General features: G+C 55.1%; 2 protein-coding genes across 2 annotated transcripts in view; both read left to right on the plus strand.

The window, feature by feature from the left end:
- The first annotated feature begins 7,221 nt into the window (after positions 1 to 7,221).
- MINDY4 (MINDY lysine 48 deubiquitinase 4) lies at positions 7,222 to 101,104 on the plus strand. The gene is made up of 18 exons (XM_056118355.1): positions 7,222 to 7,316; positions 17,280 to 17,399; positions 22,296 to 22,531; positions 26,972 to 27,218; positions 29,831 to 30,237; positions 56,245 to 56,303; positions 61,820 to 61,926; positions 64,125 to 64,241; positions 65,133 to 65,221; positions 69,632 to 69,733; positions 71,034 to 71,097; positions 72,057 to 72,122; positions 79,328 to 79,395; positions 86,589 to 86,652; positions 89,300 to 89,461; positions 92,182 to 92,362; positions 92,612 to 92,684; positions 101,030 to 101,104. The coding sequence occupies exons 1-18, from the start codon at positions 7,254 to 7,256 to the stop codon at positions 101,076 to 101,078; spliced, it is 2,274 nt and encodes a 757-aa protein (XP_055974330.1). The 5' UTR covers positions 7,222 to 7,253; the 3' UTR covers positions 101,079 to 101,104.
- A 32,917-nt stretch (positions 101,105 to 134,021) lies between these two features.
- Positions 134,022 to 140,488, plus strand: part of AQP1 (aquaporin 1 (Colton blood group)) — an 11,452-nt gene continuing 4,985 nt past the window's right edge. Inside the window, exon 1 of the mRNA XM_056118398.1 lies at positions 134,022 to 134,460. Within this exon, the coding sequence (XP_055974373.1) occupies positions 134,071 to 134,460 (390 nt within the window). The 5' untranslated portion in view covers positions 134,022 to 134,070. The remainder of the gene's footprint in view (positions 134,461 to 140,488) is intronic.

Consider the following 140,488-nt stretch of genomic DNA (forward strand, 5'->3'; position numbering starts at 1 on the left):
CAAGGCCCAGAACAATCGACTGAGGAATAAATAGAAATAACATAGCAAATGCATATAAATAAAACAAAGACCTAAAGGACAGACACTTGTTTCCTGACCCTGTGCCTGAGCCTTCTCTTCCTGTGGTTACTGATGTCCTGAATTCTGTGGCCTTCACCCCCTTGCTTCTCTTTTCATAAAGCTTGGATGAAGCTATCCTTTCCCAGAAATGATGATGGTTTTGAAATCTACACAAAGACAGGGGGTTTGCTTTTTCTATCACAACCCTTTGTTGAAGCCCCTGGTGCCGTCATTTATGAGAAGGGGAGTGAAACGAGAGGTGGGCCCAAGCAAGACCCACACTCAGCTTGGCTGGTGCTGGTTTTCGCCAGGGTGTGGGGTGGAGAAACTGTTCACGGGTACTGAACAGACACATGCTGTAGCTTTGGTTTCTCCAGGCATTTACCCCAATTCCTGGAACTCAGAGAAGCATTTTCCTCCCCCATTTTTGATGCTGATAGATCTTTACAAGGTTCAAGTGCTTATTTTGATGCCCGTGTGTTCCCTCGCTATGATGCTCATTGTAAGGGGCCATTGATGATGGTCCCCATCAAGTTCTGCACATGGGAGCACAGGGAGCACGAGGAGCATGGGGAGCACATGGAGCACGAGGAGCACACGGAGCACGGGGAGCACACGGAGCACGGGGAGCACACGGAGCACAGGGAGCACGGGGAGAGCAGTCATGGGGTCTGGTGGGGATCTGCAGCAAAGAGAGAGCCAAGCAATGCAGTCTCGTCCCCTCCCCTGGTGCTGGCAGGACCCCTTCCTTCTCCCCATTCTGAGCAGCTTGACCCCTTTCCCTTTTCGCTGTCAGGTTATCTTAAGGTGACTAACCCCACTAGGAGCCAGCTCTGTGTCTGGAAAAAGAATGCATTCTTGTGCTTGCTCTGCCAAGTGCTCCATTCCAATGCGATTGAAAATGCCCCACAGCAAAGTCTTTCCCACCTAGGTAACTCATGCTTGTCTCCTAACTGGTTTCTGTTTCCAGACTTGCTATGGGTCTGTTCTCAGCATGAGTCAGAAGGATGGGATCAGAGAAATAGCACAGCAGGTAGGGGGCTTTTTTTGTATGCATCCAACCCAGATTTGATCCTTGACACCCCATATAGTTCCCTAAGCCCACCAGGAATTGTCCCTGAGTGCAGAGCCAGGAGTAATCCTTAAGCATTGCCAGGTGTAGCCCAAAATTAAGCAAAAAAAAAGTAGAAGGGATCCTGTCAAAACCTAAGTCAGATTTTGTTTCTCCTTTGCTCAAAACCCAAGTCAGAGAAAAAGGGTCAGGATCCTCAGACTCAGGCAAGTGGCCTAGTTCCCTGCTCTCACTGCAGGCTCTTTCTCTCACAGCTCTCAGTATGCTTTCTGCCCCAGGCCCTTTGCACCTGCTATCTCCTTTGTCAGGTTTGCTTTTCTCCCAAGTCTCTGCTTAGCTCTCACTTTCTCTTCCTTCAGGGTTTTGCTAAAATCACTTAATCACTTAACTTCCAGTTAGTCATCGATTTACTCGAGCGGGCACCAGTAACGTCTCCATTTGTCCCTGTCGCGTGCTAGTGTTGCCCAATGGCATCTGTTCACTCCGGGAACATGAAGAGCCTCAAATCGATCGTTCATGATCTTGACAAAGAAGTCTGACCATCTGGTAGGTGGGCGGCCACGCGGTCTTTTGACATCCCGTGGAATCCAGTCGGTAACAGCTCTAGTCCAGCGGTCGTCTTTAAATCTCATTACGTGACCAGCCCATCTGATTTTTGACACCTTGGCAAATGAGACAGCGTCCCTGATTCTTGATCATTGAAGGATGTCAGAACTCCGGATTCTTTCTCTCATTTGAGTGAAACGTGATATTCCAAGCATAAGGTAAAAAAAGGTAAAGGCCCTCCCGTTGATCGTCGATTTGCTCGAGCGGGCCCAGTAACGTCTCCATTGGAGACTTTGTTGTTACTGTGTCTGGCATATACAATACTCTCGGTAGCTTGCCGGGCTCTCCGAGAGGGGCGGAGGAATCGAACTCGGGTCGGCCATGTTGGCCGCTTGTAAGGCAAACGCCCTACCGCTGTGCTATCAAGCATAGCTCTTTCTATTCTTCTTTGGGAGACCTGAATAGCATTCTCATCTTGTTTGCGTAGGGCCCAGGTCTCTGAGGCATATGTTAATGCAGGAAGAACAGTGGAATCAAAGAGATGTGCCCGGAGCCGGAGGTTCTACGTCCTCTTAGCTATTTCTTCGACGTTCTTGAAGGCGTTCCAAGCCGCTCTCTTCTTCCTGCGCAGCTCGGGTGCTAGGTCATTTGTCATGTTGACCTCTCGACCTAGGTACACATAGCTGTTGCATTCAGAGATGGTCGTTCCGTTGAGAGCGAATGGGGCGTCAGGAACGAGACTGTTTCTCATAAACATTGTCTTCGTAAGATTCAGCTGTAGTCCTACCTTTCCACACTCACAGTCAAAGTCGGCCAGCAATTGTGCCGCTTGGCTGATGTTTGGTGTTATTAAAACAATGTCATCAGCAAAGCGGAGGTGGTGTAGTTGCCGACCCTCTATCTTCACTCCCATTCCTTCCCATTCCAGTCGTTGCATGACGTTCTCGAGGGTGGCACTGAAGAGTTTCGGTGAAATGGTATCACCCTGCCGAACCCCTCTCCTGACATCAACGATCACTTCTTTGTAGAATGGTGAGATCCTGGTAGTGAATCCGCAATTCAGCTCACGGAGGATCCTGATGTATTGGGCTTGAATGCCCTGATTGGCTAGGGCTTCAATGACCGCTTCCGTCTCAACAGAATCAAAGGCCTTCTTTAAATCAATGAACGTTAAACAGAGCGGCATCTTGAACTCCCGAGAAACCTCAATGAGCTTGGTTATCGTGTAGATATGGTCGATGGTGCTGAATCCTTTGCGGAACCCGGCTTGCTCGCATGGTTGTCCTTCATCTAGTGTTCTGCCAATCCTATTTAGGATGACTCGAGTGAACAACTTGTAGATGACAGAAAGTAGGCAGATTGGGCGATAGTTGCCAATGTCATGGATGTCTCCCTTCTTGAACAGTAGTACGGTCCTGCTGGTTTTTGACTGGGACGGAACCTTGCATTCAGACAGGTAGCGAGTGAAGAGCTGAGCCAGTGTATTGATGAGTACTGACGGCAGGTTCTTCAGGTGTTCAGGTCTGACCTTGCCTGGGCCGGGTGCTGTTTGTTTCTTTACCGACGAAATGGCGTGTCGGATTTTGGAAGGGAGAATGTTGGGAACGACATATCCAACTATTTGCTAAAATAGTCCTAATTAATTATTTCAGGCTAAATGGTTCTAGTTGAAATAAATGGTTATGTTTTCTTAAAAATTCATATGTTAAAACCCTAACTCCTAGGACCAGGAATAGTACAAAAGTTAGGGCATATACTTTGCCTGGCACCATACTCCTCCCAAGCATCACCAATATAATTCCGGTACCATGGGCCCAAGTAGCGCTGGTGCTGGCATTGAATCGCCAGCTCAATTTTACAGAGTATTGCTGGGCATGACTTTTGGGCCCCTGAGCACAGTCAGAGAGCCCCAGGACATACTCCTGCAAGTCCAGCCTTTCGGGGGTAATTTGGCCTTGATGATGGAACTCTCAGGTTAGTGCTCTTCCAAAAGAGACTCCAGGAGCACCCTCAGACATCTTCAGCAGCATGAAAAGCAGACCCTGCTAGACAGTGAATAGGCTGGAACCTGGGTCTTGGATTTCCAGCCTCAGAATGACAGACAAAATTTCTGCTGTTCCCAAGTCACTCAGTCTACGGCAATCAGACCTAGCAGCCTCGATGCCCCACAGCAGCCACCTTGGATCACGCTTTTAAAAATTCTGCAGGACAATAAAATATTATGCAGCTGTTAGGAAAAATGAAGTCATGAAATTTGCCTGTAAATGGATGGACATGGAGAGCACCATGCTGAGTGAAATGAGTCAGAAGGAGAGGAACAGATACAGAATGATTGCATTCATTTGTGGCATATAAAAATCTATATCATATATATATATATAAATATATAATATCCATAGCCAGGGAAAACGGGGCCTAGGAGGACTGGTCAATGGTTGGAACTAACTACAAGTGTGTGTGTGGGGTTGAGGGTAGGTAAGGTAGAGAAGGGAACAGTATGAAAATAATAGCTGGGAATGATCACGCAGGACAAGATTTGAGGGCTTAAAAGTAGGTAAAGGAGTATTCTTGATAACCATTCAGTATCAATATTGCAAACCAGAATGCCCTGAGAGATAGAGGAGAGAGAGATAGAGGGGAAAAAGGAGAGAGAAAGAGAAAGAGAGAGAGAGAGGAGAGAGAGAAGCTCCTGCCGTAGAGGCAGGCAGGGGATGAGGGTGGCGGTTGATGGGAGGGAGGGAACCTGGGGACACTGGTGCTGGGAAATGTACACTGGTGGAGGGATGGGTGTTGGAAGACTGAGTGTTCTTCCAACAATGGGTGTTGGTATGACTGAAACCTAATCATGGACTGCTTTGTAAGGGTCTATCTCACAGTGATTCAATAAAAAAAGTTGAAGAAAATTGTGTGGGGGCTGCAGAGATTAATCAAAGGGCTAGAATGCAGGTTTTGCATAGGGGAGCCCCATTTTTATTCGGTTTTGGTTTTGGGGCTACACCCAGAAGTGTCCCCCTGCTTCTGCACTCAGGGATCACTCCTGGCAGTGCTCAGAGGTCCTTATAGGATGCCAGGGATCAAACTCGAGTTGGCTGCTTGCAAGGCAAGCACCCTACCCACTATTCTATCACTCCAGCTTCCAGGTTTGATCCTGGATCTGCAAAAACTCCCCCAGTGCCTGACTGAGAGTATATCCCCAAGTACCTCCTGGTGTGAAGCTCCCCATCCTGTTCTGCCTGCTCCCATCAAAGCTCTTTAACTCTTTAAATTTATTCTCTGTTTTCTTTAACTACCTGCTATGTTTCATGTGTTTCTACATTTTTGTTTTGCTTGCTGTATTTTTCCCCTTTGCCCCTCCCTTGGAGAGGACACAGATTCTGTGGGGCCAAGTCCACTGTGTCTGTCCACCGGTTTTGTGGCACGCACTCATCAAACTAGTCATGAAGAACGGAATGAATACATGAAGTCTAAGCTCTTTGCTCTCACTATACCCTCGTCTGCCTCTATGAAGAAGAAGCCCTCTTCATTCTGCCAGATCTGACACTATGACTCTAAAAAACATCTCTTTACTTTTCCTTTCTTTTTGGGGGGAGGGATGAGAGCCTTAGGACACCTTTGCCTGTGCTGAGTGCTTAGTCATGGCTCTCAGGTCAGGGGTCATTCTTGGTGGAGCTCAGGGCACCCTATGTGGTGCTGGGCGTCGAACCGGGGGCTGCTGCATAGAAGGCAAACTCCGTACCCCTGTACTATGTCATGTGTGCTTCAGTGTCACACACCCACTAATGTGTTCTCGTAGCTGCAAGGTGAGGCTCCCAGGCCTGAGGGTCACGTGGTTTCCTGGCTCTGTTATGTCATCACATGCCCCAGTGAGGCATCTCAGAGAACAGTTGCATGCTAGGAGGAGGTGCCTGAGACGACATGGTCTGCTGTATTTTGGGGTTTCCTAGGAAGCCTGAGGAAAGGGGCATGGTTGCTTCCTAAGTGTGTGGGCATGCCGCTGGGGGCTGGAAGATGACTTTAGATGAGCAGGGAACTTTCTGGTGCTGGATTGGCATTAAGGTGTTTTCCATTTCGAAGAAGCAAGTGTAACTCATGGTGTGATGGATATTACTGCTTGGAAATGCTTTCAAAATCATCGTGAGGACCAGATTGATAGCGCAGCATTTGCCTTGCATGCAGCTGACCCAGGTTCTGTCCCTGGCATCCCAGATGGTTTACCCCATACACCGCAAGGAGAGCAGAGCCAGGAGTAACCCCTCAACAATGCAGATTGTGGCCCAAAAAGGGAAGGAAAAAAAATCATCGTGAAAATGTATGTTGGTGTAAAGAAAATAAAATAGGGACTGGAGTGATAGTACAGTTGGTAGAGCACTCGCCTCGAACCTGGTAGTACCTTTGATCCCCAACTTCCCATATGGTTTCCTGAGCCTTTTAGGAGTGATCCCTGAATGCAGAGCCAGGAGTAAGCCCTGAGCACGGCTGGGTGTGGTCCCCAAACAAAAATAAAACAAAACCAAAACAACCCTACCTCCCAACAGAACAACAGAAACACTGTAGGCGTTACAGGCTGAATTAGCCCCCCTCCTCTCTTAAATCCATATATTGAAGCCTTAACTTCTGATATCCCAGGATATATATAGTATTTGTGGAGAGGGTCATGTCTAGGGGTGGTGCCTAATGAGAAGCGATTCCTTAGCAGAGGAGATTAGGACACAGACTTGCAATAAGGAAAGCCACAGAAGGGGTTTTCTTCCTGTCCTGAAGGGCCGTGTCACTTCCAAGCTAAGGGACTTTGGAGGGGACTCACTCTGCTCAACCCTCGGACTCCTACGTGGAAGCTTCAGAGCTGTGAGAAAACACACCTCCACTGTGGAATATTGGGTGGTAGCAACAGTGCAACAGATGCCGGCGATGAGGTGCAGATGTTGTGCATGGGCAGGACGGGAAGCTGAGACAGCAGGCAGAGTTCGGACAGTCGCAGCAGCAAAATCTTCACCTCTCCGAGTCTCCACCTTGCTTTCAGGGATGCTCCTCAACGAGCGCCCTGCCAGGGGGATTTGCAGGAATAAGGATTTGTGGCGCGCTCTGGGGCTCCTTCATCGGGCCTCCGGCTGTGGGAAAGCAGACACCGAGGAGGGGTGGGCTTGTCCTTCCATGTCAGGGTCAAAGTAGCAGAATCCCCCCCGCCTTCCCCCCCCCCCCCCCCCCCCCGCCTCAATCCCTGGTTAGGGAGACCAGGAGCGGGCAGCGGTTCTGCTGGTGGACGTCCAGCGCCGAGAGGCAAACACGGTCCCCGTTTCACACCGGTGGGGAACGCAGCCCAGCGTGCAGCAGAGCCGAGTCCAGGCCACCCAGAAGGTCGCGGTCCGGGTCCGAGCGCCGGGCCCGCGTTCCCGCTTCCCGGGCTCCGCTCCTGCAGGCAGAGGCGAATGGGAAGTGGCTCCGCCCGCCGGGGAGGAGCCTGGCCGGCGCTGATGCCACCGTCTCCACGGCAACGCGGCCTTACTGGCCCAACCGACCTGGGGGTGGGGGAGGCTGTGGGGCTGCAGGGCCGCGGCCTCGTGGCCTGGCGGGCAGCATGGACAGCCTCTTCGTGGAGGAGGTGGCCGCCTCCCTGGTGCGGGAGTTCCTCAGCAGAAAGGTACGTGCCCGTGCGCAGCGGGCGGGCGCCTGCTCTAGCCGGGGGTAGCCCCTGCAGCCCGGGACCCCTGCAGCCCCGCACCCCTGCAGCCCCGCACCTCTGCAGCTCGGCACCCCTGCAGCCCCGCGTCCCGCCCGGCCCGGTCCAGCCCGAGATGCAAATCTAAGGCGTCCCCGGCCCGGGCCGGGAAAACTACATTTCCCAGGAGCTCGCGGGGCCGGCCGCAGCAACCCTCCCCACCCTCCCCACCCAGGGGAACCGGGCCGCGGGGCCCTCCAGGCGCCCCTGCACCCCAGCCTGCAGGGACACCCCCCACCCCCGGGTGCCCCCCTCCCCGCGACGCCCCTCCGCGGAGCCCGCTCAGCTCTGCAGGCAGCCCGGGCGCGGGGCAAGAACTGTGCTCGCAAGAGACTCCCACGGAAGGACTGGCCCAAAAGTTGGGGCCCACGGAACCCTTCAGTTCTGCTCCCCCACGGCGGGGAAACTCAGGCCTGGCCTTTGTTTCTGTTTTGAAGTTCCGCAGTTGACTTATCCCAGGGGAGTTTGCGCATTGCTCAGAAAGTTGTCCGCCCCCCCACCCCTCCCACCCCCCGCGATGCAGGTTAGAGGAGGAGGGGTGTCCTGCACCCGTGGCCTGCTCAAAGGGCCTGGCTGCACCTCCGCCTGCTGCCCTCTGGGCCCCGACTGAAACATGCACAGTGGGGCTGGAATGGGTGGTGGGGTGCTCTTGCCTTGCACGTGCGGGCCTCCTGCACCGCACACGGTCCCCCAAACAACAGCAACCTCTTCCCCCGACACACAGCAGGCAGAGGTCTAGAAGTGAAGGGGAGGGGCTTGAGAGCCAGAGAAGGGGCTTGGGTACCCGCTGCTCACCCACATGGTGTGCTTGGGAGGGGTCCCTCACCTGTGGCAGGGAGCATGCTAGGGAGAGAGGAGGGGTGTTTGCTCCTGATTTGTTTCCAGGTTCTCAGTGGAATCTGACGGGCGGGGGAACCTGGGGTTTGAGGAGAGAGGAGGTGTGAAATGGTCAGCCAGTATTTGAGCCGGAAACTTTTGGCCAGTCCTTCTGTGGGAGTCTCTGCGGGCATTTCGCCCGGCTGCCCCCAGTCTTGCCCCCAGTCTCGTGATGGTTGGTAGGAGAGGCTCCACGTACGCCTCTCTTCCAGGACTTTTTTTTGGCTTTTTGGGTCACACCTGGCGATGCACAGGGATTACTCCTGGCTTTGCACTTAGGAATTACTGCTGGTGGTGTTCAGGGGACCATATGGGATGCTGGGATGCTGGGAATCGAACCCAGGTTGATCGCGTGCAAGGCAAACGCCCTACCCTCTGTGCTATCACTCCAGCCCCTCTTCCAGGATTCCTGTGAGGGAACAGGCCCCTCTCCTTGATGGAAGCGCCCTTGGTTATCTCAGTGGGGTACGTGCTTGGCACCCAGCCCTGGGAGAGTGTGTGCTTCCCGCCCTGGAGCAGAAGGCAGGAAAGGCAGCTGGCTGGGTGGCTCAGTGGCAGTCCCAGCTCTCTAAAGTCATCACGTAGAAAGCGGGAGGTCTGTGGCTCCCTCTGCAGTGACTGCCCACTGACAACCATTCCTGTGTTCTTGCCATCACCAGGAGGAGCCCTTACTGTCCTCCGGTCCAAGCATCCCACTTCCAGTTGGTCCCCATCCTTATGAGCCCGGCATACACTATTCACCTACCTCGGTCTCATCTGCACCCTCTGTTCCTGACTCCTCCTCACAGTTCTCGGCCCTACTGAGGCCTCCCCTCACTGCTACCCCCACCCCCGCCATTATAACCACCCCTGGCCCTCTTGCTCTTCTTGCCCTCCACAATACGCCCCTCATTTTTATTATTTAAAAAGCTTCCCCATTTTCATTTGGGCTGGAGTGATAGCACAGCGGTAGGGCATTTGCCTTGCACGCAGCCGGCCTGGCCGAGCTGGGTTCGATTCCTCTGCCTCTCTCGGAGAGCCCGGCAAGCTACTGAGAGTATCCCGCCTGCCCGGCAGAGCCTGGCAAGTTACCCGTGACGTATTCAATATGCCAAACACAGTAACAACAACTCTCAAAATGGAGATGTTACTGGACCCGTTCCAGCAAATCGATGAACGGGAGGACTGTGACCGTGACCCCTTTTTCATTGAGGTACCATGATTTACATTCTTGTAATGATCCTTTCACTCACATATTGTCCTGATGCCAGAGTATCCTCTTCTTCCGCCAGTGTCCCAAGGACTCTCCCCACATTATGGGAAGCTCAGTTCTGTAGATCAGGTCTCTAGTTCTGTTGCCTTTGGCCCTTTCTTCCTCCCTCCCTTCCTTCCTTCCTTCCTTCCTTCCTTCCTTCCTTCCTTCCTTCCTTTTCTTTCTTTCCTGGGTATAACCATAATATTTTTGTTTTTGCTTTAAAAATTATTTATTTTCATTTAATTTCCAAGTGATACCTCCCTCCCATTTCTGATTGTGATTAATTTCCAATTTCAAAACATCATAGTCTTAGAGGATAGTTGATATGATTTTTGTCTTCTTGATTTTATGGCGCTATGTTTTGGGGTCTAGTATATGGCCTATTTTTTTTTGTAGAGGGTATTTTGCTTGTTTGTTTAGGGGGCCAGAGATTACGGGGAGTAAGTTTCATGCCATGCATGTGGCCAACCTGGGTTCCATTACCAGCACTGTATGTAGTCCCCTGAGCTCAAGCAGGAGCGATTCCCAAGCACAGAGCCAGGAGTAAGCCATGAGCACCTCTAGGGCTCTCTCTTGAGTTATCTCTCCAGCACTCTGATACATAAAAATGAAGCATCCTTAGGGGCCAGAGCAATAGTACAGCGGGTAAGGCACTTGCTGTGTATGCAGCCCACTAGGGTTCAATCCCCAGCATCCCATATGGTCCCTCAAGCACCTCCAGGAGTAATTTATAAATGCAAAGACAGGAGTAAGCACTGATCGTCGCTGGGTGTGACCCAAAAAGCCAACAAACAAACCAAAACGAAGCATTGGGGCTGAAAAGATAGTACAGTGTGTAATTCGTTTTTCTTGAACGTAGCTGATCTGGGGTGTCCTATTTTTTTTAATAATGTCCCGGAGGCTGAAGGGCCTTATGTATGTCTGTTTCATCTTTTTTTTTTCCTTTTTGGGTCACACATGGCGATGCTCAGGGGTTAATCCTGGCTCTGCACTTAGGAATTGCTCCTGGCGGTGCTCGGGGGACCATATGGGATACTGGGAATCAAACCTAGGTCGGCGGCTGTGTGCAAGGCAAACGTCCTTTCCGCTGTGCCGTTGCTCCAGACCCCTGTTTCATCTCTCTCATTCTTCCCTGAGGCCAGTGTTTTTTTGTGAGGTTCTGCCTAGCTGATCCCTCTAGCAGTGACAGTGAGTGTTGAAGCCTGCTGCTCCTTTGCCAATATCTTCCTTCGTGCATATTAGCAGTTTTTCAAAACTGCTTCAAAACATTTTGGTGGACCATCATTAGGTGCATATGTGTTTAGGAGTGTGAGTTCTTATGTATGGATTCCTTGATCACTAAGAAATGATCGTTCATGTTTCTGAAAACTTTTTAAAATTTGAAGTCTGTTATCTGACAAAGTATGTCCACCCTGACCTTTTTTTAACAGAACTGATTGCCTGTAAAATTGTCTTTCAGCTTTTTGACTTTGAGCCTGTGTTTGCCCTGAGTATTCAGATGTGTCTCTTGTAGACAGCAGAGAGTTGGGTTCAATTTTTCAATTTTTTGATCCATTCTGCTACTCTGTATCTGTTGATTAGTGATTTCAGATTTTTTTAAATTGAATCAGTGTGAGATTGTGACCCTTATGAGGCTGTCTGTGATTAGGTTCTAGTCATACAGTGTTCCAACACCCATCTCTCCACCAGTGTACATTCCCCAGCACCAGTATGCCCAGTTTCCCTCCCATCACCCCCATCTCACCCCAACCTGCCTCTATGGCAGGCACTTTTCCTCTCTGTTTCTCTCTCTCTCTCTCTCTCTCTCTCTCTGTCTATCATGTATATCCCTTTACTTTTAAAACTCAGTTCTTGTCCAACATGATCAGTTCCAATTATCATTGTCCCTTCTTTATCTTACCTACCCTCTGCCACAAACACAAACATACACACACACACACACACACACACACACACACACACACACACACTTATGGTAGATTCCAACCATTGACCAGTCCTCCTAGCCCCTGTTTTCCCTGGTCTTGGATATTAGTCTTCTACTATATATATTTTTTATATATCACAAATGAATGCAGTCATTCTGTATCTGTCCCTCTCCTTCTGACTCATTTCACTCAACATGATACTTTCCATGTTCATCCATTTATAGGCAAATTTCATGACTTCATATTTTCTAATAGCTGCGTAGTATTCCATTATGTAGAGGTGCCATAGTTTCTTTATCCATTCATCTGTTCTGGACACCATTGAGATTCTTTAGATGAAGAAAATAATTCCCATCATTTTGTAGAATTTGTGTATTTGTGAAGTTATTATTTTGTCCCTTCAAGGAGTTCCTTTAATGCTTCTTGCAAAACTGGTTTTGAGGTTATGAAGTTCCAAAGATGATGTTGTTTTTCCTGGAAGCTTTGTATCATTCCTTCAAATTTGAATGACAGTTTAGCTCAATAAAGTATTCTTGGTGAATTGTTCATTTCATTAAGTTCATTTTAAAACTATATCCCACCCATCTCTTCTGCCCTTATAGTCATTTAATAGGTCGGCTGTGAATCTTAGGGAGTTTCTTTGTATGTAATTTCCTTCTTTGGTCTTGCTGCTTTCAGGATTCTGTCTCTGTCTTTTGCGATTCTGATCACAATGTGTCTTGGAATCTGGGTGCCTGCACTCCTCACCTCTGGGAAATTCTATCTGCAATTTCTTAGGTTGGTACTTCCCCACCAGATTTTTCTTTCTGTTTCTAGGGTGTTGGTGATTCTCATATTGTTCCTATGGAACTCATCCCATAGTTTTCTGATGTGAAATTCATTTATTTTCAGACTCTTACATTTTCTGTTGTTTCAGCATCTCAACTTGAACTCACCATTTTTTCCCCTCTTCTATTAAGACCTCTCCTAAGGTCTCCATGGAATTTTTTATTTCACCTACCATACTTTTCAGTTCTGTCACTTCTGTGTTTTTTTTTTTAAATTTTTTTTAAGGGAGCATACCTGGTAATGCTCAGGCCTTATATATTTCTCGTTCTGCACTCAGGGATCACTTTCAGTGTGGCTTGAAGAACCATATGGGATGCTGGGTCCCAACTCAGGTTGGCCAAATACAAGAAAAGCACCCTACCTGCTGCACCATCAATCCAGCCCAGTTCTGTTACTTCTGATTATAGTTTTCTCATTTTGCTTTCCTAATTGCTGGTGCTTCAATGATTACCTGTACCATTGTTTTATACATATATTATATAGATACATATATTACATATTAAAGCACATTAAACATGCTCATCATGGTCACTCATGTCATGAACTGAGAGTTTGTAGAGTTGGTTGGAATTAGTAGAGCTTTCTGATATATCAGCTTCACTCACTGAACTTGGTGGGCTTCTGTGTGACTTCCCCACTGTGTCTGCCATGCGCTGAGAGTGAGTCTTTGTAGCCCCACCTTGAGAGAGCTCTCTGATGGATTAGGCTGAGTGTTGCTCCTTTCCTTCCATGCCTATAATCTTTCAGCATTTTTTTGCTGTTCACGGTTTGTAACTTTGAGACCCAGTGTGGATCATGAGACTACTTCTAATGCATCTTGGCTCCATCTCACCTGACGATGTAGGGCTCTGTGATTTCTTTCCACCACCACTGCCCTTGTGGAGGCTTTCCTGAGACAGATGGACAGAGCTAGGAATATGTTAGCAACCCACACTACCCGAGTCTGTGGGTTCACTGAAGGAGGTTGTGTGTGTGCGGTGTAGTGTGTGATAAGTAGAGTTGTGTGGCACTGGAGCAGCTGCGGAGAGGGGAGGGGCTGCTAGGATGACGACGGTGGAGGGGAATGAAAGGGAATCTACGTCCACTTCTGAAAAAGCCCTGGGGGCAGCACTGGGAGGTTCACCTCACCCGAAGAATGTAGCAAGCAAAGGGTATGAAGCTGGATTTGCACCTGCAGTGATGGTTGAGTTGGGCAGGAAGACTCCTGGGACTCAGGGGGCAGGGAACTCCCCTCATTTTGCAGGACTCTCCTCAGTGTATGCCAGGCCTTGCAAACAAAGATAAATGAGACAATGGGTGGCTTCACACTAAATCCACTGCCATATACTCTTGGGCTGCCTCAGAGATGCCTCCCCACCTGGCCATTCGCCCGCTCAAATCCTGGTTGACCATTTCTCACCTTCTCTCAAACACCAACTCCCTCCCTGATTTCATGGATAAACTAGTAACATCCATGAGGAAATACCCGTTGTCTCCCATGAGTACACTCACTACTCTTCCTGGAACTGAACATTCACCCTCCCTCTCTTTGTTCCTTTGATTGAACACATTCCTGGGTCAGGCCAACGCTCCTGTGGGTGCCTTTCCATGCTTTGGGCCACTGTGGCCATGACTCTCATTTTCCTTTTTTTTTAATTTTTATTTTATATAATGTAGGAGCACTGCTATTTATTCAGCCTTTGATTAAACTGATTGAATTGGGCATGAACTCCACATTACTTTTTTTTTTCAATTTTTAAATTTTATAAGTTAGTTCACAATGTTTGAGTACATTCAATATTCAGACACCAATCCCACCACCATTGCACCTTCCTACCACCAAATTTGGGGTGTTTCCATCCCAACCCCAATCCCTGTCCCAAAACACAACCAAAAGAATATATTTTGTATTGTCTGTTTTGAAGAACTGCTGAACATGCTTACAAAAAAGTGTTCATATAGGAAACAGTGTGAAGATTCTTCTGTTTTGGCAGGAGCCATTAAGACATTCTATGGGATATCACTAACATGTTGTTAAAGTTTGGGTGATGTGAGCTTTGGTATATATATCTGAAAGTGTGTATATATACTACATATATTTCCCTTATGATTTGTTGCCTACTATCTGAACCCCATCAAATATGGTGTGGTAATCATGGAGAATGGGTAGGGAGTGTTTTATGATGTGTCACATGGCCTACGCGCTCCAGGAATCTCATTTCCCTTTATTGCACATACATCCTGCCTCCTCTCCTTCTCATCAACACGTGTGCATGTGCCTTCAAACTTTCCCTCGACCCTCTTTCCCTAAGCCCCTCTGGCTATCCGTCTGTTTTCTTCTTTCTATAGCAGAACCCCATGAAAAATTCGTGTATGCTCTGATTCTAATGCACATTCCTGTTTTCTCAAATCCACTATACGTTGGCTTCTGACCTCCCTAATCCATGGAAGTGATTCTAGTCAAGGCCTCTGATTTTCAGCCCTTATACTTCTTGATCTAATAAAGAATTGGCTTTATCCCTGTTTATTGTCCTTCCTCCTGAAAACTTCCTCTGCTTGGCTTCTGGAAAATAGCTTCTTCTGGTTTTCCTCCTCTACCTTTCTATCATTCTTTCGCAATTCTTTGCTGCTTCCTCTCCTTTCTGTGAGCTGTGCGTGCGGGGGAGCTTAACCCCCCTTTGGCCCTTTTCATTGCTCCTTGCCCCTTTCATCTTCCTGGTGCTTTCAACCAGTCTTGTGGATTTCAGTACCACCAATTGTCTGTCTTGAGCTAAGACTTACCGACCCATTCTTTATTTCCATGAGTAAACGCCTCAACGTAATACAGCCCCAACTCAATTCCCGACTTCCTCTTCCTTTATAATTTCCCTCACCCCATCAAGTAGCAGCACGGTTCTTCTTAATGGGCAAAAAAACCCTGGAATCCCTGAACCCCTCCAGGATTGCCCAAGTGGCCCCTAGCAGTGCTGAGCCTTCGCAGTGCCATTTTGTTTGGGTTGACCTAGTTGACAGAGCTTCACTGGTATAGTCTCAGGGCCCCCTGGACAGTGCTTGCAGCACTCTACATCTCCCCCAAATCCTTGGAAGTCATTCCTGGCTTTATTTCCTGTACTACCCATATCACCACTTTCCTCTGTAGCTCCTGCATCTAGAACAGTTTGGCACATTGTTGGTACACAATAAATGTCGATTGAATGAGACTAAATGGGCCAGATAGGGCCAAGGATTGGCTTGGACATTCCCAACTGTCTTCTGCTACCCCGGTGATGTTCAAGTGCCAGAGTGGAGCACAGTCCTGGGGATCTGGTTAGATGTACAAGGTGCGGGACTAGACATGGCTGACACTGGTTCAATCCCTGGCACCACAAATGGTTCCTGGGCACCAGCAGGAGTGATTTCTGAGCACAGACCTGGAGTTTGCCTTGAGTCCCACCAGGTGTTGGCCCAACACCCCCTAAAAGAAACAAACATAACCCCACAAGACTTGCTGATCTGGTTTCTTTCTTCCTTTTTTTTTTTTTTTTTTTTTTGCTTTTTGGGTCACACTTATCGATACACAGGAGTTACTCCTGGCTTTGCACTCAGGAATTACTCCTGGCAGTGCTCGGGGGACCATATGGGATGCTGGGGCTCAAACCCGGGTTGGCCGTGTGCAAGGCAAACGCCCTACCTGCAGTGCTATCACTCCAGCCCCAAGACTTGCTGATTTGAACTGCGACAAACTTAAGCTATTATCTGGCACAGTGTCCTTCCTTACAGCAGTTTCTGCATCACTGTGGCTGATTTTGAAAGACCTGTTTAAGCTCAGATCAAATGCAGGTGCTTGCCCTTAGCAACCCGTGCCTCCAGTGGACCCTCTCATGCCTTTCTTTCCCCACCATTCACATCCGTTTCTTTTCTTCTTCTTCTTCTTTTTTTTTTTTTGCCTTTTGGGTCACACCCGGTGATGCACAGGGGTTACTCCTGGGTCTGCACTCAGGAATTACCCCTGGCAGTGCTCAGGGAACCATATGGGATGCTGGGGATCGAACCTGGGTTGGCCGCATGCAAGGCAAATGCCCTACCCGTGGTGCTATTGCTTCAGCCCCCTACATTCATTTCTTTCTGTTGTTCTTCCCTCAGACCTTCCTCTTATGTTCTTTGGTTCAAGGTTGTGCCCACACCTCTTGCTTTCATAAATTCTTCTTTTCTAAACTCATGGCTGGCTGTAGGTTTTGTCTTATTTCCCGAGCCATTTTGAAGCGTTTGAGGGTCTGGGATTCATTAGGCGCCAGGCAGAGCTGTCTGTGAGGCCTATTCTCATCCTCTGGCCATACAGTGGTCGGCATGGTCCAGTGAGGTGGGCCAGCCACAGCTGCTGCAGTTGTTCTTCAGAGGGAGAAGCCAGGCCCTCTGGGGGACAGGCCGCCTCATTCCCTGGGACTGTGTGACCTGGGCCCTCAGGGAGTTCGGGGCTGGATGAGAGAAAGCAGCTTTGCTGGGACTCGGTGGACATTTGCCTGGTGCGTCCCGGGGGGCCTGGGCCCCGGCCTCCTGACCCCCCCAAGTCTGGGGCAGTTAGATCTACTTCCATATGACTCTGCTGTGACCTTGGGCAAATCTAGTCTGGCTCCACATCTGAGGAAAGAGGGAAGCGAGTTTTGGCCTCGAGTTAATGCTTTTCCTTTTGTTTATTTTTAAAGTTTCATATTCCATGGCTTCAAATCTAGGGCCATACGCAGGGCTCTTCTGAAATAGCTGGGGGTCAATCAGTTACCTGAATTCCACATTCTGTATCTATTACACATACCGGCAGTTGCGGCCTCGCTCAGCTCTTGGGTCACTGCATGATTCAGAATAATAATGGTGAAGATGATGTCAAGTGTAAAGGTCATACAAAAATAAGTGCTCAATTCAGTCGCCCCCCTCACCACCACCCCCCTTCCCCTTTTTTGGTTTGCAATATCCTCGTGAGGGAGGCAGGATAAATCTTGTGTTTGTCCGGAGGACAGAAGGTTTTGATCTTCACTAGTAAATAACGATTCCGATTTCTCCCTCCAGGGTTTAAAGAAGACGTGCTGGACCATGGACCAGGAGCGCCCACGCTCCGACCTCAGCATCAACAGCAGAAACGACCTCCGCAAGGTTTTGCATCTTGAGTTCCTCTACAAAGAGAACAAGGTGGGGGCCTGGCAGGGCTGGGCGTGGCCTTCTAGAACAGAACCTGGCGACGTCAGAGCCCTCGGAGGCCTGGGCCAGGCGGGCAGAGACGGCGGCGGGCCGGGCGGCTGGCCAGGCCTGCGGTCAGCGGGGAGCGGACCCCGCGAGTGCCCGCAAGTCCCGGGAGTGAGTCGGCTTCCTGACCTCGAGGGGGGCCTGGCACCCCACGGGCGCAGCGCGCCTGCGCCACCAATGCTCCCGGGCCCGCGTCTGTTAACAGTTAATCCCTGGGCTCCCCCTCCCCTGCCCCAGGAGGGGCTATTTTTAGGCAGCCTGTACTTAAGAATATAGTATTGGGTTATACTTGAATTTTCCATTCCCCCCCGCCCGCGTCAGACTTTCCTCCTTCAGTTCTGAGTAATGCGGTCTGCAGTGCCCGCGCCTGCAGCTTCCAGCCGCCTTTTGGGGTGCCGGCCAGGCGCATCACAGAGCCTCTGTGTATCTAGTTTGTTCCCATCTACCGTAGGCCGCACCCCCCCACCCACCCCATCAATCTTGCACCTCCAAGGAGGGCGAGGCTCGGCCAGCCCTAGAGCCTGCATGGGGCAGTGTGGGTTTGGGGGTGCACCAGGGGCTCCGGGAGTGAAGATGCGGCTCTGGTAGGGAGACCAAGTCTCCTCCTTTCCTCCCCGAGGGGAGTCCCCACAGAGGCCGCCACCAGGGAGGGTACTGCATCGGCCCAAAGGGGGCCCGCCATCGCAGCATACCTGTTTGTCACTGTCACAAACCTCCGTGAAAAAAAGCGTCTGTCTCCTGCCCAAGACTCATATGCCAAAGTGAGGGTACACCGTGTGAAGTAGAGATGAGGGGCCCTGACTTTTTGGACTTCTGGGATGAAGCCCTTAGGATGCCCAGCAACTTTTAAACCACTGCGGGGGTGCAGCCCATAGCTCCAGATGCCCGCACATCCCTCTGCTCCTCTGTCTCCATCAGCTCCAGAGGGGTGGACCAGGGCTCCTGATTGTGGGCCAGTGGCAGGATCAAGTGGTCAGGCTGATGTTTTGTTTTTGTTTTTGTTTTTTTCCTTTGGATTTTGGGCCACACCTGGTGGTGCTCAGGTCTTTCATCTGGCTCTAGGCTCAGGGATCTCTCCTGACATGTTGGGGGGAGAATATGTGGTGCCAGGCATGGGGACTGAGTGAGCTGTGTGCAAGGCACCTGCCGGACCCCCGTGCTCTCTCTGACCCCCTGGCCAGTCTTGTGTGAAGTGTGATTCTTTTCTCAGATGATTGGTTTATGGAGGTAGGATGCTCCCAGCCTTCTAAGGACTTATTAGAGTCAGGCTACCTCAGGAACAGTGTGACAACTCCCCTCAAGCCCGTCATAGCCCAGCAGTAGGCCCAGTGATTTCAGTAACAGATGAGAGAGTAAGCTTGTACCTCGGGCAGCTAAGAGTGGTCTTCAGGACACAGAGCTGCCAGAATGCCTGTGCTTTCCCTGTGAAGAGAAAAGGCTCCCGACAGCGGGGAAGTCCTCGTGGAGGCTGCGGGAAGACCTCAGAGAGATTCACTCTGTCCTCTGGCCCTGTCTCAGACCCCGGAGGCTTCTGCAGCTTGCTCGGCTGCCATCCTGCAGAGACAGACCCGTGGCCCTGCGGCCTGTACGCAAGGGTCTTCCACGTGCTGCATGCTAAGGCAGGAGAGAGGATGACACTGAAGAAGGATTTTCTGTAGAGAGTGAGACAACTAATGAGAAAACTCAGCAAAAATCTCAGCCCGAAAGAGTCCAGTGGGCTGAGGGCATGCAGGAGCCCCAGGTCTGTTCCTGGATCCCAGCCACGTGGCCCCCAGCATGGTAACCACACCCCTGGAGTTTAGGTTACCATTCTGGTGTGGTGAGATTTTTATGTAAATGCATCTTGACTTAATTTTCCAGAAGCAAATGCCAATAATTCCTAATGGCTTTATTATTCTTTTCTTTTTTTTTTTTAATTTTTATTTTGGTGTGTGTGTGTGTGTGGAGGTACACATGGCTGTACTCAGGGCTTAGTCCTGGCTCTGTGCTCAGGGATCACTTCTGGCAGGCTCAGGGGACTATATGGGGTGCCAGGATCAAACGTGAGTTGGCCACACTCACGGCAAACACTCTACCCACTGTACTGTCACTCAGGCTCCTTATTTATTTATTTATTTATTTACCATAGTGATTGTTCTTTCCTAACTATCTGTTATCTTTAAATACTTAAAGTATTTTTCTTCGATCTTAAAAAGTTCCTTGATTACTTGATTTATATAATAGTTGTCAGCCATTCTGAAATGAATTGGAGCATATGTTTTACAGAGAAATATACTTGATAATCTAATGGCTGCATGGTGATTTAGCATTCACTCAGCATGAGGCTCACATGATTCCAGGAAAGCCTTGCAATTGAATGCTAATTCCAGTAACTTGCTTTCCCTATTAAGTATATGAGGGATAAAATGCCTGTATAAGTTGACGTTTTTAAAAAAGAATACACTATAGTGACATCATAGTGACAACAATCTAGTCTGTTAATGAGCAAAGTGACCTCAAAAGACACAGGTGGACATAGGTAGGCAGGTAACTCCGGGCTCCACCCCTCTCAAAGGAAAAATCAAGAAGCCAGAAGGAAATTTATCTTTCTTGATATTCTCTTTCTCTTTTGTTTCATTTAAGACTTAGACAAAAATGGTTGTATTTTTTTCTTTTTGGGGGGGAATAGTTCATACTAAAAAATCAGAGCCATAAAGCCATCCCGTGAATTTACTGGCTGCTAAATCTGTGGAATTTGTTCCTAACTCCTTTGGTTGTGGGTCTTGGTCCCAGAGTTCTGCTTCATAGATCAGGGAAATTGCAGGTGAGGGATTGGAGGTACCAGGAGTCCCCACTGTGTCTCTCTCTTTGTGTCATTCTTTGTCACTAATTGCAAAACTTCTGGTGCCCCGTGTCTGCAGGATTCTGGCAGGGGGATGCTGGGGACAGAGGGTGCATCTGGGTAGTTTTGTGGTCTTGTCCCTTAGGCCAGTCTGCAGGTTATGTCAGATAAATCTATCTGCCCCGTACAATTATTGAGGGGAGTATTTAGAAAGAAATTAAGGCTCTAATTTTGCAATTATGGTTAAATAAGACTCAATGGGCCTGGGAATATGCAGTAAAAAAAAAAACTTCCAAGGTAATTTTTGATATAGCAGAAAAGGGAAATGTTATTTATTTTCATTGCCTTTTTAGGCTTTTTGTTGTTTTTATTTTAAGATTGGGGTAGACTGAGTGAATTTTTACTCCCTTTCTGTACCTCATGCAATAACGCACTGCAGTGTTGTTCATTTGATCCCTGGTGTCTGAAGATAAATGTGGAGCATACAATCTAAGACAATATTCGGGTTCTAAATGTCTGTCAGCTTGTAGAATTAACAATCCCTGAAGGCTTAGCTTTTTAAGAAATGAAATAGACATATAGTGTTATTCCTCATAGAACAAAAACAGGAAGAAACTTTCATGGGTTTTCTAGTCATCTCACAGCATATTATAGCTGTCACATCCTATGGAGTTTCCTGGCACGTGAATCAGATGCGTGTGCTTTCTTCTTCTTTTTTTTTAATAATTTATTTCTTTATTGAATCACTGTGGGAAAAGTTACAGAGCTTTCGGGTTTAGGTCTCAGTCATGTAAATATCAAACACATTTCCCTTTACCAATACTTATTTTTAACCACAAACCCCAATAGAACCCCAGCTCCCACCCCTCCCAATTCCTGTGAGGCAGATGAGTTCTAGTTAATACTCTATCTACTTTGACTAGATACATTGTTTCAATAGAAGATGCACAATTATTGTTTAGAGTTTACGACCCCCCCCATCAGACATGCTGAAACAGCGTTGTGAAATGATTTGCTTTCTACAGCTGGGTTTAAGAATAAAATGATTGCGACCACGCGGTTTTGGATTTCTGCTATTTTACTTATTAACCCTGGAAGTATTTCTATTAAAAGTTAGATAGTTAAGAGATTGGTTTCTGTGCTCTGGAGTTGTGGCCGTGCTGGAGAGCCGCTCGTGGGGGGCAGCTGGTGACCTCGGTCGGGCATGAAGGACGGCCCATTACGCCCCCCTTCCCATGAGGTCCCTGCCGCCCCCACCCCCGGCTCAAACCTGCTGTCCACAAGGCTCCCGTGCGGCCACCATCTTTCCAGAGAGGATTGGGCGAATGGGGCAACACCCTTTCCCCTCCGGGCAGGCATGCTGGCGTGGTTTAACACATAGTCCATTTGCTTTTCTGCTCCAAGCGGGTGGCCCTCTGTGCTAAGTCCTTGTGCCTCCGGGGCCGTGGTCGTGCCGGAGAGCCGCTCGTGGGGGGCAGCTGGTGACCTCGGTCGGACGTGAAGGACGGCCCATTACGCCCCCCTTCCCATGAGGTCCCTGCCGCCCCCACCCCCGGCTCAAACCTGCTGTCCACAAGGCTCCCGTGCGGCTGCCATCTTTCTTTCCAGAGAGCTGCATGTGCTTTCAAGGTAGAGGTTTTGTCTTCCTCTTCTCTGGGCTGCTTCCTAGCTCAGGTACCCGATCCATCAAAGACAGTGAGCATTTCCTGGAAAGGAACAGGGATGAGGGGCTGGTAAGACAGTACATGGTGTTGGATGCTTGCCTTGTATGCACCTGACTCAGGTTTGACCCCAGCAGCTCATATGGTTCCCCAAGCACCACGAAGAGTGATTCCTGAGTGCAGAGTGAAGAGCTAGTCCTGAGCACCGCCAAGTGTGGCCCAGAAACCAAAGGAGAGGGTGCATGAATGAGTGAGATGTTGATAAACTTACATCAACAAACTAGAATGGTCATTTTCCCCATCCTGCCCTTGAAGTTGTGTATGTAGTTAATAATTTTTCCCCCTCTCTCCTATTGACAGGCAAAGGAAAACCCTCTAAAAACAAACCTTGAACTCATTACCAGATACTTTTTGGATCACTGTGGAAATACTACCAACAACTTCACTCAAGAAACACCAATCCCTGCGCTCTCGATGCCAAAGAAAAGTACCAAATTGCCACTGAGATGCTCAGAGACCACACTTGTAAATATCTATGACTTAGCAGATGAAGATGCCAGCTGGAGAAGCTCGTTGTCAGAAACCAGCAAAGTCAGGTATCTCTGCCCTTTCTTCTGCTGTTGTGGCAAGGGGCTCTGGACATAGTGACTGTACTAGTCCAGTGACACAGAGACAATAGTATGTGTGTTATGTGTGTGTTTGCATAAATGTATATTATCTGAATACACGTGTAAGATTTTGGAGGTAGCAGTTTTGAAATCTGTAAGGCACACTACACGCGAGGAGGGTTTCTGTGTTTCTGTACAACAATCAGCAGAATTAGTTCTGTTCTGGGAAATCTGAGATTGATATTTTTTTGATGGTGGTGGTTGGGGGGGGACCTGCACATCTGGTGGTGCTCAGGGCTTACTCCTGGATCTGTGCTTGGGGGTCACTCCTGCCAGCACAGGGGTCGGGGCATCATATGAGGTGCCAGAGATGGAACCCAGGTTGGCTGAGTGCAGGGCAAGTGCCCTGCCCACTGTACTATCGCTCTGGCCCCATGTTAGTGTGCTTTGAGGCATCAACTGGTTGAGTGAAATTCAACCATATTATCAAGGATATGGGTGTCATCAACTGGTCGTAGATGTTAAGTGCATCCTAAAATCCTCAAGGCACTAGTTGTCACTGTCACTGTCACTGTCCTCCCATTGTTCATCGATTTGCTTGAGCGGGCCCAGTAACGTCTCCATTGTGACACTTGTTACTGTGTTTGGCATATTGAATACATCATACATCACGGGTAGCTTGCCAGGCATTGCCATGTGGGCGAAATACTATTGGTAGCTTGCCAGGCTCTCCGAGAGGGGCAGAGGAAATCGAACTTGGGTTGGCTGGCTTGGCCAGGTCAACCGTGCGCAAGGAAAACGCCTTACCCGCTGTGCTATAATTTTTTATTCTTTCAGGGCTTATATCTGGCCTCTTTGCTCAGAAATCACTCCTGGTAGTGCCTGGGGGCCAAACGTGGTAACAGGGATCAAACCAAACTAGCTAGTCAGACCAAATGGCCAAAGGATGGACACCACAGTCTAGCCAAATTAGTTTATAAAAATTAGCCATCCTGGGGTTGGAACAATAGCCCAGCAGGTAGAGCGTTTGCCTTGCATGTGGCTGACCCGAGTTCGATTTCCAGCATCTCATGTGGTCCCCTGAACACCACCAGGAGTAATTCCTGAGTGCATGAGCCAGGAGTAATCTCTGTGTATCTCCAGGTCCCAAAAAGGAAAAAAAAATAGCCATCCTGGTGTCTTAAGGCAACATAAATTGTTATCTTCCTGTTCTGCAGGTTGGAAGTTCAGAACTGTCTCTCTGGATGCTGCTTTCTTTCTTCTAGTGACTTTAATGAGGGAATCTATTTTCTTTCTAGCCCTTGTATCTTAGCCACCTCTTCCAGCTTCTACACTGTGACAACCACATCTGCTGTGTCTAACGTCTCCAGCTGATGATGGTGCTCCTGTTTTTCTCTAATGAGGACCCAGTGATTCCACTGGACCCCACTCCAATTGTCCAGGATCATCTCTCAAGGTTCCTTATTTAATAATATCTGCAGAGTTCCTTTATCCATGTGAAGCACTGCACCCCTACTTTCCAGGGCTCAGGGTGAGGATGCCTTTGGAAGGATTGTGATTCAGCTGCCAACTTTGTTCAAGATCCCTGTCATGGACTGTTGCCTGCCTGCCTGCCTGCCTGCCTGCCTGCCTGCCTGCCTCCCTCCCTCCCTCCCTCCCTCCCTTCCTCCCTCCCTCCCTCCCTTTTCCCCTCCCTTCCTCCTTTCCTTTCTTCCTTCCTTCATCCCTCTTTCTCTTTCTCTCTCCCTCCCTCCTTACCCCTCCCCTACTCCTCCCTTCCTTCCTTACCCTGTCTGTATATCTCCTCTCTTCTTTCTTTCCTTCTTTCTTTCCTTCCTTCCTTCCTTCCTTCCTTCCTTCCTTCCTTCCTTCCTTCCTTCCTTCCTTTCTTCTCTCTCTCTCATCACACCCTGCAATGCTCAGGTCTTACTTCTGGCTCTGCACTCAGGGATCACTCCTGCCAGGCTCAGGGGACCATATGGGGTACCCAGGATGGAAGTCAGGTCAGCCATGTGTAAGGCAAGCACCCTCCCTCATGTACTATTGCTCCCGTACTAATTTTCTGCTATAGACCTGGAAAAGAGAACAGGTATGGCAGAAGATAGGTAGGATTTAGAATGTCTGTTTCAAACATGTGGTCACTAAGTTTCAGGCTTTCTTTGTTTGTATTTAAAAAATAAAGAAGCTGGTGAGTGCATGGGACTTAAGGCACTTGCCTTGCTTGCAGCTGATCCTAGATGCTGTATATGGACCCTGAGCACCTCCAGGAGTGATCCCTGAGCACAGAGCCTGGAATAAGCCCTGAGCACCTTCTGGTATAGCCCCAAACCAAAGCCAAAAATCAATTATATATATTTAAAAGCAGCAATCCTAGGCGAGAGTACAGTATTTAGGGAGGATGCCTAACAATTGCCCAGTCAGGGGTTGGTTTTCGGCACCACATGGTCCCCTGAACGTCTCTGGGTGCATTCCTGCAGGCACTGCAGAGTCCTAGCGGTATCTTATCCTCTCACCCTTGCATGAGTCTGATGGTCTGATTAGCCACCAATCTCTTGGCTGATGTCTCTTCCTTCCAAAAAAATCCAAAAACCAAAATGAGTATAGAACCCTAAAAAGCGGGGAAACACTATAGCAGAGAAAGCTTGTAAAATAAGACCTTTGGGAATGCAGGAAGAAAACTGTGTTTCTTGGTTGAGGTTTTTTTTATTTGGAAGACAGCTACAAGAAATGACAAGGATTGGGTATTAAGCTACCAAAAGATGGGAACCATTCAACAAAAATTAATGTGCCTCAGGTCATACCTTCTTTTTTGTTTTGTTTTGTTTTTTTGGGGAGCCACACCTGGTGATGCTCAGGACTTACTCCTGGCTCTTCAGAGACTGAATTCAAGTTCTCCAGGTGCAAGGCAAATCTCCTACTTGTTGCACTATTGCTGCAGCCCCCTGATTGTACCTTCTTTCCCTGGCACATTCCTACCATCTCTTTCCGGCTTTGAGCACCCCTAGCAAGTTTCTCCTCAAATCTTCCATCCTTGACTCAAGATGTGTGAGTTTTCTGTAGAACAAGTCTGGCTGTGTTGCTCTGTACTGTAAGACCTCCACAGACTCCCTGGGACATTCAGGATAAAGCTGGACCTTTTTTTTGGGGGGGGTCATACCTGGCGATGCACAGGGGTTACTCCTAGCTCTGCACTCAGGAGTTACTCCTGGCGGTGCTCAGGAGACTATATGGGATGCTGAGAATCGAACCTGGGTCGACCGCATGTAAGGCATATGCCCTACCTGCTGTGCTATCTCTCCAGCCCCAAAGCTGGACCTTCTTAGAACAATGTGCACGGCCCTCCCATGCTCCCTGAGCCAGTCCTGCTTTGACGATCTCTGTGCCCTGCCTAGAGTAGCCTGAACATTCTCTCAGACTCAGGTGCCCTGATTGTCACTGGAAACTTCTAGATTGCCCCAGGCTGGTTTCAGACCCATCCTCTGTTTGCCTTGTCCTAGTGATGGCCCACCAGGGCCCCTTTCTCATGAGGGACCCACTGCTTGGCACAGAGTAGTCTCCATTATGCCAGAGGCCAGTGGTAAGAAGTATCTGTCAGGGCTGGAGTGATAGCACAGCAGGTAGGGTATTTGCCTTACACGCGGCTGACCTGGGTTTGATTCCCAGCATCCCATATGGTCCCCCTAGCACCACCAGGAGTAATTCCTGAGTGCATGAGCCAGGAGTAACCCCTGAGCATTGCTGGGTGTGATCGAAAAAGCAAAAAAAAAAAAAAAAAAAAAAAAGAATCTGCCATGTCAGAGCGCTCCTGGGCTCTGAGGGTGCTGGGTAAGAGCCCCTCTTTCCCTGGTTCCCTGGGATTGTGTTCTGTCTCATTCTCATTCCTATTTTCTCTTTCCACGCTTCCATCCTCTGTGCATGTGCACACACACACACACACACACACACACACACACACTCTCATACGCGTGCGCGCACACACACACACACTCACACACACTTTCACTTTTTCCCTCATCCACTGTCAAGCAAACAAGAAAAGGAACTGTGGGCCTATGCCTAGCTTAATCCCGGCAATCCAGGAGCACCAGGCTTGTCTCAGCCAACCCTGTCACCATGCAGGAAGGCGGCTGCCATCTTTTGTGACTGTGTTGAGGGTCCAGGGGCCTTTTCTCAGCCGTGCTGTTTGGATGGAGAGATCCCATTCCGGATCATCAGCGCCGATTTGGTTTCTTCATTCCTGGTCTTATTTTGTAGGTCAGACTTCCCGTGCTCTAAAATTTTTTTCATTTTCTGTATAAGTTTTCTGTATAATGAAAAACTTCAAGCAGCCAAACCCAAGCACAAGATGGATTTGTGAACACTGTGAGCTTAGTAATTCTGTTTGGAGAATCTGTTTAACTAAAATTGTCCTTTTTTTTTTTTTTTAAGACACGACAATCATGATGGGGATGTACTTGGTAATTTTGTATCATCCAAAAGGCCCCCCCACAAAAATAAGCCCGTCCAGATTGTCCCTGGTGAGACCAGCCCCTTGGCCCCGGTGTGGGAGAAGACGGACAAGCTCCCACCATCCGAGCCTTCCTTGGACACCAAGAAGATGGCAGAGAAGATCAGGCCCAGGACTGGCCTGATTGTGCGAGGCATGATGTCCAGGCCCACCGCCAACTGCCCACAGGTGGGGATGCTGCTTTTACTGTGATTGTGAGGGAGAGAAGTAAGAACTGAGGAGGGTGGATGGGGGAGGTGGGGTTACTAGAGTTTATTTGGGGGCACCCCAGGAGACAGCCCCAGAGGGGACCTTTGTGTGGCGGGACAGGAAGCTCTTCCCCTCTGTGTCCCTCTGTTCTCATCAGCTCCCTGTGGGGCTTGGGCGGGCCTCCTCTCCTTCCAGGCCTCAGTTTACCCATCTCTCCAGTGTCCTGGAGGCTGTAGTTTCACGTTCGTTTGGCTAGTGAGACTACATCTACCTAGCCTTAATCATTGCCACTCAGGAGGGGGGACCCATCCAGATGTAGAGAATGTCGTGTTCAACAAACAAGAGTTGTTTCCCCTGGAGTGATAGGCCCCAGGTGTTTTCCCAAAACCAACTGCCACGTTTTTGCTTCTGAATCGCCCTCGTCCCTCTGTCCTGCTTCCTTTCCTGCGTGGAAAGTGTCAGTCCCAACTCCCCAGAGCCACACGGGTGCATTTCCTCAAGACGTCCAGTAGGGGGCTGATAGGACCAGCCCGTGTGGTCACACAGAGGAGGTGTCTCCTAGAGTTGAGAGTCAATGAAATGGGTCATTCTTAGGTGTTGCTTATGTGGAACGAGCACTTCAGTTAGCTTTTGTAGAGGGGCTGTGTGGCGGCTCGCAATGTCCTCAAGTCCCCGGAAGTTCTGGCAGCTCAGCCTTGCTGTGTAGAGATGCCTCCACCCCCAGTCCCCCGCCCTGTACCACGACAGGCAGATGAGGCTGTATTCCCAGTGCTGACGATACAGCCTTGAGCTCCCTGCATGAGCTCAGGGCCCTGAGCGCTTGGGTGTTCGCCCTCTGATGGCAGGTCAAGCAGGTGGATGCCAAGGCCCCTTCCGGTCACCACTTTCCAGTTGTACAGAGCACAGGGGTGACGCCCTTCACAGCTGCCATCTGGGTGGGCTGCCGGGATCTGACTGACTTCTGACTGGGGCTGTTTGAGGAGCTGCTTTCCCCCAAGACTCTCTCCCAACTCTGGACGAGGGCACGAGAGGGTGGGTTGTGTGGAATTTCCCCAGAAACACTTCCCAGTCGGGCATTTGTGGGCCTTTGAGTTGCTCTGGAGAGAAGGTTTGCCAGGCATTCCATCACATTTTACTGTTGGGTCAGCCCTGTATTTATGAGGGATGAGTAAGGGGCCAGGCCACCAGTTTGGTTTTCCTTGGGAACGGTGACTAATGTTTTCCTCATGCTGTGGCGAGGATGCTTCGAGAGGAGAATTAGAGTGTCTAGTAATTTCCATGAGCAGGAACAGTACAGACTTAGCTCTTCCTATTCCACCGCTGGCTTCACTGTTTGGCTTGAGCTTTGTTTCTGGAAATGACGAGAGGGCTGGAATTTTAAGGTTAGGAAAAGCCCCGCAGGCCTATTTCCATTCCCTCCGCCCCCATGTCCCCCCTTCTAAGTTGTAACAACAGGAGTCTCCATTCACCAGCTCATCGTTGCTGTGAAGAGGGGGCCCGTTTCCGCCAGTCACCTTGCTATGACTTCACTGGAAAATCAGCAGGCCTCTTGGCTGGACGGCTAACGGCAGCTCTGTGGACAGCCAAGATGAAGGGTCTCCGCCACTGCTGGCCTGACACCAGGGCCAGTTGGGCCCACACGGAAGTGAGGGGCTCAGGCAACTCTGGCAGGGCTGGTCCCCAGACTCACCATGTCCCTCCTTCCATCCTCCCCATGAACTTGTGGGAGGTCGGCATGACACCCCTCTAATCCCTCATCCCAAATCCTCGGACCAGATGTTTTTGGAATTTAAATTAAAAAAAAAATTTTTTCCTAGAAAGGAAGTGCCTACACATACTATATACCCTCTGTGGTGGGCTAGGTGGTAGCACCTCATCGGCAAAAGTTTGCTGATTTTCCTCAGCAAAACGCGTGAACCTTGATATTTATTAAAAAAAAAAAACTCCGAGTCACCTCATAACTAAAAAAGGACTTGACCACAGGATTCCACAAGAAACTTATTTTTCAGGAGGTTTAGAAGCAACCACTAGGGGCTGGAGTGATAGTACAGCGAGGAGGGCATTTGCCTTGCACGCAGCCAACCCGGGTTCGATCCCCAGCATCCCATATGGTTCCCCACGCACTACCAGGAGTAATTCCTGAACACAGAGAGAGCCAGGAGCAATCCCTGAGCATCACTGGGTATGACCCAAAAAGAAAAATAGATAAGATTTTTTTTAAAAAAAGAAGTGACAGCTAGAGTACAGGTTATCAATGACAGGCTGTACTCGTGGTGACAGGTGTGAGGGACAGAGGGTTCTTGACTTGCTGATGCTGGTGACTTGGAGTTAGATAGGAATAGGGATGGTGTCCCAGCCTCGCTCTCTCCTAGAACCCTCTGCCCGTCAGTGAGGGGGCAGGAGGAGGGTGGAAACGCTCTCAGGGCTAATGCAGGGGGATGCAGTGGAGGGATTCCAGAAGCGGTTGCCTTTGAGTGTCTGGCCCTAGGACAAGGGAGAATGGGAAAGAACCTGGGGTGGGGGTGGGGGGGTGAGGTGGAGGGAGAGGGTGCGCTGACCAGGGCTTCACAGCTTTGTCCCTCGGCCTCCAGGATCCCAGCCGGAAGCACTCTCTGAAGCGGTCCCCAACGACGACCGTGAAGAGCATGAGCCAGCCCGGGCCGCACGCCCAGGAGGAGGAGAGCCGGAAAGTGACTGAACTGTCCACCTGCACCCCAGCCGGCCCCAGCCCTGAGGAAGGTCTGGCACTGAACAACGGCTTCGTGGCCCAGAGCTCACTGCCCTCCGACAGGCCGAGACCCAGCAGCCCTCCTCCCCTGTCCAGCAAAGGGCTGCCCCCCAGGGGCAGGGGCCAGCAGAGAGAGGCGGCTGTGGACAGTGGCCTGGGAGCTGACAGGATGCCTCTGAAGCTCTACTTGCCAGGTGGGAACGCCAGGGCGACCCAGGAGAGGCTGGAGAGAGCCTTCAAACGGCAGGGGAGCCAGCCGACGCCCATCAGGTGAGCATGCCTGTCAGAGACCTGGGCTCCCTGAGAACCCTCTGGAAACTTCTAGTGGCTTCCATTGGGGGCTTCACCTCAGCCTTGGGCTCTCTGCAAACCCATGAGGCAGGGAAGAACCATCTAGATGCTTCTTGCAGGGAGGGAACTGCAGGGAGCTTCTCCCTGGGCTCTGGTTCTGGGTAGCAAGGGTTTAGCAGATGGTTCCGAGTCCATAGGAACCTGGCTGGGTTCTGGGGCTGTGGGGAATCAGACGTTTGGTCTGGGGTCCCGGGACAGATATAGTAGCTCACACAAGGCTCTCAGGAGCAGTTTTGGTTTTTCATTGAAGAAACCTAAACATTGAGTTTTAAATCTTTGATAGGTTTTTTAATGATGGATTAAGGTATTAGTTTTAATTTGTAATTTCTATGTCTTTGTGCAGTTTGTATTTTGAAACCGTCTGTGTTTTACACTGAGTGGGCTAAGTTCGTGTTTGCAGGTGTCCTCTATCTGGGAGTCTGCGCTCTGCGAGGTGCCTCTGCTTCCATTCCTGGCGCTGGGGATAAGTGGTCCAGTGTTTGGCTGGTCTCGTAAGAGATTTAGCTCTTCTATTCTGTCTTCTGTGTATCTAATTTTGAATTGAGCTGTTTCTTTTTTTTTTACTGTTCTTACTTTTTAAAATCTTTATTTATTTATTTATTTTTGCTTTTTGAGTTACACCCGGCAATGCACAGAGGTTACTCCTGGCTCTACACTCAGGAGTTACTCCTGGCAGTGCTCAGGGGACCATATGGGATGTTGGGTGTCGAACCCGGGTCGGCCGCATGCAAGGCAAAAGCCCTATCCACCGTGCTATTGCTCCAGTACCCTTACTTTTATTTTTCAATCCTACTTTCTTTGAGTTTAAGTCACTATGTACTATTACTTATTTAATTTACTATTTTATTGATGTGAATAACATTTGATTCTTAGTCTTCTTTTGTAGTACATTTTAAGGTTATTTCTGAGTGATGCTTTGTATACCAGACAGATGTTATATATTTCTGTAATTTATATGATTTTCATTGTAATTTCTTCTTTTGACCCATGGATTATTTAGACGTATAGCCATCTGGGGTATTTTTTTCTGGTTATCGTTTCCATTTTGGTTTCTAGCTTATTTCTTTCCTTTTTTTTTAATGTATGAGTACTACTATTTATTTTGGCCACTGATTAAGCTGACTGAAGCAGGCATTAACTCCACATTACTTTAATTTTTTAAAAAATTTTTATTGAATATTTGTGGGACATACCATTACAAAACTGTTCATGATTGGGTTTCAGTCGTACAATGGTCCAACACCCATCCCTCCACCAGTGTATACTTCCCACTACCAGTGTCCCCTGTTTCCCTCCCCCCATCATCCAACACCCCACCCTCTACCCCCATCCTACTTCTATGGGGGGTGCTTTTCTTCTTTCTCTCCCTCTCCTTTTCCTTTTGTGCATTATAGTTTGCAATACAAATACTAAGAAGTCACGTATTTGTTCAGGGCATTCAGTGTTTTTATCGGGAAAGTAGAGGCTGGCGTAGGTTTTTACCTGGGTGGCAGCTTTGGGGTGTGGACATGGCTGTTGAGGTGTCCGGAAGTACAGAGAGGTTGGGGGAGGTAGCCTTCCAACCCAGAGAAAGCCTGGAGATTTCACTCACAAAACCCGCTTGCCAGAATTTTTAGCAGAGCCAGACACAGTAACAACAAAGTCTCCAATGGAGACGTTACTGGGCCCGCTCGAGCAAATAATTCGGTAAGGCCCATCCTGAGTTGGTGGAGTCCTGCCAAGGGGCATGGCTGTGCTTTTGGATTGTGGAAGCAAGTGGCTGCCAGGGGCTTTGCTTGGGTGGGCATTAGGCTAACCCGCCCCTCTCTGATTTACTCGGGTCTGTTCAGCCTTGCGCAGGTCCCATACTATCTGTGGCTTTTGATATCTTTCAAGATATGGGTCTCTGGAGCAAGACCGGTAGAAGAGTTTACATGGTGACGCTGGAGTTGGTTTGTGGGGGTGCTTGCCAATGCTTCTAGGAGTAAAGGGAAGTGGGGGGAAGTAGGCCATCCTGACCCCAGAAAGCCTGGAGATTTCATCACAAAACCCACACACCCGAATTTTCAGATTATATCTTGATTGTTACTGTGTTTGGCATATCGAATACGTCACGGGGAGCTTGCCAGGCTTTGCCATGTGAGCGAGATACTCTCGGTAGCTTGCCGGGCTCTCCGAGAGGGGCACAGGAATCAAAGGCAGAGGAATTGAACTCAGGTAGGCCCAGTCAGCTGTGTGCAAGGCAAACGCCCGTTCGAGACGGTGGCGTCTGGCCCGGGTCATGGCAGTGATTTTGGATTGTAGGAGCAAGCAGTTCTGCTGGGGCAGGCTCAAGTCTAACCTGTTCCCCTCCAATTAACCCCAGTCTGTTCAGCCTTGCGCAGTCCAAGATTAACTGTGACTGTTGATATTTTTTTAGATTGATTTATGGGTCTTTGAAGTGAGGCCAATAAACGGGCTTGTATAGCTGAGCCAGAGGTGGGTTTTGGCTCCTACATACCTAACTTTTGGCCATTTAATTTCTTGGGAAACTTGGTCCCGAGTTGTTGGGGTCTGGCCAAAGGCACACCACCGATTTTGGGGTATCAGGAAGCCTGAAGACACCATCAGGCTGCTGATGCACTCACCCTGCTGGCAGCACTGTACCTTTCTAATTTATTTCTGCTTAGGACCTACGTTCTCTCTGGGATTTTGATCCTGTGGTACTTGTTGGTTTTCCTTTAGGTCTGATGTATATTTAAAGTTTATCCCAGGTAAGCAGATTATATTTTGATATTATATATTTTTTAATTCAGTCTGTTTTTAAACATTTTTTAAGTGAAGATAGTAATTGCTTTTATATTTTTCTTTTGAAGAACTTCTTTTAGTGTTTCTGAGAGAGTTTTTGTGAGAGGGTTTTAATTTTTTCCAGTTTTTGTTTGGAAATGTCTTGATGATTTGGGGGGGGCGGGTATTTTTCCTTGGTGTAGAGGTCCAGATAGTGGTTTTTGTTGTCATTTGGGTCACACTTATGGTGCTCAGGGCTTCCTCCTGGCTCTGTGCTCAGGGATCACTTCTGGCAGTGCTTGGTGAATCATATGCGGTGCTGGGAATCAAACCAGGGCTGGTGTAGGAAAGGTAAGTGCCTTAACCTACTGAACTCTCTGGTCCCTTCTGACTGGTTTCTTTCTCTAGCACTTCACGGTCACTGTCAATGTCCTCCCGTTGTTCATCGATTTGCTCCAGCGGACATTGTGAAACTTGTTACCATGTTTGGCATATCCAATATGTCACAGGTAGCTTGCCAGGCTTTGCCTTGAGGGCGAGATACTCTGGGTAGCTTGCCGGGCTCTCTGAGAGGGGTGGAGGAAACGAACTCGGGTTGGCCATGTCGACAGTGTACAAGGCAAGCACCCTACCCACTGTGCTATCGTTCCAGCCCCACTCATGCCTGTCTTTTCCATCTTTTTCGCTTTCTTTGCTTCACTTTATTTTCCCTTGCTTTCACTTCTAGTTCATTTTTTACTTATTTCATCATGTCTTATGTGCGATGAAATGCATCTAGCACTTGAGATGTTTAATCCCATCTCCTTAGTCTTTCATCATCCCTGGGGGTAAATCAGCTGACATTTTTGTTGTTGCTCTTCCTTTGGCTTCTGTTTTTGTTTTGTAGGGACCACAGTTGGTGCTTAGGGACCAGGCGTGCCAGAGATGGACCCAGGTGCCTGTGTGTGTAGGCATATGTGTACTCTACACTCACGCCACATCCCCTCCACCTTTGACTGTCAGCTTATTAGCACTATGATAAGCCATGCTGTGGTTTTCGCCAGTCATTCTACTTGAGATATGGAGAGCTTCTAGACTTTGTGAAAATTCTTTCCTTTTGTTTTCTTTTTCAAATATTGCTTTTGTCTCATTCTTTAATCTTCTTGCTCTCTACATATCAATATATTGGATTTTTCTTACTGTATTCTATAGGTTAAGTACACTCATGCATATCTTTTTTTGGGGGGAGGGGACTTTTTGGGTCATATCCGGTGATGCACAAGGTTACTCCTGACTCATGCACTCAGGAATTACTCCTTGCGGTGTTCGGGGGACCATATGAGATGCTGGGAATTGAATCCAGGTTGGCCACGTGCAAGGCAAAAGCCCTACTCGCTGTGCTATCGCTCCAGCCCCACTCATGCCTGTCTTTTCCATCTTTTTCACTTTCTTTGCTTCACTTTAGATATTTTCCCTTGCTTTCACTCCCAGATCATTTTTGATTTATTTCATCATGTCTTATGTGCTATAAAATATATCTAATTTAAATTTAGTTTGGTATTTTTTTAGTTTTAGAATATCCACTTTTTTATTTTTTTCTCCTCAAGATTTGTCTTGTATGAAAACCTTCATCTCTTTCTTTATATTTTCTTGGGAATATTATTCATAGACCTTTTAAAAGTACCTGTTTATTAACTTGCATTTCTGAATCACCTGTGGATGGTTCTATTTCTGTTATCTATTTGTCTTTTGGGTTTTGGTTATAGTGTCCTTTTTTTTAGCATGTATGATTCTTTGAATTGAATGCTAGACATTGTATTTGAATAACTATATAGGCTTTGTTACTTTACCAAAAAGCTCTTTTTTGTTGAAACATTAAACTATTTGACTATTTCATTAGTTCTAGTCTTCATAAAGAACCTCAAATTTTTTATACTTTTAAAATAAGTATATTCTTTGTTGACCAGAAATCCTTAATTGTGGCATAATCAGTATCTTGTGAGGACTTATAGTTTGTATTTTTGAAGTTTTCTTTATTAACTTCTTTTTGTCCTTAGAGTTTTGTGGTACTCTCATATATATACACATACATATTTTGTCTTTTTGCAATATCAACTTAATTAAAAAATGCATAATTAAAATTTCAACTAAGTATAGATCCCATATACCTGAGCCCCAGAGACCGAGTAGTTTACAGGAATTCCAATACCCTCTCTCCTATATTTTTAATTAGCTTCATAGTTTTAGCTTTCACATTTATAAATTTACAGTTTTGTACTGGTTAGTATGAAAAGGTCCACTTTGATATTTTCCCCATTTAGAAGGACTACTTTCCCAGTATTACCTGAAAGTACACTATATACTCTGAAAGTATCTAATATGGTTAGATTTTTAAAAAGTGTGTGTGTGTATTTTTGGCTCACACCCAGCAGTGCTCAGGGCTTATGTCTGGCTCTGCGCTCAAGGATCACCGTGATGGGATTTGGGGTCCTCAGATGGTGCTAGAGATTGAACCCGGGTCGGCTGTGTGCAGGAAAGTGCCCTACCCACCGTACTGTCTCTCCAGCCCCAGTCACTTAGGTCAGAGACCACCTTCTAGTCCGGGCTCTCCCCAGTGAGTTATGAAGCTCCTTTGTGACTTTCTGCTGAGTTCCACACACACCGAGTCTCCGCTGAGCTTGCTGACCTGCTCCTGTGGGCTTTGGGCGGTAACTGAGACCACGAGACCATGGCTGTTCATGCAAAAGCTTTGTATCTTATTAGCACAGTCCTAGGTGCGCCGTTTTTCCTTCCAGGGGTGACATCAGTGTATATGGATCTTTAGTCTTTCTGTAGGCCTTCTCTGAAGGCATTGGGGGCTTCTCCCTGCTTGTCTGGCCTATTCCCACGCGAGGGAGGGAGCCATGCCCTTTGCCGGGGGTTGCTGCTCCCCACACCGTCTCAGGACTGCTGAGCCCTCAGTGTGGTCTTCCGTGACCAGCCCCACCTCCGCCCCCGTGTCCTGGTCTGTTTTATCATCACCACTTGCAATGATTTTACTGTGACTTACCTATTACTCTTCTCTCTAATGGGCTGTGTGATGGCAGCACCTCTCATTTCCTGTTCCTGGGCTGGTACCTGGCCCACAGACGTTCTCAGTGATGTCTTTACCACTGCCAGTAGCAACAGCAAGAACCACAATAAGACTTAGGGCCTGAGATGGAGCTCAGTGGTAGAGCACACGCCTCGTCTGTCTGAGGCAGGGTGGTTGGTCCAGGACCTGCAAAACCAAACAGAGAAGCAAAGGTGTGGGCTGTGACTCAGTGGCAGTGTGTTTGCCTTGCATGTGTCTTGGGCACCACAAAATGCCTCTAACAACAACAAAATGATCCACAAAAGCCCAAGCAATAGCAAGATCAACAAACTTTTGCTATTGGCCTATTTGATATATAGTCCTATTACAAAACACTGTTCTAAGTTTGTTTTGGTTTTATTAAAATTCTGTTGATCTTCTTTTTTTTCTTTTTGGGTCACACCTGGGATGCACTGGGGTTACTCCTGGCTCTGCACTCAGGAATTACCCTGGCAGTGCTGGGAATTGAACCCGGCGGCCGCGTGCAAGGCAAACCCTCTACCTGCTGTGCTATTGCTCCAGCTCCGGTCTTATTTTTTTATTCTCTCCTTTCTTCCCTCCCTCTGTTATTGAATTGTTGGGATGTTGGGTTCCACGTGTTTGTTATGCGGGTGTTGCGTGTATTTGTCTACCTGGTTATGGTGCTCGCTCTTGGGTGTAGGTCAGGGGGTTCTCACAAGAAACTGTAAAGCTCACACACTCAGCTGCGGTGCTCCCTAAGGCTCCATGCCTCTAGTTGTGGTGCTCACACATTGTTCCAAGTCAATTCCAAGTTAATTACTCCTTGACTTCCCATAACATTTGTAGGCGGGATGGGAATACTATTACTCAGCTACTCAGGGAAGTTGCTTTGCTTGCCCAAGTGTGTTGACCTAGTAAGAGGCAGAGCAGGATATTCAGCCCAAGACACCAGCTCCTGGGGAAGCTGGATGGATGAATGAAGAATGAGTGAATGAGTGAACACATGAATGAACAGGGCCACGTTCCTGGAGGACAGAGTCGCAAGGTGGTTACCGGCTGCAGTGTGGGCGTGTCTAGTCACAGTCCGCTTCCCGCCCACCCATACCGTTTTCCTGCGATGCTGTGGGGAGTTGCTCCTTCGTGCTGAGTCCCACTCTGCGGGTCTCTACTCCTGAGCCCCAGTACCACAGCGTGCTGGTGAAGGGCCGGGTGTGTTCCAAAATGCAGGCACGTGACAGGGAGGGGGCTGGACAGACACAGACCCATGGTCCAGCCACGCTGTGTCGGGCGACCGGGGTAGGTCACTCCCCTGGTGGACCTCAGAGCCACCGACTGTCAGGGGTGGGTGGGCCCAGGGCCGATGGTTCCAGCTCCAGCATTTTGCTGTCCTGTTGTTCTTCCTGCCAGAGTTGCTCTGGGTGTTTCCAGCATCAGCGACTGACTGCAGAGAGCCCCTGCTCTGTGCCGGGCACTCTGTGGGAAAGGCACAGGGCCCTGGCACTGACGGCTGACTCCACACACACACACACACACACACACACACACACACACACACACACACACACACCTTACCTGCAGCCTGAGTGGTCCGGCCTAGGGAAGGACACGGCCCCGCCACTTGGCAGTCCCTCCCAGATGGACGGCTCTCTGAGCTCCTCTGGTCCAGCCATTCAGGGCTCAGCATCCCTGGAATCAGTTCCAGCTGCAAGCGTGAGGCGGGGGATGCCTGTCTACAGCTCTATGAGGTTCAAGGCAGGTCAGTTGTTGCAGGGCTAAACCCTGCTCCCTGGGAGCCCATTTCCCTCTTACCGTTGCATGATGGCCACCTTAGCTTCCCCCCTGACCTGTGCCTTTCAGACTGTGCTGCTTGACCTGACCTTCTCGGCCTCACCCGGGCCCTAATTAGCAGCTCAGTGGGGCTGCAGTTCTGGGGTGAAGGAGGCTGCATGTCTCCAGGCTGAGGGCCAGGCTCCAGGGCCCCGGGAGTTGCAGGTGTGGGTGACTTATGGGGCAGCTGCCAGGAGGAAGTGGAGGAAGGCAGAGGAGGAGCTCAGCCGGGGCAGGGGGTGGACTCTGGCTGATCCGAGGAGGAGGAGGAGCACCGATTGACCCAGAGCTGCACCCACATGTAACCAGGGGCTCCTGGCAACCTGCTGAGCCCTGGGTGGACCTGGAGGAAAGGCAGTGCCTGGAGATGGCACCGGTCAGACCCCTTAGCAGCCACCATGGACAGCAGCTGGGGCCAAGGAGAACTGAGCCCCAGTACCTCACCCTTACGCCTCCTATAGTCCTCCATCCAGTGCTCTCGGATAAAGTGGGCATGTGGCAGAGCCTGCTATTTGGCAGTGATCTTGTTTGGTTTTGTGTGGACCACACCTGGCAGTGCTCAGGGTTTACTCCTGGTTCTGTACTCAGGGATCACTCAGTCCTGAAGGACTCAGGGAACACTTGCAGATCCAAGCAGGGTTGGCCACGGCGAGACAAGCTCCTTAGCCCCTGCGCTCTCTGCAGCGCAACGGGGATGCTCTCAGGACGTTGCAGCTAGGAGAGGCCAGATTTTGTGGTGAACCCATAACCTGGGGCGAGGTACTGATGGACTGTTTCATCCTGTAGCCCCTTACAGGCCCCAGGGGTCCAGGCCCACCTCTGGGTCAGTCCAAGTTCCCACATGTCGCTCCTCGGGGTTTTGTGGGAGAGTGGACAGCAGGTGGCAGCAGATCCCCGTCTGTCTCCAGGATTCGGTCCAGGCCTGGGCTTGTGTCATCAGGAGACACCGGCTGGCCAGGACCCTCCCAAGAACCCTGGGCCACTAAGCAAGCCAGCTGGGAGGGAAGTCAGGAATTCTTACCCCCCCTGGGGCCCGAGTCATGGTGGAGCCGGGCAGTTCCCGTGACCTGGGAGGAAATGGGCAGAGCCAGCTGGGGCCTGGCAAGGCTTGGCCAGGTTGTGCCTGGCATTTGTGGCCCGTGGACTGTTTCTCATATCCGAGTGTCCAGATCTGGCCGCCTCTGCAGCTCCTGGGGCAGGGGACGGGGCGAGGACGGGTCATTTTCCATTTCGACTGGTTTATGTCAGATGCAGAGGTCTGGGGCATGTGCCCTTGCTGCCTTCTGCGCAGCGGGTGGCCAGCAGTTGTGGTGCCCGCGTGGGCCTGGGCCCCTGCCACTGTGGCCCCTGGAACCTCATGCCAGCCCTGGGCCAGCGCCCTGTGGACCCGCAGTGGAGTCTGCCCAGTGAGCTTGCCTCCCCGCTCTGTGCCCTCGTCTGCCCCATGTGCCCCCCTTCCCCAGTGTCCTTCCCAGGCCTGCCCCACCCGACCTGCCAGGGAGAAGAAATGCCAGCGGCTCTCCCGTGTGCATTCCAGCAGATCAAAGCAGCGGCATGGCTTAGCGGACCCGCGGCTGGAGCCGGCGTGTCTCTCCATGACTCAGAGCTGCTGGGAGCGGGAGAGAGTGGTCAGAGAGGGCGAGTGCCCACACAGGGAGCACCAGACAGGCAGCTCCGAGGTCCTCCTTGGACCGTGCCTGGGCCTGGCCAGCTCTGCACATGCCCAAGTGAGTCCCTGGCCCTCAGACCCGCAGCTTCCCTGTAGGGCGCCACAGAAACCACTGGGGTAATGGGAACCCGAGGGCAGAGGGGCCGTGGGGATGGGGGAGGTGAGAATCCGAGGGCAGAAGGGCCGTGGGGATGGGGGAGGTGAGAATCCAAGAGCAGAGGAGAGGATGGAAGCCTTCCTGGCTGCTTCCTTTCACTCCATGTTGCTTTCGTGCCAGGCTGCTGGACCCATGGAGGCGCCAGGGTGGGCTGAAGCTAGAGAGGCAGCAGTTAGATGCGGACCGTGAGGAGCGGCCTCTGACTGGGTGCTGGGTGGTGTGCAAGGGCCCCGGGGCAGCACCCTCAGTTCTCTCGCCTGTTCCCCGCCCCATCCCATGGGGCCTGGATGACAGGCCTGCTGCCTCTGGGTCACACCCCAGGCCACGGGCGCTGGCAGCGTCACCTGGACTTCGGGGGGAGGGGCGGCGGGGGGGGGGGGGACTGTAGGGGCCCCAGGCCCTTTTCTCGCCAGCTTTATCCCGGACACGGCAGTAAATGTTGAGTCAAAGAAAGGAGGGAAAATTCTGCTGCTCGGTTTGGGCAAATGTCCTGAAACTTAAAACTGATAACTCTTTCATGGAACTGGAACAATCCAAACCTTATTCTCAGACTGGCTTGTTGGCATGTTACTCATTTACTTCTTTTATTCCTCCATTCACTCAGCCAACTAGTATCCATCTAAACATCCATTCATCCAACTGACCATCAGACCCACCCACCAGACTTGCCTTGCTAGCCGGGCAACCTCCCTTCACCCTTGCCAGCTATGAAGTCTCACCACGGAAAGTTCTGGACACGGCCTCTCCTGCCCTTCCTGCTCATGCTGGCTCTGGCCCTCTCATGCCTGGACCACGTCTGTCTCCCCAGGGAGCAGACAGGGCCCCCTCGATTCTGGTCAGAGTCAGTCCACATTGTTGAGTGCAGCAGAGTCATTGCTTTGTGTGGGGTGGGCAGGCTTGGGGTAGAGTGGGGGTCGCTTCCATCTCTAACTCAGGGGTGAGAGTGGTGACTTGGCACTCAGGGAAGCTCAGCTGAGAGCCACAGGCCGTCCCTCTCCCGGCCGGATGGATGAAGCCCACCGTGCGCACCAGCCCTCAGAAGCAGAGCACTTCCTGACCAAAAAAGGGCAGTTTTTGATCTCTATAAATAATAATTACTAAAGCACTGTAGCACTGTCCTCCCATTGTTCATCAATTTGCTCAAGCGGGCCCAGTAACGTCTCCATTGTGACACTTGTTACTGTGTTTGGCATATTGAATACGTCATGAGTAGCTTGCCAGGCTTTCCTGTGCGGGCGAGATACTCTCGGTGGCTTGCCGGGCTCTCTGAGAGGGACAGAGGAATCTAACCCGGGTCAGCCTTGTGCAAGGCAAACGCCCTATCTGCTGTGCTATCGCTCCAGCCCCTCTATAACTAAATGTTATTTAATTTCATCCACCTGGGGACCAGCTGAGATCTCCCTGTGCCCACAATGCCACAGCACCCTGCCACTTTTCCTCCAAGAATAGGGTTTTGGATTGAGTTTGCTGGCACCCCTGACCCTCTATTCCTCAAGACCCAAGCAGTGTTCCACTTCCAGGCCTGTTTTAGTTTTACTCTTTGTTTGGCTTTGGGGCCGCGCTTGGTGGTCCTAAGGGCTGATCTCTGGCTCTGTGCTTAGGAGTCACTCCTGGCAGACTCAGGGAGGGGGGGGCGTCTGTTGTGTTGGGGGTTGAGCCTGGGTTGGCCGTGTGCAAGGCGGTGCCCTACCGGCTGTCCTGCCGCTGTCCCTTCTGGCCTGTTTCTGCGGGACTCTGCCGTGGCTTCATGGCTCTGGCGTTGTTCGTTATACTCTCGGCTGCTGCAGAGAGAATTGGGTGTGCCGTGTTCCCCGAGGGCTGGGAAAGGGGCTGGTTTAAGTGAGAACGCCATGGCGCCGTGGCCTGTTTCCATGGGGCCCTTCCCCCGCCCTCTTGCCGCCATGGACTTCCTCATGGAAGGCCACCCCGTCTCTCCTAGTGTGACCACGGCGACAAGGAATGTGACGCGCTCGGGCTAGTGCCCCTACCTTGACTTTGATGCCCAGTTCCATCTCGGCCCAGTGGGGCAGAGATCGTCACATCACAGAGACGGCCTGCCAGGCGCTTTCCTGGATCGCCACATTCCTTGTGTGAGCCTCATTCCAGAAAGTTCTACTGTGTTTCCTCTGCTCATTCCACAATAAGCTGCTCGAGCCACGGGATTCCTTCCATTTCCTGCCGAGGCCGGTTTCATAGCCCCGGGGCCCTCAGAAGTCGCGCGTTTCCTGACAGAAAAGGCAGTTTTGATCTCTGTATAAATAAATGTTATTTAATTTCATTTAATTCAGCCGAGTGTGTACAGAGGGCCTCTCCCTTGTTTGAACAGCGCCAGGGAGAGAGATGCTGAGGATGAGGCTGGCCACCATGTCAACAAACTCTTTTACAGGATGTGATTAAGGCAGGAATGACCTGGGGCCTGGCAGGCAGCTGCAGAGCCCACTTGCCGCTGGAGCTCCTGTGTTCTGCGTGTTTCTCACCAAGGCCCGGGGGCCTGTCCGGGCCAGAGCGGTGGCTGTGTCCCCTCCCCTCCTCCCGTACCCCCCGACAGACAACCACACTCAGAGGAACATTGGCTCGGGTGACAGGGAGGGTGCCGAGGCACAGAGCTGACCCTTCTGAGCTCCTGCAGGCAACCTCTTCAACCTGCTCTCAGGTCCCCTGACTCAGGGAGGCGAGCTGGGGAGCCAGCATTGGCAAGGAGGGAGATCCCGGGAGCCTCGGGCAGCATGGCAGGCTCGGGTGGACGCGGGGGCAGGCGGGGCGGCTGGCTGGGACATGTGTGGGAGCGGGAGATGGGGCACCCCAGTGCGGGCACCCACTGGGCGTGCGGCCGGTGCGCTGTCTGGTGTTTCTGGCTGTGAGGCAGTGACTGACTGTGGGCTGTGCTCCAGGAAGACAGTTCGGACCGAGCTGAGCGACTGGCAGCGGGCCGGCTACCTAGAGCCCTGCCTCTCTGGTCTGGCCCAAGAGATCCCACCAGAAGGCCGGGAGCGAAGATGGCAGAGACTAGAGAGGGAGGGCGAGAACGCAGTCTGGGTCAGGACCGAGTGCGGGAGGCCTATGCCCCTGGGCAGGCCTGTCCAGTGGAGCGCTGGCCCCCATCATCAGAGGCGCAGGATAAGGCAGGCTGAGGGGAGATGCCCACAGGAGGCTGGAAGCACATGTTTCTGGATAGTGGGTGACACCCGGTGGGAGAGGTGCGTGCTAGCTGGGGTCAGAGCAGGAGGGGGGAAGGGCAGCCGGGGGTCTCCAGGCAGCTTTGGGGTCTGGAATCAGGGTGGGCAGGACCACATGCCCCCAGAACATGGAGCTCTCCAGGTGGCAGGTTCAAGGCCACAGGAAGGAAACTCGGGCACAGGGTCCTTGTGTTGGCAGGGACAGCCACGGAGAGGATGGGGGTCACTAGCGGGGCCTCACGGCAGGAAGCATATGTGTGTGAGCATGTGTGTGTGTATATGTGTGAGTGTGTGTGTGTGCGTGTGTGTGTGTGTGTGCACGTGTGTGTGCGTTTGTGCGCATGTGTGTGCATGCATGTGTGTATGTGTGTGAGTGCATATGTGTGCGTGTACATGCATGTATGTGTGAGTGTGGGTGTGCATGTGTGTGCGCGTGTGTATGTGCATGTGTGTTTGTGTGTGTGCATGCACGCGTGCTGGAGGGGACTACAGGGACAGGGGCCACGCTGTCTCTGCCGCGGTCCGAAGGCCCGATTGTCAGTTGTCGTGTGGGCCTGGGGCATGGCGAGTCCCCATCGCTCGTCCTTTCAGGCCCCTGTGAATGAGCCAGTTCTGCCCGGCGGCCTTTTCCATGTCCTGTGAGGTCTGTTCCGAGCGAGGAGAGTTTTGTTGGGCTTGGGCTCTCGGCGGGAAACACGGCTCTTTATTGTACTCTGAGACTCGGAACTGTGGAGCTACCGTGTTTAGTGACCCTGAGCTGGCCGGGCTGAGGGGGCCTGAGGTTTAGCTGGTCAGAATCACCACTTCCTACGGAGTGGGCACAGTTGGGGCTTGTTGTTGTTTTTAACTCTTTTTGCGATTGAGTTTCTTTGTCTAAACAAAACAATATCGTAGACTGACCTTCCTGAGATTGTAACGAAGAATAAGCAAAACAACATCTCTGAATAATTGGTCACAAACGTTCCCTTAGTACAAGCGTTCTTGCCGGCGACAGCCAATGCACCCTTGAAGGGATGGAGATATCCCTCAGCAAGTGGAGTTGTTCATTCTTTCATTCTATTTTATTTTTCATTTGGGGGATGTCTGGGCCACACCCGGCAGTGCTCCGGGGTCATTCCTGCCGAGGCTCTGGGGTCCACATGTGGTGCTGGAGATTGACCCCGTGTGCCAGGCTGGCACTTTAATGCCTGGACTGTCTCTCCAGCCCTAAATGGAATGTTTTAAAGAGGGCTGGGAAGTAAAGAGTAGGGTATATCTCAGAAGATCATGACAGGCAGAGAGGAATTCCCAGATCCTCGGTGTGTCCCTGGCCTGGAGGTGGGGCTGAGGGCCTGGCGGGGTTCAGGTGGGCAGGCCAACCTTTCCCCTCTTGCGCAACATGAGCCCCTGGACCACTGCCCTTACTTGCCCCCTTGCAGTGCAGGTCAAGGTGGAGTCGTGTCTATTGGAAGCCCGGGGGTTGGTATGGGCATTCATCCTGGCCTTTCCCTCTGCCGGGCCAGGCACAACAAGGTGCCCTTGCATGTGCCCGTGGGCCCCCAGGTCCCGTGGGCACCAGCTCTGAGGCTCTGTAGAGGCATCCTGAGGTGAAGGAGCCACAAGGGAGCACGTGGCCATCTCAGGCCCCAGATTCCAGGCCGGCCCCCAGCGCATCTGCCAGAGCAAGGGGCACCTCCTCTGCCCCTCACGCCCCCTCCCCCAACCCCTTCAGAAGCTGCTCTCGAGACTTTGGGGGTCCTGTCGGGGTTTTGAGAGGTCGCCAGGAGCACTGTGCTCCAAGCACCCTTGGCAGGTTTCCCAGGAAGGAGCTACAAAAAAAAATGCAGGCAGAAGTTTGAGTTTTCACAGCCAGAGCCTGCCCTGCTCCTGTCTCCTCTCAGCCTCCTGACAAGTCCCACTTCCGGCCTAGAAGCCAGAGAGCATCTAATGCGCCTTCTCAGGGTGTATTTGCAAAAGAAGCTGTGCGTGGGGGAGAGAAGTCGGAAATGGAAGTGCCCATGAGATCAAAAAAAGAACCTGCCTGTGGAATGTAATACAGACATTGGGGCACTGTTTTTGTTTTTTTAAAAAAAGAGAAAACAACTCCAGCAGGGCGTAGTGACCTGAGGCAGGATCTGGGGGCGCTCCAACAAGGATCTGGGCTGGAGCATGCAGGGACAGGGTGCCACTGGCGTGGACTCTTGGGGCTTCTGCAGAGAAAGGATTGCATGCGCGCCTTTGCTTATACAGCGGGAAGCAGCCGGGCAGGGAGATGGAAGCCCTGGGTCTCTAGTGCTGTTCTTCCACCTTTCATGCAGACTGAAGCTGGAAGGGAAAATATGAAACACAAGGAGAAATCGTCTCAGTGACAGCCATTAAGCAGTGTCCTGAAGGGTGACGAGATGCTCACTGCCCTTTGTTAGAAAGGTATCAAAGGGGTTCGGAGCGATAGCATAGCGAGTAGGACATTTGCCTTGCATACAGCTGACCCGGGTTCGATCTCTGGCATCCCATATGGTTCCCCAAGCACCACCAGGAGTAATTCCTGAGTGCAGAGCCAGGCGTAACCCCTGAGCATCGCTGGGTATGACCCAAAAACAAAAAAAACAAAAAACAAAAAGAAAGGTATCAAAAGGGAAAGGTGTCTGTCTGTCTTTCTCCAGAGTTCTTCAGGAGACCCCCAGCCCCCTATAATCTAGAGCTTCCCTGCCTTCCCTTGAAACCTTTTCTGAATTCAGGGAGAGGAAAAGAAGGGCCACAGGTCCTGTGTTGGCACTGTGGATGAGATGGAAGGGTGGAGCACCAGGCTGGTCCCAAAGCGGGAGGGAGGGGCCTGCGTGCCATGCGGCCCCCTCGCTATGCGGGCACCCACTGTCCCCGCTCTGCAGTGCCACAGCTGAGCCCAGGCCTCGGCGTCCACACAACAGAGTGGCCTCTCTCTTCCTGAGCTGCTCTGCTGGGCACAGAGCCGCGGAGTCCTCCCACCCCTCGGCAGCTCTCTCCTCCTTGCCCCCGCTGCGGGCGCTGGAGCCTGCCTGCCACCCCCCGCAGCCCCCCAGCCGGACTGGCAGTGCCGAGCTGGCCCTGGCGTTCCCTTCCGACCCTCTGGATGTCTTCCAAAGGCTCCAGCCCTTTGATCCCGCCACATCACGAGCCTCGACGTGACATTTCCACCAGGAGACTGTCTGACATGGGGCCAGCCGCTCCATATGGTTTTTATATTTGTTCTGGAAAAAGCTCCAGATACCTTTGGTCAAAGTGCTTCCTGTGGGCCGCCTCTCCAGGCCCGTTCCTCACCCACGCGATCCTGGAGGGGCGGCCGGGTGGGGGCCCTCGGAGCGTGTGCCGCTCAGGAATGCTGAAGGTGGTAGGGGCCGGTGAGGGGCTGGTGAGGCGGAGGGCTTTCCGTCTCATGTCTGTGCTCTGCGGGAGCCCAGCGCCAGCTTCTTACAGAGGTGCCCGTGTGTGGGCACGCAGTTCTCTCTGCCTAGTAGGGGCTGATGTTCGGTCTCCCTGTTGGCCCTCTCATGTCGGGGAGGAGAGCCGGAGAGACAGTCTGGGGAAGATGCTTGCTTCGTATGGGGAGGACCCCCGCCCCACAGAAGGCTCCCTAGTGCCACCCCCCACCAGCACAGAGCCGGGAATGACGCCCCAAACACTCCACCACCCGCACCAACCAGAACCGTGCTGGTACAGCTTGCCCTGCACTGCCAACCTGGACGCCCTGCTGCCTGACTTCTGTGTGAGGTGGTCCCTTTCCCTGTTTGGGAGCTCATGGAAAGTTCCAGCACTGATTCCCCCCCCCCCCCCACCTCCTTTGAACACAAGAGGCAGCTGGCTGTCATGAACCAGGCCGCAGGAAGCCCTCCTGTCTCCAATGTTAGGTTTTTACGAGTCAAGCTCAGAGCTTGCACAGCTACTTGGGTTCAAGGCAACATGTGTCTTTCTCCTTTTTCAAAGAAATACCCAGAAAACAATCTGTGCTTTGAGAGTAGGTCAGAGTTTCCTTGAGATTCTTTTTTTTTTTTTTCTGGAATGAGACAGTGTGAGGTAACCGAGGAGGAACCCTTCAGCCAGCCCTGACATGGCCAATTTCTCTACCACCCAGGCTAAGACAGTGGCCCTGGGCTTCTTCCCAGTGCATTGAATTTCTGGGGAGCCCAGGACAGCCAGACACAAACAGAAACCAGGGCAACCAACTTTAGGTTCTGGGCCACGACCATGGCTCAACCTGGGGCTCATGCTGTTTGAGTGGCCTTTTAAAGAGTACGACCATGCCACTGCATGGGTATTGCCAGTTTTGCCGAAATGCAAGATCTTCCACATCAGTGGGACCCATGCAAAGTGTGGGTCCTTGAAGCCTTGGAACTTCTTCTAAATCAGAGGCTTACCAGACAGTTGTGATTATTATTGATTTTTCTGGTGAAAACAAGTTCAAAAAACATTTTAAAAAAATGGTATACAGATATGATCTTGAAACTGAAGCCTGACATCGATACCCACATATCAAGCCTTGGGAAACACTCCCTGAATTCTCGCTGGTTTTCTTCGATTGATGTGGACCTGGTTTGTATTAAGTCATTTCTGGTTTTCCTCATTATGGAGTTGGACTCACTGCCCTCATACTACTGCCTCCCACGCGGGGCTTTTTGGGAGAATTTAGTTTAAAACTGCTTTGTAAGTACTGGGCACTCTAGAAGGTGTCCCCCCCCCCACTGGACTCCCACCAAGGGAGTGGGTGTTTTTGCTAAGGACCAAGCTGTGGGACCTTGAGAATTCTGAGAATGTCACAGAAAAGAAGGTGGAGACCGCAAGCCACTGCTATTCACTCAAGGCCTCTGGACAGGGCATGTGTGTGTGTGTGTGTGTGTGTGTGTGTGTGTGTGTGTGTGTGTGTGTTATGAAGAGCTAAAAAATAGTGCTCTCTACATGGCAACTTCCTCACCTTTTCTAAGGAAGGAAATAAAGTCAAATTTCCTTATTTCCATGTTCTGTGGAGTGAGCCTTGGGCCCAGATAGCTTACTGCAGTATACACTGGTTTTTCCTGGGGCCATGGCCACTCCCGGCTTAGTGTTCAGGGGTCACGGGTGGCTTCTAGCAGTGCTGGGAAACCCACAGCAGGCAAAGCCCAGTGCCTGGCCCGTGGCCTCTCCCCGGCCCTCTCTCATGGCTGTTCTTTCGGGACTCCTGGAGTGTTCTGAGTTCAGAATGAAAACATTTCATCCCCAAAGTTGTTTTAAGCTTCCCTTTGGCACGTTGACCCAAACAGAACCTAAGCGGATTTTACAACGAGAGGGACTTGGAGAGAATCAGCCTCTCTGCTTGGGACGGCTCACCTCCCTGGATGAACACGACCGGACAGGACAGGGGACGGTGCCAGAGCACAGCTTCTCCCCACAGCTAAGTCAACATCTCTACATGGCTGTCTGTCCACCATGGCAGCCGCGGATGACTCTTACGTCAAGGCCTCGGCAGGCGTGTCGGAGACTCCCTTTGACAACTCCAAGTGCAGCTTCTTACTCTCTGGGCCGGGCCCAGAGCCCGAGAGGGCAGCGGAGGGAATCCTTCCCATCTGGGCTCTGCCGCCAGCCAGAAGGACACAGCCTCTGGGAGCTGCAGCTGGGTGCCTGGAGCCCTCACCGCGGTCCTACCACTGGGCCTGGCGTCTGGTTCCCCGCTACACCAGGCCCCTCACCCCATCTTAGCTTAGCATGAGTCAGCGGGCCCACCAGCAGGTCATCACTATAGTACTGGGCTGAGCTGGACAGTCTCATGCCGTGGGCTGAGGGGAGATGCGAAGAAGGGGGCCCTTGGTGGGTGCCAATATGGTGAGAGAAGGCTTCCTCGGGGCCTCTGGCTGTGTGCCGGAGCTGGACCCCATAAAAGACCAGTTCCTCCTCCAGAGGGCAATCAGGCCCTCTGTGCCCACCGTCATAGGATCCGTGGAGCCAGGCCTGCCCAGTGCAGCTTTCAGCCACACCCCAGAGCTGAGGCCTGGGGGATGGACAGGGAGATGTGAGTGGGGGTACCTCCACCCCCACCCTGCTAGAGAAAGCCCCTGACGGGAGACCACCTGCCTCTCCAGGTGTGTTTGGGTCGTGAGAAGACACATTCGGTGTCTCTGACACTGTCCTGGCATGAGGAAACTGCCCTGATGTGTGGGGCTGAAGGTTCTAGTTGTGCCTTTGCCTGAGAACCAGCCAGTCTGGCGAACGCTGCTCCACCCACCCGTAACAGGCAGCCCGGACCTTGATGGGATGAGACTAGAGGCTCCTAGTCAGCCTTTCCAGCTCTTCCACATGAACCAGCTGCAGTCTCCATCGTCTTCTAGGGGGAGCATCCCTGAGACACCAGCCCTCTGCCGAGGCCTTGTGCCGAACTGGGAGAACAGGAGAATAACAGCGTACTGGTCATATCCGGTACAGTTTTGTTTTTGCAAACTGTGTGCCCTGAAAGGAACCCTCCCAGCCCGATGCATTGGTGAGCGGGATAAAATTCTCCTCTGTTCCCGGAATGTGCTAGAATCTAGCCTGACTCAAGGCAGGAGCAGTGTTGGAGTTGGTTTCAGATCTTGCCCTGGCTCCACACACTTCTTGTCAAGGATGCGTGCCAAGGCTGGGGCGGGGTGCATAGGGAAAGATAGTTAAGCCGAGAAATCATCACCAAAGAACAATGGGCCGCGGGGGACGACGTGTGTTCTCTGCTGCGGGATGGCAGGGCGATGGCTTTTCCAGGAGGATGCAGGCCCATCAGCACCCCTGCACCCCTCGCGGCCTGTCCTCACCCGCGATCTCTATCTCTGCACAACCTTCGTCATCGGGGATCCGGATGAGAGAGGCTCGGGTATGCGGCCTGATTCCCAGCGAAGGCTTCTCACCAGTCTCAGGAAGATCATTCATTTGGGTTGAATTGTTAAGGCAGATTGTTTTCACAGTATTCCAAGCAGTGAGCTCCCTCACAGGAAATGTCAGACCAGGCGATGCTAGTCAGGTTTTCCACATCCTTCAGAGGAAAGAGAAGACAGAACACACACACACACACACACACACACACACACACACACACTCACACTCACACACTCACACTCACACACACACACTCACACTTACCCACCCACCACCATCCTACAAAATGCCAATTTCTTTTATATGCTGAAGGTCAAGCTTTGGGGTCTGTGAAGGTCACTCGGCATTGTGGTGGGGCTGCACAAGATGACTCCGTGATAACCCGGCCCTTCGGGAGACCTCGTGTTCTCCGTGCCTTAATTTTAAAAACGCCTGCCTGCTGGGTGGGCCTGGAGGTGAGGCAGCCGCGGGCGGGCGGGCACTCCCTTCCTCCTCACTGGGCTCTGCTTCCTCATCAGGAAGAGCAAAGGTTGTGGCAGGTGAACGAGCCTTCCCGACTACCTGGGGACTGCTGGGCCCCTGTGCCAGGGGCGGCCGTGCAGAAATGGAAATGGCCGCCCTTGCAGGGAAGGGGAAGGGAAGGGGGTCTTCCACCACGGCCACTAAGGACCACAGGGCTGGGCTGCTGTGCAGGGGTTCACCCTGCCTAGCTCCCACTTCTCACTGCAACTCTGGGGTGGGTTGGGAGGGTCGACGCCAGCGCTTGATGGGGTCTCCCAAGTCATGGCACGCCCCCAACTGCTTGCTCCCAGCCCTCCCTAGAAGTGCCCGCAGGTGGGGCTGGGAGGGCCCAAAGCACTGGAGACCAGGTTCTCTCGGTGTTCAGGTGCCGCAGCCCCTCAGAGACAGTGCTGGCAAAAGGGATGGTGAGGCCTGAGGGGTGCATCTGTGGCTGGCTGATGCACATCTTGTCCAGGCCCTGCCTGGCCATTCTGGACCAGTCTCTGATCTGCTTACTCCCCGGAAGGTGCTCTGTGTGTGGGGGGGGGGGAGGAATCTGGAGTGTGGTGTTCCAGGGTAGGGGTAGGAAAGCCAGGGCTGGGGAGCTGGCAGCTGCTGACAGGCTCTGTGGGGGAGGGGTTTCATTCAGGAGCTCTCTCCCGCATCCTGTTTCCTTCCTCTGGAAGCATCGGCTTCGGCTTCTCGGAGGGTCTGTCCTGCCCAGGCTGAGCTCGTGCTTCTCCTCCCAGGACTGTTTGCCTCTCGGCGTGCCTTCCTCCCCTTGGATCATCGTCCCTGATTAGTGTGCCACCATCCGAGGCCCCGGGTCTCTTTAGATCATTTTGGCGTCCAGGGTTCTTGAGAGCGGGTTTGTTGTGTCAGCTGGCTTGACTTAGGGTGTCTCAATTTCTCAGGTATTTCATAATTCTGGGGGCTGTGTATTTTGAATACCCGTATCTTTTAAAGTGGGATTTCAGAAACAGACCTCGCCCCTCCCTTGGCTCCAGGGATCTTGTGTGATCTGGTTAGCCAGAAGCTTCCCGTCCCCGTCATCCACCGTCCTTCTGGTCATGGGGTCACTGACTTGAGGACCATTCCTGCTGGCTCTCGCGCTGTGTGGGTGGGGTCCGTTTGGACTCCGTTTCCACTGGGTTCTGATTTTCATTAAATGTTATATTGGGGCATGAATATTGTCTTTATTCTCAGGAGACCCCTTTCCTTTGGAGTTCTTAATTGTGCAGCCAAGTATTTGGAAGCAAACCAGGGGGTGGAACCTCCTCCATCTTCTTCTTAAGAGAGTGAAATATTCTGGGTATGGGATGCATAAGCAGAGAAACTTTTTTTTTCTTTTTGGGTCACACCCAGTGATGCTCAGGAGTTACTCCTGGTTTTCTGCACTCAGGAATTACTCCTGGTGGTGCTTGGGGGACCATATGGGATGCTGGAAATCGAACCTGGGTCGGCCACGTGCAAGGCAAATGCCCTACCCGCTGTGCTATCACTCCAGCCCCAAACAGAGAAAATTTTTGTACTTCTTCTTCCTCTGGTTGTTGTTGTTGCTATTGTCATCGTCATTGTCTTCCTCCTCCTCCTCCTCCTCCTCCTCCTCCTCCTCCTCCTCCTTTTCCTCTTCCTCCTCTTTCTCCTTCTCCTTTTTCTCCTTCTCATTCTCCTCCTCCTCCATAGTTTTACTGGAGCTTATTTAGAGAGATGTGAAGGGAGAGAAAGGGAGAACTGTGCGTTTGAGAGAGCACAGGCTGCTCCACAGTGCAAGTAGGCAGCAAAGAGACAGAGACAAGCGACACGTGTTCAAGGGGCAGCTCAGGCCTGAAGAGCGAGCCAAGGAAGGCGCCTTTGAGAAGCTTGTGAGCCTGCCCCGAGAGGCCTCTCAGCGCCCTGTGGGTGGACCTGCCCAGGTGCCCCGTCTGGTCCAGAAGAACCTGGTGTCTGTACAGGGAACTCGTTCCATCACAGTGAAGGGAAAGAACAAGGCGAGGGTCCAGCAAAGACCCAGTTGTCCAGTACTGCGTCCTGGACCCATATCGCCTTGCACATCCACAGGGGCCCGGGGCCTTGCCTCTCCCACGGGAACACACAGGGGAGCTTGGTTGGCGGTGGGGATGGAGCCCCTTGACCCAGCAGGCGGGTATCTGGGCCCGGCTGTCACGGCTCTATCACGTGCACGCTCGGGCACATGGGCCCTGGGTTTATCTGCACCATCGCATTTTGAAAAAGTGTTTTGAATCCCTTCATTCATCTTCTTGTCATTGTTTTCCAGAATAGTTTTCACTCAAAGGCTAGAACATGCTTTTAAACTGACCTTTTAAACTTGGAAACGCTTGTCCACAAAGGGACGCATGAAAGGAACAATAAGCGCATTCCCCAAGTGTGAGCATAGCGGCCTGGGAAACGGCCGGAGTCTCCCGAGCGGGCTGACGGATGGCGCTGGGGAGGGGGCAGGTCTCATGACCGGGGGAGCCCGGCGTGCCCAGGGCACCAGGAACACCCCCACCCTTGCACTGATGCTCGTGCTGCCCGCGTGCTCTGCTCTTGGGGCCCGGGGGGGGGGGGGGCGTGGCGGGAGGGGGTGTGCTGGGCCAGGTGGACGCGTCCCCACACTCTGCCAGGGTCCAGGGCGGTTAGTGGGCTGTCTGGCCCTGGGACGTCTGGGTTGGGTGGCCTTGTGGGGGTGAGTCAGCTCCTGGGAGGGGGCTCTGCACCCACTTAGGGAGAACCAACTGGCGCGGGGGGTGGTCTACCCCAGGAATGTGCACCCAGACCAGTCGCCCCCAACTTCGAGGCTCAAGACAACAGCAGCCACTTCTCTCACCGCTCTGGAGGGACCGGACGCTGAAGCCAGTGCCACGGGGCCAGTCGCACAGGTGTGGGCAGGGTGGCTGCTTGGTGGAGGCAGCGGGAGACCCTGCCTTTCCGAGCTGCCAGTGGCCGTCCACCACCCTAGCTGGGGGCCCCCTCTTCAGAGGCCTCACCACTCGCCATCCCCTCTCCTCCGTCTCCAGCTCCACCAGAACCCTTCATCCCCCACCCCGCAGCACCCCCTCCCTTTGGTAACATTGGCGGGTCTCAGATGCTGTGACTGGAAGACCCTGTGCCATCCTGATCACCACATTCGTGTCACACCGTGCCCCAGCCTGCTGCCTGGATAGCACCTCTGGGGGTGTGGGCCTGCTGGCCCCCAACCACCACTGGCTGTGAAAAAATAAAACACACCCGTTTGCAGGTTCCTGGGTTAAGGTCAGGATAGTGACCGGGGCAGGGGGGCACTATCCGGCCTCCCACACCGTGGAGGTTCACAGCTGTGTTCATTCCTTAGCCGGGTCTCCCGTGGGCCAGGAGCACTGGCCCAGGCTGGCAGGGAAAGCCAATGAGGGGCTATGTGCCGTGGGGCAGGGATGTTGCTCACATGCCAGGTGGGTTTCTGAGGGATGCGCCAGGCTTGTTAACAGCACCTTGGATGGGGAGGGGTGCAGGTGGACCGGGAGGGCACAGGGAGGAGGCCGGTCTTGTTGCTCCAGGGGTCCCACGGGAATGCCAGGAGTGCACAGGCGCCCTTGGGGCCAGGTTAGACTTGGAAGGAAGCTGTGTGCGCGGTCACTGCCGGAGTCTTGAGAGTCGCTGTCGGGTTCGCATTCTTCCTGCGCTGGCTCCCGAGAGCGAGCTCCACGGGCCGGGCTCAGACCCCACACGCGAGAGGCTCGGGTTTGATAGTCAGCCTCCCACAGGTGCCTGAGCACAGAGCCAGGAGTAGTGCCAGAACACTGCTGAGTGGCCCCAGAGCCAAAAAAAAAAAAAAAGCAAACGGGAAAACTCTAGAAACCTGAAGTCCCGGCTTCCACTTCTCTCCTCACAGCTCCCCGGGGACCTGGGACACGTCTGCCTAAGTCTCTTGAGAGAGGCTGACGAGCACTCTGTGCAGTGCCCGGTGGTCGGAGAGACGGGACTTGTCACAGTCCCGGTTATTGGCACCACGGGGCCGGGGCCTTGGGGGAGCCTCGGCGGTGACACGGTTGCACTTGTCCCTAGAAAGATGCCCCCAGCCTCCAAGTGATGGTGTGGGGTGCCCCGGGATCCCAGCCAGGAGATTCTTGCAGTGCTCTGGGCGAAAAAGTGTCAGACCCGGCTACCCACGAGGCCATCTGCCATAGGAATGTCCCAGAGATGCCTTTGCTGCAGCTCTTTCCTCTCTGAAGAGGCCAAGGCAGGTTTCAGAGGCTACCTGCCTGTCCCCCGGCCCCCCAAACCTTCACAGTGGACCCTGAGGGGAGCAGGGACAGATACTGGCTCTGGTGTCTCGGTGAAGTGGTGGTAACAGGAGGGAGAGACAGGGTGACACCTGCCCCCCTGGGGAAGCGAGAACTGGGCCCGCTGGAGAATGTGCTGAGGTGCAGGGTGCTCGGAGCTGCGCCCCTTTCTCCTCCTGCCCCCCTCCCTTAGGCCCTCCTTGGGCATGTTAGTCGGCCCTTCCCTGTGCAGACACAGTGGAACCCTGGACCACAGGGGTGTGGGAGTGAGGAGAGAGGGCAGGGATGAGTGGGGGAGGGCGGTGGGCGCCTCAGGACTGCGCACCCCTCCCGTGTACGGGAGAAAGCTGGCGCCCTGGAGCACGGCAGCCCATGATCGATCGTTAATCATCCCCCCTGCAAAGATGTCGCAGGACAATAGATTTCAATGCCACATTCAAAGGAGCTGTCACTTTATAGCTTAGTAAATGGTTTCCAGGGAGTGATGTCATGGTGTTGTTTTTTTTCAACACATCCTTTTTTCCTTCTTTTTGAACTGCACCGGCAGTGCTCAGGGGACCATAGGGGGTGTGGGGGATTGAACCCAGCGTGTCAGCTGCATGCAGGAAAGCACCCTACCCACCATACTATCTCTCTAGGTCCTTAATGCCCTCACACAGATGACGTGACTTTGCCTCACTTGAATGCATGCTGGAGGGGACAAAAAAATAAATAAATAAAACGAAACTAAAAAGGGCTCAGACATAAGAATAAATCAGAATCATAGGGGGAAACTATCAGTAATGGGCCAGAGAGATACAGTATGGGGGATTAAGGTGCTTGCCTTACACACAGCCAGCTCTGGGTTCGATCCTCGGCACCACACCTGAGCACTTCCGGGAGTGATCCCTGAGCACCGCCCAGTGTGGCCCGAAGCCCTGTTTCTCTGCTAACATGATGTCTTTGGTACCAACGCCTCATTGGCATGGGGGTCAGCCTCCAAGCAGTCCTCAGGCCTTAGGGGCCACTGGGTGGTTCTTGGCTGACTGGGCGGGAGGTTGAGTGCTTGGGTCCAAGGATCTGGTTCTGCTCCGACCCCACGGTGCTGCAGACCCCCAGGACAGCCTTGCTGTGCACGGGTTCTCCAGAGCCCCGCTGGAGGTGCTCGGGTTAGCGGGACAGGCGATGCCAGAGTTTGGACTCAGCTCTCTCTGTGGTGGAGCTGACTCCTGGGCCGGGGTTCTTCTTCCGCCTGACTGCTGACAGCTTCAGGAACACCCAGAGGCAGGGGAGAGAGAGACAGAGGCTGGTGGGTTTGTGTATAGTGTGTACATGTGCATGTGCGTGTCTGCGTGTGTATGTGCGTGCGTGTGTGTGTGTGTGCATACGTGCCTGTGTGCATGTTTGCCTGTGTGTGCGCATGTGTGCATGTGTGTGCATTGTGCATGCGTGTGTGCATGCGTGTGTGTAGATGTGTGCACATGTGTGCGTGTGTGCGCATGCATGTGTGAGTGCACGTGTGTGCATATGTGTGCATGTGTGCATGTGTGTGCATGTGTGTGCGTATTTGAGTGTGTGCGTGCGCAAGCGTGGAGGTGACTTGGCCCCATTCCATGTGGGGTCGGCCAGGGAGCAGAGAGCCTGTCCCCCACCCCCTCCCCGCACTCCCCGCTCTCTTCTCTGCTCCGTGTTTCTGGTACACTGATACGTTTTTCCCCCTTTTCTTTCTCCAGGAAAAACCTGTCGCCACCATCCAGTAAGGCTGGGGGAGAGCTGGACACCCTGGAGCTCGGTGGGTGAGGCCGTGCCTGTGCCTCTGCACTCCCTGGGGTCTCTGTTGACTGGGGGGGGGGTGCTCAGGGTCCCTCCTGATTGGTGGGTCGGGATGGGCTGGTCACACCTAGCCTAGTCTCCTCTCCCTCCCCTCCCCTCCCCTTCTCCCTTCTTCCTCTCTCCTCCCCTCTGTCCTTTCCTCTCCTCCCCTCTCTTCCTGTACCCCCCCTCCCCTCCTCTCTCTCCTCCACTGCCTGCCTTGCTCTCCAGGTCTGGCTGTTGGTGGGTCCACACTTGGCCGGGCTAGAGGACCCCTTTCTACATTTGGAGGGTCACACAGAGAGCTAGTGAAGACCTCTGCTCCTGGTCAGACTTTTAGGTCAGCTCTGCCCGGCAGAGCCCCCTTGACCCCTCATGGAAACCCTCTGGGCAGCTGCCCGAGGCCGCCGTATGCTTGGACTTGTGATGGGCACAAGCTCCAGGCTCCAGTGTCCTGTCTGGTGTGTTCTCAGTGTGACTGTGCTGCCGAGACCGTCCCCACAGCTGGGCAGTATGGCCCACCTGTTCTCTGGAAGCTGCTGCTCCCGACTCTCCTCCCCCCAGCCCCTCCAAGGATGGCCGTGCTCGGGCCGTGCTCAGGGCTGGGCCAGGCAGTCTGACGCTGGCCTTGACGGAGCTGAGGGGCAGGAACAGCCTCAGGAGGAGGCCAAGCGCAGGCTCCTGGGGCTTGAGGAGTCAGGGATGGCAGCGGAAGCGCGAGCATCTACAGAGGGCATCTGCCCGGGCACTGCAGAGTTGAGAGCAGGGCCGGAAGGCACAGCGGACCCACCTGTGAAACGCTGCACTTGGAGGCTTTCCTGACCGGAGTCGCGGGCTGGGCACCCAGCCTGGGGAGGAAGGTTCTCGCAGTGTCTGTGCTCTCTGCAGGAGGCCCAACCCTGTGGGGGATTGGCAAAGGGAAAGGAGAGGAAAACTGAGCCCTGGCCGCCAGCCACCAGGAGGGTCTGCGGAGGACCTTGGGCGGGGTGGGGTTGGGTTAGGGCAGGTGACCTCCCCACACAAGTCACTTTTCTCCCATTCGTTTTGGTAACTGCGTGTTAGCCATGCCCGTGCCAGAGCAAATCCCACACTGCACAGAGCAGCGAGACGGAGGGAAAGCGGCGGGGAGGGCTGGGGGCGGGAGGCAAAGAAAGAGCAGGGATCATCGGAAGCTCTCTGCTGGAACCAAGGTCCATGCTGGGTTCTAGAAGTTTCCATAGCTGAGCGTTGAAGGATGGGCCAATCAGCTGCCTCAACAAAGGCACAGAGAGAGAGAGAGAGAGAGAGAGAGAGAGAGAGAGAGAGAGAGAGAGAGAGAAGGAGAGACACACCCAGGAGGGAAGGAGGGAGGGGAAAGAGAGGAGAGAGAGAGAGGAGATAGATGTAGGGAGGGAGAGAGAGGCTGGCTGAGGCTGACTGGGGAAAGACATGGCTGAGGGTGATAATACTGGGCCCTAGAGCCAGGAGTGCTGTGCTGGGTGGGTGAGCACTGCTCACGGCCCTGGAAGGAGCCTGGAGGTGGGGTGCTGGTAGTTGTCTTCAGGGTTCCCTTTGGAGGTGTCTGACTTTGGCAGGGCACATGGAGGAGTCCAGAACTCCTGTCTGTCTGGGAGACAGATATGGGGGTTTCAGACCCCGAGCAGATGCCCCCGTCCTCAAAGGAGCCTCCTACCTCAAAGGAATCATCGCTGCCTCCTGCCCTGACAGCTGCCTGCCCTGTTTCTAAATTTTTTTAAATTTCTGCTCATTTTTATTTATTTATTTATTTATTTTGCTTTTTGGGTCACACCCGGTGATGCACAGTGGTTACTCCTGGCTCTGCACTCAGGAGTTACTCCTGGCAGTACTCAGGGGACCATATGGGATGCTGGGAATCGAACCCGGGTCGGCCGCGTGCAAGGCAACCACCCTACCCGCTGAGCTATCTCTCCAGCCCCTGCCTGCCCTGTTTCAGCCGTCATGGCACACACGTTATTTGTGGGACTGTCTCCCCTCACACTGAGCCCCTCCCCCACGCCGAGCCCCTGGGATGCGGAATGGTGCTTTACTGGTGCCTGCTGGCTTCTGCCCGCGGCCTAGGGTGCTGGTGGGGTGTCCAGTGTGTGTGTCCTGTTGGTGGGGCACCAGGGCTGGGGCAGGTGAGGCCTGGGAGCCGGATCAGCCGGGGGGCTGGAGCCAGGTGGTGTGTGGAGGGGGTGGGGTTTTGGTGGGGTGCAGGGCTGGAGGCTGATGTCCAGACTGCGGCTGGGGCGCTGGGGAGAGGCGCAGGGCGCTGCTCCCAGCCCGGCCCCCTCCTCCAGAGAGCCCACGATGAGGGAGCCCAGCACATCTCTTGCATCTTTTCTTTCTTTTAGTTTATAGTTTTGGGGCCACACCAGCGATGCTCAGGGTTACTCCCGGCCCTGTGCTCAGGAATCTCTCCTGGCAGTGCTCAGGGGACCGTATAGATTCCCTGGGTCAGCCACTTCCAAGGCAGACGCCCTCCCTGCTGTGCTGTCTCTCTGGCCCTGCTCGCATCTTTTGAACCGGAACTTGCCGCCGGGCCTAAAGAACTGCTTCTGCAGTCGCTGGTGTCACCCATGGTTTTGCCTGCTGGGCCAGGGCATCCTCGGGCACCGCTTCATTTCTTCCCCCTCACACGGACCCCGCCAGGTGTGGCCGCATGCTCTGTGCTGCCCGAGCCGTTTCCTCTCAGGCTCCTGCTCAGGGCGCTCGGGCCCTCCAGAGACCCCCGGTTTCTCTCAGGGTCCCTCTGGGTACACCCCCCCGCACCCCCACCCCCACCCCCGCCTTATTTCACAGGAGCTGGTGCAGAGCGTTTAAGCCCTGGCTCCCTCCCAGCCAACCTCAGACTAAACAGAAGCTTTCAAATAGGCTTAAATACCCCCCTCTGTGCCTGTAGGAGCCAGGCTGGCCCGGGCAGCTCAGCTGACCCGCCCTCTGCTCGGGCCTGACTCCTAGCACTGAATTCACCCCTGTCTCTGCTTCCTAGGGAGCTTGTCAGGATGGATTCCTGCAAGCCTGCTCACTGGCCTCCCTCTCCCCTCCGCCACCCCCCCATCCTTCCTCCTTCCTCCCTTCCCCCCTCCGCCCCTCTCTCTTGCCTTTGCTTCCTCAGCGCCTCCCCTCTGGACGCTTCTGTCCTAAGCAACCTTCCTCTTGGGTTTAATCTTCCTCCTTGGCGCGTGTCCTTGCAGGAGGCCCGGCATTGTGTGCGTGATTACGGGGTCGCATAGATGGAACTCGGGTTGTGGTTCTCATTTGCTGTCTTCCTTCCCCTCCAGTCCACCCTGTTTCCCAGACCCCGACCCCCTGTGCATTGTGGGGCGAGCATCTGCTTCGGGTTTTGTACGGCCAACGGTCTCCGGGGCCTAGTTGAGATCTCTCTCCTCAGAACGAGCCCTCATTTACGAGCCACATTCCAAACTTATTTTAGTTTTGCTTCTGTCATTACGAGGGGCCGGGGCAGGGAGGAGCGGGGAATGCGTGTGTTGTTTTATTTTTGTTTCACGGTGGCTGGAACGGAGCCAGGACCTGACACGTGCAAGGCATGTGCTCTGCCAGGAGTTCGCTCCCTGGCCCTAGATTGCAGTTTGAGTTTAAAAAAAAAAAAGTTCACCCTGGATGTGACGTTTGTCTCCTTCTCCCTGGACTGGGACTCTAGGAGCAGACGTGGGGCTGGGCCTGGTCCCCCCAGCAGAGAAAAGAAGACTGTAGAATAACCCACAAGACGGGGGTTATTGCTCCCCCCGCAGGTCCCTTGGGGATGGCCCCGTTTGGTGCCGCCAGCTTAGCTCACCTGGGTTGTTTACACTTGAATTCTGCAGCGGATTTTTTGGGACAAATTTGGTGGCAAGTGGGTGCACTTGTGATGAAGCGGAAAATTTAGAGGCAGGAGCTGGAAACTCGAGGCAGGACCTCTGAGTGTCCTGCTCTCGGCGCTGGACAGGGATGAATGGGTCGTAAATCACAGAGTTATGACCAGAACAGAGCAGGCGAGTGAGCTGGATCAGGTTGCTGGAGCAGGCACAGAATCGGGGTCACGGGAGCAATCAGTAAATGTCAAGATGGAAGTGAAAACGAGTTGTATTAGCCGCTGACGGCATCCATCACGCTGCGCGTGTTACCGCGGTGCGGAGAAGCCCTGTGGGTGTTGGGTGAGCGTGTGCTCACAGGCGCGGGTGGCCTGGAGCTAGCCTCTGTGACCATCCATGAGCTGCCTTCGAGGCTCGGCCCCTGGGGGCGGCAGCCAGGTGTGGTCCACGTGTGTGACAGCTGGGTGCTCCCTGCATACTTCTTGGTGCTGCTGTTTCTTGGTCTGGTCTCTGTGGTGGCAAGAGGGAGACTGGGCCAGTCCAGGGGCTGCAGGAGTCGGAGTGGAGGAAACTTGTGTGGGCCTCATGCACCCCTCTGTGGAAGTCTGACTGGGGGTCTGGAGAGCACATGGCTGACCCCGGTTTGAAGGCTGACAGGCATGGCCCCCGGAGAGTTGCTGGAGGTTGCCATGGAGACCCCCAAGCGTCTCCAGGTGTGGCCCCAGGTAGCTCAGGTTTTCCCAGCCACCATCCTGCTAGTCAGGAATCACCAGAGGTTGGGGCCGGAGCCATCCCACAGTGGGGAGGGCATTTACCTTGCACGCAGTCACCTGGGTTCGATCCCCAGCACCCCATATGGTCCCGAGCACCACCAGGAGTAATTCCTGAGCACGGAGCCAGGAGTAAGCCCTGTCTACTGCTAGTGTGGTCCCAAAAGGCCAGAACAACAACAATAACAACAAAAAAGAGATGTGGAATGTTAACCCTAACATTACCCTAACTCTAACCTCTAACCCCAACCCTAACCCCAACCCCAGCCCCTAGCCCTAACCCTAACCCCTAACCCTAACTCCTAACCCTAAAAAGAAGAGAGAGAGAGAGAGAGAGAGAGAGAGAGAGAGAGATGGCTGGAGGTTGGAGGGCAGTTAGGAGTCTAGCTTTCTCTGATACCATCACTGCTTGCCGCCGGCCTGACTTGTTACTTCACTTCTCTAAGCCTCAGTTTGCTCATCTGTGAATAGGGGTAATCGGAGTCGGTCTGCAGTGGGCCTTTTGGAGCCTGGGTGCCCAGGCCCAAAGGGTGCAGATGCAAGGCAAAGCGTGGGTGATCCACCGTTGCAATCATTATTTTAAACATATGTCAGGAGGGAGGTGTTTTCTGTCCTGATTCCCCCCCTCTTGGCGCTGGTTCTCAGGGAGGCAGACTTCCTTCCCGGCTCTGGGTGGTCAGTCTGGGTGAGACTCCTGAGCCAGCAGCAGAACTTTCCAGTGGACCTGCCAGCTTCTGAGTGGCACCACCTAGCATGGGGCAGCTATGGGGAGCCCCCAAGTGCGGGGCTGGGGAGGGGGAGGCGGGGAGACGGAGGGAGACCCCCGTGGGTCAGACCTCCCTGGTGTGCTGTCGTGTCCAGTGTTCGAGGCGGTGTGGTGTGGAATTGACGTGGCCGCTGCTGTCTTGCAGAGGATGTGGAGGATGAGCTGATCGAGGAGGAGGTCATCCGCTGCCCTGTCCCATCGGTTCTCCAGCTGCAGACGGCATCTCGGCCCATCGACCTCTCAGTGGCCAAGGTCAGGGCTTCGACCGGGCCGTGCAGGGAGTGTGGTGTGGGCCGGGATTGGAGTGGGAAGGGGTGAGGCGATGCTGATTTCTGTGGCTCAGCCCATTACACTAGGACCTCTGGGGCGTTGTGGAATGGAAATGTGGGCGTGTTGGGGAAGAACGTCTGAGGGGAGGGAGGAGTGTCCGGCCCTGGCAGTGCCCTCTCCCTGGTGGAAGCAAAAGGTGAGAATGAGGCCTGGCACATTCCGAGTTGCGGTTCTTGGCACCAGAGCATCTCCATGACCACTGCCACTGTCACTGTCCTCCTGTTCATCAATTTGCTCGAGCAGGCCCAGTAACATTGTGAGACTCGTTACTGTTTTTGGCATATCAAAAACATCATGGGTAGCTTGCCAAGCTTTGCCTTGCGGGCGAGATACTCTTGGTAGCTTGCCAGGATCTCCAAGAGGGGCGGAGGAATCGAACTCGGATCAGCCATATTGGCTGCGTGCAAGGCAAACACCGTACCTGCTGTGCTATCACTCCAGCCCATCTCCACAACCTTATTATTGTTTTTTGGATCACAGGGGTCACTCCTGGCTCTGGTCACTCCTGGGCACTTAGGAATTACTCCTGGTGGTGCTCGGGGGACCATATGGGATGCTGGGAATAGAACCCGGGTTGGCCGCGTGCAAGGCAAATGCTCTACCTGCCTGCTGTGCAATCACTCCAGCCCCTCTTCACAGCCATAGAGCTGTCCGTGGCACCAGCCCTGCTCTGGCCTCACACACTGGCCTCGAACACTGCCCAAGGACTCCAGCACCTCCTGTGAGAACCCCCACCCCCTCAGTCACGGGACATGAGGGCAGCAGTTCCTGGCCTTCGAGGCTTCCTCTGCATGCATGCCCCAGGGGTCCTCAGAGCCAGACCCATGCCATGCATTCCCATGAGCGGTGCCCACTGTCCTCCCACCTGTCCCCAGGGCCTCGCAGGAAAGCACATAGTAGTAAGGGACACACTTGACCCCTTATTTTCTGGCTCACTAGGAATTCACAGTGAGCACGGAACTTAAAAAAAGTTGAAGGTGGACTGGAGCCATAGTACAGTGGGTAAGGCACTTGCCTTGCATGTGGATGACCCAGATTTGATTCCCAGATCCCATAGGGTCCCCTGAGTCTGCCAGGAGTGATGCCTGAATGCAGAGCCTGGAGTAAGCCCTGAGCACCACTGGATGTGAGCTCCAAACCAAAACAAGACCGAAAATTTTCTAGAGATTCTCTTTCCTCCCATGAAGTCCAGATACACTCCAGTGGCCCCAAGTCTGGGAGCAGCGCTTGGTTCTCTGGACCCCCAGGATATGGCTCTTTGCAGGAACCACTCATGCCTGGAAAAACCCCCTCTTAGGTCCCTGGACATGCCCTGGTAGCCGCATCCCCAGGAGCGGCTGGAGACAACAGTGTCCACCCAGCAGGGAGGAAGCCAGTGGTGGGTCCAGGCATGTAATGCCCAGTGCCCAGCTTGGGGCCCGGGATTTGCTGCCTGTCTCTCGGATATTGAATAAAAACTAGCATAGACAACATGTAAACAAATAAGCTTCCTTGTTCCAGTAAAACTTTATTTACAACAACAAGTAAGGGGCCTGCTGGCTTTGACCAGTGGGCTCAGTTTGTCCAGCCTGTCCAAAACAGTGTTTCTCTAGCTGCGTCCTCTCTGTCCAGCTGGTTGGCCCCTTTCTCACGCGCAGCCCCGCGTTGAAGCGCTTTTCACCTGTGGCCCTCTTGGAATATCTGAGGGGCTCCCGTTGAGAAGCCCCCCGCCTAGAGCATTGCTGCTCAGACACGGCGACCTGTTAGAAGCACGAGAAACTCTGAAAGTGTCCGTGGCGTGTCAGCGGCCCCCAGGTTCTGATCCAGACCGTGAGTTTCCCTTAGGGAGCCCGATGTGAAATCAAGGTTTCCCTCGTAAAGCGAAGGTTTGTGATTCAACTTTGCCCTTGGGAACCTTGGAGGGTGCTGGCCGGGGTCAGTGCCGGCCTGGCTCCCAGATATCGCAGAGGTAAGATCCTCGGGGTTGACGTTTTAGTGCCTCAACTATGAGAAGAATGGTTTTGCAAAATAGAACTCAGAGATAAGCCCTGTTGAGAAACACGGAGGGGCCCCGTGCTGGAGTCCAGGGGCGGCCCCCCAGGGCTGCATATCAGCAGCGTACTTGTTTACCGTCCCGACAGGACATCAAGAACGTTCTGTTTGGCTCCAGCTTCTGCTGTTTCAATGAAGAATGGAAGCTCCAGAACTTCACCTTCAGCGAGGCGGCCTCCTTAAAGTACGGCATTGTGCAGAACAAGGTGGGCCTGCCCTTCCCCTCCTCTGCCTGGGCCAGGCACCCACGCGCCTCAGGTCGGGTCTCCTGAGTCGTGCCCAGCGTTTTGTAGACAGGAGCGGGGAAGGACACCCCAGGCATGGCGGTGAGGATGGGACTGACCAGGGCCCGCGGGCACCGGCAGAGGAGTCAGCGCTTACAGCTGGGGGGAGGCGTGCTTAGCCCTGGGGGGAGGGGGCGGGGCATGGAGGCAGAGTGGAAGGCACCTTTCCCAGGGTCCCCTCTAAGGGCCCTTCGAAGGGCAGCTGCAGGAAGTGACCGGACGTAGCCAGGGCAGCTCAGACACGTTCCATTTCTTACATCCTGGGGCCCTCCCGCTGCCCCCACACAGCCTGAGGAGTTGCCCACCAGCCTCTGTCCACTGTGGCCACGCTCAGCACGGCCGACTGCACGCCTGAGTCAGCCAGGCACGCACCACCAGCTGTCCTGAGCAGCCTGGACTTGTCGGCACTGACGGGGGTAGACTCCTTAGGGTGCCTGCTCACCCACATGGGAGGGGACGGTGACAGACCAAAAGGGAGCCAAGGCTGGCCTCAGCTGGGCTCACGAGAACAGATCTTCATTTCTAGCCCAGGTGTTCAGGGGAGGCGTCCTGGAGGAAGAGGCCTTTCAGGTTGGGTCTTGAGGGCCACCGTAGACACTTGTGGACATGGAAGCATTTCCCTGGGGGAACTGGAGACTTGGTGGGTCATCCTTGCTTTACCCCTGATGGGTTGTGAGGACTCAGGTTTGCCCCTTTTTTTAGTGATGGGCTCAGGGGAGGGGGCTGTTACCCCCTCAGTGACTCGGGGTCAGTCAGGGAGCCCCCGGCCATGTGGGGGACCCTGGAGGAAGACTCGCCACCCTTCCTTTGCAGGGGGGTCCCTGCGGGGTCCTGGCAGCGGTGCAGGGCTGTGTCCTGCAGAAGCTCCTGTTTGAGGGCGAGGGCAGAGCCAACGGCGTGCGGTAAGTCAGCTCCTCCCTCCACACCTCTGCAGGGCCCAAGGAAAGTGGGAGGCTGCCCCACCTCTGCAGGACGCCAGCGAGCTCCGAGCAACTGCTGGATGGCATGGGAGTCTGGGCCCCCCACAGAGGGTGGCCGCTGCCCATCTGCAGGAGGAGCCAGAGTCCGCCTCCTGCCCGTTACCTGCCGCTGCGCACAGCTTGCCCACCGCCCGGGGAGAGCTCTGGGAGGGTGTCCTCGGGGGAGCGGCAGAGGAGACTCTGGGGGTTGCTGTCGAACGAACACATGGACGGATGAATGTGGTGTGGACGTGGGAGGGACAGGAAGGGTATTCTGGGAGGAGGACAGCTGGTGGGCCGAGGAGCCGCCGTTAGTGTTTGAGAGGCAGGTGAGACCCAGAGGGCCCGTGAGTCTGGGCCCCTCCGCTGACGCATCTCAGCTGCTGCCCCTTGTGCTGCTTCTGCACCTGGACCTTGGACATCGTGGGGCAGATGGGGGCTGGGGTCCTTTCCTACATGCCGGGATGTGGGGTGGGGTCCTTTCTACAGGCTGGGATGTGGGGTGGGGGTCCTTCCCTACAGGCTGGGATGTGGGGTGGGGGCCCTCCTCCAGGGAGGGCCGAGCGGTGCTCCTGCTGGCCCGGCGGCATGTCTTGCTGAGGTGCCTGAAAGCACCTGCCTCCTTGGGAGCCCCTGAGCGGGAGGGCTCCCTGTGGTGTGCCTGAGGCCCTGGGGTGGGGAGCTGCTCGGAGTTGCCTCATGACCCTGGAGAACAGATTCTTGGAAAACAGCAGGGAGACGTGACGGCAGGGGAGGGGGCGGAGTCCAGGCTTCCTGGCAGGCCCCGTGTCCCCACTGCGGGTGGGCTGGCTCCGCGGAGACAGACTTCTGTGTTTTTCCATTCGAGGAGGGGTTTGGGGGACCCCTGTGGGCTGGGAGAATGCTCAGACAAAGCAGCCGTTCGCTTACCTCGGTCCTCCTCCTCTGCAGTGGGGCGATTGAGGGCTGCCGAGGGCAGGCACTGCCTGGACCCTTCTGGATGGGACGCCAGGCCAGTCCTTCATTTCACCCCAAGAAGGTGCCAATAAGCTTCCCTTCCCTTCATCATTCCCCAGTTCCATTCCTTGGAATTTGCTAGAGACCCAGGCCTGTGGGCGCAATCGTGGGAACAGGTGAGGCTGTTCAGAGATAATCAGGGTAGAAACATCCCTTGACTGAAATTCCTGGGTAGCTGAAGCCAGCATAGAGTGATCAGTCCCTGATGCGCACCTTCGTCCCTGCCTCTCTCCTGTGGGCCTCCCTGGAGGGAGAGTTCGGGCAACTCACCACAGCACCTTCCTCGTGACAGTCATCTGTCTGTGAGCGTGCACACACACACACACACACAGAGGCACACAGTAGGCACACGTGCACACAGTGCACACGCACACACTGCATGCATATATGGTGCACACACACACACACATGAACACATACGTACATATATGACACCTACACGCATTGCACACACATGCACATATGCCCACACAGCACACGTGGGCAACACAGGTAGGCAGCCTACACACAGCACACATGGACCCACACAACATACACATGCACAGGTACACACATCACATATGTGTGCACGTAGACATGCAGACATGCCCACACACTGCACATGCGTGCATACAGCACACGGCCCTGTGGAATGATGCTCAGGGGCACCTGGTCCTCACCACATGCTCACCCACACCGCGCGTCCATGGGAAAGAGAAACTCAGCTGGGCCAGGGCATCCCCAGCGTCTCAGAGCCAGGCAGAGAGCCCAGTTCTGACCACTGTACATGCCCCGACCTGTCTCGTTCTCGGGAGAGTGGAGTCTCAGAAGAGCAAGTCAGGGTGGAGTGACCAGCAGAGTTCCACAGGAAGCCAAAAGGAGAGAGAGAACATTAGCGTCACCTCCAGGAGCCCAGAAGGTCTGTGATCAGAGCTGAGTCAAGGACCCAGCCAGGCCCAGACCTTGGGATGGGGCTTCCTGGGGCCTGAGAGATGGGCTGGAGGTCAAAGCCACAATGACCTTTTGCTTGTTTTCAGAGCTCAGGGCTCAAGGTAATGCATCCCCAAGCCCTCACTGCTGCTGCCTTTTATTTATTTATTTTTTTAAGTTATTACTGTGTGGTCCTGAGAGCATCATTTATGCTCTGTGCTTCAGTCTCCTCCATTTTAAAGGATCAAACAAGCAGCCCTTTCTTCATAGGGTTGTTTTTTGTTTTTTAACCTGCGTGCAGGGGCCAGTTTGGGGCCATACCTAGTAGTGCTCAAAACTTCTTCCCAATTCTGTGCTTAGGGATCACTCCTGATGTCCTGATGGCACTCAGGGGACCATGTGCAGTGCCCAGGATTTAACAAGAGTCCTCTGCATGCAATGCAAGTATTTCAACCCCTGGACTGTCTCTCTGCCCACTCCCCCTCCCCCCCATAAGGTTGTTTTAGTAATGAAGTGATGCATGAAAAATCCTTGGCCTATGGTAAGTTGGGATCCTCTGCAACTTACCATGGGATTTCTTCCTGACAAACCTACTGTGAGCTAACAATGCCGTGAAGTTGAAAGATATTTAACACACCCACTCTACATCAGTTCACAGACGGGTGCCAGTCGCAGGCTGAAAAAAAACATGCAGGCCTGTGGGCTGATGTGCAGGACAGGTCCTGGCAGTGGGTGTGAAGGAGTGGGCGCATGCTGGCCCAGACCACTTTAAAGATGCTCGGGACACTCATTAGCCTCTATTTGGGGAACCCTGGAACATAAAGCCCGCCACACGTGCAGTTGACTGAGCGCTGGAACAAAACCCATGTGGGCTGCCGCTGCTTCCCTACAGGATGGCGCCACTTGCAGGGGCTGGGCACTCGCTGTCCCTGCCAGCAGTGTGAGGGACATCTGACTGCCCGGTGGAGGGAGGCCAGAGTTCAGAATCTGAAGCACGGTTTCCGCTGTGTGCGTGTTGCCCCGCCTCGTGAAGCAAGGACTGTCTGTTCTCCCGCGATGTGGGGCTCTGCAGCCTTACGCGTGGGTGCATGGAGCCACTTTGAACCAAGCACTTAACTGGCCTGTGTCAGGAAATAACCGTAGAGTGCAGAGAATCTTGGAAAGGTCAGCACTGCCCTGTAGCCGGAGAACGTGCCTCAGCGGCAGGGCGAGCGTGGGGTCGGAGCACATGCTCGGCTCCTGGCCGGTGCGGCCTCGCTGAGGAGGGCCTGGCTTGAGTCCTGCAGTGGGGGTTGCAGAGAGGGCAAGGGGCCTGGCCCCCATGGCTCAGGGGAGCAGAGGGGCAGGGAGGGACCCATGCACCTGCAATGTCAGGCCTGTGCAACCGAGGGCAGGAAGCAGGAGCTAGGGGCAGGGGATCACATGGCGGGATCCTGAGCTGGAGGAGGGAAGAGGCACTTCTTTCTTCTTCGTCCAACCTGCCCTGGGCTTCCAGAGAGACCTCTGTGCATCTCTGTGTTCATTCTTGCTGCAGCTGAGCTGGGCCGTGCCCCTGCCTGTGTGGCCTCCTGCTGGCCTGTGGGTCAAGACCGTCTCCTCCAGCAGCCCCACGGGCTCCAGAACTGCGGAGGAACCGGCCAGGTGTGGGGGCCACTGTTCTTTGGGCTTGTGAGTGCCCCACTGTATCTTCAATCAGATGTAGAACTTGCCCTTCACCGCTGAGGCCCAACTGCTCACCTGGTGGGACACGGCATTGTGCCAGGCTCACGGCTGGGGCCAGAGAGGCCTGATCCTATCCGAAATTCCCCTGGGCAGTCCAGAGCACTGTGGCAGGGACCAGGCTCTCCAGCCTGCCTGGACTCCTCTCTTGGCCCCGCCCACCCCTTTCCTGCCCCACCCCACGCCCTGTCCCGCCCCATCTCGCTAGGCTCCACCCACACAGCCCTCGGCCCCGCCCACACCTCTCTAGGCCCCGCCCACACAGCCCTGTCCCACCCCCACCCTCTCCCTTTGCCCCGCCCACCTCCCTAGGCTCCACCCACACGGCCATCTGCCCCCCACACCTCTCTAGGCTCCGCCCACACAGCCATCTGCCCCCCCCCCCGCACCTCCCTAGGCTCCGCCCACACGGCCATCTGCCCCTCCCACACCTCTCTAGGCTCTGCCCACAGACCCCTGCCCCACCCACGCCCTCTCCCTCTGCCCCGCCCCACCTCTCCAGACTCCACCCACAAGGCCCTCTGTCCCACCCACACCCCTAGCGGTGCTCGCGGCTGTTCCAGGGCCACCCCCCCATCTCTCCCTTCTCTAACTCTGGTCTCTCCGTCTACTGGGCCCTGCTGAGGCTGCAGGGGGCCGCTCCGGGCAGCAGAGGACAGGCCAGTCCATGTGGGGCTGCGTAGTCCCTGCCTGTCCCAGACACTTAAATGCGCCCATTCTCGTCCGCAGGTCGCTGCAGCCTTCTAGTGCCCAAAGGACACGCTGCCTGGCCCTGGCCCTGGCCGACATTGTGTGGCGGGCTGGTGGTCACCAGAGAGCCGTGCTCGCACTGTAAGTGCCTCCCACTGGCCAGTGGGGCCCTCCTGTTCCCCGCAGGCCACAGGGCCTGGGTCCTATTGGTGGGTCCTCCAAGTTCTCTCATACCTCATGCTGGGTTGAGCCCAGAGCCCAGGTGCAGGGCAGCCCCTCTGCAGAGAACCGGGCACCAGGCTCCCTGCCCCTTGGGGGCGGTGGTCAGCCCTGGCAGCTCAGCATACCCTCCAGCCTGGCTGTTCCTTCCCCTCTGGCTTGGAGATCGGTGCCTCTGTTACCAGCCGCCTGCCAGTCAGGCTTGCCCTCCACTGTGCCCAGAGCACGGCCCTGTGTGCACAGCCACTGTGGGCCCCGTTCCAGAGGGGGCACCTGTTAGTGGGACTCGGACTGGCCTTTCTCCCACCCTCTGCATCCCATCTGGAGGGGGCCCTTGAATCCACAGGATTCATGCCCAGCCCCTTGGTGCAGAGTTGAAGTGTGGCCTCAGCCCTGGCTACAGTCAGCATTAGTAAAGGAGTGCCTCTGGGGTCAAGGCCACTCTCTGGCGGGGCACTTTGCAGGCCACTCCCAGCGCCACTGCTATCAGTGGTATGACCTTGGGCAGCTGACTCAACCTCTCTGTGCTTCATCCTGTTGCTCACCTGGATGCAGGGATGATCCCGATCATTTATCAGGATGATCCGAGGCATCCAGTAGGAGTCAATGACATACAATAAATGATACGGTGACCCAGTTTCCCATTGGGTAATCCTCTCTGATGGGTCAGAGAGGATGACCTGTGTCTGTTCCCATCACTCATCCACAGTCAAGTCACTGGCCCAGAGATGCCTCGGGCAGTGCCTGACATGTGAGCTCCCAGGGCTGCCCGAGAGGCGTCTCCATCCCTCCTTCACTGCCCCTCGAGGGTCCATCCTTACACCCATGTCCCGTTAAACGACACACTTCAGCCCTGGCATCCACACGGCAGCCCGAACCCCGCACGAGCCTGACCCTGACCTGCACCCACCCCCTCACGCCTCCTTGGGTGTATGCCATGCCCGAGGGGGCCGAGAGCCCCTCTGTGCCCGGGTGCCCAGGCCACCCCAGCCGACAGGGCAGGCACACCCGTGTTCGCCCCTCGCCGCTGCTGCCTTTTGACTTCCTAGTGGAATTCTCCAGATGCAGCCTTGTGGCCGAGGTCAAGCGGGGAACCTGAGAGGCCCTTGGCTCAGTCCTGCCCGCAGGGAGCCATCACTGCATTTGTCCTGCGTCCATGGCGCGTGTGGTTTGGCCCCTTCTCCCCGGGAACTGGACTCAGGCGTCTCCCTTTCCTTTTTAGGACGTCGGGAACACAGCAGTTCAGTCCAACGGGGAAATACAAAGCAGATGGAGTCTTAGAAACAGTACGACTTTCTGGAAAATTACCCCGCAACGCATCCTTGGGCTTTGTTGGGGGAGGGTCCCCTTTCCTCTAAGTAAATCCTTCCTTGGTGGGGCAGTGGAGCTGGGCCCCCTCCCTGCCTCGGAACCCCCCACCACTGCCTCTGGGGTGTTGAGCGACCTCTGGGGCTGGCTCCAGGTTCTCCCTCCCCGCCCGCCCCCGCCTGCCTTCTCTGTGCCCCATGCTGTGTCTGAGCCTGGGCACTGGGGAGCCAAGAGGGGTGAAGGGTGGCACAGATGGTCAGGGAGAGGAGTGAGAAGGTGACAGGCAGCACTGATGGCGGCAGTCTCAGCCCTAAAACCATTGTTCCCTGAATGTGGTTCTTTTTTTTTCTTTTCTCTTTTTTTTGGGGGGGTCACACCCAGTGATGAACAGGGGTGACTTCTGGCTCTTTACTCAGGAATGACTCCTGGCGGTGCTCAGGGAACCGTATGGGATGCTGGGAATCGAACCCGGGTCAGCCGCGTGCAAGGCAAACGCCCTACCCGCTGTACTGTCACTCTTGCCCCCGAACATGGTTCTTTTCTGGGCCTGCCAGGCTTTTCGGGAGTCTTGTGGCCTAGAACTGGGAAAGGAAGTTGGTAACTCTGGGTCACGGGCTCTCCCCCACCCCACCCCACCCCACCCCCTGCAGCCCCCACCACTCCTCCATAATATCCCAGATCAGTTGGCTGGGGTGTGTGGGTACCACGTGGGGTGCTTTGGCACCCTGCTGCCTGCAGTGCTGGGGTCCCTGGATGCAGTCTGCGGCTGGGCGCTCTGCAGCCTTTTTTGTCTCCCAGGGGTGAGGGTGCCCTTCCTGTGGGGCCCGCTTTCTAACTGCAGGCTCCTTCCTGGGTAACGGGGCCAGGAACCGGGGCCCAGCGGAGCGGGCACGCCCCGCCAGGCCCGCTCACCCTTTGCACGTTCGTGTCTTCTCAGCTCAGCCTGCACAGCCTGACGAGCTACGACGAGCTGTTGCGTTTTCTCCACCACTGCGTGCCTCAGGTAGGGGCTAGAGGGGCTCCCGCAGACGCTGGGACTAGGGGTGAGCTCGGGGGGGCCGGGATCCGCTCTCTGCCATTGCATCCCGCAGGGCTGGGCTGGACAGGCCAGAGGGAGCTGCAGGAGGCAGGGCTGGGGGCCTGGGTAGTGGGCAGGAAGCAGGGCTGGGAGGGCGCAGGGTGACAGGCAGCCAGGGACTGGCTCATGGGAGCGCTCTCACGGGAGGCGGCCAGAGGTAAGCAGCATCACTGCAGGCGTCAGCAGGGGCAGGATGGGGGGAATGTGGACACCTGGGCTGCTTTTGGCCCTCACATCGGTGCTAGGCGACCTCTCATGGGGTCCGCCCAGGAGGCAGCACCTCTGGAGCACCCATCTGCTGGGGTGTCCTCCAGCACCTTCTCGCTGAGCCCTAGGCTGGACCTCAACCACAGCCTGAGGGTCCATAGTCTCGGGAATGCGGAAAAGGACTGTAGCTGACCGGGTTGGCCCAGGACAATGAGGGAGGCTCTGGGGATAAAGAACAAGGTTCCCGGGGCCAGAGGGAGCAGTGCTTGCACGCAGAGGCCTGGCTTGGTCTCCCGAACACATGCCCTCCCCCCGCCCCCGAGCACGGGCTCCCAAGTGCCACTGTGTGCAGCCCTCCCAAACTGAAATGAAGCAAGAGCGAGGTTCCTGGAGAGCCCAGGAGCTGGGTGGCTGCTCTGTGACCCGGGTGACTTGCTTAGCCCCCACTGGGGCCCACTCTCTGCTTCTAGGAGCCGTGGGGGCCATGGGGGCAGCCCCTGCATCTCACTGTCCCCTGCCTGGATCCCTCTCCTCGGGGCATCTGCTTCTGTGGCAGATATTAGGGCCCCCAAGATCATATATTAGGGCTGAGTGGTAGACGGAGAAGTTGAGGGAAATTCCCAGACCGGGGCCTGGGGGTCCTGTCCACACTGTGGCCTCCAAGGCGGGAGGCACCCTGGGTGCCAGGCCTTTTCTCAGCCGGTCTGTGGGCCCTGCTCTCGCTCTTCGTGGCACCAGGTGAGTGGCAGTGGGTTTGGAGGTGAGTCTGGGGGTGAGCCAGGCCCTGCACCTGCTCTCTGACCCTCACTCACAGCTCTGCAGCACATACTCCCTGGGGCGGGAAACGGGGTCTGTCCAGGGACGGAGGGGCGCAGGTGCGAGGTCCCCCGGCCCATGGGAACGCCTCGCCCTGGGATGGTAGGTCAGGGATCACCAGCCTGGGATGGTAGGTCAGAGGTCCTGTGTCTAGCCAGCCAGGCACTGGCCTTTGTGACTGGTGTGAAAAGGGGACACGCTAGGCCTCATATGCTGTGTGCGGCTCAGCTCACCTGGCCCGTGGGTGGGTATCTATGGGGGCCAGAACAGGGGTCGGAGGTCATTCCCACCCCAGGGGGAGTCTCCTGCACTGCTTATGGGCCTCAGCTGCCTTCTCCTTTTGGGGAGCGGGAGGCAGAGAGAGAGAGAGAGAGAGAGAGAGAGAGAGAGAGAGAGAGAGAGAGATTAGCAGACAGCTCCCAGGTCTTCCCATCCACGGAGATTCATTTTTTTTGTTTTGTTTTTTGTTTGTTTGTTTGTTGGTTGGTTTATACCCAGTGATGCTCAGGGGTTACTCCTGGCTCATGCACTCAGGAATTACTCCTGGTGGTGCTCGAGGGACCATATGGGATGCTGGGAATTGAACCCGGGTCGGCCGCGTGCTAGGCAAATGCCCTACACACTGTACTATCGTTCTAGCCCCTCTACAGGGATTCTTAAGGCAGGGCCAGGAACACCGGGAGATGCTGAGGGTGTGGGCTAGCCCACAGGGCAGGGGACCCTTAGGGGGTCCCAGGGACTCCTGGGGAGACTGTCTGGACACCCTTCGGTTCTGAGGCATCTGGGAGTCATCCCAGCACTGGAAGCCCAAGCCCAGGCAGGATGGAGAGGGAGGCTGGGAGAGGGAGGGCATCCTGGGGGAGAGAGGAGCCGTCCTCCCCTCCTCTGGAAGGCGTTGCCCCCTGCCGCACCCCCCTGTTTAATTTGTGTTTTTGCTGGAAACCATGGCACTTCCTCAGCACTGCCCTCACCAAATTCATTTTGCATGGCCTGCGCCTCAGAGGGGTCCCACATGCCAGGCCTGGAGAGGCTGCCCCGCCTCCGCCCAGAACAGAGAACCCCTCGCCTATCTGCAGACTGCTCAGCCCCCCGGCGGGCGCCCCACCCAGGCCTGCTCCAAACTGAGCTGCCGGGGGAGGCGGGTGCTCAGAGGTCCCCCGGACTGGACCATGTGAGAGAGGGGGCCCCTTCTCACCCACTAGCCCCTCACAGGGCAGCCTCTGGCCCCGTGGCCTCCCTTGGCAGCTTGGATTTGGTGAGGTCATTTTTTTTTCTTTTTGGGTCACACCCAGCGGTGCTCAGGGGTTCCTCCTGGCTCTGCACTCAGGAATTACTCCTGGTGGTGCTCGGGGGACCCTGTGGCATGCTGGGAATCGAACCCCGGGTCAGCCGCATTCAAGGCAAATGCCCTACCCGCTGTGCTATCACTCCAGCCCCAAGTGAGATCATTTTCATGATTAAAAAAGGAACAGAATGCTGGTGCCATTCAGCTCAGTTAAGAAGGCAGGAAGCCCCCTGGCCGGCTATTCCCTGATCTCCTGCCGTCCGGGAGGGAGGCCAGCAGATGAAGGATGCACAGAACTGGTCAGTGTGCCAGACAGGCAACATGCCGACCCCGTGGCGGCCCAGGATCCACTCTCTGAGGGAGCCGGCGCGTCCAGGACACTCCCCGCCCCTCCCTCCCCTGCATCCTGCAGGTGGGCACAGACACACGGGCCCAACCCAAGGAAGGCCCAGAATCCCCAGGACAGTGCTCACCCATGGCAGAGCAGTTGGCCTTCACGGAGGGTCCCAGGAACCCAGCCGCTTCCTCGGGCAGCCGCACTGTGCACAGGTTTGACAAGGTGCCCCGATCTGTGACCCCTGGCCGGGGCCCACCTTGACCATTCAGGACCCGCCAATACTGACCTGCTCTTGGTCATGCCCACAGCATGAGTAGTGTGTGAGGCATTCTCAGCCTGTTGGTTGTTTTTTTTTTAATTTTCTCTTGAGATGCTGTGATTTGCCATGTTGCTAATAATGGTTTCTCATGCACATAATCCTAATATCACACCCTCTCCCTCTCCCTCGTCCAAGGACACCAACGCCCCTTTCTTCCAGACTCCCCTCAGCTCAGCTGTGTGGATCAGTTCTCCCATGATGTTGCCTTTAATCCTTTGCTGCTCCCTTGCTGTGTATCTTTAAGTCCCACCTGTGAGAGATTATTCCTTGTCTAGCTCTTTCCTTCTGACTATCTTCACTCAGCATGGCGTTCTCTGGTTTCCTCTGTCACTTCACTTAATCACTTAACTTCCCGTTAGTCGTCGATTTGCTCGAGCGGGCGCCAGTAACGTCTCCATTTGTCCCTGTCGCGTGCTAGTGTAGCCCAATGGCATCTCTTCGCTCCGGGAACATGGAGGGCCTCAAACCGATCGTTCATGACCTTGACAAAGAAGTCTGACCATCTGGTAGGTGGGCGGCCACGCGGTCTCTTGACATCCCGTGGAATCCAATCAGTAACAGCTCTAGTCCAACGGTCGTCTTTAAATCTCATTACGTGACCAGCCCATCTGATTTTCGACACCTTGGCAAATGAGACAGCGTCCCTGATCCTTGATCGTCGACGGATGTCAGAACTCGTTCTCTCATTTGAGTGAAACGTGATATTCCAAGCATAGCTCTTTCTATTCTTCTTTGGGAGACCTGAATGGCGTTCTCATCTTGTTTGCGTAGGGCCCAGGTCTCTGAGGCATATGTTAATGCAGGAAGAACAGTGGAATCAAAGAGATGTGCCCGGAGCCGGAGGTTCTTCGTCCTCTTAGCTATTTCTTCGACGTTCTTGAAGGCGTTCCAAGCCGCTCTCTTCCTCCTGCGCAGCTCGGGTGCCAGGTCATTTGTCATGTTGACCTCTCGACCTAGGTACACATAGCTGTTGCATTCGGAGATGGTCATTCCATTGAGAGCGAATGGGGCGTCAGGAACAAGGCTGTTTCTCATAAACATTGTCTTCGTAAGATTCAGCTGTAGTCCTACCTTTCCACACTCACGGTCAAAGTCGGCCAGCATTTGTTTCCTCTGTGTTGCTGCAAATTGCATGGTTTTGGTCTTTTTTAGAGCTGCATAGTATTCCATTGTGTATGTACACCACTTCTTAATCCATTCATCTGTAGTTTGGCATTTTCCCCCCTTATATTGGCTGTTGTAGTAAGTGCAGCATTGAACATAAGTGTGTATATGTCCTTCCAAACAATGTTTTTGTGGTATCTTTGTGTCATATGGGAATTCTATTCCTACATTTTGGAGAGATCTCCCTATGTTTCCCATAGAAACAGAACTAGAGGGCATTCCCATCAACAGCGGATGAGGGTTTCTTCTCCCCACAGCCTGGCTGTTTCTGTGCTTTTTGATATATGTCATTCTCACTGGTGTGATGTAAAAGTCTCATTGTTGTTTTGATTTGCATTTCCCTAATCATGAGTGACAATGAGCACTTTTCTTCGTATGCCTGTCAATCAGCCATGTGTCTTCTTTGGGGAAGTTTCTGTTCATCTCCTCACCCCATTTGTGGATGGGCTTGTTGGAGTTTTTGTTGTTGAGTTTTGTGAGAGCTTTATAGATCTTGGATTTAAGCCCTTTATCTGATGCATTGTGCACGAATATTTTCTCCCATTCAGTAGAGTGTCTTCTTCTTATAGCTTGAGTTTCTTACAGAAACTTCTGAATTGGATCTAATCCCATTGGTTATTTTTATTGTCTTTGCCACTGCTGTCATCTGTGGTGAGTTTCCTGAAGAGTTCTGTCGATATTTTCTTCAATGTATTTTATGGATTCGGGTCTAATCTTGAAATCCTTAACCCTCTTTGAGTCTACTTTTGTGACTAGTGTGAGATACAGGTCTAATTTCCTATTTTTTTACATGTGTCTATCCCGTTTTCCCACCACCATTTGTTGAAGAGATATTCTTTGCTCCACTTCATCTACTTAAGTCCTCTGTCTTAGATGAACTGCCCATAAACATGGGCTTGAATTCAGGATTCTCAGTTGTTTCATTGGTCTATCTTTATTCCAGTTCCATGCAGTTTTGATAGTATAGCTTTTGTGGTATAGTTCAAAGTGGGGAAATGTAATGGTTACCACCTTCCCCTCCAGCCTCCAGCCCCCCTACTTCCCCCCCTCGCCTTACGACAACTGTGGCTATTCTGGGAGTTTTCTGGTTCCATACAAACGGTATTGGTCCATGTCTCTGAAAAAAGCTCATTGGAATTTTAATGGGTATCGAGCTAAATCTGTATAGGGTTTTGGGTGGCACAGTCATTTTAACAATGTTGATTTTTTTTCCAGTCCACGAACAGATGGCTTTCTATTTCCTGGAGTCTTATTTTTCTTAGTGGTGATTTATAGTTTTCACTGTACAACTCTTGCACCTTCCTTGTTAAGTTCCTAGATGTTTGGGGGCACTATTTTGGAAGAGATAGTCATGTTAATGTTTTTCTCTTTTAGTTTATTATTTTTAGCCTAGTTTTGCAAAGGGGGACGCAGAACTCCAGAAGGCCAGAGGTGATGGAGGATGAAACTGACTTGATTGTTGGTGATTCATTTATTGCTTTTCTACCTCTGCAAAGAGATTTGCATTCACTATTAAAACATTGATGCTTTTCGCACTGCATGCCTCCTTCCCCCAACATCATACACCAGTAAGTTTGCCTTCTCTTGACCCTGGACCTTTGCACATGCCTTTCTTCTGGCTCGAGTAGTCAGCATTCTCTTCCCATCTCCTTGGGTTTCTGTTTCGACATGACTCCCTGCATTCCTGTGAGAGTCTACAGGGAAGGTCCTTCCCATGTGTATCAAAGGACCCCATGTTTCCCGTCGAGAAAAGCTCTTTCTGCTCCAAGAGACCCGTTCTTATTCCCAAGTTTAGCTTTAGCCAGGAGCAGCCTCTCGGCACAGAAAGTTCACTCCCTCAGATTCTCAGGGTTTTTTGTTTGTTTTTTAATGATCAACAGATTGCTTCACAGGATGAAAATAAAGGCGGCACTATGAAAAGAAAGTGTTCCCCGGACGCCGTCACTAAGATAGTTAGCGCAGCTGAGTACCGGGTTTGGCTCTGCCTTCCTGGCAGCCAGGACAAACATGGAAGAAAGAGAGCAAATTCTGTAATTCTTGTTCCCGGAAAACAAGCTGTCCCCACACCCCTGGCTTTTAATTCCAAGGAGAAACTGATCACATACATGGAACACTAGCCGTAGTGACAGGCCGGCTGCCCCCAAGCAGAACCCCCAAAGCAGGGTAAACGAGGTGTTTCCATTGGCAGCAGGGGTGGCGGGTGCTGTTGGCTTGTCGCCCAGTGGCTGGTGCCACGTCAGCGTCCTGCAAACAGCCAGGCCCTGCAGTAAGGCTTTATGACGCTTCCTTCACCTTCGTCTGGCTGACAGGCTGATAAGGCACGGCCTATCAGCATCCCTGTCTCACAGACTCGGAGGTGGGGCCAGAGAAGTGACAAAAGTTAAGAAATAATCAGGAGTGACTGGGCTGGATGGAAGCCTGGGTAACTGGCCTTTGGTCTGTGGGCACCAAACGGGATGTGGGGGCTCGGGAGAGGCCAGTGAGGCGACAAACTCAAGGGGCCACCCCCCAGCAAAGCCCCCGCCCTGAGGATAAATAATATTTAGTGCCATGTTTTACAAAGTAAGGTTTATTCCCCCAGATTCATTTTGAACAGAATATCGGTCTTGATGGAAGGCACCGTCGGGCCTTCGTCCCCCTGCTGCCTTGGGAACCCCATTGTGCCCCGGTCCGCTAGGCATTCTCATGCTCCCCAAGCAAGTTCTCTGTCCCCGCACCCCTGTCTGGGGCTCTCCAGGCTGGCGCCTTCAGGGATCCCAACCTGGACCAAGGACAGGCTGCTTGGGAATGTTCCACTTCCATGGGTATAGCTGGGTTCCGGTCTTCCTGGGCCCCCTGATCTGTGGGCAGAGGGAGAGAAGCCACTGCTTGAGGGGATCTGGCTGGGCTCCCCCGGGCCGCCTGCAAGCCTCTGGCTGGTGCCGGCAGCCACTCTGCTCTGGGGGTGTGCCCGCCTGTACAGGCGAGAGAGGGCCACTCTCAGTCCCTTCTCCTCTCCGCAGTTTGAAGCAGGCCCCTATGGCTGCATCCTGCTCACTGTGTCTGCCATCCTGTCCAGGACCACGGAGCTGTGAGTATCTCCCATTCCCCCCACCCCGACCTGTGCCCCGGGGTGCGGGAAGAGCCAGAGAATGGGTCGGGGCTATGGCATGGGACAGGTACCCTGGGCAGGGTGGGGTGCAGCGCCCCAGAGATGCTGTCCATTGTCCTTCTCCAGGAGGCTGAGATCTCTCAGCTGACAGGTTGAGGGCAGTTGGCCCGGGTGCCCACATGGTCAAGGTTAGGACTGCTCTCTGGACCCGGGGCGTACTGATGGTCGTGAGAGGGTCCATGGTGCTGTCCCTGGAGCTCAGCCCCTGCATCCCTATGGGCCTCGTGTCTGGGTTTGTTCCCTAGATGCCAGTCACCAGGGGAGGCTGGTGGATCAGTCACACATGGAGAGTCTTGGCCAAGTTCATCGAAGCTGTCTTTGGGGTGGGGTGAAGGCGAGGCATGTGTGGGCTCTGCTGGGGCGAGGTTGGAAGCAGGCTAGGTAGGGGATCCTGGGAGTGCAGGGTCCAGGGGAGGAGCAGCTTGGTTCAGCGGCCGCAGCTCTGGTCTCACGATGGAATGTGTCTCCGCCACGGCACTTCCTAATGGCAGCCTTGCACTCACTCTGCCGCAGCCATCAGGTGGAGGCCAGGTGCGGGCCCGAGGGGTGGAGAACCACAAACACTCTCTCCAGCCTGGTCTGCAGCCCCCAGGCTGACGGATGGGCCAGGGGTTGGGGTATGAGGACGGGAGCCTGGGCCCGCCCAGGGGAGCCAAACCCTCAGCAGGCCAGCAGCCGTGATCTACCGCGTGGCCCTCAGCCTGTTGGCACTGGGCCTCCGGGACTCGTCTGGGACCCTTTCCAGTGTCTGCCTGGGCAGTGACAGGGTGCTGCCAGCCTAGGGGCAGAGTTCCTAGTCACACATTCCCTGTAGGGGCTGACTGCGGCCACCATCGCTCTGCAGCTGTCCTGTGCTGGGCATGGGCACTGCCAACCCTGCCCAGCCGGGCAGCCGTGCCTGGTAGTGGTCAAGGTGGGGCTGGTACCATCTGTGTGGGGAGACCACCCCAGGGGCCTGCACAGCCCACTGCTGGGGGCCTGAGGTCATAGTTTTTCCATGGGACCCCCCCCCCAGACAGGTAAAGATACACAAGACAGACACTGTGCATATGCACACGGACACGCAGAGACATGTATGGAGACTCGGTATAGGCACCTAGACACACACTCACACTCATGCACATCCACATGCACTCATTCACATGTAAACACAGACACACACATATACTTACACACTCACATGAACTTACACTCATGCACATGCAGACACATATACATACTCCTACACACCAACACACATGCACACTCACACATGCATGAGCACTCACACACACACATACACACACACACACACAGGTCTGAGCGGTCCCCTCCTCCCTGCTGCCGAGACTGTGGAGTGGTGGTCCCTGAGCCCCTGTTCCCTGGGGGCAGCCTGGTAGGCTTGCCTGAGCCCCTCTGCAGAGCCAGACAAGGCCCTGCTCCTTCCCAGTGGGATGGGGGAGCCCCCAGGCTGGTCTCTGCGCTCACACTGTCCTTCCATTCCTCATTCGTTTTCATGTTCCTATTTTCTACCTTATCCCCCTTCCCTTTGTGGCCATCCCAGTGACCAGTCACACACACGTGGCCACAGTGTCCCCAAACTGCAGGTCGCACCCAGCACAGCCGGCTCTGCAGTTTGAGGGGCAGGGTCCCTAACACAGACACCCTGCAGACCACCAAGCTGAGAGTGGCCAGTCCAGGACAGCTGGGGGGGGGGGCAGTCATACCCAAGCATCCCACTCATTGGTCATGATGTGGCTCCAGGATGCCAGGGCCCCCAGCAGGGGATACGGTGCCTCGACACCTCCTGTCTCCACAGCCGCTTCCATGGTCGCTCTGCAGAGCTTTGGCCCCAGGAATTGGGGGCAGGAGTGTCGCCCCAACAGCACCTCCCATGGCCTCCCTGCCCCGTGCCACGGGGTCGCTCCCTTTACTACTGGGGGTGCCTGCCTGAGAACACGTCCCAGAGATCAGGTTAGGCTCTAGTACCCCCCTCTAGCACTTTGCAAATAGAGGGTCCATATGTGCCGGTGACAACGTGGGCTGGGCTGAGGCGGGTGTGGCTGTTGGTGGCTGTGGTGGCGCCCGGGGGATCTGAGTGTGTGAGACCCGGGGGGTAATGGTAGTGGCAGGATGGGGCGAGGTCCAAAAGCCACCCCCCCCACACCGCCTGTCCACCCATCACCCCACCCTCAGCTCCCTGGATACAGTGGGGCTGCCGGCGGGCCTAGCAAGGCTGTCTTCTCTTGTTGCCAGCCATCTGTTTTCTTTGCTGAGTTCTCAGTCGCTTACAGTAAATCTCCTGGCTCTCACGCCCGCCTTGTTTTCAGACTACACAGCCCAGAACCTTCTCCAGCACAGCTCACAAGCGCCAGATCTACTCAGGGCACCCGGTCAAGCTTGCCCAGCGTGGCATGGCGGTGCCCGCTCGGTGCCCTAGGAAAGCCTCTCCTAGGTCCTGTGACATCTGCGGCTCTGCCCACCCACTCCCACCCCCACCACGGGCAGTCCCAGAAGCCCTAACAAGGCAGTGGGTCGTCATTCACTAAAGTACAATTTGGACAGCACAAACTGGCCACTGCGGGTGTGGACGGCCCCTGTGCAGGAGGGTTGGCTGCTTTCTGCGACTCTCCAGGAAAGTTCTCTGTGCAGGGCAAAGGCACAGGACAGAATGGCAGCAGAGCAGAGCAGAGTACACCATTCATTCATTCATTCACCACAAAGCCAGGAATTCAGGAGTAGCTGGATCCAGGACCTCCGACTGTCTTTAAGCCCTGCGGGTCCCTTCCTTGAATTCTTTTTCTTTGTCTCCAGAAGGGCCTGGGAGGGGCCTTTCTCCCAGAATTCTCACCTGCTGGGATGCTGGGTCCCCATTTCTGTCCCTCACCGTGATCAGACCTGGGTGGTACCCAGGAAACATCAATACTCAGCGGACTCCTGAGATGCCCATGCCGGCTGGCCGGGAAGGGACAGGCTCCAATTAGCAGCTGGGCTGTATTCAGGACAGGAGGGCAGATGGACAGGTCTGGGCCTTGCTGGAGACCCCACAGAGCCCTCGCAGAAGCGCAGGGCAGAGGCTGGAGCAATAGCATAGCGGATAGGGCATTTGCCTTGCACGCAGCCGACCCGAGTTCGATTCCCAGCACCCCATATGGTCCCCCTGAGCACCGCCAGGAGTGATTCCTGTGTGCAGAGCCAGGAGTAACCCCTGAGCATCGCTGGGTATGACCCAAAAAATAAGCAAAAAGAAAAAAAAAAGAAGTAGCGCAGGGAAAGCAGCAACCCTGCTTTCCCTCCCAGGAGTGGACACTGTGCAGGGATCACTGTGGGGAGAGGTTGGGCTGCCTGTGGCCTTGTGGGGACGCCGGGCTCTGTCCTGGCAGGAGGGGACAGGAGCCTATGGGCTTCTCACCTGGGGCCACAGCCCTCCACCCCTAAACCATTGGAAATTGAGCGGGATGGGGAGGAGGAACAGCCCATATGCCCTGTGGGATGGGGGAGAAACAGGCCTGGCCCTGCTGTGAGCAGCAGACCTGGGTGCCCACTGCCCCCTCCCCGGGCCCACCTGAACGGCTTTGCAGACATGTCTGTCGATTGAGGCGCCAGCAAGCCAAGGGCAGGATGGCACCGCAAACACCCCTATGACACAGAGGGCAGCGTCCTCGGGAGCTGGTCCTGTGTTGGGCTGGCGGGGAAGGGGTCTTGGCCCCGGATGGACCCCATGCCCGCCCCATAAACCGGATGCCCATCCTGCTCCTCTGCCCACTGGGTCAGGGCGGGCATCTCCAAGCCTGTGGCTGAAAGGGGGCCTGGCCCACATCCCGGGACAGAGGCAGTTCCAGGGGCCGGGTGGGCGCTCTGAGGCTGTCTGAGGGGCGAGGGTGCCTGTGGAAGGAGCAGTCTCCACTCAGGGGGTCCCTGTGGGAGGATTCTGGGGTCAGCGTGGCAGCTGGAGGAGTAGGGAGGGCGGAGGTGGGGGCAGGCCTGGGCGCCCCCTCCAGGCTGTCAGCCGGCCCTGCCTCCTTGCTCAAGTCCATGCTTCATCCTGCCGCTGAGGCTCCCTCTCCCGGGGTCACCCTGCAACTGGGGGGCCAACACCAGGGGTCCTGGCTCCTGGGAACGCCACCCTGCCATCTCCCTGGACCTTTCCAGACACTCCCAGCCCCCCTCCCCGAGCGTGGCGCCTGGACTTCGGGCCGCGATAAGGTGGTGGAGGCTGCGGGAATCTGCCCTCTGGGTCACTGTTGCTCCACGTTTTATTATTGTTGTTATCGTGGAGAAAGGAAGTGACACTTACCCAACGCCAAGGGCTTTATATAGCTGGTCACTCAGTTCTCACCACGGGCTGGCCGAGGAGGTATCATGGTGCCCGCGTCACCCGGGGGAAACTGAGGCATAGCAGAGGGAGGAGGGTCTCATTTGAGCAGTGGTGGCTGTTTCTCTCTCTGGACTGACCCCTCCCCACCCCCAGTCACCCCAGGTCCAGCAGACGGACTCAGCAAGGGTGCGGGAAGGTGATGTCTGCTGGGTAGGCTGTAGGCCAGAGTGTGGCGGGGCCTCCGTGCACCTCAGGTCAGTGCCCTCCCTGCGCACCCCTGCCTGCTTGCAGCTTGGCACCGGGAGCCAGGCACACTCCACGCCCTTCCAGGAGGGCCGAGGCCCCTGCTGCAGTGCTCGGGTGTGTGAAAGGGAAACAGATGCAGTGCCGGGCGGGGGCCACACTCGGTAGCCGGCCCATCCCCGCACCTCCCGGCAGAATCTGCTGCTTCAGACTCCTGCCCCCGACGCCCAGACTTACGCGGGAAGACGCATGTTGGGGAAGGAGGGCAAAGGGTGGAGGACCCGCGGTGGATCCATGGCACCTGGCCACCTGTCCTCCCCCAGACCTGTCAGGCCGGAGTGGCCCAGGGCTCTGCACCTCTGTGCTGGGGGTGTGGGGTCTGCCCGGGCTTCTACCAGATGGCCCTGCCCCTCCTCCCTGCCCGTCCGGGAATCTGTGAGCTCCTGCTTGCTGGAGGGGTCCCCAGTGCCAGGCGGCTCCTGGGAAAACCCCTCCTGGTTCCTGCCACCCAGCCAGAGGCCTGGACCTGGAGACTGTACAGGATTCTCCCCGCCAGCCCCCACGTAGGAGACAGGGAAGGGCCTGGTGCCCACTAGACCAGATTGGTGGTGAGTCCTGGGGGTTGGGGCGCCATACAGGAACCTTCGTGACCTAGGTGCCCCCCAGAGGGCCACCTGGGCTGGAGGAGGAGATGGCCCGCCCCCACAGAGAGCCCTAAGAAGTTGCCTGGGCTGCCTCATGTTGCTGAGGGCTGCTGTGGTTTGGGCCATGGCCTGTGGCCACACTGCAAGCAGAGTGTCCCCGGAGGCAGAGGCCAGATGCCCAGGGTGCTGCGCCCCAGGCATGCTGGCAACCGCCTTCAGGGGGTCTCCCGGCCCGCATCTGGGGCGGCCCCTCCCCTAGAGCACAGGCTTTTCTCTTCTGAAAAGGACACAGCCCAGCAGGGTCACCACCCACCCCAAAGACCCCCTTTAACAGAATCCCTCCCATCCGATGCAGTTACTTTCCGGAGACGGGGCTGCAACATTCCATATCATTCTGGGCCGCAGGCGTGATCCCTCCCTCGGATGACAGAAGGGGAGGCTGAGGCCCAGAGAACAGGGCTTGCCGCCCCGCCCCCCCCTGCATGAGCGTCTCCTGTTGGATGCTGATCCTGCATCCCCAAGACTCCCCACACTTGGCTGTCCAGGGGATTCCCCCAGGGCTGGCCTGGGCATCTCGACTGGCCAAAGCTGTAAATCTCTTAAGCCATAAGCCGGTCCTTGGCGTCTCCCGAGCGGGCTGATGTGAAATCCAGATGGCCCTCCCTTTCAAGATGGGGGCCCGCTCCTGAATTTCCCATCGTGTTTGCACCTAAGGATGCAATTACCATTTCCTGCCATTGTCCGCCCGTCCCGTCCCTGTGCTCCCGGCTGACGCAGGCTCTCAGCCCCGCTGGGTGAGCACGAGGCCGGGAGCTGATGGAGATCTGACGGGCTCCGAGAGCCCTGGCTGGCTCGGGGCCCACGATGCTTATCAGCGCGCACCCAGAGCTCCTTTGAGGTTATTTTCTTCTCTTCAGAAGATGCCTGTCTGGGGCCGCGTGAACATTTCCATCAGTGCCTCTCTCTGAGCCAGAGCCGGCCCAGCGCTGCCCGCGGCCCTTCTGCTGAGCCCTTCCTGGCCTTGGGGCGCTGTCCATGGTGGGGGAACATCCCTCAGGGCCTGCCCCAGGACCCCCGAGTCCAGCCGGCCAGCCCCTGCTGGCCAGGGGCAGGCCTGCTTGGCCATGGCTGTTAGAAACGAGGAGGCATCCTCCCCGCAGCTGTCACGCAGCTCAAGTTTCTGAGTTTCCTCTGGGGGGCACCGAGGTCTGGGCCAGTGGCCTGGCGGCAGACCTCAGACGTAAGGCATGAAATTGAGAGCAGACCTTGACCGCTGAGAGGACATGCCTGGGCTGGGGACGGTTGAGCCTCCCCAGATCTGTGTGCAGGAGGCAGCCGGGCTGGGTCTGGAGAACACCGTGTGCCGGGTGGGCTGGGGCAGCCCCCCAGGGCGTCCCGGGTCCGAGCTGCAACCATCTGCATGTCTGAGGTGCAGGGCTGAGCTAAGCACAAGCTCCCACGCATGGACGTGCCTGCCCTTCCTGTTTTCTCCCCTGACGATCCGCAGTGGGAACGGGTCCCCGGGCTGGTCGGGGTGGGCTGGAGGGATCGTATCCCACCGCACTCCAGGCGGCAGGAGGACACAAGCTCCAGCCCTCAACATTCTGCTCTTGCCCCCGGCAGCCGCCCTGCCCCGGCTGTGTGCTGTCCATCCCGGAGTTCCCCTCCTGGGAGGGGCCTGCTCCTGGCTTTGTTGGGGCAGGGGTCCTGCCGCTTTCCTGGGATCCCCTTTCCATGTGAGCTGGGCTGGGGAGAGCTTGGGTCTCCGCCCCCAGCCCCGGCCTCCCTGTCCATGGGGCCCTGCCGTGTCTCGGGAGTAGAGCTGGGGTGGTCCGAGGTGGCCCCGCCCTCGAGCTCACAGGCCCCTCTAGATCCAGAGTCCGGAGCCCTGCTGACCTGCCTCCCGCACCCCACCCCATGTCTTCCAGCATCTGCCAGGACTTCGATGTCCCCAGCAACCACCTGATCGGAGCACATGGCTACTGCACGCAGGTGAGGCCGCAGGGGGCCGTCTCGCCCCCTCCTCTGCAGGCAGGGCACGTACATCCCAACCTGGAGCCCGTGAGAGGCGGGAGCAGCGGGGTGCCCTTGCCCCATCCCCAAGCGCCTGTTGCCGGGGGACAAGAGCGGGCAGGTGCCGTTCACTTGTGCCTCCGCTCTGTCACTGCCTCTCCTGCCCCTTCACAGCAGGTACCCGAGGTGTCAGGGGTGCGGGGGGGGGGGGGGAGGCACATTGCACAGCCCCTGTGTTGCTGACCCCCTGGGGCCAGGCTGCCCAGAAGCCCATTGGCGAGTCCCAAGACTCGAGGCGCGTTTCCAGCTGTCATCCTGGCCTTGTTGCACAGGGCGACGTCTCCTGTGCCGGCCACCTGGCCCCGGTCCACTCTGACCTTGCCATGTGCGAGGACCGTGTGGCGAGCACACAGCCTGGGCCTCGGCAGCTCGCCTGTCCAGGCCCCACTGTTTCTAAGGAGTCCAAGACTGCAGGGGCCAGCTGGGACTGGCAGGGCGCTGAGGCTGGGGGCTGGGGGCCCCCCCATGTTCCCCCAGGCCATCACCACAGAAGATGGGTCGCCCAGCTGTGGACAGTCACTCGGGAGGCTGAGCCTGAGCTCGCTGCTCCTTTGGGGAATGGATCCGGGTCATTTTCTTCCCTCCCGAGCCTCAGTTTCCCCGTTTGTGAAACCTAGCATTTGGGCTACATCGGTGCTGTTAGACACAAAGTCTGGACATGGGGTCAGGCCTGACTCTGCGCCCTATCAGGGTCCAGCAGGCTCTCGACACGGGGCTGTGGGGTGGTGGTAGGCAGATGCCCCTGAGCCAGGCACACCCGGAGAAGCCTGTGCCCGGCTGACCATGCTGGCCGCCGTGATCCCGAGTGTGGAGACAGGAGCGTGCTGGCACCGCCCTGACCAGTGTTTGCAGAGTGAGGTTGCACATCCCTGCCCGGGACCAGGAGCATTTTCCTAGCCCTGAGCAGGTCAGGATAGCAGAGCCTGTCGGGAGAGGCCGTGCCCCATCGCTGCCCTCGGGCGGGCGCAGATCTCACAGCAGACACTTCCTCCAGATTCTTTTCTCATTTCCTCTGCGAAGACACACAATGAGGCCCCCACGTCGCCCGCCAAAGGGGGTCCCTCGGCGGCCATCAGAGGAGCCTCTTTTACTATCAGTGGGGCAGGGGTGTCGCCCGGCCCGGGGAGGGGTTGCTAGCTCTGGGCTCGGCCCTCCACCCAGAGGAAGCCCCTCTGTGACCCCTGCCCCTCGGAGGAAGGATGAGGAAAGGGCCCTGATGGCCAGATCCGGGCAGTTGTCCTTGAACTTGAATCCTTTTTTTGTTGTTTTTACTCCTAAGTGGTGCCTGGGGGCCTTGACTGGGATCTTGGGCCAGCTGGGCCAGCAGGTCACTGCCGGACCACGGGTGGGTTGTGGGGGTTTCCTGCACCCCCCGGCAGTGCTGGGATCGCATCAGCCATGCTTGGGGGCACGTGTGCTGGAACTGCGTCAGCATCGCACTCACACAGGTGTCCTGACGCCTGCGCTTTCTCCAGCCCAGCACTTGATTCTCTCTGGTGTTCCAAGGGTCACCAGGGCACAGGGCAGGGATGGCAGATGGGGACCCAGACAGTGTGGGAGCAGCTCTGGCCTGTCGTTGCAGCAGTGTGGTGGGGGGGCACAGCCTTTCCCGTGGCAAGCCTCAGTTTCCCCATCCTCAGAAGACCTCGGGCTCCTGGATGTCCCACATTGTCCCATCCCGCTCAAGGGCTCTGCCAGGCACCTCAGGGCCGGAGGCACCTGCCAACGGGAACCGCCCGAGAGATTCAGCCGTTGATCACCCGGCTCCAGGGTCTTCTGGCCCGTGGGCCTCTTGGGCCTGTGGCCTGTGGGCCTGTCTCTGAGAGGGAAGAGACAGAGCAGGCCGTGGACTCCCTAGCCCCTGCCCCCAAGCTCCTGCTGTGTGCCGAAGTCTGGATTCCCCAGCTTGAGAAGCCCCCTGGGCGGGAGAGCGAGTGGGGCTGGGGGTGAGGCCTGGGACCCCCTGTCAGTTTCCTGGTGCTGATGCTGTTCCTGGCCCCATTAAGATGTTATTGTTGGGGGAAGCTGGGTGAAGGGTACACAGGAACTCTTTGGACTATTTTTATAACTTCTTTGGAGCCTAAAGTTATTTCAGAAATTTAAAACAAAAAATTATTTAAAAAATAATGCCCTTCTTCAAGACCCACCCAAATGTCACTGGTCTACAAAGCATCTCTGACTCAGCCCCACGGCACCCCCGGCCCTCTGTCTGCACCCCGAGTGCCCTGCACACGCACCCATGCCCTGCCTCGACCCGAAACAACACCCCTTATGCATGATCCCGACGCCCAAGGACCCCTGCCCACTGACTGGGGCAGGGAGGGCCTGCGGGGCAGCCAGCGCTGACCTTGTGTGGTGGGTGACACTGGTGTCCGGCGCACTGGATGGGCCTTGGCCTCCTGCCCCCCTGACAGTGTGTGGGAACGCGCGTCCCACCCGCCCGATTCCAGTCTTTCTTCTCCTCGCTTTCCTTCCTTTGTTCCTTGTTCCCGATCCCCCTCACCCCCACCCCGTGGGCAGCTCATTCCGAGACTGGACGAGCCTTTCCCCTTTCTCTCATCAACAGGAACTTGTCAATCTGCTCCTGACCGGGAGGGCCGTGTCCAATGTTTTCAATGACGTGATGGAGCTGGATTCTGGGGATGGGAGCGTCACTCTCCTCAAAGGCATCGCCGCGCGCAGCAACATCGGCTTCCTGTCCCTCTTCGAGCACTACAATGTGTGCCAGGTACCCCGCGGACGAGGCCAGGGCAGGGCAGTGCCTGCCAACTCCCAGAGCCCCTGTGACACCAAGGCCAGCCCGACCCAGGGCCTCGGAGGAAATAAGAAATCCAGGTTCTCGGACATGGAGAATGGCTCGCCTTTCAATGGGGAGACCGCTGGCCTTGGGCATGTACCTGACCTGGATTTGATCCCCAACACCCCATCTGGTCCCTGAGCCCTGCCCAAAGTGTTCATAACTGGGAGTAAATCCTGAGCATTGCCGGGTGTGGCCCAGAAACCAAATATAGAGAGAACGGCTCATCGATCACACACCCGCTGCCCCCCAAAGCCAACTAATGCCACCTCTGGGAAGGGCCTGATGTCCAGTGACTTTGGGGTGTGTGTGTGGGGGGGGCAGAATGGCCATGCTCGTCTTTTGGGGGTGGGCGGGGCCCCAGGTCTGAGGCTGTGCTGGGTGTTCCAGCACTGACATCACAGCGCGCCCCCATTGCGGGCTTCAGCCTGCCTCCTCGGGGTCTCCAGGTACACTCAGGTGCAGAGTCCTAATGTGGGGGGACATGGTCCCAGCCCCTGGGGGCCAGCGCTCCTTGACATTTCAGCTTCTGGCACTTCCTGTCACTCCCCAGCATGTGGCTGGGTCCGGGGCTACGTTGCTGAGGTCTCTGCCTCTGTTCCCATGTCCAGCCTGGGCCGCCGCCTCAGGCGCCGGGTCAGGACTTCCCCTGTGGCCTCCTGGGGTCACCCAGTTCAAAGCCAAGTCCCACAGGCTTCGCTCGGCCTGTTTGTCCGGGTGTCCACTTCCTCCCTGCCTGCAGGACGGGCCTCGGAAAGGGTGGCCGCGGGGACGTTCCTGGCCGTGCGCCCTTGTCCCAGCCTGCGCTGCACCTCCCGGGCCTCCTCTTCCTCGGGTCCTCAGAGAAGACTTTGTTCTCTGGGTTTGTATGAAATGGGGCCCCCCGGGGTAGCGGAAGGCCCTCCCTTTGACCCTGCCCTCACTGGGGCCTCGGAGACGGAGCAGGGATACAGCGGGGATGCTTAGACCTTGCCAGAGGCAGGGAACTAAAGTCTAGAGGCCCAGCTCAGTTTGGCTGCACCCGCCCAGCACAGACAGCCTGTTGGGTGCGTTCCCGAGGCCTGGGAGCCTCCTACGAGCTCCCATCCCCAGGCCCTCTCCCTGGGTGACACCCGCCAGGGGTCTGACTCGTGAGCTGCTATGACCGGGAGGGAAGGACGGAGGCTTCTTCTGGACACGCTGGGCTCCCAGGGGCACTCATGGGGTGGCCAGAGGGACACCTCAGGGGCTTCTGGAATCCTAAACTCCGGACTTCCCCACAGTCAAGCTTGTGAACCCCCAGGCTCACCAGGAACCCCATTTTGACTCTGCGTCAAGGGCAGTGGTCAGGATAAACACTCCAGCGACTGTGCAGGAGGAATGTGGCCCCGCCTGCCTCCGCATCCCGGCCTTGGTAGGCTTCCCCACACTCTGAGGAAGCAAATTGGGTCTCTGCAAAGCGGGGACCCCCCCCCCCCCCCGCTTGGCAGGCGCTCCCAATGTCCACCACTCCAGAAGCCCTTGGGCAACGCTGTCGCCCTTAATCCCCTGAGCGTGCCGCCTCGGGCCAGCTGCCCTTTTGTTCCAGTGGTGGAAAACCTAGGGGTGGGGGCTGATTACAGGGACATAGGCCCCCTGGAGGGCCCCAGGTTCTTGCTCCAGTGGGGAGCAAGCACCAGTTCCGGGTCTCCCAGGCTTCCCCGAGGGTCCCGGCGATGCCCCCAGCGGCAAAGCCTCTCTGGAGCGTGGAAGGGGAGCCAAGTTTGCAGCAGGGTGCAGGCACGTCCGGCCACGTCCACTAAGACGGCTAATTCCCCTCACTCCACCTGCCTGGCCACAGGGCTGGGGGAGGGCAGGGCGAGGTGGGTGCAGGGTGAGGTGGGGGCCAGGCGGGGGGCGGAGGGAGGGAACACAGTGAGGGTGCAGGGTCGGGGCCTGTGAGGAGGCCCTTCCGCCTGGGTCAGGGTCTGCAGGGACCCCCCCCCCCCCGCCCCGTGCCCACCCGCCACACTCCCCCGGGCTCTGAGGGGGCCAGGAGGATAGGCCCTGGAGAGAGGTCACCCGCTGCCCCACTGGAAAAATTGCTCCCATTCTTTCCTTAATCCGTGCGCTGCGGCGTAAACACCTGAGCCCGCAACGTCTCCCGGGCGAGCAGGGCTTGGGCGGCCGCCAGCGGGGCCACGGGCACAGGGCAGCCACATGAGTCAGGCCGGGGTCTGGAGGTGCACTGAGGAAGCACCACCATGGGCGCAGGGTCCGAGTGACCTTCAGAGCCTCTCAGCAGCACCCCCCTCCCCCGATTCCCAGTTCTGTGAAGGTGTCTCATGGGAACTCAGTCGGGGCGGGGGGGGTGCGGGGGGAGGTCTTCATCCCAGCCCACTCCTTGCCATCAGCTGCCCCAGCCCACCTCCTGGGTGCCCACAGCTCCCGGATGGCCTCCCCGCCACGCTCCTGACCCCCCGGGTCCATACGCGTCCTCCAGGGAGGGTCCTCCCTGCTTTTGGCCGACTGGGGGGCGGGGCGCTTCACGTGGCTGCACCCCAACAGCCTCGTCCGGGGCTGAGGGTGCTGGACAGCCATCGGAGACCTTGGAGGGGGCTACAGAGGGGTCCTCTGGGTGCGGAGCCCCAGGGTCCATGCCGTCCCACCCTCAGCACCCCCCCTCCTCGCAGGTGGGCTGCTTCCTGAAGACCCCACGCTTCCCGATCTGGGTGGTATGTGCCGAGAGCCACTTCAGCGTCCTCTTCAGCCTGCAGCCGGCGCTCCTGCAAGACTGGCGCTCTGAGCGGCTCTTCGACCTCTACTACTACGACGGCCTGGCCAACCAGGAGGAGCAGATCCGACTGACCGTGGGTGCGCCCCTCCCCACCCTCCGGGGCCAGGTGGAGCTGGGCCTGCTGCCGTGGGCCGGGGCGAGCTAGGTGACCAACCAGCTGGGCCCACCCTACCGGGAGCCAGGCTCCTCTCTGACGGAAGTGACGAGCCTATAGAATATTCTGGAAGCTGAAGGGGCGAGGCGGGGGTCAGGCTGAGATGGGGTAAGGTGCCTTCACCCAGGGTGCCCGTGGGCTGACCAGCGGCACCCCTGCCCTCCCTCCCCAGACACCACCCAGACAGTGCCTAAGGACAACGGCCAGGACCTCACCCCACCCCTGGAGCTCTGCATCAGGACCAAGTGAGTGGGCCGCGGGCCGGCTCCGCGGTGATGGGGCATGTGTGTGGGGGTGGGGCTGGGGGTGCTGCTGCCAGCTGGGGCCTCGCAGGCCTCTCTCCCAAGGCTGCGGCCCCAGTGGGGTCTGGAGGAAGGCAGGTCCGGCCACCCGGGCGGAGGCCTGGGCTGGGCAGTGGGAGGAGGTGCCCGGTCAGGAGGCAGGAGGGGGCGAGGGGCCTTCCTTTGGCAGCCTGGGGCATGGGGGGCAGCCCCGGCCTCAGTCAGAGGCAGTGATCCCCCAACCCCATCCTGCAGCTCTGGTCATGAGGCAGTGCCTGGTCTGGGGTCTGGGTGTACACCTCACTCGTCCAGCGTCCAGGAGCCAGGGCAAGGACGGGGCTACTCAGCACCAGCACTGAACATGCAGGAGGGAAGGAGGGAGGGAGGAGGCCGTGGTGCTGGCCGTGGGGAACAGGAGCGCACCTACGCGGCCCACAGAGCTGCCCCCAGAGCCTGCCTTCACCTGGTCACCGCAGAGGCCTCCAGGAGCCCGGCTGCCGCCCGGCCGCGTTCTCTCACTCCGCACACACCTCATTGCTACTGACTGCCTCTCCCTGGCCTACGGCCTGCACCCTGCGTCCACTGAGGCTGGGCTGGAGGGATGTGGTGTGAACCGGGCCTGGGCCTGGGCCTCTCCCGGCCGCTGCAGGGGCCTCCAAGGGACCTGGGATAGAGCTGCTGGGACCCAGGGCTCCACGTGGCCCCGAAGAGAGCAGGGTGGGGCCGGAGAAGCGCAGCATCCACATCGCATCTGCCGGCCGCTCAGTCCATCCACCTGCCCGCCCCGGCAGATGAGGCATTCCTGCGGGGTCAGGGCCGGCTTTGCTGGGCGGCAGGATTAAAGGCGCGGACGCGGCTCCCTTTCATGTACAAAGGCCCCTCATTCCGGGTGATGAGAGAGGCCGGGGCGGGGTGGGAGGCCAGCGCACAGCCTTCCTGCAGGTGGGCCACGAGTGGGCCGCACCCCTGCAGGCCCCGTCTGTCTCTGTCCCTTCCGGCAGCGCCCACTTCTGAACCTCGGAACAGCCCCACCCCCAGCCAGCTTGGCGCTATGACTTGGGGGTGGGGGGGTCTGTCTCCCCACCTGCCTGGGGCGGCCCCTTGCCCACTGCTGGTAGATTGGGAGGCTCAGTCTAGCACATCTAGGGGGTCTCCCCTTATCCCAGGCTCCCCTCCTCCCGGCCTCTTTTCTGTCATCCCTGGTGACTATCACTTGAGGCGTGGCCACACCATGGGCCGGGAGCTGGCTGGCCTGGTTGCCCGGCCCTGGCCACACTCACCGTCATGGAGGAGCTTGGGGCAGGCTGAGTCCAGCACCCTGTCTGGTGGTCCTTCTGACCCAGGGCTGGGGTGCTGTCCCCAGCAGTGCCCGTGGGGCCACATGACCTTCCTGCACTCTGCTGCCTGCCTGCTCCGTGAGCCCCACCTGGGTCCCCTGGCCATCGTCAGAGCCAGCCTGGGCCTGGGGACAGTGGTGAGGGGGGAACGGCTGGGCCTTCCCCCATAGCCAGAGGCAGCACCCAGCCCAGAGGGCGTGAGCCAGGGTGTGGGTGCAGGGCCAACAGGGACTGGCCCGAGAGCACTCTGGGGTCTGCCCGCATGCCCAGTGGGAAGGAGGCGTGCCAGGCCCCTCCAGTCCCAGGCACCTGTCTGGCTGGGGCTGAGGGCAGTAGAGCCCCCTGTGGCCCAGCCCCATGCCAGGAGCATCTTGCTCTCAGCACACAGCTGAGACTGGGGCCCATGGGCTCTATGGGGTGCGCTTTCCGCCTCAAACCAGCACTGCAGGAGATGGTGGGGCCAGGCCCTGGGGCTGTCCAGGTTGTTCCAGCCTGGCAGGGTCCTCCTGCCACACCAGAGTCCCCAGAGTTGGGGGGATCGGTAACCCCAGGCCCCACCTGTGGCCACGGCCAGCCCCTGAAGCTTAGACCTGCCTGTCCCCGCCCAGGGAAAGGTCACTGAGTGGGCGGCCGACTTCCGGTCACCTGGCTCTGTTGCCTAGCAACATTGCACAAGCGCAGACACCTGGGACAAGAGCATCCCAATTCGAATCACCCCGGCCCAGCTCCTATCTCTCTACTCCCCAGTGACGCACGTCTCGGCCTCGTGTCCCGAGTCAGGAACATGGGGTCTGTCCCCCGCCCTTCCTCCATGGAAGGCCCTGGCCACTGACACAGACAGAGACACACTCCAGGGGCCTCTCCCGAGCTTCAGGCAGCTGTCCTGGGATGGATGGGAAGAACCCCCCCACCCCCACTGTCCCCGCCCCTTGCCAGCTGCAGCTCAGGTCCGAAGCTGCAGACGTGCCCAGACTGTGCCTTCCAGGGGCCGGGCTGATGCCCATCCCATGCTGTGCCCACATTCACTTGTCTTGCTGACTCTCCGTCCACAAGTGGCCTCTCTCTTCCGTGGAGGTGTCCTGGGTCCTGCCACTGGTCCCTGCGCTTTCTGGCTTCCCAGTGTGAACAGGCTGTGTTCACTCTGTGCCCCCCACCCGGCCCCCACCCGTCCACCACCAGCACCTTCACTTTTCCCTAGGGTCCTTGGGGTGCACACGCTCTTCCTGAGGTGGGGTGAGGGAAGGGGCCAAAGCTCATCCTTCCGCCCGGGCACTGGAAGGGTTCTCACCTGTGGAGGGGGTGGGAGGTCCCCCCTCATCAGCACCCTAGGTCCAGGCACTGAGATTGGACATCAGCTCTGGCCCTTGAGAGGGTCAGCGGGCAGGGAACCCCCACCCCCAGCTACCAGGCCAGGAAGAGCTAGACAGAGGAGCGAGTCCCAGGGGGGCAGGATGGGCCAGGCCGGGTGGTCAGCAGCCCCAGCCGCAGTCCAGAGCCACTTTGGTTCCAGGGTCAGGAGCAGGAGGGAAACTGGAGTCCACTAAACTGGCACTCAGGCCCCTCCCGGGGCCCAGGGGTGCTCAGGGCCTGCTCCTGGCCGGGCCGGGAATCAGACCTCAGACCGAGGGGTGCTGCAAGCAAGGCAAGTAAGTGCCTTACCTCGGGCCTTGTTCTCTAGCCCCCGCAGGCTGTATGTTTCCCCTTTCTTTATTTTGATTTTTCAAGATCTTTCCCCGCCACTTTATTTGAGCACCATGGTTTACAGAGTTGTCCGTGATGGTTTGTGACAGGCGTTTCAGTATTCCGTTTCCCCTAGAGCCTGCCCCCGTCGCAGGCCCCCCTCCCCCCATAATTTATTTTGTATTGCTTGTTACCAGTAAAAGGCTAGCAAGAGGATCAAAAAAATATTCCTATAGAAGAACGTTTGTGAAAATTGTCCCCCTGGGGACAAGTAAGTCCTTGTCTGGGGGGTTACTGAGCCGCTGTTGCAAGTTAAGCTTCTGTGCGAAAGCTTTCGTCAGTCGAGACTGGTCAGCTTCCTTGCCGCACGCCGCCCTGCCACCCCGTCTGGCGTGCTCCGCTGGGATGCCAGCTTCCAGAGATCGGAGATGTTGCGTGCTCAGATGGGGCCACGTGTTCGGCTGTATTTCTGCAGGTCACTCTGCAGCCGGAGCTGCCCTCTCCTCCTTGAAGCTAAACTAGGGGGGAGTGAAGAGGCCTGGAGTGACCTCAGGTCATTGGGCTCATTGAGCACCTTGGCCCTGCAACATGTGTACATGAATGAAGCTCATAAGCCTGGGCACTATCGTAAACCTGGGACCTAAACTATAGCAATGATGTGTTTTTTTTGTGGGGTGCAAGAGGGGCAGGTTGGCATATGCCCAGCCATGCTTAGGGCTCGGTCCCCACCCCTGGCTGTGTGCCCAGGGATCATTCCCGGGGGTGCCGGGCATCAGGTCAGCCTTCTGCATGGCAAATGTCTTGTCTTTACACTGTACCAACTCTCCAGCCTCTCTCTCTCTCTCTCTCTCTCTCCCTCTCTCTCTCTCTCACACACACACACACACACACACACACACACACTTCTTTTAAAATGTAAAAATAATAAAAGTTAAACAGGACCGTAGTGATAGCAGCAGGTAGGGTGCTTGCCTTGCACACAGCTGACCTGGGTTCGATCCCCAGCATCCCATATGGTTCCCCTGAGCACCACCAGGAGTAATTTCTGAATGCAGAGTCAAGAGTAATCCCTAAGCATCACCGGGTGTGACCCAAAAAGCCAAAATCATCATCAGCAGCAGCAGCAGCAGCAGCAGCGTGAAGCCCGGCCTGCCTCTGCTTGCCGCAGTTTTTCTCCGGCCTAGACCCCAGAACATGGTTTATTGGTGCCGGCCAGGCTGGGCTATTTGTGCTTCTTTTGGTTTTTGTCCTCTTGGTGATGGCCATCATTGGGAGCGATTTGGGATTCTGGGGGACATTGGCAAAGTCTGGTGATAACTTTAATTGTCACAGCCAGGGGAGGGGCCCTGAAGGCCCCACATGCCCAGGAGAGAAACCTCCTTTCCCCTGAGAGAACCATCCAGACCCACAGTCAGCGGCCAAGGTGGACCAACCATGTGTAGGATTGTGCTGGAAACTGGGGAGGCTGCTGTGACCCAGGGGCTGCTGGACTCCGGGAATCTTCTGCGACCCCAGGAGTCTGCTGGGATCCCCCTCCCCCAAGTGTCTTCTAGGACCCTGGAAGTCTTCTGCGACCCCAGGAGTCTACTGGGATTCTGAAAGTCTGCAGGGACCCCAGGACTCTGTTGGGATCCCAGAGCTCACTCCTGAGTGCCCACCTCACCCCCTCTCACCTGTCCCTGGGCCCTGTGCAGTCTCTCCCCTAGTGACTGATTTGCACTGATGGCACCTTCCTGCCAGGGACTGCCCACCCTGGCAGAATCTTCCTGTCTCCCAACTCTGGTCCTGCTCTGGGGGCTCCCCCTGGCTGATACAGCTTCTCACGGGGGTTCCCAGCACTCTCCAGCCGGGGCCCCCCCTGGGCTGGGCTGGGCTGGGCTGGGTCATGATCTCTGCTGAGAGCTTCAGGACTAAGCGCCAGGGGCCAGAGTGGTGGCCCGCGCGGGGAAGGCCTTGTCCTCTGAGCTCCACCAGGAGTGACTGTTGGTGTGATGTGGCAGGGACCAACTGCTGGGGGCTGGGGTGGGAGTGAAGGCGGGGAGGAAGGAGAGGGGCGGGGAGTGATGCTGGAAGCCTAGCCATGCTGTCACCCTCGCCGTGACCTCCGCAAACCCAGGCCTGCTGCCTGGTGGGGACCTCGGGAAATCAGGGTGCAAGAGGGGGACTTCCTGCAGTACAGCCTGTGAATGGCCTGAGGAGAATGAGGGGAGATCTCAGCGTGCTTGGGGGCATGAGTGGAGCCTGGATGGTGTTGCCAAGGCTGGTTCCGAGAGGAGCCTGGTCCCTAGGGGCTGGGCTAGCCCCCCTCCCGGGCAGGGGTGCTCGGCCCCTCACCCACTGCATCTCACCAAAGTAGCTGCGCAGGACCAGACTGGGCTCTTCTCCCGGCCCCAAATGGAGTCCCAACGATTACAACGAGTGTCTGTGAGCCCCAGAGCCCCACTGTGGGCTCTGGGCACCTACCTCAGCCCCTCAGGAGGAGGCCAGAGTGCCAAGATGCCAGGAATGCAGAGCCCTTCCCGTCCAAGGCAACCAGGAACAAGGTCTGACATGATGAGACCCTACAGAAGGCAGCGTCAGTGTCAGCACAGCATCACGCCATCGGGGCTCAGGACATAGCAGAGGCCTCCCTTGGGGCTTCTCAAGCTGACCTCTGCAGGTGTGAGCTGGGCCTCTGCAAGGAGTGACCAGGCCTCGGCAGGGAGTGACCAGGCCTCTGCAGGACACAAGCTGACCTCTGCAGGGAGTGACCTGACCTCTGCAGGACACAAGCTGACCTCTGCAGGGAGTGACCAGGTCTCTGCAGGGCATTACCAGGCCTCTGCAGGTAGTGAGTGACCAGACCTCTGCAGGACATGAGCTGACCTCTGAAGGGTGCAGGCTGGCGTCTGCTGGAAACAAGCTGACCTCTGCAGGGAGTGACCAGGCCTCTGCAGGGCTCTCAGGCAGGCTTGTCGGCCTCTCTAGACCTGCCTTTGAGCCTGGGGCAGGAGGACGCAGGGGTGTCTGGTTCATGGTGAACTGGCACCGGTAAGAAGGAAAGAGCAGCCTGGGGGCCACAGAACCTTGCTGGGGACATCTTCCAGCCTTCTGCCTGGGGACAGTGGCACGAGCGGATGGGACATTCCAGCTTCCTAAGACGACGGAGCTTCATGGCTGAGAGCATCCTCCCTCGCTCGCTCACCAAAGTCTGTCTTGCTGAGTCTTAGACAGGAAGCTGCAACCCAGCGAGCTTCTGTGGGTCAGGTGACAGTCCTCCAGAAGTCCACTGGCACGCACCATGCCATGCATGTCCAGACTGTGAAACGCATCACAGTCTCCAAGTCTCCACTAGTCTGGCCCTGTAGAGCCCTCTGGGGAGCGAAGAGAACGCACTTTAAATTGTTCCCAAACGGGCCACATGCAAATGTCACCTCCTGTCCTCCCTGCAGGCACAAGCGTCACGGGCAGGCAGGCTCTTGAACAGTTTTCCTCCATGTGGCAGGAAGTATTTTTGCTCATCTGAAGGGGAATGGCATGGTGTGAAGCAGGTGATATACTCACGGCGGGGGGCGGGGGACTGCAGGCTTCACGGGATTCCTGGAGCTCCCTGTGGCCAGCGGGGTGAGTGTCTGTGGCAAGCGAGGCCTTGAAGCGTGGGGGTCAGAGACAAAGGAAGCTGATGCGGGCCTGCAGAGCCAGGACAGCGTGCAGGACACCTGCCCTTCATGCTGCATCCCCAGTGATCCTCATGCCTGCCAGGAGTAAGTTCTGAGCACAGCCAGGTGTGGCTCCAAAAACCAAAACAGGAGGAACAACAAAAGGAGCTGCTGAGCTCCTGAGAGGAGGGGCAAGTGGTGGTTCTTGGAAATGGAGGGGTTGGGCGCTCCCGAGGCCAGAATGGAGTCCCTCGATGGCCGTAGACCTTTGGCTGGGGAGCCGCATCTTCCTGGGGCACTCCTGTTTCCTCCCTTCGTGCCTCAGTACCGGGCTTCAGCCTTGGAGGAGGATGGACCCCTCTACTGCTGAGACGGCTCAAGAGACGCTCCGTCTGCCGGGCCGATCCTTGCTCCAAGTTGCTCAGGAGACGGGGGACAGACGGATATGAAGCACGGGGAAGACTGCGTGGGCTCGTGGCTGTGACTTTCATCTGGAAACGGCACCGTCATCACGTTTTTCGAACCCTGGCTTCTGGTTTAATTGTGTGTAGTGCTGCCTGCAGCTCCAGAAATTTTTTTTTTTTAACAAATGGCAAGTCTGTGTTTCAAGGGGCTGCTCACAGCCTTTCACTGACTTCTGGTGGCTCTTGGAATGAAGCTCAAAAATCCTTAACGTCTCCCAGGTCCCTGGAGGTGTCCCGGCAGCCCTCCACTCTCTCTCTCTCTCTCTCTCTCTCTCTCTCTCTCTCTCTCTCTCTTAATTTATTGAATCACCATGAGAAAGTTACAAGCTTTCATGTTTGGGTTACAAACACCCATCCCTCCACCAGTGCACATTCCCCACCACCAATCTCCCCGGTATACCCACCCTCCCCCCACCTCCCTGGCAGACAATATGCCCCATACTCTCTCTCTCTACTTTTGGGCGTTGTGGTTTGCAATACAGACACCGAGAGGTAATCATGTTTGGTCCTTTATCCACTTTCTGCACACATCTCCCATTCCGACTGATTCCTCCAACCATCATTTTCTTAGTGATCCCTTCTCTATTCCAGCTGCCTTCTCCCCTCCGCTCATGAGGCAGGCTTCCAGCTATGGAGCAATCCTCCTGGCCCTTGTATCTACTGTCCTTAGGTGTCAGCCTCATGTTGTGTTGTTTTATACTCCACAAATGAGTCCAGTCCTATGTCTGTCCCTCTCTTTATGACTCATTTCACTTAGCATGATACTCTCCATGTCTATCCATTTATAAGCAAAGTTCATGACTCCCTCTCTCCTAACAGCTGCATAGTATTCCATTGCGTAGATGTACCAAAGTTTTTTTAACCAGTCATCTATTCTAGGGCATTTGGGTGGTTTCCAGATTTTGGCAGCCTCCCACTCTCAGCAGGTCTCCCCCAGTGCCATGAGCATTAGGGTGGCCCCTGAGGAAGTAGCGCCATAACTATGGCCCCATAAGACAAGCACCAGGCACTGTGGGTTCAAGCAGATTTGGGGTGCTTGGGTCCCTCCCACGGGCTGAGAGCCCCATGATGGCCACAAATGCCCGGAGGAGGGGTGCATCTGGGCGGGGCCCAGGTGTGCTGCGGTGCTGTGGGGGGCTGAGCAGGGCCGGGTGGGCATCTCTGACTCTTTCTCTGCTCCTCCCTCACAGGTGGAAGGGCGCCTCCGTGTGCTGGAATGGCTCGGACCCCATCCTGTGACCCCGGAGGGGCTCCCTTACTCACCCCTGGGGACTGCAGAGCCCCAGACCTCAGGGACAAGTCCCCGAGAAGAGCTGCACCCTCACCTGGGCCTGCACTGTGGCAGTAGCGCCCAGAACCTCCCAGCCTCCCAGCACCTTCCGGAAGGGAAGCACAGGCCAGGGAAGGCCATGGCGAAGTTGCCCGGCTCCTGCCCGCCCACTGTGTCTGCTGGCAAGAGCAGGACGCAGCCTGTGCCTTCTCCCCACCCCCAACTGCCCACGGGCTGTGCCCTGGACCAGACCCTCCCCCCCCCCCAAGGAGCCTGGCCAGGGGTCCTGGACGCTCCTAATTTTGGTCCTTTTATAAAGAAGGACCGAGGGTTGAAATGTGTGTGTCCTGTTGTGTCGAGGGTTGAAATGTGTGTGTCCTGTTGTGTCGAGGGTTGAAATGTGTGTGTCCTGTTGTGTCGTGTGTCTGTGTGGATGAGGCCAGTGGGGGCCCAGGGCCCTGCAGACCCCCACCAGCCTCCACCGGGCCCCCATAGCACCTGAGAGAGCTCTGCACCGGGAAGACCTGGGGCCACTCTTCCTGCGGCTTCCGGCTGGGTTGACCTGCTGTGCAGCACCCCTGCCCCTCATCCAGGCAATAGGGGCCCAGGGGGGCGCAGAAAGAGTGAGCCCGGCAGAGGGAATGGCCCTTGACAGCAGGGATGGTGGGGACAGAGGATCCAGTGTCACTCATGCAGTGATAAAGGAACTGGCGAGTCCTTCACCCATTCACGGGCCTGACTGGTTTCAGAAGGAGCGTGGAGACAGCAGGGCTGGGAGCAGAGGCTGTAGGGGCCCATGGGCAGGGGTCCCTGTGCCTCGGGGAGATGGGAGGGCCCCTCTGAGCTCAGCCATGAAGGGCCCGTGAGTGCAGCTGTCCCTGGAACACTCCTGCCTGAAGGCGAGCCAGGCCCAACCCCCTGCCACCCGGGTCCCACTCAGCCTGTCTCCCAGCCCACGGACGGCTCCCTCTCCCTCTTCAGGTGTCCCCTGGCAGTGGCGGCCACCCCGGGCCCTACCATGCGTGTGGGGAGAAGGTGGGAACGGCTGGGTCGGGCTGCCTCCCCACCCCCCGCAGGCCCCTGGGCCTTGGCTGCGTGAGCTCCCACTTCCCTGGCCATTCACAGCAGGCGTCCGCAGAAACGCTTCCTATATGTCCCCGAACAGTGGGGGCATTTGTTTTCCTTGGCTGGCCGGCCGCTGCAGCCCCGGCCTGGCCCGAGGAAGTCGGCCTCCCTGCCACAGCCTTGTTTATCAGCTTGGGAAGGAAAAGTGTCTTTTCAATGAAACTCACTTAACCTCCTGACCAGTGTCCCTTGGCAAGCCCAGAGAAATCAAAATATTCCCCACATTGCAGGGGGGCAGGGGAGGGGGCCGTTCCAGCAGATCACAAAGGCTTCTTTCTGGAAGCCCGAAGTGTGGCCACCTGCAGGGGGGCGCCCTTGGCTCCGGCCTCCTGGAATGGGTGACGTGTGATGGACGACCCAGGGCCAGGCCCGCCAGGGTGAGACCTAGCTAGGCAGCGGCACTGAGCATGCAGGCACACTCTCTCCGTGCAGGCAACTTCTCGGGGTGGAGTGCAGGCAAGCTGCAGAGCGCTCATAGCCCCCCACAAAGCCTATTAAAATCTTTGTGTGAGGGCCTGGGCATGTGGTTGGCAATGCATTGTGGGGCCCTGAGTTTGATCCCTGACCTGGCATGGTACCCTGAGCACTGCCAAGAGTGAGCCCTAAGCACAGAGCCAGGAGTGAGCCCTGAGCACTGCCAGGAGTGAGCCCTGAGCACAGAGCCAGGAGCGAGCCCTGAGCAGAGCCAGGAGCAAGCCCTGAGCACAGAGCCAGGAGCAAGCCCTGAGCAGAGCCAATAGTGATTTCTGAGTGCAGAGCCAGGAGCGAGCCCTGAGCACAGAGCCAGGAGTGAGCCCTGAGCACTGCCAGGAGTGACCCTTGAGCACAGAGCCAGGAGTGAGCCCTGAGCACAGAGCCAGGAGTGAGCCCTGAGCCAGGAGTGAACCCTGAGCACAGAGCTGGGAGTGATCCCTGAGCACAGAGCCAAGAGTAAGCCCTGAGCACAGAGCCAGGAGTGATCCCTGAGCACAGAGCCAGGAGTGAGCCCTGAGCACAGAGCCAGGAGTGATCCCTGAGCACTGCCTGATGTGGCCAAAAAGATGAAAGAATAAGTCTGTGCAAGCCTGGAGAGACTTGAAAGGGTTGTGACAGGCTCAGGGTCCGTCCCCAGCACCTCAGCACCAGCCCGAGTGCCACATGAGCCACCCCAAGCCCAGAGCCACATGTCTCCCTGAGCATTTGTCAAGGGGCAGCCCCAGGCCAAGGCTTGTCTTTGGGCCCTGTGAGCAGAGCAGTCAGTGGGACCGGTGGCCCCTGGCACCATACACCCGCCATGCCCAGTGTTCCCTACCCCTGCTTCTCCGGGGGACCCCAACCATGTGAAACTCATGTGTCAGGACCCAACACCCATCTGCCCCCCACCGTACCCAGTGGAGCCCACCCACTCCACACAGCCCCAGGAATACACGAGGTTGTTTCCAGAAGGCCACACACACCCCCCCACCCAGCCTGTCTCCCTGCTCTGGGCCTCGTGTCCAGCGGTGGGGGGCACTGCCAGCCTGCCCCAGTGGGCTCTGGAGAGAGTAGTCACCCTCTGCCAGGATACCCTGAGGCCCCCTGCAGAGAGGTGCTCATCCTCCTGACCCAGGGGCAGGTGGAGAGTTCGTCCTGCTGGGCAAGCCCCTGGCATGCCTGCATCCTGCCTGGAGGAATTGGGTGGGAAGACAGGTCCCAGAAGCAGCAGCGGGTGCCCGGGGGCTGGGGGCCTGGAGTGCAATTAAGCAGGACCCCTCCTGGACGCTGAACAGAGGGAGGTCAGGAGCCCAGGGAGAGAGGCAGAGGCAGGCCAGCCTGGGGGGACCCCAGGGCCTGCATCTACACCACCAAAGGACTTCCCTGCCCCCGCCCGGATGCGTCCTGAGTGAGGAGGGCAGAAGGCCCCCTCCTACGGGCTCCCGAAAGGTAGAGGCGGCCTCCCTCAGAGTCAGCTCAGGGCATGTGACTCCGCGGCTGTGTTCTAGGGCACGTGACTCCGTGGGGACCTCGCGGGCAACGTAGTGGCCAGCTCCCAGCTTCTGTCCACGGTGCAGCCGCACCCCGTCAGGCTGCTCCCGCCCCTGCCTTGCCTGGCCCCAGGGCTCTTGACCTGACTCCCCAGGGCCCGTCTCCCGGTCTCCTGGCTGGGCCAGCGACACCTCACAGGGCTGCAATGCGGGTGGGGTGAGTGGGTGTTGGAAGAGCACCTGGAGCCCTGCCCGGGGGGCACAAGGCGCAATGAAGTGTTTGCTCTGCAGACTCGCTCGGTGGTGGGGGGGGGTGCTGGGGTGGCTCACCTGGGCTCAAGGCGGGAGGAGGCAGGCGGGGCCCCCAGTCAGCTCCGCAGGGGTTCACTAGAGGCGGGTGGGACGACGGGACGGTGCCGGCGCCCTTCGCCCGGGCCACTCTGCGCTGTCCCCGGCTCTCCCTGCCAGGGGTGCTGCCCTGCAACCCGGAAAGAGCCCCAGGCAGGGGCCAGGCACTGAGCCCCTCCTGTGGGTGACACCCACCAGGGGCCACCGGGTCCTTCCCAGGTCCTGCGGCTGGCTGGAGGCCTCGGGCTGCCCGGGCTGTTGGCAGGCGCCTCTCTCCTGCCCAGCCTGGCACAGCCCAGCCCTCACGCGGCTGTGGGAGCACGACTGGCAGAGAAAAACACCCGGCATCTGCGATAGTGAAGATTGCTTCATGCAGGGCGGCCGCGAGGGGAGGCGCCCGCCGGACATGCGCGATGCCCAGGGGTTGCTCTGGCCGCCCCGGGCTGTGATACTTTGGGCTTCACACCCCATTCCCCGCAGCACCGCTCACTCTCCTGCCCAGGACCCCCTTGATTTCTGTTCTGTGTCCTGCCCCCCAGGGAAGCTGCCGGGCACGGGGTGTTCCTGGGTGAGCCCGGTGAGGCCAGCATTACTCCAGGGATGCACTCAAAGATGGACATTCTGGCTGAAGGAGCACAACCGAGGGGTCCCAGGGTGCTGCCAACCTGCCTGAGAGTTGGGCTGCTCCCAGGACCCTACCTCCAGGCTCCCCCAGCCACCGCCCTGTCCCCGGTCCCCTTCTCCAGGAAGTCCTCCTGGATCACTCAACTGAAGGAAGAGCTCTACCTCTGGGAGTGCCCATTCTTTCTTTTGTTTTGTTTTGGGGTCACACCCGGTGATGCTCTGGGTTTACTCCTGGTCCTGCAATCAGGACTCACTCCTGGCAGTGCTCAGGGAACCATATGGGATGCCGGATATCGAACCCAGGTTGGCCATGTTAAAGACAGGCACCTGTTGAAGACAGGCACCCTATCCGCTGTGCTCTCTCTCCAACCCCCAGTTTCCACTCTTAGTATTTTTTTTCTTTTTTGGGTCACACCGGCGATGCTCAGGGGTTAATCCTGGCTCTGCACTCAGGAATTAATCCTGGCAGTGCTCAGGGGAACATGTGGGATGACAGGGATTGAACCCAGACCGGCCGCATGCAAGGCAAATGCTCTGCCCTCCCAATCAGTTCCCACTCTTGACCACCTCCTGAGTCCTGATGGGGTCTTAGTCACCCATCAGGTATAAGTGTACCACTCCCTCTTTGTGACCATTGCACACACACACATAACGTACACATGTGTAGCAAGCACACACGCCCCTTACCCTGTACCCCATCTCCTAATCCCTGCGGGCCACCTCTATGTCTCTCATCCCCCTCCCTAGGTTCCTGTCCATCCGGGCTGGGGGTGGGGCAGACCCCTAGCTGATGAAGCCCCAGGCCCACCCTTGCTGGCGCTCACTGCTGTCCCAGCATGGAGTCCCAGCACCTGGGGCAGCCGACAAACCCTCCCGTCTCAAAACCGTTGATTTCGGGTGTGCTTGGAGATGAAAACTGGCGCCTTTCCTGTGAGCGCTGATAAAAGTAATCCTCAGTGCTTATCTGGTATTTTCTGCTTTGAGGTCCCGAAGCCTCCCACCTCCTGGCAGAGGTGCACTGGGTGATAAGCACCCACTTAGCCCAGCTGGGTGCCCAGTGTGGGATCTCGCTGGCTGCTGTGGCACCGTCTGGGCCCTGCCCTTGGACATGGCTGGGTGCGGGTGGGGCTTATGGATGGTGACGTCGGTATGTCCTCTGAGGGAGGCTGTTCTGTGGTCAGTGGCTCTCTCACCCTGCCCTGCCAAACCTGGGGTTCGCATCCCTGCAGGGTGTTCTGGAGGCAGGGAGCTCGGAGGGGGGCGGGGGAGCCGCGGCGGGAGAGAAATCAGGGAAGAGTGCCGGGACCGTGCCATCATGGGTGCTCCGTGGAGAGCCTGGGCTGGCTGCTGAAAGCAGGGGCCGCCGGGGATGGAGCCCCAAAGGGCTTCAAAAGTCCCAGAAGCTGGACACTGTGATGGTGGCCAGAGGGCACTCTGGGGCCCGAGAGAGGGTTGAGTGTGGACCCGGACTCATCTGTCCCCCACTGGTGTGACAGGAGTGGGCCAGGCAAGAGTCCCACGCCAGAGCCAGGGCCCCAAGGGGGCGAGAGAAGGGCAGCCTCGGCCCACCTGGCTCCTCTGATTCCTGGCAGGCAGGCCACGACCTTAGGCAGCCCTTCCCCGCTGCCTCGTGCCCTGTTGGCACAGGCTGGACCATCTCCTGGGAACAGTCTGCAAAACATCCCTACGTCCTGCCGGGGCTTCCTCCAGCCCTGTCTTGGCAGGGCATGAAGGGGGGGCCTCAATGTGAGGAAGTGCCCGGACCTTTGTTCTGGCCCCAGCCGCGGCTGGACCCACTGCCCATTGTTCGCTACAGCCCTTGGCGACCTTGGGCCAGCTAGACAGGACGGCCTGCTTGCCCTTGGGCCTGGCCACCTCCAAGTGCAGGGTAATCGCTGCCGGCCCTCAGCCTCCGGGACCCCAGCTGCGTTCTTGGGTCTGGGACCCCCACTTGGCCATCTGGGCCATTCTGGAAATCTTCCTGTCCCAGGAGCAGGAGTTCCCAGGCAGGAAAGTGGCAGGAGGGGGGGGGGGGTGCATCCAGCCCAGCCGCCCCAGTCTGGGAGACCAGCACCTTCTGCTGGCCTTCCCGGGCCTCAGGGGTCTGCCCCCGCCCTGGTGTGCCCTGAGGTGGGGGTCTTGGCAGCCCCCCAGTCGGGTCCATCACATCACCTGGATGAACACGCACTCTCCTGAACCTGCACATCCCAGCCAGGGGCCTGAGGAGTGAGCGGACAGGGACAGACTGGCCAGTGCCCAGCGGTCTTGTCCTTGTCATACGCAGGTGAGGGGTGCGGGGGCAGGGACGGGCAGCAGGCAGCCCCCCAGCCCACCCCCACAATGGCAGGGACCCCTGTCTCCTGAGCCCCTAGTGCTGCTCTGGGGCCACCTGAGTGAGCGATGAGGAGCCTCGCACAGCTGGACCTGCATATCTGCCAGGAGCACATCCTGGGCAGAGCTGGCCGGCAGCCCTGAGTGAGGTCGGGGCCTGTCAGGCGCCCACCGGGACGGGGAGGGGCACTTCCTGTACCCTCCTCTCCCACCTTCCCTCACTTCCGCTTCCCGAGGGTCCTGGTTCCGGTGCCCACCGGCTGTTTCTTTCCATTCAGACAGTGGAGTCAAGGATGGGCCCACCCCAGCGGCCACTGCAAGCCCCACATTCCACGGCTACCCCTGGCCCCCCATGACTGGATACCCCAGAAAACAGCAGGCGCCAGTGTTAAGGCCCACGCCCCGAGATTTGTTTGTCTCAGGAGTTTCCATTTCCGTGTCTGGAAAGTCTTTGGGCCCCGCACACTCCTGTCATCACGGAGGCGGGAGGGGCAGCTGGTCCCAGGCACCCACAGCAGAAGCCCCATACGTGTCTGTGCACCCGTGCGGGCTGGGTGGGTGAGCCAGTATTGCAGTGGGTGGCCTCGCCCTGCCCTTCATCGACACATGTCCGGGGGTGGGGGGGTCTTTTCTCTCCTTGGCTCTTGTCATTACTGACCCCGCTGTGGGGCTCTCTGAGGGGCACCCTGGGCAGACTGGAGTGAGCACTGTGCCACAGAGCCTAGGTCTGGGGGGGCCAGGCATGGGGGTGCCGTGCCCCCCATCAGTGCCAGAGCGGAGAAGGAGCCCCACCCCCACCCCCGCACCCACCTCATCCCTTCTGCTCAGACTTTCCTCTGCCCAGCCAGGACTCCCTCCCTTCCTCTATATAAACAAGACCGCCTGCCATGTCTTCTCCTCCAGGAAGCCTTTCCGGATTACTGGGAAGAGGTGGGGCTCTTCCGCTGCCCCCAGATTCGCCTCACCCCTTCCTGTGGTCCCGCCTGGGCCTCCGATGCTCGGCCCAGAACACCAGGGCTGCCTGGCAGAGCAGCCGGGCTCGAGGTCTCCCTCTGTTGTCCGGGCACTTGGGCCAACAAGGGACGGAGTCGGTGCAGGTAGGAAGGACGGAGTCTGTGGCCACCGCCCATGGGGCTGGCTCGGCTGGACACCAGGCCCCACCTGGGCTAACTGTGACTCGGGCACAGGCCACTCCACAGAGGGACCCAGGCTGAGTCCTTCTAGAAAGGCGTCCCCCGCATCCCACCACGCGGCGTGCTCCTCACCCCTTCTCAGTTAGCACCGTCGCTGTCAGAGCCAGGGGGAGCTTTTCTCCCCCGCAACTGCTGCGTCTGTGACCAGGAGCAAGAGTCGGAGAATGCTCCTTGCCTTTCTCACCGTGGTCCCCAGGGAGCTCGGCCACAGAGTGATGCGCAGTTGCAGAATCGAGGAAAGGTGCCTCCGCTAGGCTTTAGTTTCAACAGACTTTGATCAGGACCTTTTCTCTTGCATGGCTCAACCTCCAGCTGCTCAGCATGCGGTCTCTAAAGCATCAGCTTTGTCTGGGGGCTGGTGAGAAACGCAGAGTCCCATGGCCCTGTGACTAAATGCCGGTGCCTGGCAAGCACGAGACCCCCAGTTGGACGCCCCCAGATGTCCCAGTATGCACTAAGCGTCGTCCAGGAGCCCCACCACCTGCGGGGGGGGGGTGCCATCCCCACAGCTCAAAACCCAGCAGCACCAGTAGGAGGGAGGCGGAAGGCAGCAAACGCTCAGGTCCCGTGCAGACACCCAGGGCTCACACACACCTCATGTGCTCCAGCTCCTCCGGGCACCTCTCGCCAGCCCCTTGAGAGGCTGTGAATGACCCAAGACTCTGTCCCAGTGGTCTGGTCCCCCATGGGTTCAGAGGTGAGGTCTGGACAGTGGGGGTCAGTGAGAAGCACAAAGCAGAGCGTGGAGTGGGGGCTGGGCAGGGCCGCCTACTCGTCCTCTCACTAGCGGGCAGCCGTCCCTTGGCCCAGCCCCACTGGCCTGCAGACTCCAGGAGCCCAGGCTTCCCGTGGGTAGAGTCACTAGGCAGGGTCATGGGGCAGAGGGTTACAGGGGGGCCTGGCCCCTTTCTCCTGCCCCACCACCAACACCCTCACCACCAGGTGTGCTGACAAGACAGGAAGCCCAAGGGAAGGGGGTCCTCTGAGTTCCCCTCAGCAATGCCTGTCCCTGCTTGTAGGTGGCCCAGCACAACCCCGACACTGGCTGCCAGGCTGCCTGGCACCCTGATCCTGGTGCCCACGGGGACTGTGCATAGCTTCTGGAATTGGAGTGCAGGTAGCAAGGCTTCTTCAAGCCAGGCAGCAGCAGGGGCAAGTACCTTTGTGTCTTACTGGGTGTGGACATCTAGACATAACATACATGTGAGTGTGCATGTGTGTGCATACATGCACATGAGTGCATACATGTGTCTGTGTAGAGTTGAACATGGACATACATGTGAGTGTGTAAATGTATGTGTGTGCACACATACATGTCAGTATGCACCTGTGCCTGTGTGTATGTCAACGTTCATATACATGTGAGTACGTATGTCTATACACGAATGCTGTACACATGAGTGTGTGTGAATGTAAGCACCCGTGTGCATATACATGTGAGTGTATATGCTCATGTACACATGTGTGAGTGTATGTGCATGAGTGTTTGTGCACACAGGTATTCATATGAACATGTCTGCATGTGTGTACAATGAGCACATACACACCTGAGCATATGAGCACATGTGTACATGTAAACATGTGTATGCAATGTACAGATGTGTGTCTGGGAGCCCTACCTGCACCTGCACACGGAAGTGTCCCACAGAACATACCCTGTCAGAACACCATGAGAGCTAGTGCTAGAGACCCTGTCTCCTTGTCAGCGCCATTGCTAGAGACCCCTACTCCCAGTCACAGCCAATGCAAAGATCCCCTCTGACAGTAGGACCAAATACTAGGAACGCGGTCACTCACTCAGAGACTGTGCTAGCAGCCCCTTCTCTCAGTAAGGGTCAGTACTAGGGACCCCTTTACCCAGTCAGTCAGTGCTAGACACACCTACTCTCAGTAAAAACCTTGACTCAGTCATATTCAATACTAGGGACTCCTTCCAGTTGTAGCTAGTACTAGGAACCCTTTCTTTCAATTAGAGTAAGTGATAGGGACCTATTTTCCAACTGAAGCAAAGATAGGGACCCCATCTGCCTATTAGAGCATGTGGTAGGGACCCATTCACCCCATTACTAGGACCCCTCCTCCCAGTGAGATCTAGTGCTAGGGACCCCTTCTCCCAGTCACAGCCAGTGTTAGGGACCTCTTTCTGAATCAGGGCCAGTGCTAGGGACCCCCTCTCTCAGTTATTTTTAGTACCCTGTCTTCCATTCAAAGCAAATGCTAGAGATTCTTCCAGTCAGTGCGAGTGCTAGGAACTTCTCCCAGCCAGGAAGTGCTAGGAACCCCTTTCACCCACTCCTAGCTAAGTGCTAGGGACTCCTACCAGTCAGAGCAAGTGCTAAGGACACATTCTTTCAGAAAGAGCAAGTGCAAGGGACCCCTGGACTCAGTCAAATGCAGTGTTAGTGATCCTTTCCTTTCTCAGTAAAAATCATTTTTTAGGACCCCTTTACCTACTTAGAGCCTTTGGTAGGAACCTCATCTCTCACTAAGAGTCACTGCTAGGGACCCTGTTAGCCAGTCAGGTAAAGTGTCAGGGACTGCTTCTCTCAGTGCAAGTGCTGGAGACCCAATCCACCAGTAAGTCAGTGCTAGGAACCTCTTCCCCCAGTCAGAGCATAAATGCTAGGGACTCCTTCATCAGTAAGAGCAAGTGATAGGGACCCCTTTACCCAGTCAGATCCATTGCTAGGGAACACTTCTTCCAGTCACAGCCAATGCTAGGGACCTTGTCTTCCAGTTAAAGGCTTGGAACCCTTTTCACCCAGTCAGAAAAAAATGTTAGGGACCCCATCCTCTCAGTAAGAGCCAATGTGGGGCATTCCTATCCCAGTAAGAGCCACTGCTAGGAATCCTTTCTCTCAGCGCAAGTGCTAGGAACCCCTTTTCCAATCAGAACAAGTGCTAGGAACTGCTTCAACCAATTAAAACTAGTGCTAGGAACCCATTCTTCCAGTCCAAGCAAGTGCTTGGGACCCTTCTTCCAGTCAAAGGAAGTGCTAGGAAACAATTCTTCCAGTCAGAGCAAGCGATAAGGAAGCCCCTTTCTAGTCATAGCAAGTGCTATGAACTGGCCCAACTCCAGTCAGAACATGTTCTAAGGACCCCTTTTATCAGTCAGAATAAGTGCTAAGGAGCCATCCTCCAGAAAGAGCCAGTGTGAGGAACCTGTTGTGTTATTTAGAGAGAATACTAGGGTCCCCCTACTTGTAGTCAGAGTAAATACTAGGGACACCTTTTCAAACTCAGATCCAGTGACACCTTTCCAAACTCAGATCTTCTTTCAGTCAGAGCAAGTGCTAGGGAACCCTTTTTTCCAGTGAGAGCAAGTGCTAGGGACCCATTCACCCAGTCAGAGCCAATGCCATTCTTCCAGTCAGAACAAATACTAGAGAGTCCTTCTTTCAGTCAAAGCAAGAGCTAGGCATCCATTCCACATTAAGAGGAAGTGATATGGACCCCTTTTCCAATTGTACCAAGTGCTAGGGACTCTTTCTCTTAGTAAGATCAAGTGCTAGGCACCCCTTGTTTCACTCAGAGGAAGTGAAAGATCCTTTCTCCTAGTCATACAAAGTAATAGGGACTCCCTTCCACCACTTGTCAAAGCAAGTGCTCGGGACACATTTTTCCCAATCATATGAAGTGCTAGGGACCTGTTCTTCTGGTAAGAACAAGTGCTAGGGACTCTTCCAGTAAGAGCAAGTGCTAGGGACCCCCCTTTTCAGTCAGAACAAGTGTTTGGAACCCCTTCTTCCAGTTCAGAGCAAATTCTAGAGCGCCTTTCTCCCAGGCATAGAAAGTGTTAGGGACCCATCTTCCAGTCAGAGCAAGTTCAAGAGACCAGTTCTTCTCATTTGATCAAGTTCTTGTGACCCATCCTCTAACTACCGGTGAAACCGATCTAGGGACTCGTTCACCAGTCAAACCAAGTGGTAGAGACCCTTCTTCCAATCAGAGCAAGTGCTAGGGACTCCTTTTTCCCTGTCACCATAAGTATTTTGACCCCTTCTCCTAGCTTGATCAAGTGCTAGGGACCCTTTCACTCAAAGCAAGTCCAAGCACTGTAGAAACCCCTTCTTCCAATCCTAGCAGGTACTAGAGACTTCTTTTTTCCTGTCAGAGCAAGTGCTAGTGACTCCTTCCAGCAGCAGTAAGTTCTAGGAACCCCATTTTCCAGTCAAAAAAAAGTGCAGGGGTCCTTTATCTGTAAGAACAAGTTCTAGGAACCCCTTCTCTCACTCCAATCAAGTTCTAGGGATCCCATCTCTTCCTTTGACCAAGTGCTAGGGACACTTTATCTCACTGAGCAAGTCCTTTGGCCCCTTCTCCAGTCACCCCAAGTAAATAGACTCCTTCTAGTCACAGTGCTACAGACTCATCTTTCTCTTACACAGAACTAGGTCCTAGGGACTCAAAATTCCCTATCAGAGCAAGTGCTAGGGACCCCTTCTTCAAGTCACAGAACTTCTAAGGACTCCTTAATCCCTGTCAGCACAAGATCAGGTGCTAGGGACCCCTTCTTCCAATCAGATTAGGTGCTAGGGACTCCTTTTACTCTCTCAGTGGAAGTGCTAGGGACTCCATAATCCCTAACAGCACAAGTGCTAGGGGACCCCTTCTTCCAATCAGATAAGGTGCTAGGGACTCCTTTTTCTCTGTTAACGCAAGTACTAGGTACTCCTTCGTCCAATCAGATCAGGTGCTAGGGACTCCTTTTCCTCTGTCAGAACAAGTGCTAGGAACTCCTTCAAGCCCCATGAAGTGCTAGTGACTCCCTTTTCCCTGTCAGAGCAAGTGCTAGGGACCCTTTCTTCCAGTCATAGTCAGTTGTAGGGAGTCCTTTTTTGAGTCAGAGCAGGTGCTAGGGACTCATTTTTCCCTGTCAGTGCAAGTGCTAGGGACTCCTTTTTCCAATCACAGGTAGTGCTAGGGACTCCTTAATCCCTGTCAGCATAAGCTCAGGTGCTAGGGACTCCTTATTCCCTGTCAGAGCAAGTTCTAGGGACTCCTTTCAGTCACAGGTAGTGCTAGGGACTCCTTTTTCCAGTCAGAGGAAGTACTAAGGGTCTCCTTAATCCCTGTCAACATAAGTGCTAGGGACCCCTTCTTCCAATCAGATCAGGTGTTAGGGACTCACTTTTCCCTGTCAGAACAAGTGTTACGGACCCTTTCTTCCAGTCATAGCCAGTTGTAGGCAGTTCTTGTTTTAGTCAGATCAGGTGCTAGAGATTCCTTTTTTCCTGTCAGTGCAATGCTAGGGACTCCTTCTTCTAGTCACAGGTAGTGCTAGGGACTCCTTTTTCCCTGTCACTGCAAGTGCTAGGGACCCCTTCTTTTAATCAGATCAGGTTCTAGGGTCTCCTTCAAGTCACAAGTAGTGCTGGGAATCCATTTTCCTTGTCCGAGCAAGTGCTAGGGACTCCATCTTCCAGTCACAGGAATTGCTAGGTATTCCTTTTTCCCTGTCAGCACAAGTGCTAGGGACCCCTTTTCCCAGTAGGAACAAGTTCTAGGGACACCTTCTCTCAGTCCAATCAAGTTCTAGGGACCCCTTCTCATCTTGTCTCCAAGTGCTAGGGACACTCTCACGCTCAGAGCAAGTCCTTCAGCCCCTTCTCTGAGTCAAACCAAGTGCTAAAGACCCCTTTTCAATCACAGATGGTGCTACAAATTTGTTTTTCACTTTCAATGCAAGTACTAGGGACCCCTTCTTCCGGTGAAATCAGATGCTAAGAACCACTTCTTCAAGGTAGGAGTAAGTGCTAGAGTTCTCTTCTCCCAGTCATAGCAAGTTCTCGGGACCCTGTTACCAGTCAGGGTAAGTTCTAGGGACCCAGTCTCCCATTCCCAGCCTGTGTCAGGGACTTATTCTTCTACAGTCATTTCAAGTGCTAGGAACAATTTCTTCCAGTCACATCAACTGCTTGGAACCTCTCTTTGAGTCAGAACAAGTTGTTGGGACCCCTATTTGAGTCAGAGCAAGTGCTAGAGACCTTTCTCCCAGTCAGAGGAAGTGCTAGGGACCTCTTTTTCCAGTTATGGCACGTGTAAGATTTCCTTCTCTCAGGCCAAGTAAGTTCTAGGAACCCCTTCTATTTGTCTGACCAAGTGCTTGGGACCCTTTCTCACACTCATAGCATATCCAGGGGCTCCATCTCCCAGTCAAACCAAGTGCCCGCAACCCCTTCTTCCTACCAGAGCAAGTATTAGGGACTCCTTCTCCATCAGAGAATGTGCTAGGGCCCCTGTTTTGACAGTGCGAGCAAGTGCTAGGGGCCCCTTATTCCAGTCTGAGCAAGTGCAAGAAACCCCTGTCTCACTCCGAGAGTTCTAGGGACCCGTCCTCCTATTTTTTAAAAACTTTTATTAGTGAAACACCATGAGGTACAGTTGTAGACTTACAAATTTTTGTGCTTGCGTTTCAGTTATACAACGATTGAGTACCCATCCCTCCACCAGTGCCCATTCTCCACCACCACTGATCCCAGTATCGCTCCCACCCCCCCAACCTCCTCCCATCCCAACCTGCCTCAGTGGCAGGGCATTCCCTTTTGTTCTCTATTTTGTACTCCTATTTTTACCAAGTTCTTGGGATCCTTTCACTAACTCAGAGCAAATCAAAGACCGCTTCAACCACTGAAACTAAGTCTAGGGACCCCTTCTCCCAGTCAAAGCAAATGCTAGGAACCCCTTCTTCCAGTCAGATCTGGTACTAGGGACTCATTTTTTCCTGTCAGAGCAAGTGATAGGGACTCATTCTTCCAAGCATAGTGAGTGCTATGGACTCCTTTTTCCAGTCAGACCAAGTGCTAGGGGCCCCTTTTCCAGTAAGAGCAAGATCTAGGGACCCCTTCTTTCACTCCAATTAAGTTCTAAGGACCTCTTCTCATCATGTCACCAAGTGCTAGGGACACTTTCTCTCACGCAGAGAAAGTCCTGGGACCCCTTCTTCCAGTCAAACCAAGTGCTAGAGTCCCCTCTTTCAGTCACAGCTAGTTCTATGGACTCATTTCCCCCTCCATAGCAAGTTTTAGGGACCACTTCTCTCACTACAACCACATTCTGGGAACCTTCTCCTTGTTGGAATAAAAGTTGGAGCTTTTTCTCTAACTCAGAGCAAGTCACAGATCTCTTTTCTTAGTCAAATCAATTTCTAGGGACTCCTTTGGCAGTCATAGCAAGTGCCAGGAACCCCTATTACATAAGAACAAATTCTAGGAATCACTTTCAGACTCCAAGCAAGCTCTAGGGATCCCTTCTCTAGTTTGACCAAGTGCTAGGGACCCTTTCTCTCACCCAGAGAAAGTCTAGGCATCATTTCTCCCAGTCAAAGCAAGTGCTAGGAACCCCTTCTTCCAGTCAGATCAGTTTCTAGGGAGTCATTTTTACTTGTCAGAGGAAGTGCTAGAGACCCCTTATCCCAGGCATAGCAAGTGCTAGGGGACTGCTCTGCCAGTCAGAGAAATACTAGGGACCCCTACTTCCTGTTAGAAAAAGTCTTGGGACCCCTCTCTCACTCCAACCAAGTTCTAGGGACCCCTTCTCCTCGTTTGACCAAATGCTATGGACCCTTTCTCTAACTCAGAGCAAGTTTAGGAACCAATTTTTATGTGAAACCAATTGCTAGGGACCCCTTTTTCCAGTCAACCAAGTGCTTGTCACCCATTCATCCATTCAGAGAAGTGCTTAGGACTCCTTTTTCCCAGTCAGAGTCAGTGCAAGAAACCCCTTCTTCTCGTCAGAGCAAGTGCTAGGGACCCTTATCTAATTCCAAGAAATTCTAGGGACCACTTCCCCTCATCTGACCAAATTCTAGGGACCCTTTCTCTTACTCAGAGAATGACAAGGACCCTTTCTCCAAGTCAAAAGAAGTACAGGGGCCTCTTCTTACAGTCAAACCAAGTGCTAGGGACCCTTTACTCAGAGCAAGTGCCAGGGACTACTTCTTCCATCGAAGCAAATGCTAACGGCCCCTTCTCTCCAAGAAAGATCTAGGATCCATTCCACTTGTCTAACCAATTGCTAGGGACCCTTTCTCTAACTCATAGCAAGTCCTTTCTCTCAGACAAACTAAGTGCTAGGAACTCCTTCCAGTCAGAACAAGTGCTAGGAACTCCATCTTCCAGTCAGAAAAAGTGTAGGGACCTCTTCTCTCACACCAACCAAATTCTAGAGAACCCTTTTCCCCATCTGACCAAGTGCTAGCGACCATTACTCTGAGTCAAAGTAAATCCAGGAACCTTTTCTCATGTGAAACCAGGTGCTAGGGACCCCTTCCTCCTGTGAAACCGAATGCTTGTGACTCATTCTTCCAGTCAGAGCAAGTGCTAGAGACTCCCTTTTCCAGTCAGAGGAAGTGCAGTGGACCCATTCTTCTAGTCAGAGCAAGTGCTAGGGGCTCCTTATCTCACTCCAAGGAAGTTCTAAGAACCCCTTCTTCTCATCTGACCAAGTGTTAGGGACCCCTTCTCTCACTCTAAGAGGTTCTATAGACTTCTCCTCATCTGACCAAGTGCTAGGGACATTTTCTCTTACTCAAAGCAAGTCCTGGAACCCTTCACCAGTCAAAATAAATGCTAAGGACCTCTTTTTCCATTCAGAGAAAGTGCTAGGGACTCCTTCTTCAAGTCAGAGCAGGTGCTAGAGACCCGTTCTTCCAGTCAGAACAAGTTCTAGGGCCCCTTCTCTCACTCCAACCAAGTTCTAGGGACGGCTTCTCCTCATCTGACCAAGTGCTAGGAACCATTTCCTAACTCAGAGAAAGGCAAGGACCCATTCTCCCATTCAAACCATGTGCTAGGGACTCCTTCCAGTCCAAGCAAGTGCTTGGTACACCTTCTCTTACTCCAAGCAAGTTTTAGATCCTCCTTCTCTTCATCTGACCAAGTGCTTGGAATCCTTCCTGTCACTCAGAGCAAGGCCACATACTTTTTCCCCCAGTCAAACCAAGTGATAAGAACCCTTCTTTCGTCATAGAAAATGCAAGACTCCTTCTGTAGAGCAAGTGCTAGGGACCCCTTATTAAAGTCATTGTAAGTCCTAGGGACCTGAGCAAGTGTTAGGACCCTTTTTTTCCAGTCTGAGCAAGTTCTTGGGAACCATCTCAGTCAAAGTAAGTGCAAGGGACTCATTTTTCCTAACAGAACAAAGATGGGATCTCTTTTTTCTTGTCATAGCAAGTTCTCAGGACCCACCTCCAGTCAGGACATCTTGAGGGATCTTGAGCCCTGTACTATGTACTATGGACATGTACTATGGACTCCTCTTCTTAATCAGAGCAAGTACTCTGGAGCCCTCCTCCAGTAAGACCCAGTGCTAGTTATCTATCTTCTCCTTTAGAGAGAGTACTAGGGACCCCTGCTTCTAGTCAGAGCAAGTACTATGACCCCTTCTCCCAGTCAGAGCAGTGAAAGGACCCCTTATTAAAAGAGTAAGTGCTAGCATCACTTCATTCCATTACAACCAAAGCTAGGTACATCTTCTCTCAGTCAGAGCAAGTATGAGGGACTCTTCCTCCAAGTCAAATGCTTGGGACCTTTTCTTCCAGTGGAGAAAGTTCTATGACCCATCTTCCAATCAAAGCATATGCTAAGGACTCTTTACTAGTCAGAACAAGGGCTCAATATCCCGTCTTCCAGTTAGAACAAGTGATAGGAACCCCTTCGTCAAGTCAGAGCAAGTGCTAAGGACTTCTTCTCCCAGCATACCAAGTGCTACGGACTGCTCTTCCAGTCAAAGCAAGTGCTAGAGACCCATCTTCCAGTCAGAGCAAGAGATTGTTCCCTTCTTCCAGCCAAAGCAAGTGCTAGGAATTCCTTCCTGCCAGAGCAGGCGCTACAGACTATTTTTTTTTTAGTATTTCTTTTTTTTTTTTTATTAGTGAAACACCATGAGGTACAGTTGTAGATTTACAATTTTTTGTGCTTGGGTTTCGATTATACAATGATCAGATACCCATCCCTCCACCAGTGCCCATTTTCCACCACCATGGATAATATCCCCCCCACCCCCATCCCCCCATCCCCCCCTGCCTCTGTGGCAGGGCAATCCCCTGTGTTCTCTCTCTCCTTTTGGGTGTTGTGGTCTGCAAAAGAGGCATTGAGTGGCAAACATGTTCAGTCCATAGTCCACTTTCGACATGCATCTCCCCTCCTGGGAGGGTCCTCCAAACACCCTTTATTTGGTGTTTCCTTCTCTGTCTGAGCTGCCCTTTCCTCTAGAATGCCCGGCTGGCCACTAAGCTATGGAGTAATGCTCCTGGTGCTGATCTCAGCTATTCTTGGGTATTAATCTCATATTTTGTTACTTTATATGCCCCAGATGAATGCAATCTTTCTATGTCTATCCCTCTCTTTCTGACTCATTTCGCTTAGCATGATACTTTCCATGTTGTACCACTTGTATGTAAATTTCATGACTTCATCTTTTCTAACAGCTACATAGTACTCCATTGTGTAGATGTACCAAAGTTTCTTTAACCAGTCATCTGTTCTTGGGCATTCAGGTTTCTTCCAGTTTCTGGCTATTGTAAAGAGTGCTGCAATGAACAAACAAGTGCAGATGTCACTTCGACTATACATTTTTGCCTCTCTGGGATATATTCCCAGGAGTGCTATTGCTGGGTCAAATGGGAGCTCAATTTCTAATTTTTTTGAGAATCGTCCATACTGTTTTCCAGAAGGGCTGAACCAGTCGACATTCCCACCAACAGCGAAGGAGTGTCCCTTTCTCGCCATATCCTCGCCAGCATTGGTTGCTTTTGTTCTTTTGAATGTGGGCCAGTCTCTGAGGTGTGAGATGGTATCTCATTGTGGTTTTGATCTGCATCTCCCTGATGATTAATGATGTAGAGCATTTTCTCATGTGCTTTTTTGCCATTCGGATTTCTTCTTTGAGAAAGTTTCTGTTCATTTCATTGCCCCATTTTTGGATGGGGTTGGATGTTTTCTTCTTGTGGAGTTTAACCAGTATTTTGTATATCCTGGATATCAACCCCTTGTCAGATGTGTATTCGGCGAATATCCTTTCCCATTCTGTAGACTGTCTTTGTATTTTGGTCACTGTTTCTTTGGAGGTGCAGAAGCTTCTTAGTTTAAGATAGTCCCATTTATCTATCTCTGTTTTCACTTGCCTGGCCAGTGGCGTGGCATCTTTGAAGATACCATTAGCTTCAATGTCATGGAGGGTTTTGCCAACTTTGTCTTCAATGTACCTTATGGTTTCTGGTCTGATGTTGAGGTCTTTAATCCATTTTGATCTTACTTTTGTACATGGTGTTAGGCAGAGTTCTGAGCCCATTTTTTGCATGTAGCCGTCCAGTGATGCCAGCACAATTTGTTAAAGAGGCTTTCCTTACTCCACTTCACATTACTTGCACCTTTATCAAAGATTAGATGATCATATGATTGAGGGGGAGATGTCAGTGTATTCAACCCGGTTCCATTGGTCTGCAGTTCTGCCTTTGTTCCAGTACCATGCTGTTTTGACTATTACTGCTTTGTAGTACAGTTTGAAGTTCGGAAGGTTGATTCCTCCCATTTTCTTTTTCCCAAGAATTGCTTTAGCTATTCGTGGGGGCTTATTGTTCCATATAAATTTCAGGAGTGTTTGCTCCATTTCTTTGAAGAATGTCATGGGTATCCTTATAGGGATTGCATTGAATTTATACAATGCTTTCGGTAGTGTTGCCATTTTGACAATGTTAAGTCTCCCGACCCATGAGCAGGGGATATCTTTCCATTTCCTCATGTCCTCTTTTATTTCCTGAAGTAGCGTTTTGTAGTTTTCTTTATACAGGTCCTTTACTTCCTTAGTTAAGCTGATTCCTAGGTACTTGATTTTCTGGGGCACAATTGTGAACGGGATTGTTTTTTTCATGTTGCCTTCTTCTCTCTCACTGTTTGTGTATAGGAAAGCCATGGGCTTTTGGGTATTGATTGTATAGCCTGCAACTTTACTATACGAGTCTATTGTTTCTAGGAGTTTTTTGGTGGAGGTTATTGGGTTCTCTAAGTATAGTAACATATCATCTGCGAATAGTGAGAGCTTGATTTCTTCCTTTCCTACCTGAATGCCCTTAATATATTTTTCTTGCCTAATCGCTATTGCAAGTATTTCCAGTACTATATTGAACAGCAGTGGAGATAGTGGGCATCCTTGTCTCATCCCTGATCTTAGAGGGAAGGCTCTCAGTTTTTCCCCATTGAGGATGATGCTTGCTGTAGGCTTGTGGTAGATGGCTTTAATTATGTTGAGGAAGGTCCCCTCTATACCCATTTTGGCTAGGGTTTTCATCATAAAGGGGTGCTGGATCTTGTCAAATGCTTTCTCTGCATCTATTGATATAATCATATGCTTTTTATCTTTTCTTTTGTTGATATGATGGATTATGTTGATTGATTTCCGAATGTTAAACCATCCTTGCATCCCTGGGATGAATCCTACTTGGTCATGGTGTATGATCTTTTTGATGAGTAGTTGGATTCTATTTGCTAGTAGTTTGTTGAGGATCTTTGCATCTGTGTTCATCAGGGATATCGGCCTGTAATTCTCTTTCTTTGTGGTATCTCTGTCTGCTTTTGGTATCAGTATGATATTTGCTTCGTAGAAACTGTTCGGAAGTGTTTTTGAAATTTCAATTTCGTGGAAAAGCTTAAAGAGGATTGGGAGTAAGTCCTCCTTAAAGGTTTGGAAGAATTCACTAGTGAATCCATCCGGGCCAGGACTTTTGTGCTTGGGGAGACTTTTTATTACCATTTCAATTTCCTTGATGGTGATAGGTCTGTTCAGGTATTCCAGGTCTTCTTGGTTCAGCCTTGGGAGTCTGTAGGAGTCTAGGAATTTATCCATTTCCTCGAGGTTTTGATGTTCCGTGGCATAAAGCTTCTCAAAGTACTCCCTGAGGATCCTTTGAATTTCTGTAGTTTCGGTTGTAATGACCCCCTTTTCATTTCTGATTCAGTTTATTAGGGTTTTCTCTCTCCCTTTCTTTGTGAGTTTTGCTAGAGGCTTATCAATCTTGTTAATTTTCTCGAAGAACCAGCTCTTGGTTTCATTGATCTTTTGGATTGCTTTTTGGGTTTCCATCTCGTTAATCTCTGCTCTGAGTTTTATTATTTCCTTTCTCCTGTTTGGGTTGTGCTCCTTTTTTTGGTCCTTTTCCAAGTTCTTAAGCTGTGAGGTTAGGTTACTTATGTGTGCTCGCTCCTCCTTCCTGAGGAATGCTTGTAGAGCTATAAACTTTCCTCTTAACACAGCTTTTGCTGTGTCCCATAAGTTTTGATAACTCGTGTTCTCATTTTCATTCGTTTCTAGGAATCTTTTGATTTCCTCTTTGATTTCCTTTCTAAGCCACTCGTTGTTCAATAGCGCACTGTTTAATTTCCAGGTGTTTGATTTAGTTTTCTGTTTTTGTGTGTGATTTACTTCTAATTTCAGCGCATTACGGTCTGAGAAGATTGTTGATACAATCTCTATCTTCTTAATTTTATGGAGGCATGTTTTGTGGCTCAGCATGTGGTCTCTCTTGGAGAATGTTCCATGTACACTTGAGAAGAATGTGTATTCAGCTTTTTGTGGATGAAGTGTCCTGTATATATCTACTAAGTCCCTTTCTTCCATTGTTTCCCTCAGATGAAGTATGTCCTTGCTAAGCTTGAGTCTGGTTGATCTATCGAGAGGTGACAAAGCGGTGTTGAAGTCTCCCACTAGTATTGTGTTGCTATTGATGTCTTTTCCCAAATCTATGAGTAGTTGTTTTAAGTACTTTGCTGGTCTCTCATTAGGTGCATATACATTTATTATTGTAAGTTCTTCCTGTTGTACAGATCCTTTGATCAATAAGAAATGGCCTTCACTGTCTCTTATGACCTTCTTCACTCGCTACAGACTATTTTTAGTCAGAGCAAGTGCTTGGAACCTCTTCTCCCAGACATAGCATGTGCTAGGGACTCCTCTTTGGCTCAGTGAAAGTGTTAGGGACCTTTCTCTCAGTTGGGGCAAGTGCTAAGGTCCACAATCCCAGTAACAGCAAGTGCTAGTGACCCCTCCTCCAGTCAGAGCAAGTGCTAGTAACTGTTTTCCCAGTTAGAGAAAGGGCTATGTGCCCCTTCTTCCAGTCAGAACAAGTTCTGGGGACCCATTCTCCCCATCAGAGCCAATGCCAGGGATTCTTTCTTCCAATCAGAACAAATCATAGACTCCTTCTTCCAGTCAAAGCGAGAGCTAGGCATCCCATCCCCTTGTAAGAGAAAGTGTTTAAGACCCCGTTTCCATACAGCTGTTCAGTTTTCCACTTGTTAAAGACTCTTTCCTTCCTCCACTTCTTATTTATTGTTCCCTTATCAGAGATTAGGCGATCATATATATTTGAGGATCCATGCCAGGATAGGGCTAGAGCGATAGCACAGCGGGTAGGGCGTTTGCTTTGTGCGCAGCTGGCCTGGCCGAGTCAGTTTGATTTCTCTGCTCTCTCGGAGAGCCCGGCAAGCTACCAAGAGTATCTCACCCGCAAAACCTGGCAAGCTACCCGTGACTTATTTGGTATGCCAAACACACTAATAACAAGTCTCACAATGGAGACGTCATTGGGCCCGCTCAAGCAAATCGATGAACAACGGCAGGACAGTGCTACAGTGACAGCGCTATGCCAGGATATCCAACTCTATTCCATTGGTCTGCAATCTATCTTTATTCCAATACCATGTTGTTTTAATTACTACCACTTTGTAGTACAGATTGAAGTTGGGGAAGGTGATGCCTCCCATCTTCTTTTTCCCAAGGATTGTTTTAGCTATTTGTGGAGGTTTATTTTTCTATATGAATTTCAGGAATGTTTGATCTATTTCTTTGAAAAATGTCATAGATATCCTTATAGGGATTGTATTAATTCTGTATAAAGCTTTGGTTAGTATTGCCATTTTGACAATGTTAATTCTCCCAATCCATGAGCAGGGGATGTGTTTCCATTTCCTCATGTCCTCTTTAATTTCTTGAAGTAGTGTTTTGTAGGGGGTTTTTTTCTACAGATTCTTTACCTCATTAGTTAAGGTGATTCTGAGATATCTGATTTTCTGTGGTACAACTGTGAATGGAATTGTTTTTTAAATATCACTTTCTTTTCTTTCATTATTTGCATATAGGAAAACCATAGAATCTTGAGTATTGATTTTGTAATCTGTCACTCTACAAATTGATTATTTCTAGGAGCTTTTTGGTAGAGACTTTAGGTTTCTCTAGGTATAGTATCATGTCATCTGTAAATAGTGATAGATTGACTTCTTCCTTTCCTATCTGGAGCGATAGCACAGTGGTAGGGCGTTTGCCTTGCACGCAGCCAACATGGCCGACCCGAATTCGATTCCTCCGCCCCTCTCGGAGAGCCCGGCAAGCCACCGAGAGTATCTCGCCCGCACGGCAGAGCCTGGCAAGCCACCCGTGATGTATTCGATATGCCAAACACAGTAACAACAAAATCTCCAATGGAGACGTTACTGGGCCCGCTCGAGCAAATCGATGAACAACGGGAGGGCCTTTTTTACTTTACTTTCCTAACTGCTATGGTGACGATCTCTGCTTCCAATCAAAGCAAGAGCTAGGCAATCTTTCTCCGAGACAGAGCAAGTGCTAGGGACCCCTTCACTCATTCTGAGAGTGTGCTTGGACCCTCTACATCTAGTCAGAATATTAGTAGGGACCCTGTTAACCATTCAGAGCCAGTCCTGGGGAACTTTTTCAATAATATCAATGCTAGGGAACACTTTACTCCATTACAGCCAGTGCTAGTAACCCCTTCCCCAGTAGGAGCTATCCCTAGGAACTCCTTCTCCCAGTCAGAACAAGTACTAAGGAACCTTCTTCCAGTCAGAGTAAGTGCTAGGGACCCCTATACCAGTCAGAGCAAATGCAAGAGACCCCTTTCTCACTCAGAGTAAGTAATAGGAACCCCTTCTCCTAGTCAGACCAAGTGCTAGGGACCCCTTTTCAATCAGAACAAGTGTTGGAACTCCTACCAGTTAGAGCAAGTGCTAAGGAACACTTCTTCCAGTTAGAGCAAGAGCTTGGGACCCTTCTCTCAGTCAAAGCAAGTGCTCGGGACCCATTCTTACTGTCAGAGCAAGTACTAGGGACCATGTCACTCCATTAGAGTCGGTGCTACAGCCTCCTCCCATTCAGAGCTAAAGTTAGGGACTCCTACTTGCAGTCAGCCCCAGTGCTAGCACTGCTCTTTCAGTCAGGGCAAGTGCTAAGGACTACATCTCATATAAGCAAGTGCTAGTGTCCCCTTGTCCCAGTCAGAGCAAGTGCTGGGACACTTCTCCAGTCAGGACAAGGCCTAGGGACCCATTGTTCTCGTCAAACCATGTCCTAGGGACTCCTACTACCAGTCATTTCAAGTGCTAAGGACCTCTCTTCTGATCATAGCAAGGTCTATGCACCCCTTCTTCTATTCTGAGCAAGTGTTATGGAACCCTTCTCCAGAGAGAGCAGTAAGAAGGATACCTTCTCTCATTTAGAGAGATGCTAGGCCCCCCTACTTCTAATCATCACAAGTACTAGATAACTGTTCTCCCAATATAGCCAGTGTTAGGGACCCTATCTTTCAAAAAGGGTAAGTGCTAGGCCCCGCATCACCCATTACAGCCAATAGAAGAGGCCCCTTTTCTCAGTCATATGCAGTGCTATGGACACATTCTCCAAGTCTGAGCAAGTGCTAGAGACCCCTCTACCAGTCAGTCAGCAAGTGCTAGGGACCCTTTTCCTAGTCATAGCAAGATATGGGACACCTCCTTCCAGTCAGTGCAAGTTTGGAGCCCCATTCTCCCAGTTATATCAAATGCTAGGGAACCCTCTTCCAGTAAGACCAAGTACTAAGGACCCCTTTAATCCATCAAAGCCTGGATGATGTACCCCTTCTTCTGGCCATATCAAGTGCAATGGACCCTTCTTCCAGTCAGTGCAAGTCTGGGGACTCCTTTTTCACAGTTAGATGTCCATTTCCTATGGACCCCTTATCCTAGTTTTTAAAAAAGTGTACTAGGGACTCTTCTTCCAATTATAGCAAGTGTTAGGGACTCCTTCCAGTTAGAAAAAGTACAAGTACTTGGGACCCCCTACTCCCAGTCAGAGTAAATGCTTGGGACCCTTCTTCCAGTCAAAACATCCAATTATGCCTTATCTCAGTCAAAACAAGGCCTAAAGACCCCTTCTTCCAGTCAGATCAAGTGCTACAGACCCCCCCCCCCCAAGTAAGAGTCAGTGTTAGGAACCCCTTCACTCTTTCAGAGAGAGTGCTAGGTACACCTTCTACTCAGAGAAAGTACTAGGGACCTTTCTCCCAATCAGAGTCAGTCTAGGGACCTCTTCTCTCAATAAGAGCGCTAGGGACCCCTTCACATTTTCCAGTGAGTGCTATGGACATTTTCCCTAGTCAGAGTAAGTGCTTTGGACCCTTCTTCCAGTCAGATCAGTTGCTAGGCCCCCTTCTTCTAGTTAGAGCAAGTGCTAGAGACCTTTCTTCCAGTCAGAGCAAGCGCTACTGACCCCTTTTCTCTTCATACCAAGTGCTAGGGATCCTTATTTCAGACAGAGCAAATGCTAAAGACCCATTTTCTCAGTCAGAGCAAGTGTCAGGGACCTGTGCTTCCAGTAAGAGCAAATGCTTGGGACCCCTCTTTTAGTTAGACCAAGTGCTAGGCACTTTTTCTCCCAGTCAGAGCAAGAGTGAGGGACCCCCCTTCTTTCAGACAGAGCGAGTACTAGGGACCCCTTCTTCCCAGTCAAAGCAATTAGAAGGGACTCATTGTTCCAGTCTAAGAGAGTGCTAGAAACTCCTTTCTTAACAGTCATAGAAAGTACTAGAGATCCTGCTTCCATCCAGAGCATATGCTAAGTACATCTTTTCTCATTCAAAGGAAGTGCTATGTAGCTCACCTCAATAGGAGCCAGTGCTAGTGACCTCTTCTCTCATTTAGAATTAGTGCAAGGGACCCCTAATTCTAGTCAGAGCATGTATTAGGGACCATCTTCCTACTAAGAGCCAGTGCCAGTGATCCCTTCTTCAAAAGAGTAAGTGCTAGGTACCGCTTCACCCTGTTACAAACAGTGCTAGAGACCCCTTCTCTCAGTCAGATCCAGTACCATGGACCCGGTCTCCTAGTCACAGCCAGCGTTAGGGACCTTTTCTCCCTTCAAGGCTAAGGACTCTTCTTTTTGTCAGAGTCAGTACTTAAGATGCTGTCCTCCAGTCAAAGCAAGTGTAGAGACCCCTACTTCCAGTCAGAGCAAGTGATAGAGATGCCTTCTCTCAGTGCAAGTGCTAGAAACTATTTCTTCCAGTCAGAAAAAAACTGCTAAGGACTCCCTTTTCTAGTCAGAGCAAGTTCTAGGGTCCCCTTCCCCAGTCAGAGCAAGTGCTAGAAACCCCTTTTTACATTCATAGCAAGTACTAGAGATCTCTCTTCCATTCAGAACAAGTGCTAAGGACCCTTTTCTCAGTCTACATGTCTACCCTTTTCTCAGTCTACATAGAGCTCTCCTCCAAAAAGTGCCATGCCAGTGACCTCTTCTCTCATTTAGAGAGTTCTAGGGACACATAATTTTATGTACAAGTATTAGGGATCATTATCCAGTCATATCTGTACTAGGGACCCCCTCTTCAAAAGAGTAAATGCTAGGCACCACTTCACCAGCTGCAGTCAATGCTAGAAACCCCCTCTTCCGGTCAGGTCAAGTGCTATAGACACGTTTTCTGGTTACAATTAGCGTTAAGAAACTCTTCTCCTATTCTGGGCAAATGCTAGGGACCGCTTCTCTTTTTCAGAGTCAGTGCTAGAGTCACTGTCCTCCAGTAAAAGAAAGTGGTAGTAACATCTACCTCCAGTCAGAGCAAGTGCTAGAGACTGTTTTTTCAGTCACAGCAAGTGCTAGGTCTCCTTCTTCCAGTCGAGCAAGTGTTAATGGACTCCTTTTATTAAAAAAATAGTATGTGTTAGGGATCATTTCACCCTGTTATAGCTAGTGCTTGAGACACCTTCTTCCAGTAAGAGCTAGAACTAGGGAATCCTTCTTCCAGTCATAGGAAGTGTTAGGGAACCTCTTCCAGTCATAGCAAGTGCTAGGGGCCCCTTCTCCCAGTCTTACCTAGTGCTAAAGATCCCTCTTTCAATCAGAGCAAGGGCTAAGGACTCCCTTTGTTAGCCAGAGCAGATGCTGTTGACTCCCAGTCAGAGCAAGTGCTAGGGACCCCTTTAAGTCAGAGCAAGTGCTAGGGACCACTTCTCCCATTCAGATCAAGTGCTTTGGACCCTTCTTCCTGTCACGGCAAGTGCTAGGACTCCTTCCAGTCAGAGCAAGAGCTCAGGACCCCCTCTTCCAGTCAGACCAAGAGCGAGGGACCCCTTCTTCCAGTCAGAACAAGTGTTAGGGAACACTCTCAGTAAGCTACAGTGCTGAGACCCATACTCTCATTCATAGAGACTGCTAGGGACCTCTATTTCTAGTCATTGCAAATGCTAGGGACTCCGTCTCCCAGCCAGAACCAGTGCTTAGGACCCCTTCTTTCAATAAGAGTGCTAGGGACTTCTTTGCCCTATTACAATCAATGATAGGGACCCCTTCTCCCAGCCAGATCTAGTGCTAGGGACCCCTTCTCCTATTCACAGTCAATGCTAGGGACCTCTTCTCCGAATAAGGGCAAATGCTAGGTATCCCTTCTCTTTGTCAGAGCCAGTGCTAGAGATGCTGTATTCCAGCAAGTCCTAGAAAATTGTATTTCTGGGACTTTTCTAGTAAGTCCTATAAAAGCCTACTTCGTGTCAGAGCATGTGCTATGAACTCCTCCCAAACTGAGCAAGTGCTGCAGACCCTTCCTCCCTGTCAGAGCAAGTGCAAAGGACCCCTCTTCCAGTCTGAGCATGTGTTATAGATGTCTTCTCTCAGAGCAAGGGTGAAAATCCTTTCTCCCAGTCAAAGTGCTTGGGACCCCTTCTCCCAGTCATAGCAAGTGCTTAGAGACCCCTCTTCCAGGAAGACCAAGTGCGAGGGACCCCTCTTCCAGGAAGACCAAGTGCGAGGGACCCCTCTTTCAATAAGATCAAAACTATAGACACATTCTTTCTGTCAGAGACAGTGCTAAGAGCAAATGCTTTGGACCCCTTCTTCCAGTCAGAGCAAGTGCGAGGAACTCCTTCTCCCAGTCAGAACAAGTGCTAGGGACCCCTCTTCCAGTAAGTGTCAGTTATAGAAACCCCTTCTCTCATTAGTTGCTAGGGACTCCCTTTTTCTAATCCGAGCAAGTGCTAAGGGACTCCTTTACCCACTCACAGTTAAGGCTAGGAACCCCTTCATGCAGTCACAGCAAATCTTAGTGACCCCTTCTCTCAGTAAGAGCCAGTCCTAAGAACCTCATTTCCCAGTCAGAGCTAGTGATACGGATCCCTTTACCCAATCAGAGCTTTATGGTGTCGCCAGTTGGTGACAGGGTAAGGGGGAGATCTAGGGCTATGAATAGGAAAACATACAGATGCAGGGCTCTGGGGACAGGAAGAGGGAACATTCTCTCATAAACCTCTCATAAACTTAGGCTGAGGTTGCATCCGTGGCCCTTCCCTCCCAGGCACTGTGGTCAGCACTGTATGCCCCCCCCCACTTCCCCAAGGTTCACCAGCCCTAATGAATGCTGAATGCCCCCTCTAATTGCCCCATGAACTCCCCCTGCCCCCCACCCCAGTGCCAGCAATGCAAGCACCTTTCCTGGAAAAGACCAAACCTGCCTTTTCAATGCTGAGCCCCCTGGCCCGGAAGACAGCGCCAGGGAAGAGGGGAACCCACCGCTCTTGGAGGTCCTCTGGGATGAGCGGAGCTGGGGGTGTGCTAAGGCAGCCCGTGAGCTGAGCATGCCCTATTTCAGCTCAGTGGGGGGGGGGGGGGGGTTGAGTCCGGCTCTCTCTGAGTCTTGGACAGCATCCCCGGTCTTCTCTTGTCCTTCTGTGGCATCAAGTCTGGGGCCAACCCGGGGAGCTAGCAGAAAAGAGCAGTGAGAAATCTCCCCATGTGGAACCTCACGGTCTTGCCTCCCCCAGCCTGCCCCCACCCCAAAGCCAGCTTGGCTCCGGACAAAAAGGATGGGGTTGGGGAGGGGGGGATGGGAGGTAGGAGGGATACTGGGACACTTGGTGGTGGGAAATGGGCACTGGTGGAGGGATGGGTATTTGATCATTGCATAATCGAAACCCAAGCACAAAAATTTGTAAGTCTACAACTGTACTTCATGGTGTCTCACTAATAATAAAAATTTTAAAAAAATAAATTTTTTTAAAAAAAAAAGGAAAATAAAATTGTTTTTAAATGAGAAAAAAAAAAGGATGGGGTTGGAGCTTGGAGAATTGCTCCTCGTTCCGCCCTTGGGAGTCGCTGGGGCTGCTCAATCCGGTTTTGATTTCAGAAGCAGCAAGTGACGCTGCGGCACACAGCCCCGAGCTGCCTGCCAGGCAGAGGAAGGATTTGCTGGGTGGGCGCAGTCTCTGCAATCGGATGGTCGCGGCTGGGCCCGCCCAGTGTGCAGCGGCCCGGGCTGTGCGGTGTGGTGAGGACAGCCCAGCTCTGCTCCACTCCCCCCCCCACCCCCCCACCGTGCACAGCCAGCCTCACCCCACCAGGCCAGCAAGTGTGCAGAGATCAGACCAGCTGGGGGAGCTCACAGCCAGGCGGGGCAGTCAGGGAGAGTGGGTTTGCCGAGGGAGTGAAGGGGGGACAAGAGGCAGCGCCCTTGCCCGTGCGTGGGGCTGGGGAGAGGGGGCAGGCTCAGGTGGAGGGGACAGTCTGTTTGCAGGGTCTGTGCTGCTCTCTGACCTCTGCCTGGGCCACCTGGAGCCTGGGAGGGGGGGGGGGGGACGCGTCCTAGGTCAGATTCCCTAGGGAAGGGGGTGGGGCTAGGGCACCCCCAGGGTCTCCCAACACCCTGTCCAGCAGTAGCCTCGGGCTCTTGGTTTTATCTTGCTTCTCTGCCACCAGTTGCAGCAGTGGCCTGGGGCTGCCGGCAGGGCTGTGCTGGCCCCCTCTCCCGGACCCCCCCCCCACCCCAACCCCAGGCTCTGAGCTCATTGCTTCCTACAGCCCAGCCTGCTGGGGGCCGGGCCAGTCCTCTCCGCCCTCCCTCTGCCTTACAGACACGTCTGGATTCCAGAATCAGAGTGACCACGCCCGGGGCACCCCCTCACCCCACTTCCCACCAACCCAAACCGGAGGTCTGGACCCCTGGTGAGCCCCTGAGACTCTGCACGCCCATCTCTGGACAGAAAGTCTGAAGGGCCCCCCTGCGTGCTGGTGAAGCTGCACCTCAGGGTCCTGGGAACAGCAGCCCCCGCTCTGTCTGTCCTGGCCTGTCCCTGGAGGAGGCCACATCTGGAAAAGCATTTGCCGAGGCTGCTGTGCCAGCAAGGCCAGACAGAGCCCGGGGCACCGCGGCTGGGCTGGGCAGCCCCCCTGCCTCAGCCTGACTCAGACCTGGAGCACTGGGCTGGGCGGTGCGTGGGAGGGACAGGGGAAAGCGGGACTCTGGGGGCCATGGTTCACCTCCCAGCCTCATCCTGGTGTTGAGCCTGGCCCGTGTCTCTGTGTCTCCATCGGCTGCCCAGTACTTCCTGCCACTTCTACTCCAAAGCCCCAAAAGAGGTGGGGAGGGTCCCGACTCCCACCCCGAGCCAATGGGGCGGGGAGGGGGGCTCTGGACAGGGCTTCCCAGCCCACGCCCTGGTTCCTGCCGCTCAGAACTGGGTCCACCTGACACCCAGGCCCTGTGGGGTCCTTCCCAGCAGCACAGGCTCTGGGAGGGGGCTCTGGGAGGGAGGAGGACTGGAGCGACCCTCTTAGCTTGGCTCTGCCTTGGCAGATGCAGTACCCAGGGCCATGGGCACACGCCCTCCTGGTCAGAAGCTGCCGCTGTTCCTCTCTGATGCCCAGGATGGGCGGGTCCGCTGGGTGTGGGAGCTCAGGGCGGGCACCCCTTCCCGACCGACCGAGGGAGCTCTCAGTCCCCCAGAGACCTGCCTCAGGGAGCTGGAGGGGAGGTCGCTGGCTCCTGGGGACGCAAGACCTTCAGGCAAGGGGACAGGGGCTAAGATTAGGGAGCACTTCACAGGCCCCACTGGCCTGGGGCAGGGGTGGGGAGTCTCTGCCCCAATCCAGAGCGTGACCTACCTGCTGAGATCCATGTCTAAATTGGGACAAAGAACTTTGTGCTTGCCCTGGAGGTGGCTGAGGGGTAGAAGGTCCAACGCTGCACCCCCCCTCCCCTGCACGCTGCTGAGGGTCCCTGAGCATCTTATGGGGGGGGAGGCTGGGGCCACAGACACTGCTAAGTGTTATACCTCGTAGAACAAAAAGGTCATTTATAGGCCAGCACCCTCCACACACACGCACGTTACACATACACACACATGCATGTGCATGCACACACAAATTTGCATACATGCACATATGCATAAAATATATGCACACATATGCACATGCACACACACACACAGCCTCCAGCAAACAGTGGCTATTCTAGTAGCTACAGAGGACCTGTTGGTGGGTCCATGCCATGCTGGGAACCCCCTGTGGAATGATAGGAGACACCCCGGGTGACACCCTCCTTGCGGCTCAGTTGCTGGGACTCTTGCAGGACCTGGAGTGCCCCCTCCCCCATCCCACATCCCTGCCCCAGCCTGCCTGCAGCTCCCCTGTGGCCTGGCTGGCCATGGCTGCCAGAGTTAGGAACTGGCTCCGCCCCAAGCCTGGATTTCAAGGGCCCACAGGGAGGTCTGTGAGCCTCCGTGAGCCCCCGTGGCCCTCCGCAGCCCCCTGTGACCATGGGGTCTGTGTGGCCCAGTCCTGTTCATTTCCTTGTCTGGGGGCCAGGCCATCTTCAGAGCTGGCTTGGGGGGGGGGGGGGTGAGGGGGGATCGGAGCTGATGGAGACCAACCGCTGTGGCCCGCTATTACCAGCGACTCTCCAGCCCCACCCCAAAGGAGACCCCCAGGGGCTGAGCCCAGACGCATGCAGGGGAAGAAGGCATTGGGGGAGGGGCCGACAGGTCACGGTGCTTGCACGCCCCTCTGCCTCTCCGCATCTCTGCCGATAAGGCTGTGTGTGTTACACCCTGTGCCCTGTGTGTGTTACACCCTGCACCCGCCCGGGATCCCTGGGGACGGGGCTGCAGGACTGCAGGAGGGACTGGCAGCAAGGACGGGACTCCTTGACTGACCCCCACTCCCTCCCACTCCTCTGCATGCACACAGGGAGCAGTGGCCAGGCACAGGCTAGGGGACCCCCTTCCCCATCAGTTGTGTGTTCCTCACTGGGCTTCTGGCCTGGGGACGAGCCTGGAGGTGTCTGCAGGGCAGTGCCCCTTCTCCGGCTGCCCTCCTAAGTCACCTGACCCCTTCAGCCTGGATTCCTGTTCCTGGGGTCTCCTCCCCTTCCCCTCCTAGTCTGCCGGGCTCTTTCTTTTGTGCTTCTGTTCTGCTCTCAGCAAGCAGCCTCTGGCTGTGTCCACCCCAGCCGCCCCCTCCTCTTCCTTCCCACCCTCGTCCCTCTCTCTGCCCTGCCTTGGCCTCCTCTGTCCCCAGGTGGCCTTGCTGCTTTGGAGAGGGAAAGTCCTAAACTGCCCCCCCCCCCCCCCATCACGGGCCAGACTGCTCCAGGAGCCGGGGCGTTCCCAGGGTGCGTTTTTCCCCGGCAACCCCCAGCCCTGACCGGTCTTGGGGAGCGGCTGAGAGCCCCAGAGTGGTCCATGGTGGTCCACAGTCCTGTTCACGCTTGTCCAGTGGGCTGGCCCCTGGGCCCCTGGACTCCGGCTCACAGCGCCCACCCAGCAGTAGCAGGGGCAGCCGGGCAGCTGGTCACTGTGCCTGCTTCTCCGGAGAGCAACGTCCAGTACCGAGTCCAGCGCCTTCACTCCGCCCCGTCCAGGGCCGGCTGTGCCCGAGGGCGCCCCCTGAGCTTTGCACCGTGGGGCGGGGCGGGGCAGAGACACCTGAATTTCTCCAGCTCCCTGAAGGGGGTCACCGGGGGAGGAATTTCCCAAAGCCTATTAGAGAGGCTGCCTCCTGCCTGCTTGCTCCCCAGGCCCAGGCTGGGCAGGGCTGAGGGTGGAGGGAGGGACGTGAGGGAGGGAGGGAGGGAGGGAGGGGAAAGTTGGCAGGCGACGGCAGTGGGAGCCGTGTCTACATCCATCCGTGAGGAGGGCGGGCAGGAGCGAGAGGAGAGGCCTTCCTCCTTTTGTGCTCCCCTTTCTCTCCTCCCCCCGCCCCCCCCCCCGGGCCCTATAAATAGGCCCGGCCCTGGGCTGTGGCTGAGTGTGAGGCGGGAGTCCAGCACCAGCGGTCTGCAGCGGTCTGCAGCCAAGCCCCCTGCCAGCATGGCCAGCGAGTTCAAGAAGAAGCTGTTCTGGCGGGCCGTGGTGGCCGAGTTCCTGGCCATGATCCTCTTCGTGGTCATCAGCATCGGCTCGGCCCTGGGCTTCCAGTACCCGATGGTGGGCAACCAGACGTCAGGGGCCCCGCAGGACAATGTGAAGGTGTCGCTGGCCTTCGGGCTGAGCATCGCCACGCTGGCCCAGAGCGTGGGTCACATCAGCGGCGCCCACCTCAACCCGGCCGTCACGCTGGGGCTGCTGCTCAGCTGTCAGATCAGCATCCTGCGGGCGCTCATGTACATCATCGCCCAGTGCGTGGGGGCCATCGTGGCCACGGCCATCCTGTCCGGCATCACCTCCAACCTGCCCAACAACAGTCTGGGCCGCAATGACGTGAGTGGGGCCGGGGGCCCTGGAGGGAGGCTTCTAGCCACTGTGCAGAGGGGACCCCTGCCCCGGGCGGGAGCACAGGCAGGGCTGGGACTTTTCTTTGAGACTTCAGTGGGGGGGCCGAGCCCCAGTATTTCAGCGTCCGGCCGCTGTCCGGGTGGGGACCCTCGCAGGGAACTTACGGGGAGCAAGTTTGTGCCAGCACCTGCTGGCCCCTCTCTGGAGGTTCAGCCCTGTAGCCAGGAGCAGGGGCAGCTCTGCCCGTCAGCCCGGTCCCAGGTGTGTGAGCTGGTCACACACACACACACACACACACACACACACACACACACACACACCACTGAGAGCCACCCCGCACTTTCCCCCAAACTGCCTCAGGAGAAAGTGCTGCTCCCTGGCCCTGGAAGCTGGAGGGAGATAAGGGTGCAAACAGCTCCGGGCTCTGCAGGTGGTTTCCTGGATGGCAGCGTGGGGTGGGGCTGACACTCTCCTCCTGCTCTGGCTGTCCGGGTCCCTGGCCCCCTGGGGAGGTGCGACCCCGCAGGTCTGGGGGTGTGAGGGGATGTGTGTGCCCGGCCGCGGCAGGCTGTGGAGCTTGCGTGAGCGTGGAGGGTCCCGCCGATGCCCCATTCTGGACGCGTGTCCGGGGTGGGGGCGAGGGGGTGGTGGGCGGTGCGAGCGCAGGGACTGACTAAACACGGCGTTCCAGCGGATGCCCGCTGTGCCAGGCTGGATGGGGCCCCCGGGCTGGGGGTACTAATGGGGAGCAGATGTTGGGGGGCCCCGTGGCAGCGGCTGAAAAGCATTCCTCCCGGGCCGCTGAGCTCAGCGCATCGCTGCCGGCTCTGTCTGCGCCTGTTGCAGACCTGGGCTTTTCCAGACCCATGGCCAAGTGCACACTCAGCAGGGGAGGACTGGAGCAGAGAGGCGGAGGGGACCCAGGAGAGACGCCCCACTCCCTCCTCCCCCCCCCCCCCAGCAACCGACCGGGAACGGGGCAGCACAGTTGCGGAGAGCAGAGGCAGCCCGCGTGGTAACCGCTGACCCGTAATGACCTTGCAGGAGCCGCCTGGGGCTCTCCCGGCCGATCCCTGCTGCCGACCTCTTGCGGTGCAGACAAAGGTCATGCTCTGGAGGGCAACGGGCACGACCCTGCCACCATGGGGGATTAGCACTTCCTCTGTCACCGCCGTCACACCTCCCCCAGCCCCTCTGCCCCTCGCTACTGCACCCTGGATTGAAGATTAGCCCCGCGGGCTGGAGTTTAGACTTTAGTCGGGCCGATGTGGCTGCCTGGGCATGAGGAGCAGCTGCTTCAGGTGTCGGTCTGAGGGGCAGGGGCCTCCTGGGGAGCTGGCATAGGGGCGGGTCTGAGGAGCTTCCCTGGGGACGAAGCAACCCTCTTGGAGCCCCCCCCCACCCCTTGGGGGGCTGGGCAAGACAGAGAGGTCAGCGCTCTTTAACCTGGGGCATTCGTGCTTCTCTCAAGTGCCACCACCACGCCCTGCCCGCTGCCTCGTGCCTGCCTGGGTTTGTTTTCCGAGTCAGCGTGACTGATTCAGGGGGCCCGGCAGGGCAGCAGGGAGCCCGGGCTGGAGGGCGGGGGCGGGGTCGGGGGCAGGGGCCGCCCCAGCAGGCAGGCACAGTGTGAAGTGCTCAAGTCCTGCCTGTGAACTTGTTGAGTTTGCCTGGAGCCCAGGCTTCAAGAGGGGGTGACCTGGGGCGCTCGGGCTCAGGTTATCTCCTGGCCACGCCCCAAGCACCCGGACTTGGCTGAGCAGTTATCACCCGACCCAGAGGGCTTGGCTGAAAGGCGGCCAAGGAGCTCCACGTGAGCCCCGGCACAGAGGGGTCAGGCCTGGAGAAGGGAAAGTGCCCCCCCCCTCCGCCCAGCCCCACTGCCCCCCGGGAGTTCCCGTCCGACACGGGGCTTGGAAGGGACCTCGAGAGGGGGCAGTGGCCTGCATCCAGCAGGTGACACACTGTTTCCTCAGCGGCCCCCAGCCCCTGGCCGCACCCCTTGTCCAGACCAGGGTGGAGCAAGCTGTTGGCATGGAGATTTCCACGAAAATAGGGAAAGAAGTGGCAGGAAGTGGTTGGGTGAGTCAGGGGGTGTCCCGGGGGACAGCTTTCTCCTCACTGAGCCGGGACGGTCGGATATACCCTGCAGAGCCCAGGATCTGGCCCACAAGGTCCAACCTACAGGGTCCCGGCTAGCTCCGCAGCCAAAGCCCCTTTGTCCAGGGTGAGGGGCGTGGGGATGCCGTGGGGTCCGGGCCCCAGTGTGGGACAGGACGAGGCGGTGTGACTGAGCTCGGGAAGTGGGGATCCCGCCTGCCTGCTGGCCTCTGGCTCTCCGCAAGCTGAGAGATAAGGCCCAGCTGGGCACCGAGATAGGGGCAGCAGCGTGAGATAAGGCCGGGGTCATCTCCGACCTCAAGGGTTGGGGTGCAGGAGGGCTTTGCGGAGATGGTGTAGGGGGGTCCGAGGTGGAGAAGCCAGCAGGCGGCTCGGGGCTGCCAACCTCAGAGAGGGGGAGATCAGGGTTGGGGGTCTGGCCCAGCCATCAGAGCCCCTCAGCGTGCTGGAGTGGGGGGTGAGCAGCCCTCTTTGGGGGTATCAGCCTGGTTGCTGACGTCCGTCCTGCACTGCCCCGGACCTGGTTTCCTCAGTTTCCCCAGAGAGCAAGAGGCCCCGCATGCCACTTCCGGGCTCTGCCCTCCCTGGGGAGAAGGGGTGCCTGGGGCTCTGAGACCCGCCCATGCCAGGCTGCTCTGGGCGGGGCTGGGGGCCTGCGGGGTGCATGGTGCCAGCAGGGGTATAATTACTGCTCTGGCCAGGCTGCGGTGCACACTTCCTCACCACGGAAAATTCTGACTCCCTGGCTCAGGGACCCCAAGGGGTGTCACAAGGAGGGGACCCGACCTACCCACAGTGTCCTGCCGCTCACAGCCCCCTCTCTCTCCCCTGACCAGCTCCAAAGCGTGTCTCCAACATGAGTCCGAGAGTGCCTACAACCTGACGGTCTCCGGGGCTGTTCCCGGGTGGGGCTCCCTCAGCACCAGCCTGCACGCACTGGCCGTCCTCGGCCACCCTGTCCCTGGGACAGAGGCATCTGGGGTCTTCCGGCAGAGCCCCCAAGGCCTCGTGCTCTGAGGGTGCCGAGGGCAGGGGCCTCCCTGGCGCGAGGGACGAGTCCCACCCCTGTAGATGGTGTCAGGGCCTCCCCCCCGACCCGGGGCTGCTGACCCGTGAGCATCTTGGGGGCACTGTGTCCAGGGCGTGAGACCCCAGGACACCGGAGATGGCGCCATTCAGCCGCGCACTCAGGAGGGCAGCTGTGGGGACAAGGGATTCCCCTTGGAGCAGGGCTGCCAGGCTGCTGTGAGGATGTGGCCCTCAGGGTCCCCTGGGCACGAGGCCGGGAAGGGCCCTGCTCTGCTGGAGGCTGGGACATCTGTGCCCGTGAGGGCAGATGTGCAGCGGCCGGGCAGGAGGAAATCCTGGTCTGAGGGACTCAGACCTGCTCAGAGCTGACCACAGCTGGCCCGTGTCCCACAGGGAGGAATCCTGGGCTGCCGGCCAGGGGGAAACTGAGGCCCAGGCCTGGGGACACAGAGAGGCTGTTCAGTGGGTCATGGCAGGCTAGAGCAGGCCCCAGCCTCCTGCCTTCCGGGCCGGGGACCTTTGTCATGCCTTAGTCCACACTCACACTCACAGCCACACACTCACAGACACACAGACACACACTCATAGCCACACACTCACAGTCACAGCCACACACTCGCTCACAGCCACACACTCACTCACAGCCACACACACACAGCCACACACTTACAGTCACACACTCAGCCACACACTTACACTCACAGTCACACACTCACAGATACACACTCACACAGACACACACACTCACTCTCACATTTACACACTCACATACTCACAGATACACACTCACACTCATACTCAGCCACACACTCACAGCCACACATTCATACTTGTATACTCACAGACACACACAGATTCACACTCACAGTCACACATTCACACTCATATACTCAGACACACACAGATTCACACTCACAGTCACACATTCACACTCATATACTCACAGACACACACAGATTCACACTCACAGTCACACACTCACAGACACACACTCTCACAATTACACACTCAGTCACACACTCACAGACACTTACATTCACAGACACACACTCACACTCATAGACACACACAGTCACACTCACACACTCATATAGCCACACAGTCACAATCACACACTCACACACTCAGTCACACACTCACAGACACATATTCAGTCACACACTCACACTCACAGACACTCACACTCAGACACACACAATCTCACACGCACAGACACACACTCACAGATATACACTACCAACTCACAGATATACACACTCACAGATATACACTCACAACTCACAGATACACTCACACTCACAGATATACACTTACAACTCAGAGACAGACTCACACTCACAGACAGTCTCATGCACTCACAACTCACAGACATACACACAATCTCACACACACTCAGTCACACACGGTTTCTCACATGCTCACAAAACATACACCCATACACTAACACAGTCTCACAGTCACACAAACCTACATTCTCACACATGTTCTCATATCCACACTCACACAGGGTCTCATGCACACATTTATACTACAGTCACACAGTCTCACACATACACACAGGATCTCATGCTCATGCTTACATACACGTGTACTCTTAGCCACACATTCACAGTTACACTCACACGTGGTCTCACATATTCACACATGCTCACCCCACCCACACACTCACATTGAGACACACCTACCCACACACCCACACCCACTGCCACTTCTCTACAACTACCCACACACTCAGTCACCCACACACCCATAGTAACCCACACACATTACACCCTCCCAGAGTCACACCTGCACACATGCTAATACACACACACGCTCCTATACCTGTTTGCACACATGCTCACACACACATGCTCACACACACACAGACAAACACACACACAAATGCTCACAGCCAGCCGCACACGCTGCCCTCATCCGTCCCATCCGCCCGCACGAGTGCAGGGCTGGGGCGTGGGGCCTGGGGCGGCAGGAAGGAGGGCTCCCCGGGACTAGGAAAGGAAGGAGGGAGGGAGGCGGAAGCCGGCTTTGTGCATTGTTAGTCTGGGAATGAAAAGGTGCCTGGCAGCCACTCAGGGCTCTTCCAATTGCAGCCTTTTCTCTCCCTCAGGGGGTTTCCTTCCACTCACCCCCCTCCCCCAGGCTTTCAGGGCAGCCTGTATGGGACACAGGGACATGCGGCGGCTGCCTGGACACACGCCAGAGGCAGACCGACATCTAGAGCCCCCGATCCCCCGTACGATGTTCAACACCTCCCCTGCATCCCCTGCGTGATGTGCGACAGCCCCATCTCCCGTCCCCGCGGGACAGGGACACCCAAGAGACCCCGGGTGCTCCGATGCTTCCGCCCACTCGGGGCCAGTGGGTCTGAGAACGCGGGGTGAGCGCCTTCACTCGCTGGCCGTGTGTCCCGCCCCTCCCTGCCTCCACTGCCGCCACCGCTCCGTGCCCAGGTCAGGGCTTCATCCCAGACCTGGCTGCTTGGTGGAGCTTCACTTCAGCCCCCCGACAGACTCTTCATTGAGTTATTCCCGACTGAAACTCTTTGTGTCCACACTTAACCCCGGAAAAACCGACACCCTAACCCCCGTGTGGAAAGACACCCAGGGCTGCACAGAGCTGCTGGCACCCAGAAGTGGGTGCACCCATGAACTGCCAGGGAGAGGTGAGCCTGAAGGCAGCCCCTGAGCCTCCACGTGGAGCGCGGGTGGTGGAGGCAGGAGGGGGCTTCCTCTCTGCTCTTCCAGCTCATGCTTCAGAGCAGATGCTCAGCCAGAGCCACCGCTGTCTCCTGAGCCCCGAGCCACCGAGGCCAAGTTGGGGGTCCTGGTTCTTGGCTGGCTTCTTCCAAAGACTTGAGGTC

Source organism: Sorex fumeus, unplaced genomic scaffold (assembly GCF_029834395.1).
Source record: "Sorex fumeus unplaced genomic scaffold, SorFum_2.1 ptg000037l, whole genome shotgun sequence".
Classification (NCBI taxonomy): Eukaryota; Metazoa; Chordata; class Mammalia; order Eulipotyphla; family Soricidae; genus Sorex; species Sorex fumeus.

Coding starts and splice junctions, on each gene's coding strand:
- MINDY4 (XM_056118355.1), top strand. CDS start 7,254: ATGGACAGCCTCTTCGTGGAGGAGGTGGCCGCCTCCCTGGTGCGGGAG. Junction 69,734..71,033: donor CAGAGAGCCGTGCTCGCACT/GTAAGTGCCTCC, acceptor TTTCCTTTTTAG/GACGTCGGGAACACAGCAGT. Junction 72,123..79,327: donor TCCACCACTGCGTGCCTCAG/GTAGGGGCTAGA, acceptor TCCTCTCCGCAG/TTTGAAGCAGGCCCCTATGG.